Below are 142,571 nucleotides of genomic sequence, written 5' to 3'. Positions count from 1 at the left end.
ATGTGTTGCATGGACCTCTTCATCGGAGCCTGGAGGAGAAGGCGAGGAGTTACCTCAGAAGAGCTAGATGAATCTCCTCTGCACAAGCAAGGAAGAAGTTGATTCTCTTCAAAAGGTAGGACATTTTCAGATTTATACTTGAGTTGCTTTTTAATTTTGAAATCTGGGGGTGTGGATTTGCTGTGTTAATGTCTGTGGATTTTGGGGTGAATGTGAGGGAGTGTGTTTGCAGTGTGTGTCTTTTTTGGACTTTAAGCTCCAAAAAATTACTTCTGTCTGATGGCGCATTCTTGCACCATAAAAGAAAAAGAAGAACAGCAAAGTGTTGTGTGCCCTCATTCTGAGGAGAAATGAAAGCAGCACATCATTATTGTGTGCAGACCTGGCCAGCGGAATGTGTTGGCTGAGTGACTAATGTCTCTGGCTTTAAGCTGTAAACTATGGGTCCCGTCTGATGTGCATGCTCAAGCTTGAAGACAGAAAGTGAGAAATGTGTTGCATGGACCTCTTCATCGGAGCCTGGAGGAGAAGGCGAGGAGTTACCTCAGAAGAGCTAGATGAATCTCCTCTGCACAAGCAAGGAAGAAGTTGATTCTCTTCAAAAGGTAGGACATTTTCAGATTTATACTTGAGTTGCTTTTTAATTTTGAAATCTGGGGGTGTGGATTTGCTGTGTTAATGTCTGTGGATTTTGGGGTGAATGTGAGGGAGTGTGTTTGCTGTGTGTGTGTTTTTGGACTTTAAGCTCCAAAAAATTACTTCTGTCTGATGGCTCATTCTTGCACAATAAAAGAAAAAGAAGAACAGCGAAGTGTTGTGTGCCCTCATTCTGAGGAGAAATGAAAGCAGCACATCATTATTGTGTGCAGAACTGGCCAGCGGAATGTGTTGGCTGAGTGACCAATGTCTCGGGCTTTAAGCTGTAAACTATGGGTCCCGTCTGATGTGCATGCTCAAGCTTGAAGACAGAAAGTTAGAAATGTGTTGCATGGACCTCTTCATCGGAGCCTGGAGGAGAAGGCGAGGAGTTCCCTCAGAAGAGCTAGATGAATCTCCTCTGCACAAGCAAGGAAGAAGTTGATTCTCTTCAAAAGGTAGGACATTTTCAGATTTATACTTGAGTTGCTTTTTAATTTTGAAATCTGGGGGTGTGGATTTGCTGTGTTAATGTCTGTGGATTTTGGGGTGAATGTGAGGGAGTGTGTTTGCTGTGTGTGTGTTTTTGGACTTTAAGCTTTAAAAAATTACTTCTGTCTGATGGCGCATTCTTGCACAATAAAAGAAAAAGAAGAACAGCGAAGTGTTGTGTGCCCTCATTCTGAGGAGAAATTAAAGCAGCACATCATTATTGTGTGCAGAACTGGCCAGCTGAATGTGTTGGCTGAGCGACCAATGTCTCGGGCTTTAAGCTGTAAACAATGGGTCCCGTCTGATGTGCATGCTCAAGCTTGAAGACAGAAAGTGAGAAATGTGTTGCATGGACCTCTTCATCGGAGCCTGGAGGAGAAGGCGAGGAGTTCCCTCAGAAGAGCTAGATGAATCTCCTCTGCACAAGCAAGGAAGAAGTTGATTCTCTTCAAAAGGTAGGACATTTTCAGATTTATACTTGAGTTGCTTTTTGATTTTGAAATCTGGGGGTGTGGATTTGCTGTGTTAATGTCTGTGGATTTTGGGGTGAATGTGAGGGAGTGTGTTTGCTGTGTGTGTGTTTTTGGACTTTAAGCTCCAAAAAATTACTTCTGTCTGATGGCGCATTCTTGCACAATAAAAGAAAAAGAAGAACAGCGAAGTGTTGTGTGCCCTCATTCTGAGGAGAAATGAAAGCAGCACATCATTATTGTGTGAAGAACTGGCCAGCGGAATGTGTTGGCTGAGCGACCAATGTCTCGGGCTTTAAGCTGTAAACTATGGGTCCCGTCTGATGTGCATGCTCAAGCTTGAAGACAGAAAGTGAGAAATGTGTTGCATGGACCTCTTCATCGGAGCCTGGAGGAGAAGGCGAGGAGTTCCCTCAGAAGAGCTAGATGAATCTCCTCTGCACAAGCAAGGAAGAAGTTGATTCTCTTCAAAAGGTAGGACATTTTCAGATTTATACTTGAGTTGCTTTTTAATTTTGAAATCTGGGGGTGTGGATTTGCTGTGTTAATGTCTGTGGATTTTGGGGTGAATGTGAGGGAGTGTGTTTGCTGTGTGTGTGTTTTTGGACTTTAAGCTCCAAAAAATTACATCTGTCTGATGGCTCATTCTTGCACAATAAAAGAAAAAGAAGAACAGCGAAGTGTTGTGTGCCCTCATTCTGAGGAGAAATGAAAGCAGCACATCATTATTGTGTGCAGAACTGGCCAGCGGAATGTGTTGGCTGAGCGACCAATGTCTCAGGCTTTAAGCTTTAAACTATGGGTCCCGTCTGATGTGCATGCTTAAGCTTGAAGACAGAAAGTGAGAAATGTGTTGCATGGACCTCTTCATCGGAGCCTGGAGGAGAAGGCGAGGAGTTACCTCAGAAGAGCTAGATGAATCTCCTCTGCACAAGCAAGGAAGAAGTTGATTCTCTTCAAAAGGTAGGACATTTTCAGATTTATACTTAGTTGCTTTTTAATTTTGAAATCTGGGGGTGTGGATTTGCTGTGTTAATGTCTGTGGATTTTGGGGTGAATGTGAGGGAGTGTGTTTGCAGTGTGTGTCTTTTTTGGACTTTAAGCTCCAAAAAATTACTTCTGTCTGATGGCGCATTCTTGCACCATAAAAGAAAAAGAAGAACAGCAAAGTGTTGTGTGCCCTCATTCTGAGGAGAAATGAAAGCAGCACATCATTATTGTGTGCAGACCTGGCCAGCGGAATGTGTTGGCTGAGTGACCAATGTCTCTGGCTTTAAGCTGTAAACTATGGGTCCCGTCTGATGTGCATGCTCAAGCTTGAAGACAGAAAGTGAGAAATGTGTTGCATGGACCTCTTCATCGGAGCCTGGAGGAGAAGGCGAGGAGTTACCTCAGAAGAGCTAGATGAATCTCCTCTGCACAAGCAAGGAAGAAGTTGATTCTCTTCAAAAGGTAGGACATTTTCAGATTTATACTTGAGTTGCTTTTTAATTTTGAAATCTGGGGGTGTGGATTTGCTGTGTTAATGTCTCTGGATTTTGGGGTGAATGTGAGGGAGTGTGTTTGCAGTGTGTGTCTTTTTTGGACTTTAAGCTCCAAAAAATTACTTCTGTCTGATGGCGCATTCTTGCACCATAAAAGAAAAAGAAGAACAGCAAAGTGTTGTGTGCCCTCATTCTGAGGAGAAATGAAAGCAGCACATCATTATTGTGTGCAGACCTGGCCAGCGGAATGTGTTGGCTGAGTGACCAATGTCTCTGGCTTTAAGCTGTAAACTATGGGTCCCGTCTGATGTGCATGCTCAAGCTTGAAGACAGAAAGTGAGAAATGTGTTGCATGGACCTCTTCATCGGAGCCTGGAGGAGAAGGCGAGGAGTTACCTCAGAAGAGCTAGATGAATCTCCTCTGCACAAGCAAGGAAGAAGTTGATTCTCTTCAAAAGGTAGGACATTTTCAGATTTATACTTGAGTTGCTTTTTAATTTTGAAATCTGGGGGTGTGGATTTGCTGTGTTAATGTCTGTGGATTTTGGGGTGAATGTGAGGGAGTGTGTTTGCTGTGTGTGTGTTTTTGGACTTTAAGCTCCAAAAAATTACTTCTGTCTGATGGCGCATTCTTGCACAATAAAAGAAAAAGAAGAACAGCGAAGTGTTGTGTGCCCTCATTCTGAGGAGAAATTAAAGCAGCACATCATTATTGTGTGCAGAACTGGCCAGCTGAATGTGTTGGCTGAGCGACCAATGTCTCGGGCTTTAAGCTGTAAACAATGGGTCCCGTCTGATGTGCATGCTCAAGCTTGAAGACAGAAAGTGAGAAATGTGTTGCATGGACCTCTTCATCGGAGCCTGGAGGAGAAGGCGAGGAGTTCCCTCAGAAGAGCTAGATGAATCTCCTCTGCACAAGCAAGGAAGAAGTTGATTCTCTTCAAAAGGTAGGACATTTTCAGATTTATACTTGAGTTGCTTTTTGATTTTGAAATCTGGGGGTGTGGATTTGCTGTGTTAATGTCTGTGGATTTTGGGGTGAATGTGAGGGAGTGTGTTTGCTGTGTGTGTGTTTTTGGACTTTAAGCTCCAAAAAATTACTTCTGTCTGATGGCGCATTCTTGCACAATAAAAGAAAAAGAAGAACAGCGAAGTGTTGTGTGCCCTCATTCTGAGGAGAAATGAAAGCAGCACATCATTATTGTGTGAAGAACTGGCCAGCGGAATGTGTTGGCTGAGCGACCAATGTCTCGGGCTTTAAGCTTTAAACTATGGGTCCCGTCTGATGTGCATGCTCAAGCTTGAAGACAGAAAGTGAGAAATGTGTTGCATGGACCTCTTCATCGGAGCCTGGAGGAGAAGGCGAGGAGTTCCCTCAGAAGAGCTAGATGAATCTCCTCTGCACAAGCAAGGAAGAAGTTGATTCTCTTCAAAAGGTAGGACATTTTCAGATTTATACTTGAGTTGCTTTTTAATTTTGAAATCTGGGGGTGTGGATTTGGTGTGTTAATGTCTGTGGATTTTGGGGTGAATGTGAGGGAGTGTGTTTGCTGTGTGTGTGTTTTTGGACTTTAAGCTCCAAAAAATTACATCTGTCTGATGGCTCATTCTTGCACAATAAAAGAAAAAGAAGAACAGCGAAGTGTTGTGTGCCCTCATTCTGAGGAGAAATGAAAGCAGCACATCATTATTGTGTGCAGAACTGGCCAGCGGAATGTGTTGGCTGAGCGACCAATGTCTCAGGCTTTAAGCTTTAAACTATGGGTCCCGTCTGATGTGCATGCTTAAGCTTGAAGACAGAAAGTGAGAAATGTGTTGCATGGACCTCTTCATCGGAGCCTGGAGGAGAAGGCGAGGAGTTACCTCAGAAGAGCTAGATGAATCTCCTCTGCACAAGCAAGGAAGAAGTTGATTCTCTTCAAAAGGTAGGACATTTTCAGATTTATACTTAGTTGCTTTTTAATTTTGAAATCTGGGGGTGTGGATTTGCTGTGTTAATGTCTGTGGATTTTGGGGTGAATGTGAGGGAGTGTGTTTGCAGTGTGTGTCTTTTTTGGACTTTAAGCTCCAAAAAATTACTTCTGTCTGATGGCGCATTCTTGCACCATAAAAGAAAAAGAAGAACAGCAAAGTGTTGTGTGCCCTCATTCTGAGGAGAAATGAAAGCAGCACATCATTATTGTGTGCAGACCTGGCCAGCGGAATGTGTTGGCTGAGTGACCAATGTCTCTGGCTTTAAGCTGTAAACTATGGGTCCCGTCTGATGTGCATGCTCAAGCTTGAAGACAGAAAGTGAGAAATGTGTTGCATGGACCTCTTCATCGGAGCCTGGAGGAGAAGGCGAGGAGTTACCTCAGAAGAGCTAGATGAATCTCCTCTGCACAAGCAAGGAAGAAGTTGATTCTCTTCAAAAGGTAGGACATTTTCAGATTTATACTTGAGTTGCTTTTTAATTTTGAAATCTGGGGGTGTGGATTTGCTGTGTTAATGTCTCTGGATTTTGGGGTGAATGTGAGGGAGTGTGTTTGCAGTGTGTGTCTTTTTTGGACTTTAAGCTCCAAAAAATTACTTCTGTCTGATGGCGCATTCTTGCACCATAAAAGAAAAAGAAGAACAGCAAAGTGTTGTGTGCCCTCATTCTGAGAAGAAATGAAAGCAGCACATCATTATTGTGTGCAGACCTGGCCAGCGGAATGTGTTGGCTGAGTGACCAATGTCTCTGGCTTTAAGCTGTAAACTATGGGTCCCGTCTGATGTGCATGCTCAAGCTTGAAGACAGAAAGTGAGAAATGTGTTGCATGGACCTCTTCATCGGAGCCTGGAGGAGAAGGCGAGGAGTTACCTCAGAAGAGCTAGATGAATCTCCTCTGCACAAGCAAGGAAGAAGTTGATTCTCTTCAAAAGGTAGGACATTTTCAGATTTATACTTGAGTTGCTTTTTAATTTTGAAATCTGGGGGTGTGGATTTGCTGTGTTAATGTCTGTGGATTTTGGGGTGAATGTGAGGGAGTGTGTTTGCTGTGTGTGTGTTTTTGGACTTTAAGCTCCAAAAAATTACTTCTGTCTGATGGCGCATTCTTGCACCATAAAAGAAAAAGAAGAACAGCGAAGTGTTGTGTGCCCTCATTCTTAGGAGAAATGAAAGCAGCACATCATTATTGTGTGCAGACCTGGCAAGCTGAATGTGTTGGCTGAGCGACCAATGTCTCAGGCTTTAAGCTGTAAACTATGGGTCCCGTCTGATGTGCATGCTCAAGCTTGAAGACAGAAAGTGAGAAATGTGTTGCACAGACCTCTTCATCGGAGCCTGGAGGAGAAGGCGATGAGTTCCCTCAGAAGAGCTAGATGAATCTCCTCTGCACAAGCAAGGAAGAAGTTGATTCTCTTCAAAAGGTAGGACATTTTCAGATTTATATTTGAGTTGCTTTTTAATTTTGAAATCTGGGGGTGTGGATTTGCTGTGTTAATGTCTGTGGATTTTGGGGTGAATGTGAGGGAGTGTGTTTGCTGTGTGTGTGTTTTTGGACTTTAAGTTCCAAAAAATTACTTCTGTCTGATGGCGCATTCTTGCACAATAAAAGAAAAAGAAGAACAGCGAAGTGTTGTGTGCCCTCATTCTGAGGAGAAATGAAAGCAGCACATCATTATTGTGTGCAAAGCTGGCCAGCGGAATGTGTTGGCTGAGCGACCAATGTCTCGGGCTTTAAGCTGTAAACTATGGGTCCCGTCTGATGTGCATGCTCAACCTTGAAGACAGAAAGTGAGAAATGTGTTGCATGGACCTCTTCATCGGAGCCTGGAGGAGAAGGCGAGGAGTTCCCTCAGAAGAGCTAGATGAATCTCCTCTGCACAAGCAAGGAAGAAGTTGATTCTCTTTAAAAGGTAGGACATTTTCAAATGTATACTTGAGTTGCTTTTTAATTTTGAAATCTGGGGGTGTGGATTTGCTGTGTTAATGTCTGTGGATTTTGGGGTGAATGTGAGGGAGTGTGTTTGCTGTGTGTGTGTTTTTGGACTTTAAGCTCCAAAAAATTACTTCTGTCTGATGGCGCATTCTTGCACCATAAAAGAAAAAGAAGAACAGCGAAGTGTTGTGTGCCCTCATTCTGAGGAGAAATGAAAGCAGCACATCATTATTGTGTGCAAAGCTGGCCAGCGGAATGTGTTGGCTGAGCGACCAATGTCTCGGGCTTTAAGCTGCAAACTATGGGTCCCGTCTGATGTGCATGCTCAACCTTGAAGACAGAAAGTGAGAAATGTGTTGCATGGACCTCTTCATCGGAGTCTGGAGGAGAAGGCGAGGAGTTCCCTCAGAAGAGCTAGATGAATCTCCTCTGCACAAGGAAGGAAGAAGTTGATTCTCTTCATAAGGTAGGACATTTTCAGATTTATACTTGAGTTGCTTTTTAATTTTGAAATCTGGGGGTGTGGATTTGCTGTGTTAATGTCTGTGGATTTTGGGGTGAATGTGAGGGAGTGTGTTTGCTGTGTGTGTGTTTTTGGACTTTAAGCTCCAAAAAATTACTTCTGTCTGATGGCGCATTCTTGCACCATAAAAGAAAAAGAAGAACAGCGAAGTGTTGTGTGCCCTCATTCTGAGGAGAAATGAAAGCAGCACATCATTATTGTGTGCAGAACTGGCCAGCTGAATGTGTTGGCTGAGCGACCAATGTCTCGGGCTTTAAGCTGTAAACTATGGGTACCGTCTAAAGTGCATGCTCAACCTTGAAGACAGAAAGTGAGAAATGTGTTGCATGGACCTCTTCATCGGAGCCTGGAGGAGAAGGCGAGGAGTTCCCTCAGAAGAGCTAGATGAATCTCCTCTGCACAAGCAAGGAAGAAGTTGATTCTCTTCATAAGGTAGGACATTTTCAGATTTATACTTGAGTTGCTTTTTAATTTTGAAATCTGGGGGTGTGGATTTGCTGTGTTAATGTCTGTGGATTTTGGGGTGAATGTGAGGGAGTGTGTTTGCTGTGTGTGTGTTTTTGGACTTTAAGCTCCAAAAAATTACTTCTGTCTGATGGCGCATTCTTGCACCATAAAAGAAAAAGAAGAGCAGCGAAGTGTTGTGTGCCCTCATTCCGAGGAGAAATGAAAGCAGCACATCATTATTGTGTGCAGACCTGGCAAGCTGAATGTGTTGGCTGAGCGACCAATGTTTCAGGCTTTAAGCTGTAAACTATGGGTCCCGTCTGATGTGCATGCTCAACCTTGAAGACAGAAAGTGAGAAATGTGTTGCATGGACCTCTTCATCGGAGCCTGGAGGAGAATTCGTGGAGTACCCTCAGAAGAGCTAGATGAATCTCCTCTGCACAAGCAAGGAAGAAGTTGATTCTCTTCAAAAGGTAGGACATTTTCAGATTTATACTTGAGTTGCTTTTTAATTTTGAAATCTGGGGGTGTGGATTTGCTATGTTAATGTCTGTGGATTTTGGGGTGAATGTGAGGGAGTGTGTTTGCTGTGTGTGTGTTTTTGGACTTTAAGCTCCAAAAAATTACTTCTGTCTGATGGCTCATTCTTGCACAATAAAAGAAAAAGAAGAACAGCGAAGTGTTGTGTGCCCTCATTCTGAGGAGAAATGAAAGCAGCACATCATTATTGTGTGCAGAACTGGCCAGCGGAATGTGTTGGCTGAGCGACCAATGTCTCGGGCTTTAAGCTGTAAACTATGGGTCCCGTCTGATGTGCATGCTCAACCTTGAAGACAGAAAGTGAGAAATGTGTTGCATGGACCTCTTCATCGGAGCCTGGAGGAGAAGGCGAGGAGTTCCCTCAGAAGAGCTAGATGAATCTCCTCTGCACAAGCAAGGAAGAAGTTGATTCTCTTCAAAAGGTAGGACATTTTCAGATTTATACTTGAGTTGCTTTTAATTTTTTAAATCTAGGGGTGTGGATTTGCTGTGTTAATGTCTGTGGATTTTGGGGTGAATGTGAGGGAGTGTGTTTGCTGTGTGTGTGTTTTTGGACTTTAAGCTCCAAAAAATTACTTCTGTCTGATGGTGCATTCTTGCACAATAAAAGAAAAAGAAGAACAGCGAAGTATTGTGTGCCCTCATTCTGAGGAGAAATGAAAGCAGCACATCATCATTGTGTGCAGAACTGGCCAGCGGAATATATTGGCTGAGCGACCAATGTCTTGGGCTTTAAGCTGTAAACTATGGGTCCCGTCTAAAGTGCATGCTCAACCTTGAAGACAGAAAGTGAGAAATGTGTTGCATGGACCTCTTCATCGGAGCCTGGAGGAGAAGGCGAGGAGTTCCCTCAGAAGAGCTAGATGAATCTCCTCTGCACAAGCAAGGAAGAAGTTGATTCTCTTCATAAGGTAGGACATTTTCAGATTTATACTTGAGTTGCTTTTTAATTTTGAAATCTGGGGGTGTGGATTTGCTGTGTTAATGTCTGTGGATTTTGGGGTGAATGTGAGGGAGTGTGTTTGCTGTGTGTGTGTTTTTGGACTTTAAGCTCCAAAAAATTACTTCTGTCTGATGGCGCATTCTTGCACCATAAAAGAAAAAGAAGAGCAGCGAAGTGTTGTGTGCCCTCATTCCGAGGAGAAATGAAAGCAGCACATCATTATTGTGTGCAGACCTGGCAAGCTGAATGTGTTGGCTGAGCGACCAATGTCTCAGGCTTTAAGCTGTAAACTATGGGTCCCGTCTGATGTGCATGCTCAACCTTGAAGACAGAAAGTGAGAAATGTGTTGCATGGACCTCTTCATCGGAGCCTGGAGGAGAAGGCGAGGAGTTCCCTCAGAAGAGCTAGATGAATCTCCTCTGCACAAGCAAGGAAGAAGTTGATTCTCTTCAAAAGGTAGGACATTTTCAGATTTATACTTGAGTTGCTTTTTAATTTTGAAATCTGGGGGTGTGGATTTGCTGTGTTAATGTCTGTGGATTTTGGGGTGAATGTGAGGGAGTGTGTTTGCTGTGTGTGTGTTTTTGGACTTTAAGCTCCAAAAAATTACTTCTGTCTGATGGCGCATTCTTGCACCATAAAAGAAAAAGAAGAACAGCGAAGTGTTGTGTGCCCTCATTCTGAGGAGAAATGAAAGCAGCACATCATTATTGTGTGCAGAACTGGCCAGCTGAATGTGTTGGCTGAGCGACCAATGTCTCTGGCTTTAAGCTGTAAACTATGGGTCCCGTCTGATGTGCATGCTCAAGCTTGAAGACAGAAAGTTAGAAATGTGTTGCACAGACCTCTTCATCGGAGCCTGGAGGAGAAGGTGAGGAGTTCCCTCAGAAGAGCTAGATGAATCTCCTCTGCACAAGCAAGGAAGAAGTTGATTCTCTTCAAAGGTAGGACATTTTCAGATTTATACTTGAGTTGCTTTTTAATTTTGAAATCTGGGGGTGTGGATTTGCTGTATTAATGTCTGTGGATTTTGGGGTGAATGTGAGGGAGTGTGTTTGCTGTGTGTGTGTTTTTGGACTTTAAGCTCCAAAAAATTACTTCTGTCTGATGGCTCATTCTTGCACAATAAAAGAAAAAGAAGAACAGCGAAGTGTTGTGTGCCCTCATTCTGAGGAGAAATGAAAGCAGCACATCATTATTGTGTGCAGAACTGGCCAGCGGAATGTGTTGGCTGAGCGACCAATGTCTCGGGCTTTAAGCTGTAAACTATGGGTCCCGTCTGATGTGCATGCTCAACCTTGAAGACAGAAAGTGAGAAATGTGTTGCATGGACCTCTTCATCGGAGCCTGGAGGAGAAGGCGAGGAGTTCCCTCAGAAGAGCTAGATGAATCTCCTCTGCACAAGCAAGGAAGAAGTTGATTCTCTTCAAAGGTAGGACATTTTCAGATTCATACTTGAGTTGCTTTTTAATTTTGAAATCCGGGGGTGTGGATTTGCTGTGTTAATGTCTGTGGATTTTGGGGTTATTGTGAGGGAGTGTGTTTGCTGTGTGTGTGTTTTTGGACTTTAAGCTCCAAAAAATTAGTTCTGTCTGATGGCGCATTCTTGCACCATAATAGAAAAAGAAGAACAGCGAAGTGTTGTGTGCCCTTATTCTGAGGAGAAATGAAAGCAGCACATCATTATTGTGTGCAGAACTGGCCAGCTGAATGTGTTGGCTGAGCGACCAATGTCTCGGGCTTTAAGCTGTAAACTATGGGTACCGTCTGATGTGCATGCTCAAGCTTGAAGACAGAAAGTGAGAAATGTGTTGCACAGACCTCTTCATCGGAGCCTGGAGGAGAAGGCGAGGAGTTCCCTCAGAAGAGCTAGATGAATCTCCTCTGCACAAGAAAGGAAGAAGTTGATTCTCTTCAAAAGGTAGGACATTTTCAGATTTATACTTGAGTTGCTTTTTAATTTTGAAATCTGGGGGTGTGGATTTGCTGTGTTAATGTCTGTGGATTTTGTGGTGAATGTGAGGGAGTGTGTTTGCTGTGTGTGTGTTTTTGGACTTTAAGCTCCAAAAAATTACTTCTGTCTGATGGCGCATTCTTGCACAATAAAAGAAAAAGAAGAACAGCGAAGTGTTGTGTGCCCTCATTCTGAGGAGAAATGAAAGCAGCACATCATTATTGTGTGCAAAGCTGGCCAGCGGAATGTGTTGGCTGAGCGACCAATGTCTCAGGCTTTAAGCTGTAAACTATGGGTCCCGTCTGATGTGCATGCTCAACCTTGAAGACAGAAAGTAAGAAATGTGTTGCATGGACCTCTTCATCGGAGCCTGGAGGAGAAGGCGAGGAGTTCCCTCAGAAGAGCTAGATGAATCTCCTCTGCACAAGCAAGGAAGAAGTTGATTCTCTTCAAAAGGTAGGAGATTTTCAAATGTATACTTGAGTTGCTTTTTAATTTTGAAATCTGGGGGTGTGGATTTGCTGTGTTAATGTCTGTGGATTTTGGGGTGAATGTGAGGGAGTGTGTTTGCTGTTTTTGTGTTTTTGGACTTTAAGCTCCAAAAAATTACTTCTGTCTGATGGCGCATTCTTGCACCATAAAAGAAAAAGAAAAGCAGCGAAGTGTTGTGTGCCCTCATTCTGAGGAGAAATGAAAGCAGCACATCATTATTGTGTGCAGAACTGGCCAGCTGAATGTGTTGGCTGAGCGACCAATGTCTCGGGCTTTAAGCTGTAAACTATGGGTACCGTCTGATGTGCATGGTCAAGCTTGAAGACAGAAAGTGAGAAATGTGTTGCACAGACCTCTTCATCGGAGCCTGGAGGAGAAGGCGAGGAGTTCCCTCAGAAGAGCTAGATGAATCTCCTCTGCACAAGAAAGGAAGAAGTTGATTCTCTTCAAAAGGTAGGACATTTTCAGATTTATACTTGAGTTGCTTTTTAATTGTGAAATCTGGGGGTGTGGATTTGCTGTGTTAATGTCTGTGGATTTTGGGGTGAATGTGAGGGAGTGTGTTTGCTGTGTGTGTGTTTTTGGACTTTAAGCTCCAAAAAATTACTTCTGTCTGATGGCGCATTCTTGCACCATAAAAGAAAAAGAAGAACAGCGAAGTGTTGTGTGCCCTCATTCTGAGGAGAAATGAAAGCAGCACATCATTATTGTGTGCAGAACTGGCCAGCGGAATGTGTTGGCTGAGCGACCAATGTCTCTGGCTTTAAGCTGTAAACTATGGGTCCCGTCTGATGTGCATGCTCAAGCTTGAAGACAGAAAGTTAGAAATGTGTTGCATTGACCTCTTCATCGGAGCCTGGAGGAGAAGGTGAGGAGTTCCCTCAGAAGAGGTAGATGAATCTCCTCTGCACAAGCAAGGAAGAAGTTGATTCTCTTCAAAAGGTAGGAGATTTTCAAATGTATACTTGAGTTGCTTTTTAATTTTGAAATCTGGGGGTGTAGATTTGCTGTGTTAATGTCTGTGGATTTTGGGGTGAATGTGAGGGAGTGTGTTTGCTGTTTTTGTGTTTTTGGACTTTAAGCTCCAAAAAATTACTTCTGTCTGATGGCGCATTCTTGCACCATAAAAGAAAAAGAAAAGCAGCGAAGTGTTGTGTGCCCTCATTCTGAGGAGAAATGAAAGCAGCACATCATTATTGTGTGCAGAACTGGCCAGCGGAATGTGTTGGCTGAGCGACCAATGTCTCTGGCTTTAAGCTGTAAACTATGGGTCCCGTCTGATGTGCATGCTCAAGCTTGAAGACAGAAAGTTAGAAATGTGTTGCATTGACCTCTTCATCGGAGCCTGGAGGAGAAGGTGAGGAGTTCCCTCAGAAGAGGTAGATGAATCTCCTCTGCACAAGCAAGGAAGAAGTTGATTCTCTTCAAAAGGTAGGACATTTTCAGATTTATACTTGAGTTGCTTTTTAATTTTGAAATCTGTGGATGTGGATTTGCTGTATTAATGTCTGTGGATTTTGGGGTGAATGTGAGGGAGTGTGTTTGCTGTGTGTGTGTTTTTGGACTTTAAGCTCCAAAAAATTACTTCTGTCTGATGGCGCATTCTTGCACAATAAAAGAAAAAGAAGAACAGCGAAGTGTTGTGTGCCCTCATTCTGAGGAGAAATGAAAGCAGCACATCATTATAGTGTGCAGAACTGGCCAGCAGAATGTGTTGGCTGAGCGACCAATGTCTCGGGCTTTAAGCTGTAAACTATGGGTCCCGTCTGATGTGCATGCTCAACCTTGAAGACAGAAAGTGAGAAATGTGTTGCATGGACCTCTTCATCGGAGCCTGGAGGAGAAGGCGAGGAGTTCCCTCAGAAGAGCTAGATGAATCTCCTCTGCACAAGCAAGGAAGAAGTTGATTCTCTTCAAAAGGTAGGACATTTTCAGATTCATACTTGAGTTGCTTTTTAATTTTGAAATCCGGGGGTGTGGATTTGCTGTGTTAATGTCTGTGGATTTTGGGGTGAATGTGAGGGAGTGTGTTTGCTGTGTGTGTGTTTTTGGACTTTAAGCTCCAAAAAATTAGTTCTGTCTGATGGCGCATTCTTGCACCATAATAGAAAAAGAAGAACAGCGAAGTGTTGTGTGCCCTTATTCTGAGGAGAAATGAAAGCAGCACATCATTATTGTCTGCAGAACTGGCCAGCTGAATGTGTTGGCTGAGCGACCAATGTCTCGGGCTTTAAGCTGTAAACTATGGGTCCCGTCTGATGTGCATGCTCAACCTTGAAGACAGAAAGTGAGAAATGTGTTGCATGGACCTCTTCATCGGAGCCTGGAGGAGAATGCGAGGAGTTCCCTCAGAAGAGCTAGATGAATCTCCTCTGCACAAGCAAGGAAGAAGTTGATTCTCTTCAAAAGGTAGGACATTTTCAGATTTATACTTGAGTTGCTTTTTAATTTTGAAATCTGGGGGTGTGGATTTGCTATGTTAATGTCTGTGGATTTTGGGGTGAATGTGAGGGAGTGTGTTTGCTGTGTGTGTGTTTTTGGACTTTAAGCTCCAAAAAATTACTTCTGTCTGATGGCTCATTCTTGCACAATAAAAGAAAAAGAAGAACAGCGAAGTGTTGTGTGCCCTCATTCTGAGGAGAAATGAAAGCAGCACATCATTATTGTGTGCAGAACTGGCCAGCGGAATGTGTTGGCTGAGCGACCAATGTCTCGGGCTTTAAGCTGTAAACTATGGGTCCCGTCTGATGTGCATGCTCAACCTTGAAGACAGAAAGTGAGAAATGTGTTGCATGGACCTCTTCATCGGAGCCTGGAGGAGAAGGCGAGGAGTTCCCTCAGAAGAGCTAGATGAATCTCCTCTGCACAAGCAAGGAAGAAGTTGATTCTCTTCAAAAGGTAGGACATTTTCAGATTTATACTTGAGTTGCTTTTTAATTTTGAAATCTGGGGGTGTGGATTTGCTGTGTTAATGTCTGTGGATTTTGGGGTGAATGTGAGGGAGTGTGTTTGCTGTGTGTGTGTTTTTGGACTTTAAGCTCCAAAAAATTACTTCTGTCTGATGGCTCATTCTTGCACAATAAAAGAAAAAGAAGAACAGCGAAGTGTTGTGTGCCCTCATTCTGAGGAGAAATGAAAGCAGCACATCATTATTGTGTGCAGAACTGGCCAGCGGAATGTGTTGGCTGAGCGACCAATGTCTCGGGCTTTAAGCTGTAAACTATGGGTCCCGTCTGATGTGCATGCTCAACCTTGAAGACAGAAAGTGAGAAATGTGTTGCATGGACCTCTTCATCGGAGCCTGGAGGAGAAGGCGAGGAGTTCCCTCAGAAGAGCTAGATGAATCTCCTCTGCACAAGCAAGGAAGAAGTTGATTCTCTTCAAAAGGTAGGACATTTTCAGATTCATACTTGAGTTGCTTTTTAATTTTGAAATCCGGGGGTGTGGATTTGCTGTGTTAATGTCTGTGGATTTTGGGGTTATTGTGAGGGAGTGTGTTTGCTGTGTGTGTGTTTTTGGACTTTAAGCTCCAAAAAATTAGTTCTGTCTGATGGCGCATTCTTGCACCATAATAGAAAAAGAAGAACAGCGAAGTGTTGTGTGCCCTTATTCTGAGGAGAAATGAAAGCAGCACATCATTATTGTGTGCAGAACTGGCCAGCTGAATGTGTTGGCTGAGCGACCAATGTCTCGGGCTTTAAGCTGTAAACTATGGGTCCCGTCTGATGTGCATGCTCAACCTTGAAGACAGAAAGTGAGAAATGTGTTGCATGGACCTTTTCATCGGAGCCTGGAGGAGAATGCGAGGAGTTCCCTCAGAAGAGCTAGATGAATCTCCTCTGCACAAGCAAGGAAGAAGTTGATTCTCTTCAAAAGGTAGGACATTTTCAGATTTATACTTGAGTTGCTTTTTAATTTTGAAATCTGGTGGTGTGGATTTGCTGTGTTAATGTCTGTGGATTTTGGGGTGAATGTGAGGGAGTGTGTTTGCTGTGTGTGTGTTTTTGGACTTTAAGCTCCAAAAAATTACTTCTGTCTGATGGCTCATTCTTGCACAATAAAAGAAAAAGAAGAACAGCGAAGTGTTGTGTGCCCTCATTCTGAGGAGAAATGAAAGCAGCACATCATTATTGTGTGCAGAACTGGCCAGCGGAATGTGTTGGCTGAGCGACCAATGTCTCGGGCTTTAAGCTGTAAACTATGGGTCCCGTCTGATGTGCATGCTCAACCTTGAAGACAGAAAGTGAGAAATGTGTTGCATGGACCTCTTCATCGGAGCCTGGAGGAGAAGGCGAGGAGTTCCCTCAGAAGAGCTAGATGAATCTCCTCTGCACAAGCAAGGAAGAAGTTGATTCTCTTCAAAAGGTAGGACATTTTCAGATTTATACTTGAGTTGCTTTTTAATTGTGAAATCTGGGGGTGTGGATTTGCTGTGTTTATGTCTGTGGATTTTGGGGTGAATGTGAGGGAGTGTGTTTGCTGTGTGTGTGTTTTTGGACTTTAAGCTCCAAAAAATTACTTCTGTCTGATGGCGCATTCTTGCACCATAAAAGAAAAAGAAGAACAGCGAAGTGTTGTGTGCCCTCATTCTGAGGAGAAATGAAAGCAGCACATCATTATTGTGTGCAGAACTGGCCAGCGGAATGTGTTGGCTGAGCGACCAATGTCTCTGGCTTTAAGCTGTAAACTATGGGTCCCGTCTGATGTGCATGCTCAAGCTTGAAGACAGAAAGTTAGAAATGTGTTGCATTGACCTCTTCATCGGAGCCTGGAGGAGAAGGTGAGGAGTTCCCTCAGAAGAGGTAGATGAATCTCCTCTGCACAAGCAAGGAAGAAGTTGATTCTCTTCAAAAGGTAGGACATTTTCAGATTTATACTTGAGTTGCTTTTTAATTTTGAAATCTGTGGATGTGGATTTGCTGTATTAATGTCTGTGGATTTTGGGGTGAATGTGAGGGAGTGTGTTTGCTGTGTGTGTGTTTTTGGACCTTAAGCTCCAAAAAATTACTTCTGTCTGATGGCGCATTCTTGCACAATAAAAGAAAAAGAAGAACAGCGAAGTGTTGTGTGCCCTCATTCTGAGGAGAAATGAAAGCAGCACATCATTATTGTGTGCAGAACTGGCCAGCAGAATGTGTTGGCTGAGCGACCAATGTCTCGGGCTTTAAGCTGTAAACTATGGGTCCCGTCTGATGTGCATGCTCAACCTTGAAGACAGAAAGTGAGAAATGTGTTGCATGGACCTCTTCATCGGAGCCTGGAGGAGAAGGCGAGGAGTTACCTCAGAAGAGCTAGATGAATCTCCTCTGCACAAGCAAGGAAGAAGTTGATTCTCTTCAAAAGGTAGGACATTTTCAGATTCATACTTGAGTTGCTTTTTAATTTTGAAATCCGGGGGTGTGGATTTGCTGTGTTAATGTCTGTGGATTTTGGGGTGAATGTGAGGGAGTGTGTTTGCTGTGTGTGTGTTTTTGGACTTTAAGCTCCAAAAAATTAGTTCTGTCTGATGGCGCATTCTTGCACCATAATAGAAAAAGAAGAACAGCGAAGTGTTGTGTGCCCTTATTCTGAGGAGAAATGAAAGCAGCACATCATTATTGTCTGCAGAACTGGCCAGCTGAATGTGTTGGCTGAGCGACCAATGTCTCGGGCTTTAAGCTGTAAACTATGGGTTCCGTCTGATGTGCATGCTCAACCTTGAAGACAGAAAGTGAGAAATGTGTTGCATGGACCTCTTCATCGGAGCCTGGAGGAGAATGCGAGGAGTTCCCTCAGAAGAGCTAGATGAATCTCCTCTGCACAAGCAAGGAAGAAGTTGATTCTCTTCAAAAGGTAGGACATTTTCAGATTTATACTTGAGTTGCTTTTTAATTTTGAAATCTGGGGGTGTGGATTTGCTATGTTAATGTCTGTGGATTTTGGGGTGAATGTGAGGGAGTGTGTTTGCTGTGTGTGTGTTTTTGGACTTTAAGCTCCAAAAAATTACTTCTGTCTGATGGCTCATTCTTGCACAATAAAAGAAAAAGAAGAACAGCGAAGTGTTGTGTGCCCTCATTCTGAGGAGAAATGAAAGCAGCACATCATTATTGTGTGCAGAACTGGCCAGCGGAATGTGTTGGCTGAGCGACCAATGTCTCGGGCTTTAAGCTGTAAACTATGGGTCCCGTCTGATGTGCATGCTCAACCTTGAAGACAGAAAGTGAGAAATGTGTTGCATGGACCTCTTCATCGGAGCCTGGAGGAGAAGGCGAGGAGTTCCCTCAGAAGAGCTAGATGAATCTCCTCTGCACAAGCAAGGAAGAAGTTGATTCTCTTCAAAAGGTAGGACATTTTCAGATTTATACTTGAGTTGCTTTTTAATTTTGAAATCTGGGGGTGTGGATTTGCTGTGTTAATGTCTGTGGATTTTGGGGTGAATGTGAGGGAGTGTGTTTGCTGTGTGTGTGTTTTTGGACTTTAAGCTCCAAAAAATTACTTCTGTCTGATGGCTCATTCTTGCACAATAAAAGAAAAAGAAGAACAGCGAAGTGTTGTGTGCCCTCATTCTGAGGAGAAATGAAAGCAGCACATCATTATTGTGTGCAGAACTGGCCAGCGGAATGTGTTGGCTGAGCGACCAATGTCTCGGGCTTTAAGCTGTAAACTATGGGTCCCGTCTGATGTGCATGCTCAACCTTGAAGACAGAAAGTGAGAAATGTGTTGCATGGACCTCTTCATCGGAGCCTGGAGGAGAAGGCGAGGAGTTCCCTCAGAAGAGCTAGATGAATCTCCTCTGCACAAGCAAGGAAGAAGTTGATTCTCTTCAAAAGGTAGGACATTTTCAGATTTATACTTGAGTTGCTTTTTAATTTTGAAATCTGGGGGTGTGGATTTGCTGTGTTAATGTCTGTGGATTTTGGGGTGAATGTGAGGGAGTGTGTTTGCTGTGTGTGTGTTTTTGGACTTTAAGCTCCAAAAAATTACTTCTGTCTGATGGCTCATTCTTGCACAATAAAAGAAAAAGAAGAACAGCGAAGTGTTGTGTGCCCTCATTCTGAGGAGAAATGAAAGCAGCACATCATTATTGTGTGCAGAACTGGCCAGCGGAATGTGTTGGCTGAGCGACCAATGTCTCGGGCTTTAAGCTGTAAACTATGGGTCCCGTCTGATGTGCATGCTCAACCTTGAAGACAGAAAGTGAGAAATGTGTTGCATGGACCTCTTCATCGGAGCCTGGAGGAGAAGGCGAGGAGTTCCCTCAGAAGAGCTAGATGAATCTCCTCTGCACAAGCAAGGAAGAAGTTGATTCTCTTCAAAAGGTAGGACATTTTCAGATTTATACTTGAGTTGCTTTTTAATTTTGAAATCTGGGGGTGTGGATTTGCTGTGTTAATGTCTGTGGATTTTGGGGTGAATGTGAGGGAGTGTGTTTGCTGTGTGTGTGTTTTTGGACTTTAAGCTCCAAAAAATTACTTCTGTCTGATGGCTCATTCTTGCACAATAAAAGAAAAAGAAGAACAGCGAAGTGTTGTGTGCCCTCATTCTGAGGAGAAATGAAAGCAGCACATCATTATTGTGTGCAGAACTGGCCAGCGGAATGTGTTGGCTGAGCGACCAATGTCTCGGGCTTTAAGCTGTAAACTATGGGTCCCGTCTGATGTGAATGCTCAACCTTGAAGACAGAAAGTGAGAAATGTGTTGCATGGACCTCTTCATCGGAGCCTGGAGGAGAAGGCGAGGAGTTCCCTCAGAAGAGCTAGATGAATCTCCTCTGCACAAGCAAGGAAGAAGTTGATTCTCTTCAAAAGGTAGGACATTTTCAGATTTATACTTGAGTTGCTTTTTAATTGTGAAATCTGGGGGTGTGGATTTGCTGTGTTAATGTCTGTGGATTTTGGGGTGAATGTGAGGGAGTGTGTTTGCTGTGTGTGTGTTTTTGGACTTTAAGCTCCAAAAAATTACTTCTGTCTGATGGCGCATTCTTGCACCATAAAAGAAAAAGAAGAACAGCGAAGTGTTGTGTGCCCTCATTCTGAGGAGAAATGAAAGCAGCACATCATTATTGTGTGCAGAACTGGCCAGCGGAATGTGTTGGCTGAGCGACCAATGTCTCTGGCTTTAAGCTGTAAACTATGGGTCCCGTCTGATGTGCATGCTCAAGCTTGAAGACAGAAAGTTAGAAATGTGTTGCATTGACCTCTTCATCGGAGCCTGGAGGAGAAGGTGAGGAGTTCCCTCAGAAGAGGTAGATGAATCTCCTCTGCACAAGCAAGGAAGAAGTTGATTCTCTTCAAAAGGTAGGACATTTTCAGATTTATACTTGAGTTGCTTTTTAATTTTGAAATCTGTGGATGTGGATTTGCTGTATTAATGTCTGTGGATTTTGGGGTGAATGTGAGGGAGTGTGTTTGCTGTGTGTGTGTTTTTGGACTTTAAGCTCCAAAAAATTACTTCTGTCTGATGGCGCATTCTTGCACAATAAAAGAAAAAGAAGAACAGCGAAGTGTTGTGTGCCCTCATTCTGAGGAGAAATGAAAGCAGCACATCATTATTGTGTGCAGAACTGGCCAGCAGAATGTGTTGGCTGAGCGACCAATGTCTCGGGCTTTAAGCTGTAAACTATGGGTCCCGTCTGATGTGCATGCTCAACCTTGAAGACAGAAAGTGAGAAATGTGTTGCATGGACCTCTTCATCGGAGCCTGGAGGAGAAGGCGAGGAGTTCCCTCAGAAGAGCTAGATGAATCTCCTCTGCACAAGCAAGGAAGAAGTTGATTCTCTTCAAAAGGTAGGACATTTTCAGATTCATACTTGAGTTGCTTTTTAATTTTGAAATCCGGGGGTGTGGATTTGCTGTGTTAATGTCTGTGGATTTTGGGGTGAATGTGAGGGAGTGTGTTTGCTGTGTGTGTGTTTTTGGACTTTAAGCTCCAAAAAATTAGTTCTGTCTGATGGCGCATTCTTGCACCATAATAGAAAAAGAAGAACAGCGAAGTGTTGTGTGCCCTTATTCTGAGGAGAAATGAAAGCAGCACATCATTATTGTCTGCAGAACTGGCCAGCTGAATGTGTTGGCTGAGCGACCAATGTCTCGGGCTTTAAGCTGTAAACTATGGGTCCCGTCTGATGTGCATGCTCAACCTTGAAGACAGAAAGTGAGAAATGTGTTGCATGGACCTCTTCATCGGAGCCTGGAGGAGAATGCGAGGAGTTCCCTCAGAAGAGCTAGATGAATCTCCTCTGCACAAGCAAGGAAGAAGTTGATTCTCTTCAAAAGGTAGGACATTTTCAGATTTATACTTGAGTTGCTTTTTAATTTTGAAACCTGGGGGTGTGGATTTGCTATGTTAATGTCTGTGGATTTTGGGGTGAATGTGAGGGAGTGTGTTTGCTGTGTGTGTGTTTTTGGACTTTAAGCTCCAAAAAATTACTTCTGTCTGATGGCTCATTCTTGCACAATAAAAGAAAAAGAAGAACAGCGAAGTGTTGTGTGCCCTCATTCTGAGGAGAAATGAAAGCAGCACATCATTATTGTGTGCAGAACTGGCCAGCGGAATGTGTTGGCTGAGCGACCAATGTCTCGGGCTTTAAGCTGTAAACTATGGGTCCCGTCTGATGTGCATGCTCAACCTTGAAGACAGAAAGTGAGAAATGTGTTGCATGGACCTCTTCATCGGAGCCTGGAGGAGAAGGCGAGGAGTTCCCTCAGAAGAGCTAGATGAATCTCCTCTGCACAAGCAAGGAAGAAGTTGATTCTCTTCAAAAGGTAGGACATTTTCAGATTTATACTTGAGTTGCTTTTTAATTTTGAAATCTGGGGGTGTGGATTTGCTGTGTTAATGTCTGTGGATTTTGGGGTGAATGTGAGGGAGTGTGTTTGCTGTGTGTGTGTTTTTGGACTTTAAGCTCCAAAAAATTACTTCTGTCTGATGGCGCATTCTTGCACCATAAAAGAAAAAGAAGAACAGCGAAGTGTTGTGTGCCCTCATTCTGAGGAGAAATGAAAGCAGCACATCATTATTGTGTGCAGAACTGGCCAGCGGAATGTGTTGGCTGAGCGACCAATGTCTCTGGCTTTAAGCTGTAAACTATGGGTCCCGTCTGATGTGCATGCTCAAGCTTGAAGACAGAAAGTTAGAAATGTGTTGCATTGACCTCTTCATCGGAGCCTGGAGGAGAAGGTGAGGAGTTCCCTCAGAAGAGGTAGATGAATCTCCTCTGCACAAGCAAGGAAGAAGTTGATTCTCTTCAAAAGGTAGGACATTTTCAGATTTATACTTGAGTTGCTTTTTAATTTTGAAATCTGTGGATGTGGATTTGCTGTATTAATGTCTGTGGATTTTGGGGTGAATGTGAGGGAGTGTGTTTGCTGTGTGTGTGTTTTTGGACTTTAAGCTCCAAAAAATTACTTCTGTCTGATGGCGCATTCTTGCACAATAAAAGAAAAAGAAGAACAGCGAAGTGTTGTGTGCCCTCATTCTGAGGAGAAATGAAAGCAGCACATCATTATTGTGTGCAGAACTGGCCAGCAGAATGTGTTGGCTGAGCGACCAATGTCTCGGGCTTTAAGCTGTAAACTATGGGTCCCGTCTGATGTGCATGCTCAACCTTGAAGACAGAAAGTGAGAAATGTGTTGCATGGACCTCTTCATCGGAGCCTGGAGGAGAAGGCGAGGAGTTCCCTCAGAAGAGCTAGATGAATCTCCTCTGCACAAGCAAGGAAGAAGTTGATTCTCTTCAAAAGGTAGGACATTTTCAGATTCATACTTGAGTTGCTTTTTAATTTTGAAATCCGGGGGTGTGGATTTGCTGTGTTAATGTCTGTGGATTTTGGGGTGAATGTGAGGGAGTGTGTTTGCTGTGTGTGTGTTTTTGGACTTTAAGCTCCAAAAAATTAGTTCTGTCTGATGGCGCATTCTTGCACCATAATAGAAAAAGAAGAACAGCGAAGTGTTGTGTGCCCTTATTCTGAGGAGAAATGAAAGCAGCACATCATTATTGTCTGCAGAACTGGCCAGCTGAATGTGTTGGCTGAGCGACCAATGTTTCGGGCTTTAAGCTGTAATCTATGGGTCCCGTCTGATGTGCATGCTCAACCTTGAAGACAGAAAGTGAGAAATGTGTTGCATGGACCTCTTCATCGGAGCCTGGAGGAGAATGTGAGGAGTTCCCTCAGAAGAGCTAGATGAATCTCCTCTGCACAAGCAAGGAAGAAGTTGATTCTCTTCAAAAGGTAGGACATTTTCAGATTTATACTTGAGTTGCTTTTTAATTTTGAAATCTGGGGGTGTGGATTTGCTATGTTAATGTCTGTGGATTTTGGGGTGAATGTGAGGGAGTGTGTTTGCTGTGTGTGTGTTTTTGGACTTTAAGCTCCAAAAAATTACTTCTGTCTGATGGCTCATTCTTGCACAATAAAAGAAAAAGAAGAACAGCGAAGTGTTGTGTGCCCTCATTCTGAGGAGAAATGAAAGCAGCACATCATTATTGTGTGCAGAACTGGCCAGCGGAATGTGTTGGCTGAGCGACCAATGTCTCGGGCTTTAAGCTGTAAACTATGGGTCCCGTCTGATGTGCATGCTCAACCTTGAAGACAGAAAGTGAGAAATGTGTTGCATGGACCTCTTCATCGGAGCCTGGAGGAGAAGGCGAGGAGTTCCCTCAGAAGAGCTAGATGAATCTCCTCTGCACAAGCAAGGAAGAAGTTGATTCTCTTCAAAAGGTAGGACATTTTCAGATTTATACTTGAGTTGCTTTTTAATTTTGAAATCTGGGGGTGTGGATTTGCTGTGTTAATGTCTGTGGATTTTGGGGTGAATGTGAGGGAGTGTGTTTGCTGTGTGTGTGTTTTTGGACTTTAAGCTCCAAAAAATTACTTCTGTCTGATGGCGCATTCTTGCACCATAAAAGAAAAAGAAGAACAGCGAAGTGTTGTGTGCCCTCATTCTGAGGAGAAATGAAAGCAGCACATCATTATTGTGTGCAGAACTGGCCAGCGGAATATGTTGGCTGAGCGACCAATGTCTCTGGCTTTAAGCTGTAAACTATGGGTCCCGTCTGATGTGCATGCTCAAGCTTGAAGACAGAAAGTTAGAAATGTGTTGCATTGACCTCTTCATCGGAGCCTGGAGGAGAAGGTGAGGAGTTCCCTCAGAAGAGGTAGATGAATCTCCTCTGCACAAGCAAGGAAGAAGTTGATTCTCTTCAAAAGGTAGGACATTTTCAGATTTATACTTGAGTTGCTTTTTAATTTTGAAATCTGTGGATGTGGATTTGCTGTATTAATGTCTGTGGATTTTGGGGTGAATGTGAGGGAGTGTGTTTGCTGTGTGTGTGTTTTTGGACTTTAAGCTCCAAAAAATTACTTCTGTCTGATGGCGCATTCTTGCACAATAAAAGAAAAAGAAGAACAGCGAAGTGTTGTGTGCCCTCATTCTGAGGAGAAATGAAAGCAGCACATCATTATTGTGTGCAGAACTGGCCAGCAGAATGTGTTGGCTGAGCGACCAATGTCTCAGGCTTTAAGCTGTAAACTATGGGTCCCGTCTGATGTGCATGCTCAACCTTGAAGACAGAAAGTGAGAAATGTGTTGCATGGACCTCTTCATCGGAGCCTGGAGGAGAAGGCGAGGAGTTCCCTCAGAAGAGCTAGATGAATCTCCTCTGCACAAGCAAGGAAGAAGTTGATTCTCTTCAAAAGGTAGGACATTTTCAGATTCATACTTGAGTTGCTTTTTAATTTTGAAATCCGGGGGTGTGGATTTGCTGTGTTAATGTCTGTGGATTTTGGGGTGAATGTGAGGGAGTGTGTTTGCTGTGTGTGTGTTTTTGGACTTTAAGCTCCAAAAAATTAGTTCTGTCTGATGGCGCATTCTTGCACCATAATAGAAAAAGAAGAACAGCGAAGTGTTGTGTGCCCTTATTCTGAGGAGAAATGAAAGCAGCACATCATTATTGTCTGCAGAACTGGCCAGCTGAATGTGTTGGCTGAGCGACCAATGTCTCGGGCTTTAAGCTGTAAACTATGGGTCCCGTCTGATGTGCATGCTCAACCTTGAAGACAGAAAGTGAGAAATGTGTTGCATGGACCTCTTCATCGGAGCCTGGAGGAGAATGCGAGGAGTTCCCTCAGAAGAGCTAGATGAATCTCCTCTGCACAAGCAAGGAAGAAGTTGATTCTCTTCAAAAGGTAGGACATTTTCAGATTTATACTTGAGTTGCTTTTTAATTTTGAAATCTGGGGGTGTGGATTTGCTATGTTAATGTCTGTGGATTTTGGGGTGAATGTGAGGGAGTGTGTTTGCTGTGTGTGTGTTTTTGGACTTTAAGCTCCAAAAAATTACTTCTGTCTGATGGCTCATTCTTGCACAATAAAAGAAAAAGAAGAACAGCGAAGTGTTGTGTGCCCTCATTCTGAGGAGAAATGAAAGCAGCACATCATTATTGTGTGCAGAACTGGCCAGCGGAATGTGTTGGCTGAGCGACCAATGTCTCGGGCTTTAAGCTGTAAACTATGGGTCCCGTCTGATGTGCATGCTCAACCTTGAAGACAGAAAGTGAGAAATGTGTTGCATGGACCTCTTCATCGGAGCCTGGAGGAGAAGGCGAGGAGTTCCCTCAGAAGAGCTAGATGAATCTCCTCTGCACAAGCAAGGAAGAAGTTGATTCTCTTCAAAAGGTAGGACATTTTCAGATTTATACTTGAGTTGCTTTTTAATTTTGAAATCTGGGGGTGTGGATTTGCTGTGTTAATGTCTGTGGATTTTGGGGTGAATGTGAGGGAGTGTGTTTGCTGTGTGTGTGTTTTTGGACTTTAAGCTCCAAAAAATTACTTCTGTCTGATGGCTCATTCTTGCACAATAAAAGAAAAAGAAGAACAGCGAAGTGTTGTGTGCCCTCATTCTGAGGAGAAATGAAAGCAGCACATCATTATTGTGTGCAGAACTGGCCAGCGGAATGTGTTGGCTGAGCGACCAATGTCTCGGGCTTTAAGCTGTAAACTATGGGTCCCGTCTGATGTGCATGCTCAACCTTGAAGACAGAAAGTGAGAAATGTGTTGCATGGACCTCTTCATCGGAGCCTGGAGGAGAAGGCAAGGAGTTCCCTCAGAAGAGCTAGATGAATCTCCTCTGCACAAGCAAGGAAGAAGTTGATTCTCTTCAAAAGGTAGGACATTTTCAGATTCATACTTGAGTTGCTTTTTAATTTTGAAATCCGGGGGTGTGGATTTGCTGTGTTAATGTCTGTGGATTTTGGGGTTATTGTGAGGGAGTGTGTTTGCTGTGTGTGTGTTTTTGGACTTTAAGCTCCAAAAAATTAGTTCTGTCTGATGGCGCATTCTTGCACCATAATAGAAAAAGAAGAACAGCGAAGTGTTGTGTGCCCTTATTCTGAGGAGAAATGAAAGCAGCACATCATTATTGTCTGCAGAACTGGCCAGCTGAATGTGTTGGCTGAGCGACCAATGTCTCGGGCTTTAAGCTGTAAACTATGGGTCCCGTCTGATGTGCATGCTCAACCTTGAAGACAGAAAGTGAGAAATGTGTTGCATGGACCTTTTCATCGGAGCCTGGAGGAGAATGCGAGGAGTTCCCTCAGAAGAGCTAGATGAATCTCCTCTGCACAAGCAAGGAAGAAGTTGATTCTCTTCAAAAGGTAGGACATTTTCAGATTTATACTTGAGTTGCTTTTTAATTTTGAAATCTGGGGGTGTGGATTTGCTGTGTTAATGTCTGTGGATTTTGGGGTGAATGTGAGGGAGTGTGTTTGCTGTGTGTGTGTTTTTGGACTTTAAGCTCCAAAAAATTACTTCTGTCTGATGGCTCATTCTTGCACAATAAAAGAAAAAGAAGAACAGCGAAGTGTTGTGTGCCCTCATTCTGAGGAGAAATGAAAGCAGCACATCATTATTGTGTGCAGAACTGGCCAGCGGAATGTGTTGGCTGAGCGACCAATGTCTCGGGCTTTAAGCTGTAAACTATGGGTACCGTCTGATGTGCATGGTCAAGCTTGAAGACAGAAAGTGAGAAATGTGTTGCACAGACCTCTTCATCGGAGCCTGGAGGAGATGGCGAGGAGTTCCCTCAGAAGAGCTAGATGAATCTCCTCTGCACAAGAAAGGAAGAAGTTGATTCTCTTCAAAAGGTAGGACATTTTCAGATTTATACTTGAGTTGCTTTTTAATTTTGAAATCTGGGGGTGTGGATTTGCTGTGTTAATGTCTGTGGATTTTGGGGTTATTGTGAGGGAGTGTGTTTGCTGTGTGTGTGTTTTTGGACTTTAAGCTCCAAAAAATTAGTTCTGTCTGATGGCGCATTCTTGCACCATAATAGAAAAAGAAGAACAGCGAAGTGTTGTGTGCCCTTATTCTGAGGAGAAATGAAAGCAGCACATCATTATTGTCTGCAGAACTGGCCAGCTGAATGTGTTGGCTGAGCGACCAATGTCTCGGGCTTTAAGCTGTAAACTATGGGTCCCGTCTGATGTGCATGCTCAACCTTGAAGACAGAAAGTGAGAAATGTGTTGCATGGACCTTTTCATCGGAGCCTGGAGGAGAATGCGAGGAGTTCCCTCAGAAGAGCTAGATGAATCTCCTCTGCACAAGCAAGGAAGAAGTTGATTCTCTTCAAAAGGTAGGACATTTTCAGATTTATACTTGAGTTGCTTTTTAATTTTGAAATCTGGGGGTGTGGATTTGCTGTGTTAATGTCTGTGGATTTTGGGGTGAATTTGAGGGAGTGTGTTTGCTGTGTGTGTGTTTTTGGACTTTAAGCTCCAAAAAATTACTTCTGTCTGATGGCTCATTCTTGCACAATAAAAGAAAAAGAAGAACAGCGAAGTGTTGTGTGCCCTCATTCTGAGGAGAAATGAAAGCAGCACATCATTATTGTGTGCAGAACTGGCCAGCGGAATGTGTTGGCTGAGCGACCAATGTCTCGGGCTTTAAGCTGTAAACTATGGGTACCGTCTGATGTGCATGCTCAAGCTTGAAGACAGAAAGTGAGAAATGTGTTGCACGGACCTCTTCATCGGAGCCTGGAGGAGAAGGCGAGGAGTTCCCTCAGAAGAGCTAGATGAATCTCCTCTGCACAAGAAAGGAAGAAGTTGATTCTCTTCAAAAGGTAGGACATTTTCAGATTTATACTTGAGTTGCTTTTTAATTTTGAAATCTGGGGGTGTGGATTTGCTGTGTTAATGTCTGTGGATTTTGGGGTTATTGTGAGGGAGTGTGTTTGCTGTGTGTGTGTTTTTGGACTTTAAGCTCCAAAAAATTAGTTCTGTCTGATGGCGCATTCTTGCACCATAATAGAAAAAGAAGAACAGCGAAGTGTTGTGTGCCCTTATTCTGAGGAGAAATGAAAGCAGCACATCATTATTGTCTGCAGAACTGGCCAGCTGAATGTGTTGGCTGAGCGACCAATGTCTCGGGCTTTAAGCTGTAAACTATGGGTCCCGTCTGATGTGCATGCTCAACCTTGAAGACAGAAAGTGAGAAATGTGTTGCATGGACCTTTTCATCGGAGCCTGGAGGAGAATGCGAGGAGTTCCCTCAGAAGAGCTAGATGAATCTCCTCTGCACAAGCAAGGAAGAAGTTGATTCTCTTCAAAAGGTAGGACATTTTCAGATTTATACTTGAGTTGCTTTTTAATTTTGAAATCTGGGGGTGTGGATTTGCTGTGTTAATGTCTGTGGATTTTGGGGTGAATGTGAGGGAGTGTGTTTGCTGTGTGTGTGTTTTTGGACTTTAAGCTCCAAAAAATTACTTCTGTCTGATGGCTCATTCTTGCACAATAAAAGAAAAAGAAGAACAGCGAAGTGTTGTGTGCCCTCATTCTGAGGAGAAATGAAAGCAGCACATCATTATTGTGTGCAGAACTGGCCAGCGGAATGTGTTGGCTGAGCGACCAATGTCTCGGGCTTTAAGCTGTAAACTATGGGTACCGTCTGATGTGCATGCTCAAGCTTGAAGACAGAAAGTGAGAAATGTGTTGCACGGACCTCTTCATCGGAGCCTGGAGGAGAAGGCGAGGAGTTCCCTCAGAAGAGCTAGATGAATCTCCTCTGCACAAGAAAGGAAGAAGTTGATTCTCTTCAAAAGGTAGGACATTTTCAGATTTATACTTGAGTTGCTTTTTAATTTTGAAATCTGGGGGTGTGGATTTGCTGTGTTAATGTCTGTGGATTTTGTGGTGAATGTGAGGGAGTGTGTTTGCTGTGTGTGTGTTTTTGGACTTTAAGCTCCAAAAAATTACTTCTGTCTGATGGCGCATTCTTGCACAATAAAAGAAAAAGAAGAACAGCGAAGTGTTGTGTGCCCTCATTCTGAGGAGAAATGAAAGCAGCACATCATTATTGTGTGCAGAACTGGCCAGCTGAATGTGTTGGCTGAGCGACCAATGTCTCGGGCTTTAAGCTGTAAACTATGGGTACCGTCTGATGTGCATGGTCAAGCTTGAAGACAGAAAGTGAGAAATGTGTTGCACAGACCTCTTCATCGGAGCCTGGAGGAGATGGCGAGGAGTTCCCTCAGAAGAGCTAGATGAATCTCCTCTGCACAAGAAAGGAAGAAGTTGATTCTCTTCAAAAGGTAGGACATTTTCAGATTTATACTTGAGTTGCTTTTTAATTTTGAAATCTGGGGGTGTGGATTTGCTGTGTTAATGTCTGTGGATTTTGGGGTGAATGTGAAGGAGTGTGTTTGCTGTGTGTGTTTTTGGACTTTACGCTCCAAAAAATTACTTCTGTCTGATGGCGCATTCTTGCATAATAAAAGAAAAAGAAAAGCAAAGTGTTGTGTGCCCTCATTCTGAGGAGAAATGAAAGCAGCACATCATTATTGTGTGCAGAACTGGCCAGCTGAATGTGTTGGCTGAGCGACCAATGTCTCGGGCTTTAAGCTGTAAACTATGGGTACCGTCTGATGTGCATGGTCAAGCTTGAAGACAGAAAGTGAGAAATGTGTTGCACAGACCTCTTCATCGGAGCCTGGAGGAGATGGCGAGGAGTTCCCTCAGAAGAGCTAGATGAATCTCCTCTGCACAAGAAAGGAAGAAGTTGATTCTCTTCAAAAGGTAGGACATTTTCAGATTTATACTTGAGTTGCTTTTTAATTTTGAAATCTGGGGGTGTGGATTTGCTGTGTTAATGTCTGTGGATTTTGGGGTGAATGTGAGGGAGTGTGTTTGCTGTGTGTGTTTTTGGACTTTAAGCTCCAAAAAATTACTTCTGTCTGATGGCGCATTCTTGCATAATAAAAGAAAAAGAAGAACAGCGAAGTGTTGTGTGCCCTCATTCTGAGGAGAAATGAAAGCAGCACATCATTATTGTGTGCAGAACTGGCAAGCGGAATGTGATGGCTGAGCGAACAAAGTCTCAGGCTTTAAGCTGTAAACTATGGGTCCCGTCTGATGTGCATGCTCAAGCTTGAAGACAGAAAGTTAGAAATGTGTTGCATTGACCTCTTCATCGGAGCCTGGATGAGAAGGTGAGGAGTTCCCTCAGAAGAGCCAGATGAATCTCCTCTGCACAAGCAAGGAAGAAGTTGATTCTCTTCAAAAGGTAGGACATTTTCAGATTTATACTTGAGTTGCTTTTTAATTTTGAAATCTGGGGGTGTGGATTTGCTGTATTAATGTCTGTGGATTTTGGGGTGAATGTGAGGGAGTGTGATTGCTGTGTGTGTGTTTTTGGACTTTAAGCTCCAAAAAATTACTTCTGTCTGATGGCTCATTCTTGCACAATAAAAGAAAAAGAAGAACAGCGAAGTGTTGTGTGCCCTCATTCTGAGGAGAAATGAAAGCAGCACATCATGATTGTGTGCAGAACTGGCCAGCGGAATGTGTTGGCTGAGCGACCAATGTCTCGGGCTTTAAGCTGTAAACTATGGGTCCCGTCTGATGTGCATGCTCAACCTTGAAGACAGAAAGTGAGAAATGTGTTGCATGGACCTCTTCATCGGAGCCTGGAGGAGAAGGCGAGGAGTTCCCTCAGAAGAGCTAGATGAATCTCCTCTGCACAAGCAAGGAAGAAGTTGATTCTCTTAAAAAGGTAGGACATTTTCAGATTCATACTTGAGTTGCTTTTTAATTTTGAAATCCGGGGGTGTGGATTTGCTGTGTTAATGTTTGTGGATTTTGAGGTGAATGTGAGGGAGTGTGTTTGCTGTGTGTGTGTTTTTGGACTTTAAGCTCCAAAAAATTAGTTCTGTCTGATGGCGCATTCTTGCACCATAATAGAAAAAGAAGAACAGCGAAGTGTTGTGTGCCCTTATTCTGAGGAGAAATGAAAGCAGCACATCATTATTGTCTGCAGAACTGGCCAGCTGAATGTGTTGGCTGAGCGACCAATGTCTTGGGCTTTAAGCTGTAAACTATGGGTACCGTCTGATGTGCATGCTCAAGCTTGAAGACAGAAAGTGAGAAATGTGTTGCACGGACCTCTTCATCGGAGCCTGGAGGAGAAGGCGAGGAGTTCCCTCAGAAGAGCTAGATGAATCTCTTCTGCACAAGCAAGGAAGAATTTGATTCTCTTCAAAAGGTAGGACATTTTCAGATTTATACTTTAGTTGCTTTTTAATTTTGAAAACTGGGGGTGTGGATTTGCTGTGTTAATGTCTGTGGATTTTGGGGTGAATGTGAGGGAGTGTGTTTGCTGTGTGTGTGTTTTTGGACTTTAAGCTCCAAAAAATTACTTCTGTCTGATGGCTCATTCTTGCACAATAAAAGAAAAAGAAGAACAGCGAAGTGTTGTGTGCCCTCATTCTGAGGAGAAATGAAAGCAGCACATCATTATTGTGTGCAGAACTGGCCAGCGGAATGTGTTGGCTGAGTCACCAATGTCTCGGGCTTTAAGCTGTAAACTATGGGTCCCGTCTGATGTGCATGCTCAAGCTTGAAGACAGAAAGTTAGAAATGTGTTGCATTGACCTCTTCATCGGAGCCTGGAGGAGAAGGCGAGGAGTTCCCTCAGAAGAGCTAGATGAATCTCCTCTGCACAAGCAAGGAAGAAGTTGATTCTCTTCAAAAGGTAGGACATTTTCAGATTTATACTTGAGTTGCTTTTTAATTTTGAAATCTGGGGGTGTGGATTTGCTGTGTTAATGTCTGTGGATTTTGGGGTGAATGTGAGGGAGTGTGTTTGCTGTGTGTGTGTTTTTGGACTTTAAGCTCCAAAAAATTACTTCTGTCTGATGGCGCATTCTTGCACAATAAAAGAAAAAGAAGAACAGCGAAGTGTTGTGTGCCCTCATTCTGAGGAGAAATTAAAGCAGCACATCATTATTGTGTGCAGAACTGGCCAGCTGAATGTGTTGGCTGAGCGACCAATGTCTCGGGCTTTAAGCTGTAAACAATGGGTCCCGTCTGATGTGCATGCTCAAGCTTGAAGACAGAAAGTGAGAAATGTGTTGCATGGACCTCTTCATCGGAGCCTGGAGGAGAAGGCGAGGAGTTCCCTCAGAAGAGCTAGATGAATCTCCTCTGCGCAAGCAAGGAAGAAGTTGATTCTCTTCAAAAGGTAGGACATTTTCAGATTTATACTTGAGTTGCTTTTTGATTTTGAAATCTGGGGGTGTGGATTTGCTGTGTTAATGTCTGTGGATTTTGGGGTGAATGTGAGGGAGTGTGTTTGCTGTGTGTGTGTTTTTGGACTTTAAGCTCCAAAAAATTACTTCTGTCTGATGGCGCATTCTTGCACAATAAAAGAAAAAGAAGAACAGCGAAGTGTTGTGTGCCCTCATTCTGAGGAGAAATGAAAGCAGCACATCATTATTGTGTGAAGAACTGGCCAGCGGAATGTGTTGGCTGAGCGACCAATGTCTCGGGCTTTAAGCTGTAAACTATGGGTCCCGTCTGATGTGCATGCTCAAGCTTGAAGACAGAAAGTGAGAAATGTGTTGCATGGACCTCTTCATCGGAGCCTGGAGGAGAAGGCGAGGAGTTCCCTCAGAAGAGCTAGATGAATCTCCTCTGCACAAGCAAGGAAGAAGTTGATTCTCTTCAAAAGGTAGGACATTTTCAGATTTATACTTGAGTTGCTTTTTAATTTTGAAATCTGGGGGTGTGGATTTGCTGTGTTAATGTCTGTGGATTTTGGGGTGAATGTGAGGGAGTGTGTTTGCTGTGTGTGTGTTTTTGGACTTTAAGCTCCAAAAAATTACATCTGTCTGATGGCTCATTCTTGCACAATAAAAGAAAAAGAAGAACAGCGAAATGTTGTGTGCCCTCATTCTGAGGAGAAATGAAAGCAGCACATCATTATTGTGTGCAGAACTGGCCAGCGGAATGTGTTGGCTGAGCGACCAATGTCTCAGGCTTTAAGCTTTAAACTATGGGTCCCGTCTGATGTGCATGCTTAAGCTTGAAGACAGAAAGTGAGAAATGTGTTGCATGGACCTCTTCATCGGAGCCTGGAGGAGAAGGCGAGGAGTTACCTCAGAAGAGCTAGATGAATCTCCTCTGCACAAGCAAGGAAGAAGTTGATTCTCTTCAAAAGGTAGGACATTTTCAGATTTATACTTAGTTGCTTTTTAATTTTGAAATCTGGGGGTGTGGATTTGCTGTGTTAATGTCTGTGGATTTTGGGGTGAATGTGAGGGAGTGTGTTTGCAGTGTGTGTCTTTTTTGGACTTTAAGCTCCAAAAAATTACTTCTGTCTGATGGCGCATTCTTGCACCATAAAAGAAAAAGAAGAACAGCAAAGTGTTGTGTGCCCTCATTCTGAGGAGAAATGAAAGCAGCACATCATTATTGTGTGCAGACCTGGCCAGCGGAATGTGTTGGCTGAGTGACCAATGTCTCTGGCTTTAAGCTGAAAACTATGGGTCCCGTCTGATGTGCATGCTCAAGCTTGAAGACAGAAAGTGAGAAATGTGTTGCATGGACCTCTTCATCGGAGCCTGGAGGAGAAGGCGAGGAGTTACCTCAGAAGAGCTAGATGAATCTCCTCTGCACAAGCAAGGAAGAAGTTGATTCTCTTCAAAAGGTAGGACATTTTCAGATTTATACTTGAGTTGCTTTTTAATTTTGAAATCTGGGGGTGTGGATTTGCTGTGTTAATGTCTGTGGATTTTGGGGTGAATGTGAGGGAGTGTGTTTGCAGTGTGTGTCTTTTTTGGACTTTAAGCTCCAAAAAATTACTTCTGTCTGATGGCTCATTCTTGCACCATAAAAGAAAAAGAAGAACAGCAAAGTGTTGTGTGCCCTCATTCTGAGGAGAAATGAAAGCAGCACATCATTATTGTGTGCAGACCTGGCCAGCGGAATGTGTTGGCTGAGTGACCAATGTCTCTGGCTTTAAGCTGTAAACTATGGGTCCCGTCTGATGTGCATGCTCAAGCTTGAAGACAGAAAGTGAGAAATGTGTTGCATGGACCTCTTCATCGGAGCCTGGAGGAGAAGGCGAGGAGTTCCCTCAGAAGAGCTAGATGAATCTCCTCTGCACAAGCAAGGAAGAAGTTGATTCTCTTAAAAAGGTAGGACATTTTCAGATTCATACTTGAGTTGCTTTTTAATTTTGAAATCCGGGGGTGTGGATTTGCTGTGTTAATGTTTGTGGATTTTGAGGTGAATGTGAGGGAGTGTGTTTGCTGTGTGTGTGTTTTTGGACTTTAAGCTCCAAAAAATTAGTTCTGTCTGATGGCGCATTCTTGCACCATAATAGAAAAAGAAGAACAGCGAAGTGTTGTGTGCCCTTATTCTGAGGAGAAATGAAAGCAGCACATCATTATTGTCTGCAGAACTGGCCAGCTGAATGTGTTGGCTGAGCGACCAATGTCTTGGGCTTTAAGCTGTAAACTATGGGTACCGTCTGATGTGCATGCTCAAGCTTGAAGACAGAAAGTGAGAAATGTGTTGCACGGACCTCTTCATCGGAGCCTGGAGGAGAAGGCGAGGAGTTCCCTCAGAAGAGCTAGATGAATCTCTTCTGCACAAGCAAGGAAGAATTTGATTCTCTTCAAAAGGTAGGACATTTTCAGATTTATACTTTAGTTGCTTTTTAATTTTGAAAACTGGGGGTGTGGATTTGCTGTGTTAATGTCTGTGGATTTTGGGGTGAATGTGAGGGAGTGTGTTTGCTGTGTGTGTGTTTTTGGACTTTAAGCTCCAAAAAATTACTTCTGTCTGATGGCTCATTCTTGCACAATAAAAGAAAAAGAAGAACAGCGAAGTGTTGTGTGCCCTCATTCTGAGGAGAAATGAAAGCAGCACATCATTATTGTGTGCAGAACTGGCCAGCGGAATGTGTTGGCTGAGTGACCAATGTCTCGGGCTTTAAGCTGTAAACTATGGGTCCCGTCTGATGTGCATGCTCAAGCTTGAAGACAGAAAGTTAGAAATGTGTTGCATTGACCTCTTCATCGGAGCCTGGAGGAGAAGGCGAGGAGTTCCCTCAGAAGAGCTAGATGAATCTCCTCTGCACAAGCAAGGAAGAAGTTGATTCTCTTCAAAAGGTAGGACATTTTCAGATTTATACTTGAGTTGCTTTTTAATTTTGAAATCTGGGGGTGTGGATTTGCTGTGTTAATGTCTGTGGATTTTGGGTTGAATGTGAGGGAGTGTGTTTGCTGTGTGTGTGTTTTTGGACTTTAAGCTCCAAAAAATTACTTCTGTCTGATGGCGCATTCTTGCACAATAAAAGAAAAAGAAGAACAGCGAAGTGTTGTGTGCCCTCATTCTGAGGAGAAATTAAAGCAGCACATCATTATTGTGTGCAGAACTGGCCAGCTGAATGTGTTGGCTGAGCGACCAATGTCTCGGGCTTTAAGCTGTAAACAATGGGTCCCGTCTGATGTGCATGCTCAAGCTTGAAGACAGAAAGTGAGAAATGTGTTGCATGGACCTCTTCATCGGAGCCTGGAGGAGAAGGCGAGGAGTTCCCTCAGAAGAGCTAGATGAATCTCCTCTGCGCAAGCAAGGAAGAAGTTGATTCTCTTCAAAAGGTAGGACATTTTCAGATTTATACTTGAGTTGCTTTTTGATTTTGAAATCTGGGGGTGTGGATTTGCTGTGTTAATGTCTGTGGATTTTGGGGTGAATGTGAGGGAGTGTGTTTGCTGTGTGTGTGTTTTTGGACTTTAAGCTCCAAAAAATTACTTCTGTCTGATGGCGCATTCTTGCACAATAAAAGAAAAAGAAGAACAGCGAAGTGTTGTGTGCCCTCATTCTGAGGAGAAATGAAAGCAGCACATCATTATTGTGTGAAGAACTGGCCAGCGGAATGTGTTGGCTGAGCGACCAATGTCTCGGGCTTTAAGCTGTAAACTATGGGTCCCGTCTGATGTGCATGCTCAAGCTTGAAGACAGAAAGTGAGAAATGTGTTGCATGGACCTCTTCATCGGAGCCTGGAGGAGAAGGCGAGGAGTTCCCTCAGAAGAGCTAGATGAATCTCCTCTGCACAAGCAAGGAAGAAGTTGATTCTCTTCAAAAGGTAGGACATTTTCAGATTTATACTTGAGTTGCTTTTTAATTTTGAAATCTGGGGGTGTGGATTTGCTGTGTTAATGTCTGTGGATTTTGGGGTGAATGTGAGGGAGTGTGTTTGCTGTGTGTGTGTTTTTGGACTTTAAGCTCCAAAAAATTACATCTGTCTGATGGCTCATTCTTGCACAATAAAAGAAAAAGAAGAACAGCGAAATGTTGTGTGCCCTCATTCTGAGGAGAAATGAAAGCAGCACATCATTATTGTGTGCAGAACTGGCCAGCGGAATGTGTTGGCTGAGCGACCAATGTCTCAGGCTTTAAGCTTTAAACTATGGGTCCCGTCTGATGTGCATGCTTAAGCTTGAAGACAGAAAGTGAGAAATGTGTTGCATGGACCTCTTCATCGGAGCCTGGAGGAGAAGGCGAGGAGTTACCTCAGAAGAGCTAGATGAATCTCCTCTGCACAAGCAAGGAAGAAGTTGATTCTCTTCAAAAGGTAGGACATTTTCAGATTTATACTTAGTTGCTTTTTAATTTTGAAATCTGGGGGTGTGGATTTGCTGTGTTAATGTCTGTGGATTTTGGGGTGAATGTGAGGGAGTGTGTTTGCAGTGTGTGTCTTTTTTGGACTTTAAGCTCCAAAAAATTACTTCTGTCTGATGGCGCATTCTTGCACCATAAAAGAAAAAGAAGAACAGCAAAGTGTTGTGTGCCCTCATTCTGAGGAGAAATGAAAGCAGCACATCATTATTGTGTGCAGACCTGGCCAGCGGAATGTGTTGGCTGAGTGACCAATGTCTCTGGCTTTAAGCTGAAAACTATGGGTCCCGTCTGATGTGCATGCTCAAGCTTGAAGACAGAAAGTGAGAAATGTGTTGCATGGACCTCTTCATCGGAGCCTGGAGGAGAAGGCGAGGAGTTACCTCAGAAGAGCTAGATGAATCTCCTCTGCACAAGCAAGGAAGAAGTTGATTCTCTTCAAAAGGTAGGACATTTTCAGATTTATACTTGAGTTGCTTTTTAATTTTGAAATCTGGGGGTGTGGATTTGCTGTGTTAATGTCTGTGGATTTTGGGGTGAATGTGAGGGAGTGTGTTTGCAGTGTGTGTCTTTTTTGGACTTTAAGCTCCAAAAAATTACTTCTGTCTGATGGCTCATTCTTGCACCATAAAAGAAAAAGAAGAACAGCAAAGTGTTGTGTGCCCTCATTCTGAGGAGAAATGAAAGCAGCACATCATTATTGTGTGCAGACCTGGCCAGCGGAATGTGTTGGCTGAGTGACCAATGTCTCTGGCTTTAAGCTGTAAACTATGGGTCCCGTCTGATGTGCATGCTCAAGCTTGAAGACAGAAAGTGAGAAATGTGTTGCATGGACCTCTTCATCGGAGCCTGGAGGAGAAGGCGAGGAGTTACCTCAGAAGAGCTAGATGAATCTCCTCTGCACAAGCAAGGAAGAAGTTGATTCTCTTCAAAAGGTAGGACATTTTCAGATTTATACTTGAGTTGCTTTTTAATTTTGAAATCTGGGGGTGTGGATTTGCTGTGTTAATGTCTGTGGATTTTGGGGTGAATGTGAGGGAGTGTGTTTGCTGTGTGTGTGTTTTTGGACTTTAAGCTCCAAAAAATTACTTCTGTCTGATGGCGCATTCTTGCACCATAAAAGAAAAAGAAGAACAGCGAAGTGTTGTGTGCCCTCATTCTGAGGAGAAATGAAAGCAGCACATCATTATTGTGTGCAGACCTGGCCAGCGGAATGTGTTGGCTGAGTGACCAATGTCTCTGGCTTTAAGCTGTAAACTATGGGTCCCGTCTGATGTGCATGCTCAAGCTTGAAGACAGAAAGTGAGAAATGTGTTGCATGGACCTCTTCATCGGAGCCTGGAGGAGAAGGCGAGGAGTTCCCTCAGAAGAGCTAGATGAATCTCCTCTGCACAAGCAAGGAAGAATTTGATTCTCTTCAAAAGGTAGGACATTTTCAGATTTATACTTTAGTTGCTTTTTAATTTTGAAAACTGGGGGTGTGGATTTGCTGTGTTAATGTCTGTGGATTTTGGGGTGAATGTGAGGGAGTGTGTTTGCTGTGTGTGTGTTTTTGGACTTTAAGCTCCAAAAAATTACTTCTGTCTGATGGCTCATTCTTGCACAATAAAAGAAAAAGAAGAACAGCGAAGTGTTGTGTGCCCTCATTCTGAGGAGAAATGAAAGCAGCACATCATTATTGTGTGCAGAACTGGCCAGCGGAATGTGTTGGCTGAGTGACCAATGTCTCGGGCTTTAAGCTGTAAACTATGGGTCCCGTCTGATGTGCATGCTCAAGCTTGAAGACAGAAAGTTAGAAATGTGTTGCATTGACCTCTTCATCGGAGCCTGGAGGAGAAGGCGAGGAGTTCCCTCAGAAGAGCTAGATGAATCTCCTCTGCACAAGCAAGGAAGAAGTTGATTCTCTTCAAAAGGTAGGACATTTTCAGATTTATACTTGAGTTGCTTTTTAATTTTGAAATCTGGGGGTGTGGATTTGCTGTGTTAATGTCTGTGGATTTTGGGGTGAATGTGAGGGAGTGTGTTTGCTGTGTGTGTGTTTTTGGACTTTAAGCTCCAAAAAATTACTTCTGTCTGATGGCGCATTCTTGCACAATAAAAGAAAAAGAAGAACAGCGAAGTGTTGTGTGCCCTCATTCTGAGGAGAAATTAAAGCAGCACATCATTATTGTGTGCAGAACTGGCCAGCTGAATGTGTTGGCTGAGCGACCAATGTCTCGGGCTTTAAGCTGTAAACAATGGGTCCCGTCTGATGTGCATGCTCAAGCTTGAAGACAGAAAGTGAGAAATGTGTTGCATGGACCTCTTCATCGGAGCCTGGAGGAGAAGGCGAGGAGTTCCCTCAGAAGAGCTAGATGAATCTCCTCTGCGCAAGCAAGGAAGAAGTTGATTCTCTTCAAAAGGTAGGACATTTTCAGATTTATACTTGAGTTGCTTTTTGATTTTGAAATCTGGGGGTGTGGATTTGCTGTGTTAATGTCTGTGGATTTTGGGGTGAATGTGAGGGAGTGTGTTTGCTGTGTGTGTGTTTTTGGACTTTAAGCTCCAAAAAATTACTTCTGTCTGATGGCGCATTCTTGCACAATAAAAGAAAAAGAAGAACAGCGAAGTGTTGTGTGCCCTCATTCTGAGGAGAAATGAAAGCAGCACATCATTATTGTGTGAAGAACTGGCCAGCGGAATGTGTTGGCTGAGCGACCAATGTCTCGGGCTTTAAGCTGTAAACTATGGGTCCCGTCTGATGTGCATGCTCAAGCTTGAAGACAGAAAGTGAGAAATGTGTTGCATGGACCTCTTCATCGGAGCCTGGAGGAGAAGGCGAGGAGTTCCCTCAGAAGAGCTAGATGAATCTCCTCTGCACAAGCAAGGAAGAAGTTGATTCTCTTCAAAAGGTAGGACATTTTCAGATTTATACTTGAGTTGCTTTTTAATTTTGAAATCTGGGGGTGTGGATTTGCTGTGTTAATGTCTGTGGATTTTGGGGTGAATGTGAGGGAGTGTGTTTGCTGTGTGTGTGTTTTTGGACTTTAAGCTCCAAAAAATTACATCTGTCTGATGGCTCATTCTTGCACAATAAAAGAAAAAGAAGAACAGCGAAGTGTTGTGTGCCCTCATTCTGAGGAGAAATGAAAGCAGCACATCATTATTGTGTGCAGAACTGGCCAGCGGAATGTGTTGGCTGAGCGACCAATGTCTCAGGCTTTAAGCTTTAAACTATGGGTCCCGTCTGATGTGCATGCTTAAGCTTGAAGACAGAAAGTGAGAAATGTGTTGCATGGACCTCTTCATCGGAGCCTGGAGGAGAAGGCGAGGAGTTACCTCAGAAGAGCTAGATGAATCTCCTCTGCACAAGCAAGGAAGAAGTTGATTCTCTTCAAAAGGTAGGACATTTTCAGATTTATACTTAGTTGCTTTTTAATTTTGAAATCTGGGGGTGTGGATTTGCTGTGTTAATGTCTGTGGATTTTGGGGTGAATGTGAGGGAGTGTGTTTGCAGTGTGTGTCTTTTTTGGACTTTAAGCTCCAAAAAATTACTTCTGTCTGATGGCGCATTCTTGCACCATAAAAGAAAAAGAAGAACAGCAAAGTGTTGTGTGCCCTCATTCTGAGGAGAAATGAAAGCAGCACATCATTATTGTGTGCAGACCTGGCCAGCGGAATGTGTTGGCTGAGTGACCAATGTCTCTGGCTTTAAGCTGTAAACTATGGGTCCCGTCTGATGTGCATGCTCAAGCTTGAAGACAGAAAGTGAGAAATGTGTTGCATGGACCTCTTCATCGGAGCCTGGAGGAGAAGGCGAGGAGTTACCTCAGAAGAGCTAGATGAATCTCCTCTGCACAAGCAAGGAAGAAGTTGATTCTCTTCAAAAGGTAGGACATTTTCAGATTTATACTTGAGTTGCTTTTTAATTTTGAAATCTGGGGGTGTGGATTTGCTGTGTTAATGTCTGTGGATTTTGGGGTGAATGTGAGGGAGTGTGTTTGCTGTGTGTGTGTTTTTGGACTTTAAGCTCCAAAAAATTACTTCTGTCTGATGGCGCATTCTTGCACAATAAAAGAAAAAGAAGAACAGCGCAGTGTTGTGTGCCCTCATTCTGAGGAGAAATGAAAGCAGCACATCATTATTGTGTGAAGAACTGGCCAGCGGAATGTGTTGGCTGAGCGACCAATGTCTCGGGCTTTAAGCTGTAAACTATGGGTCCCGTCTGATGTGCATGCTCAAGCTTGAAGACAGAAAGTGAGAAATGTGTTGCATGGACCTCTTCATCGGAGCCTGGAGGAGAAGGCGAGGAGTTCCCTCAGAAGAGCTAGATGAATCTCCTCTGCACAAGCAAGGAAGAAGTTGATTCTCTTCAAAAGGTAGGACATTTTCAGATTTATACTTGAGTTGCTTTTTAATTTTGAAATCTGGGGGTGTGGATTTGCTGTGTTAATGTCTGTGGATTTTGGGGTGAATGTGAGGGAGTGTGTTTGCTGTGTGTGTGTTTTTGGACTTTAAGCTCCAAAAAATTACATCTGTCTGATGGCTCATTCTTGCACAATAAAAGAAAAAGAAGAACAGCGAAATGTTGTGTGCCCTCATTCTGAGGAGAAATGAAAGCAGCACATCATTATTGTGTGCAGAACTGGCCAGCGGAATGTGTTGGCTGAGCGACCAATGTCTCAGGCTTTAAGCTTTAAACTATGGGTCCCGTCTGATGTGCATGCTTAAGCTTGAAGACAGAAAGTGAGAAATGTGTTGCATGGACCTCTTCATCGGAGCCTGGAGGAGAAGGCGAGGAGTTACCTCAGAAGAGCTAGATGAATCTCCTCTGCACAAGCAAGGAAGAAGTTGATTCTCTTCAAAAGGTAGGACATTTTCAGATTTATACTTAGTTGCTTTTTAATTTTGAAATCTGGGGGTGTGGATTTGCTGTGTTAATGTCTGTGGATTTTGGGGTGAATGTGAGGGAGTGTGTTTGCAGTGTGTGTCTTTTTTGGACTTTAAGCTCCAAAAAATTACTTCTGTCTGATGGCGCATTCTTGCACCATAAAAGAAAAAGAAGAACAGCAAAGTGTTGTGTGCCCTCATTCTGAGGAGAAATGAAAGCAGCACATCATTATTGTGTGCAGACCTGGCCAGCGGAATGTGTTGGCTGAGTGACCAATGTCTCTGGCTTTAAGCTGAAAACTATGGGTCCCGTCTGATGTGCATGCTCAAGCTTGAAGACAGAAAGTGAGAAATGTGTTGCATGGACCTCTTCATCGGAGCCTGGAGGAGAAGGCGAGGAGTTACCTCAGAAGAGCTAGATGAATCTCCTCTGCACAAGCAAGGAAGAAGTTGATTCTCTTCAAAAGGTAGGACATTTTCAGATTTATACTTGAGTTGCTTTTTAATTTTGAAATCTGGGGGTGTGGATTTGCTGTGTTAATGTCTGTGGATTTTGGGGTGAATGTGAGGGAGTGTGTTTGCAGTGTGTGTCTTTTTTGGACTTTAAGCTCCAAAAAATTACTTCTGTCTGATGGCTCATTCTTGCACCATAAAAGAAAAAGAAGAACAGCAAAGTGTTGTGTGCCCTCATTCTGAGGAGAAATGAAAGCAGCACATCATTATTGTGTGCAGACCTGGCCAGCGGAATGTGTTGGCTGAGTGACCAATGTCTCTGGCTTTAAGCTGTAAACTATGGGTCCCGTCTGATGTGCATGCTCAAGCTTGAAGACAGAAAGTGAGAAATGTGTTGCATGGACCTCTTCATCGGAGCCTGGAGGAGAAGGCGAGGAGTTACCTCAGAAGAGCTAGATGAATCTCCTCTGCACAAGCAAGGAAGAAGTTGATTCTCTTCAAAAGGTAGGACATTTTCAGATTTATACTTGAGTTGCTTTTTAATTTTGAAATCTGGGGGTGTGGATTTGCTGTGTTAATGTCTGTGGATTTTGGGGTGAATGTGAGGGAGTGTGTTTGCTGTGTGTGTGTTTTTGGACTTTAAGCTCCAAAAAATTACTTCTGTCTGATGGCGTATTCTTGCACCATAAAAGAAAAAGAAGAACAGCGAAGTGTTGTGTGCCCTCATTCTGAGGAGAAATGAAAGCAGCACATCATTATTGTGTGCAGACCTGGCCAGCGGAATGTGTTGGCTGAGTGACCAATGTCTCTGGCTTTAAGCTGTAAACTATGGGTCCCGTCTGATGTGCATGCTCAAGCTTGAAGACAGAAAGTGAGAAATGTGTTGCATGGACCTCTTCATCGGAGCCTGGAGGAGAAGGCGAGGAGTTACCTCAGAAGAGCTAGATGAATCTCCTCTGCACAAGCAAGGAAGAAGTTGATTCTCTTCAAAAGGTAGGACATTTTCAGATTTATACTTGAGTTGCTTTTTAATTTTGAAATCTGGGGGTGTGGATTTGCTGTGTTAATGTCTGTGGATTTTGGGGTGAATGTGAGGGAGTGTGTTTGCTGTGTGTGTGTTTTTGGACTTTAAGCTCCAAAAAATTACATCTGTCTGATGGCTCATTCTTGCACAATAAAAGAAAAAGAAGAACAGCGAAATGTTGTGTGCCCTCATTCTGAGGAGAAATGAAAGCAGCACATCATTATTGTGTGCAGAACTGGCCAGCGGAATGTGTTGGCTGAGCGACCAATGTCTCAGGCTTTAAGCTTTAAACTATGGGTCCCGTCTGATGTGCATGCTTAAGCTTGAAGACAGAAAGTGAGAAATGTGTTGCATGGACCTCTTCATCGGAGCCTGGAGGAGAAGGCGAGGAGTTACCTCAGAAGAGCTAGATGAATCTCCTCTGCACAAGCAAGGAAGAAGTTGATTCTCTTCAAAAGGTAGGACATTTTCAGATTTATACTTAGTTGCTTTTTAATTTTGAAATCTGGGGGTGTGGATTTGCTGTGTTAATGTCTGTGGATTTTGGGGTGAATGTGAGGGAGTGTGTTTGCAGTGTGTGTCTTTTTTGGACTTTAAGCTCCAAAAAATTACTTCTGTCTGATGGCGCATTCTTGCACCATAAAAGAAAAAGAAGAACAGCAAAGTGTTGTGTGCCCTCATTCTGAGGAGAAATGAAAGCAGCACATCATTATTGTGTGCAGACCTGGCCAGCGGAATGTGTTGGCTGAGTGACCAATGTCTCTGGCTTTAAGCTGAAAACTATGGGTCCCGTCTGATGTGCATGCTCAAGCTTGAAGACAGAAAGTGAGAAATGTGTTGCATGGACCTCTTCATCGGAGCCTGGAGGAGAAGGCGAGGAGTTACCTCAGAAGAGCTAGATGAATCTCCTCTGCACAAGCAAGGAAGAAGTTGATTCTCTTCAAAAGGTAGGACATTTTCAGATTTATACTTGAGTTGCTTTTTAATTTTGAAATCTGGGGGTGTGGATTTGCTGTGTTAATGTCTGTGGATTTTGGGGTGAATGTGAGGGAGTGTGTTTGCAGTGTGTGTCTTTTTTGGACTTTAAGCTCCAAAAAATTACTTCTGTCTGATGGCTCATTCTTGCACCATAAAAGAAAAAGAAGAACAGCAAAGTGTTGTGTGTAGTGTTGAGCGAACACGGACTGTATTATTCGTGTTCGTACCGAATAATTGGATTTTTTGTACCCGAACACGGACACGGACACTTTACTGTATGTTCGGGTAAAAATCCGTGTTCGGTCGTTTTATTTCCGGGTTTTGCATGCTTTGGCGCTCTTTTCATGGCGGGCTTTCAACAGCCAATCAACAATCGTTTAACTGGTGTGCCTTAAGCCATCCCAGCCATGCCTGCAAATGTCTCAGTAGCTGTGATTGGCCGTCTGAAGCATGTGACCAAGTCTTTATAAGTTCGAGGCAGCCGCAGCGGCGTCATTATGCTGCTTAGATTCAGGGACAGAGAGCACACATCAACGTGCTGGCTGCTGATTAGGGAAAGATAGGCAGGAAAAAACCATTTGTGTCCGGATAGAATTGAGGGACAGGTCGGAGTGTTTAGGCAGGGCGAGTTGTAGGCATTTTAGGGATAGAGTCTGCTGAATTATATAGGGTCAGTGTCTTCTACAAACTACAATCGATATTGCTGTGTGGGGGGTGGGGTGAATCTGCACTCAATCCTGATCTACGATCTCTTCTCAATCCTGTTAGGGACAGAGTCTGCTGAATTTTAGGGAAACTGTGTTCTACAAACTACAATCGATATTGCTGTGTGGGGGGTGGGGTGAATCTGCACTCAATCCTGATCTACGATCTCTTCTCAATCCTGTTAGGGACAGAGTCTGCTGAATTTTAGGGAAACTGTGTTCTACAAACTACAATCGATATTGCTGTGTGGGGGGTGGGGTGAATCTGCACTCAATCCTGATCTACGATCTCTTCTCAATCCTGTTAGGGACAGAGTCTGCTGAATTTTAGGGAAACTGTGTTCTACAAACTACAATCGATATTGCTGTGTGGTGTGGGATTGGAGATAGGCAGGTGTCAGTGATCCACATCCATTTTTCTGTGTGTGAGCTGCAGTGAACACAATCTTTTTGGGCTGCAGTGAACACAATCTTTTTGGGCTGCAGTGAACACAATCTTTTTGGGCTGCAGTGAACACAATCTTTTTGGGCTGCAGTGAACACAATCTTTTTGGGGTGCAGTGAACAAAATCTTTTTGGGGTGCAGTGAACACAATCCTTTTTGGTGTGCAGTGAACACAATCTTTGTGGGGTGCAGTGAACAAAATCCTTTGTGGGGTGCAGTGAACACAATCTTTTTGGGGTGCAGTGAACAAAATCCTTTTTGGGGTGCAGTGAACAACATCCTTTTTGGGGTGCAGTGAACACAATCTTTTTGGGGTGCAGTGAACAAAATCCTTTGTGGGGTGCAGTGAACACAATCTTTTTGGGGTGCAGTGAACACAATCTTTTTGGGGTGGAGTGAACAACATCCTTTTTGGGGTGCAGTGAACAAAATCCTTTTTGGGGTGCAGTGAACAAAATCATTTTTGGGGTGCAGTGAACACAATCTTTTTGGGGTGCAGTGAACACAATCTTTGTGGGGTGCAGTGAACACAATCTTTTTGGGGTGGAGTGAACAACATCCTTTTTGGGGTGCAGTGAACAACATCCTTTTTGGGGTGCAGTGAACACAATCTTTTTGGGGTGCAGTGAACACAATCTTTGTGGGGTACAGTGAACAGAATCTTTGTGGGGTGCAGTGAACACAATCTTTGGGGGGTACAGTGAACACAATCTTTGTGAGGTGCAGTGAACACAATCTTTGTGGGGTGCAGTGAACACAATCATTGTGGGGTGCAGTGAACTCAATCTTTGTGGGGTACAGTGAACACAATCTCATACTGAAGGTTTGAGGGTGCTGCCTGTTCCATACTCCCCCTACTCCTCATCTAGCCTTTTAGGGGTACAAACAATAGTAATTGGGGCCTAGTGTGGTTGTGTACGTGTGATATACATACACTTTTTTGGGATCATATTTTCTATTCCGCTATTTAATCAAAAACCTTTGGGGATCAGTTAAATTGGGGGATAGTCTGTGTTGGTACGTGTGAGAGAGATCCACCTTTCCAAGTTGTTGGGGTTCATCTCATACTTCTGAAGGTTTGAGGGTGCTGCCTGTTCCATACTCCCCCCTACTCCTAGCCTTTTAGGGGTACAAACAATAGTAATTGGGGCCTAGTGTGGTTGTGTACGTGTGATATACATACACTTTTTTGGGATCATATTTTCTATTCCGCTATTTAATCAAAAACCTCTGGGGATCAGTTAAATTGGGGGATAGTCTGTGTTGGTACGTGTGAGAGAGATCCACCTTTCCAAGTTGTTGGGGTTCATCTCATACTTCTGAAGGTTTGAGGGTGCTGCCTGTTCCATACTCCCCCTACTCCTAGCCTTTTAGGGGTACAAACAATAGTAATTGGGGCCTAGTGTGGTTGTGTACGTGTGATATACATACACTTTTTTGGGATCATATTTTCTATTCCGCTATTTAATCAAAAACCTCTGGGGATCAGTTAAATTGGGGGATAGTCTGTGTTGGTACGTGTGAGAGAGATCCACCTTTCCAAGTTGTTGGGGTTCATCTCATACTTCTGAAGGTTTGAGGGTGCTGCCTGTTCCATACTCCCCCTACTCCTAGCCTTTTAGGGGTACAAACAATAGTAATTGGGGCCTAGTGTGGTTGTGTACGTGTGATATACATACACTTTTTTGGGATCATATTTTCTATTCCGCTATTTAATCAAAAACCTCTGGGGATCAGTTAAATTGGGGGATAGTCTGTGTTGGTACGTGTGAGAGAGATCCACCTTTCCAAGTTGTTGGGGTTCATCTCATACTTCTGAAGGTTTGAGGGTGCTGCCTGTTCCATACTCCCCCTACTCCTAGCCTTTTAGGGGTACAAACAATAGTAATTGGGGCCTAGTGTGGTTGTGTACGTGTGATATACATACACTTTTTTGGGATCATATTTTCTATTCCGCTATTTAATCAAAAACCTTTGGGGATCAGTTAAATTGGGGGATAGTCTGTGTTGGTACGTGTGAGAGAGATCCACCTTTCCAAGTTGTTGGGGTTCATCTCATACTTCTGAAGGTTTGAGGGTGCTGCCTGTTCCATACTCCCCCTACTCCTAGCCTTTTAGGGGTACAAACAATAGTAATTGGGGCCTAGTGTGGTTGTGTACGTGTGATATACATACACTTTTTTGGGATCATATTTTCTATTCCGCTATTTAATCAAAAACCTCTGGGGATCAGTTAAATTGGGGGATAGTCTGTGTTGGTACGTGTGAGAGAGATCCACCTTTCCAAGTTGTTGGGGTTCATCTCATACTTCTGAAGGTTTGAGGGTGCTGCCTGTTCCATACTCCCCCCTACTCCTAGCCTTTTAGGGGTACAAACAATAGTAATTGGGGCCTAGTGTGGTTGTGTACGTGTGATATACATACACTTTTTTGGGATCATATTTTCTATTCCGCTATTTAATCAAAAACCTCTGGGGATCAGTTAAATTGGGGGATAGTCTGTGTTGGTACGTGTGAGAGAGATCCACCTTTCCAAGTTGTTGGGGTTCATCTCATACTTCTGAAGGTTTGAGGGTGCTGCCTGTTCCATACTCCCCCTACTCCTAGCCTTTTAGGGGTACAAACAATAGTAATTGGGGCCTAGTGTGGTTGTGTACGTGTGATATACATACACTTTTTTGGGATCATATTTTCTATTCCGCTATTTAATCAAAAACCTCTGGGGATCAGTTAAATTGGGGGATAGTCTGTGTTGGTACGTGTGAGAGAGATCCACCTTTCCAAGTTGTTGGGGTTCATCTCATACTTCTGAAGGTTTGAGGGTGCTGCCTGTTCCATACTCCCCCTACTCCTAGCCTTTTAGGGGTACAAACAATAGTAATTGGGGCCTAGTGTGGTTGTGTACGTGTGATATACATACACTTTTTTGGGATCATATTTTCTATTCCGCTATTTAATCAAAAACCTCTGGGGATCAGTTAAATTGGGGGATAGTCTGTGTTGGTACGTGTGAGAGAGATCCACCTTTCCAAGTTGTTGGGGTTCATCTCATACTTCTGAAGGTTTGAGGGTGCTGCCTGTTCCATACTCCCCCTACTCCTAGCCTTTTAGGGGTACAAACAATAGTAATTGGGGCCTAGTGTGGTTGTGTACGTGTGATATACATACACTTTTTTGGGATCATATTTTCTATTCCGCTATTTAATCAAAAACCTCTGGGGATCAGTTAAATTGGGGGATAGTCTGTGTTGGTACGTGTGAGAGAGATCCACCTTTCCAAGTTGTTGGGGTTCATCTCATACTTCTGAAGGTTTGAGGGTGCTGCCTGTTCCATACTCCCCCTACTCCTAGCCTTTTAGGGGTACAAACAATAGTAATTGGGGCCTAGTGTGGTTGTGTACGTGTGATATACATACACTTTTTTGGGATCATATTTTCTATTCCGCTATTTAATCAAAAACCTCTGGGGATCAGTTAAATTGGGGGATAGTCTGTGTTGGTACGTGTGAGAGAGATCCACCTTTCCAAGTTGTTGGGGTTCATCTCATACTTCTGAAGGTTTGAGGGTGCTGCCTGTTCCATACTCCCCCCTACTCCTAGCCTTTTAGGGGTACAAACAATAGTAATTGGGGCCTAGTGTGGTTGTGTACGTGTGATATACATACACTTTTTTGGGATCATATTTTCTATTCCGCTATTTAATCAAAAACCTCTGGGGATCAGTTAAATTGGGGGATAGTCTGTGTTGGTACGTGTGAGAGAGATCCACCTTTCCAAGTTGTTGGGGTTCATCTCATACTTCTGAAGGTTTGAGGGTGCTGCCTGTTCCATACTCCCCCTACTCCTAGCCTTTTAGGGGTACAAACAATAGTAATTGGGGCCTAGTGTGGTTGTGTACGTGTGATATACATACACTTTTTTGGGATCATATTTTCTATTCCGCTATTTAATCAAAAACCTCTGGGGATCAGTTAAATTGGGGGATAGTCTGTGTTGGTACGTGTGAGAGAGATCCACCTTTCCAAGTTGTTGGGGTTCATCTCATACTTCTGAAGGTTTGAGGGTGCTGCCTGTTCCATACTCCCCCTACTCCTAGCCTTTTAGGGGTACAAACAATAGTAATTGGGGCCTAGTGTGGTTGTGTACGTGTGATATACATACACTTTTTTGGGATCATATTTTCTATTCCGCTATTTAATCAAAAACCTCTGGGGATCAGTTAAATTGGGGGATAGTCTGTGTTGGTACGTGTGAGAGAGATCCACCTTTCCAAGTTGTTGGGGTTCATCTCATACTTCTGAAGGTTTGAGGGTGCTGCCTGTTCCATACTCCCCCCTACTCCTAGCCTTTTAGGGGTACAAACAATAGTAATTGGGGCCTAGTGTGGTTGTGTACGTGTGATATACATACACTTTTTTGGGATCATATTTTCTATTCCGCTATTTAATCAAAAACCTCTGGGGATCAGTTAAATTGGGGGATAGTCTGTGTTGGTACGTGTGAGAGAGATCCACCTTTCCAAGTTGTTGGGGTTCATCTCATACTTCTGAAGGTTTGAGGGTGCTGCCTGTTCCATACTCCCCCCTACTCCTAGCCTTTTAGGGGTACAAACAATAGTAATTGGGGCCTAGTGTGGTTGTGTACGTGTGATATACATACACTTTTTTGGGATCATATTTTCTATTCCGCTATTTAATCAAAAACCTCTGGGGATCAGTTAAATTGGGGGATAGTCTGTGTTGGTACGTGTGAGAGAGATCCACCTTTCCAAGTTGTTGGGGTTCATCTCATACTTCTGAAGGTTTGAGGATGCTGCCTGTTCCATACTCCCCCTACTCCTAGCCTTTTAGGGGTACAAACAATAGTAATTGGGGCCTAGTGTGGTTGTGTACGTGTGATATACATACACTTTTTTGGGATCATATTTTCTATTCCGCTATTTAATCAAAAACCTCTGGGGATCAGTTAAATTGGGGGATAGTCTGTGTTGGTACGTGTGAGAGAGATCCACCTTTCCAAGTTGTTGGGGTTCATCTCATACTTCTGAAGGTTTGAGGGTGCTGCCTGTTCCATACCCCCCCTACTCCTCATCTAGCCTTTTAGGGGTACAAACAATAGTAATTGGGGCCTAGTGTGGTTGTGTACGTGCGAGATACATACACTTTTTTTGATCATATTTCCTATTCCGCTATTCAATAAAAACCTTTGAGGATCAATTGAATTGCGGGATAGTCTGTGTCGGTACGTGTGAGAGAGATCCACCTTTCCAAGTTGTTGGGGTTCATCTCATACTTCTGAAGGTTTGAGGGTGCTGCCTGTTCCATACCCCCCCTACTCCTCATCTAGCCTTTTAGGGGTACAAACAATAGTAATTGGGGCCTAGTGTGGTTGTGTACGTGCGAGATACATACACTTTTTTTGATCATATTTCCTATTCCGCTATTCAATAAAAACCTTTGGGGATCAATTAAATTGCGGGATAGTCTGTGTCGGTACGTGTGAGATCCACCTTTCCAAGTTTTTGGGGTTCATCTCATACTTCTGAAGCTTTGAGGGTGCTGCCTGTTCCATACTCCTCCTCCTCCTCATCCATCCTTTTAGGTGTACAAACAATAGTAATTGGGGCCTAGTGTGCTTCTGTACGTGTGAGATACATACACATTTTTTGATCATATTTCCTATTCCGCTATTCAATAAAAACCTTTGGGGATCAATTAAATTGCGGAATAGTCTGTGTCGGTACGTGTGAGATCCACCTTTCCAAGTTTTTGGGGTTCATCTCATACTTCTGAAGCTTTGAGGGTGCTGCCTGTTCCATACTCCTCCTCCTCCTCATCCATCCTTTTAGGTGTACAAACAATAGTAATTGGGGCCTAGTGTGTTTCTGTACGTGCGAGATACATACACTTTTTTTGATCATATTTCCTATTCCGCTATTCAATAAAAACCTTTGGGGATCAATTAAATTGCGGGATAGTCTGTGTCGGTACGTGTGAGATCCACCTTTCCAAGTTTTTGGGGTTCATCTCATACTTCTGAAGCTTTGAGGGTGCTGCCTGTTCCATACTCCTCCTCCTCCTCATCCATCCTTTTAGGTGTACAAACAATAGTAATTGGGGCCTAGTGTGCTTCTGTACGTGTGAGATACATACACATTTTTTGATCATATTTCCTATTCCGCTATTCAATAAAAACCTTTGGGGATCAATTAAATTGCGGGATAGTCTGTGTCGGTACGTGTGAGATCCACCTTTCCAAGTTTTTGGGGTTCATCTCATACTTCTGAAGCTTTGAGGGTGCTGCCTGTTCCATACTCCTCCTCCTCCTCATCCATCCTTTTAGGTGTACAAACAATAGTAATTGGGGCCTAGTGTGCTTCTGTACGTGTGAGATACATACACATTTTTTGATCATATTTCCTATTCCGCTATTCAATAAAAACCTTTGGGGATCAATTAAATTGCGGAATAGTCTGTGTCGGTACGTGTGAGATCCACCTTTCCAAGTTTTTGGGGTTCATCTCATACTTCTGAAGCTTTGAGGGTGCTGCCTGTTCCATACTCCTCCTCCTCCTCATCCATCCTTTTAGGTGTACAAACAATAGTAATTGGGGCCTAGTGTGTTTCTGTACGTGTGAGATACATACACTTTTTTTGATCATATTTCCTATTCCGCTATTCAATAAAAACCTTTGGGGATCAATTGAATTGCGGGATAGTCTGTGTCGGTACGTGTGAGAGAGATCCACCTTTCCAAGTTGTTGGGGTTCATCTCATACTTCTGAAGGTTTGAGGGTGCTGCCTGTTCCATACCCCCCCTACTCCTCATCTAGCCTTTTAGGGGTACAAACAATAGTAATTGGGGCCTAGTGTGGTTGTGTACGTGCGAGATACATACACTTTTTTTGATCATATTTCCTATTCCGCTATTCAATAAAAACCTTTGAGGATCAATTGAATTGCGGGATAGTCTGTGTCGGTACGTGTGAGAGAGATCCACCTTTCCAAGTTGTTGGGGTTCATCTCATACTTCTGAAGGTTTGAGGGTGCTGCCTGTTCCATACTCCCCCTACTCCTCATCTAGCCTTTTAGGGGTACAAACAATAGTAATTGGGGCCTAGTGTGGTTGTGTACGTGTGATATACATACACTTTTTTTGGATCATATTTTCTATTCCGCTATTCAATAAAAACCTTTCTAGGGCAAGATCTTAAATTACAGAAATATGAGGAGACCGTCAAATAAGGGCCGTGGCCTGGGTCGTGGTGCTGCTGGTAGAGCTCCTGTTGCAAGGAGAGGACATGGTCGATCTGTGCCAGCTACACGCACAAGTGAAACACCTTCCTCAAGTGTGAGTAGGCGACAGAACCTGCATCAGTATTTGGTAGGGCATCAAACGCCCCTAGAAGTGATGAGGCCAGAACAAGTTGAGGCGATAGTAGATTGGTTTGCTGCTGACAGTGCCTCCAGTTCCTTCACATTGTCTCCCACCCAGTCTACTGCAGAAAGGTCAGAGTTGGCACCTGCAGCCAATGTCCAACCGTCTTTCACCTCACCCCCTTGCAAATCAGGCCAGCAGTCTGAGCCCCAAGCCATACAGCAGTCTCTTATTCTTTTTGAGGACTCTGTCAGCAGGGTTTCCCAGGGCCATCCACCTAGCCCTGCCCCAGAAGTGGAAGAGATTGAGTGCAGCGATGCCCAACCACTTATTCCTCAAGATGAGTACATGCAAGGATCATCGCAGCACGTCTCCGATGATGACGAAACGCAGGTGCCAACTGCTGCGGCGTTCAGCATTGTGGAGACCGACAAGGAGGGCAGGGGTGAAGACTGGGTGGAAGATGATGTGGAGGACGATGAGGTCCTCGACCCCACATGGAATGAACGTCATGCAGGTGAACTGAGTAGTTTGGAGGAAGAGGCGGTGGTCGCACAGAGCCACCAGCACAGCAGAAGAGGGAGCAGGGTGCAGAAGCGGAGCGGCCGTGCCCTAGACACTACGCCCGCTACTGCCCAACGCAGCAAGGGAACGAGCGCACCAAAGTCAGCTCAAAGGAGTTCTCTAGCGTGGAAGTTCTTTAGAAAATGTGCTGATGACAGGACACGAGTGGTTTGCACCCTGTGCAATCAGAGCTTGAAGCGAGGCATGAACCTTCTCAACCTGAGCACAACCTGCATGATCAGGCATCTAAGTGCAAAGCACGAGCTGCAGTGGAGTACACACCTTCAAAACCAAGAAACGTCTCTGGCTCATCCTGCTTCCTCTTCTGCTGCAGTCTCGGCCGCTCCAGCCACATCTGTAGTGATACCGGCACCTGCCACCCCGCAAACAGACGATCTGTCAGCAACACCACCACCTGGGTCACCAACAACCATCTCCACAATGTCCCGTGGAAGCGTTCAGCTTTCCATCTCCCAAACACTTGAGAGGAAGAGGAAGTACCCCCCTACCCACCCGCGATCCCTGGCCCTGAATGCCAGCATTTCAAAATTATTGGCCTTTGAAATGCTGTCATTCCGTCTGGTGGAGACGCACAGTTTTAAAAACCTTATGTCGGTGGCTGTCCCACAGTACGTCGTGCCCAGCCGCCACTACTTTTCCAGGCAAGCCATCCCTTCCCTGCACAACCAAGTGGGGGAAAAAATCAGGTGTGCACTGCGCAACGCCATCTGTGCCAAGGTCCACCTAACTACGGATACGTGGACCAGTAAGCACGGTCAGGGGCGTTATATCTCCCTAACGGCACACTGGGTAAATGCAGTGGCGGATGGGCCTGAGGCGGATAGCAATTTGGCGCATGTCCTTCCACCACCGAGGATTGCAGGGCGCTTCAGTTTGCCTCCTGTTCCTAACTCCTCCTACTCCGCTTCCTCATCCTCTACCGCCTCCTCATCCGGACAGCGTAACACCTTCACCACCAACTTCAGCACGGCCAGGGGTAAACGACAGCAGGCAGTTTTACAACTTGCCTGTTTGGGGGACAAACCACACACCGCGCAGGAGTTGTGGAGGAGCATGGAACAGCAGACAAATGAGTGGTTGCTGCCAGCGAGCCTCAAGCCCGGCCTGGTGGTGTGCGATAACGGGCGAAATCTCATAGCAGCTCTGGGCCTAGCCGGTTTGACGCACATCCCTTGCCTGGCGCATGTGCTGAATTTGGTGGTGCAGAGGTTCCTTAAAAACTACCCCGATATGTCAGAGCTGCTGCAGAAAGTGCGGGCCGTTTGTGCGCACTTTCGGCGTTCTCACCCTGCTGCTGCTCGCCTGGCAGCGCTGCAGCGTAACTTCGGCCTTCCCGCTCACCGCCTCATATGTGACGTGCCCACAAGGTGGAACTCCACCTTGCACATGCTGGAAAGACTGTGCGAGCAGCAGCAGGCCATAGTGGAGTTTCAGCTGCAGCACGCACGCGTGAGTCGCTCTGCGGAACAGCACCACTTCACCACCAATAACTGGGCCTCCATGCGAGACCTGTGTGCCTTGTTGCGCTGTTTTGAGTACTCCACCAACATGGCCAGTGGCAATGACGCCGTTCTCAGCTTAACTATCCCACTTCTATGCCTCCTTGAAAAAACAATTCGGGCGATGATGGAAGAGGATGTGGCACAGGATGAGGAGGAGGAGGAGGATGAAGAGGTAACATTTCCAAGGCTTTCAGGGCAGTCATTCGCAAGGGGCTCCGAGGGTGGGTTCCTGCACACGCAAACGCCAGGGACGCAATTGTCCAGCAGGGGCACAGTTCTGGAGGATGAGGAGGATGAGGAGGAGGAGGAGCTGGAGGAGGAGATGGAACCATGTTCACAGCAGGGTGGCACCCAGGCCAGCTCATGGCCATCACTGGTGCGTGGCTGGGGGGATACAGAGGACACGGACCATACACCTCCCACAGAGGACAGCCTTTCGTTGCCTCTGGGCAGCCTGGCACACATGAGCGATTACATGCTGCAGTGTCTCCACAACGACCGCCGAGTTGCCCACATTCTAACTTGTGCTGATTACTGGGTGGCCACGCTGCTGGATCCCCGTTACAAGGACAACGTACCGTCCTTAATTCACTCACTGGAGCGCGATCGCAAGATGCGCGAGTACAAGCGCACGCTGGTAGACGCCATGCTGCTGGCATTCCCATCTGACAGCGGGGCCACAGTGGAAGCACAAGGCAGAGGAGGAGGAGGAGGAGGTCGCCAACGCAACCAGGGCACCGCCAGCACCTCAGAAGGCAGGGTTAGCATGGCCGAAATGTGGAAAAGCTTTGTCAGCACGCCACAACAAACAGCAGCACCAGCAGCTCAGATGGAACGTCTTAGCAGGAGGCAGCATTTTACCAACATGGTGGAGCAGTATGTGTGCACACGCCTACATGTAGTGAATGACGGGTCTGCCCCCTTCAACTTCTGGGTCTCCAAATTGGGCACATGGCCTGAGCTTGCCCTTTACGCCTTGGAGGTGCTGGCGTGCCCTGCAGCCAGTGTATTATCTGAACGGGTATTTAGCACGGCTGGGGGCGTTATAACAGACAAGCGCAGCCGCCTGTCCAGAGACAATGTGGACAAGCTCACGTTCATTAAAATGAACCAGGCATGGATCCCACGGGACTTTTCCGTACCTTATGCAGAATAGCAATGGATACCGACCTTACCCACCCATTGTTCCATTTTTGCTCTTTCTCACTCTTTTGGGGTGTACCCTCATTTAAAATTTGTGAAAAGAAGCAGTGTTGGCTACCTCGTCCTCCTCCTCAGGGCCAGATTAATGTAGGGTCTATTGGAGCTGCAGCTCCAGGCCCCTACCTTTTATATAGGCCCCGGGTTGGCCATATTCACTGTTACCGCTCTTCTGTCACTTGTAAACACAGAAGTCTGGCTTCTATGCTCGCTTCCCCAGGCAGCACCCTCAGAACCTCCCCACACAGCGTGAAGGCCGGACAAGGAGGGACAGTTGGCGATGCATGGATGTGTTTATGGGCTTCAGAGACAGCATCCCATGTTGAATTAGGCATGCATGGCTGCACCCTTCCTCCTCTGGGTGCATGGCAAGGCACGGCCCTAAGGCCCTTCAAAATCCTCAGCACCAAGCCCATGATGCTGTTAATCCGGCCCTGGTCCTCCTCCACCGCCGCTTCCACCTACACCGCCCATAGGTGTGCGCAGCCTATTGCATTAAGGTGTGCACCCCAAAGTTGAAATACACATGCATGTGTTTGCCAGCAGGGAGAGTAATGTATCGGGGCCATGTACCTGTAGGCAAGGAGAAATAGAGCAGAGCAGGTCCCAGGGAGATCTTTCCCATCTCCTCACTGGCAATGCTATGTGCCCTAGGTGATTAGGGTGTGCCCAGGCACACCCAGCACACCCTGTGCGCACGCCTATGTCACCGCCACATCCACCACCACCTCAACCTCCCTCCTACTCCATATGGGCCTCGTCCTTCAGAGATGAAGAAGAACATTGTTTTATTTTTCTGTTTTTTTTTGTTGTTTTAAGTTATTTCCCTATCCACATTTGTTTGCAGAGCACTTGCCATGCTCTTAATTACGTTTTGCTGCCATTTGCAGCACTCTAGCCCTTTCCTTTGGTGTTTTAGAGCCATTTTAGTGCCTTAAAGTTCGGGTCCCCATTGACTTCAATGGGGTTCGGTGTCCGGGAAAAGTTCGGTAAAAGTCCGGGACACGGACCCGGACTTTTTTTTAAAGTTCGGCCGAACCCGTCGAACACGGACATCTAGGTGTCCGCTCAACCCTAGTTGTGTGCCCTCATTCTGAGGAGAAATGAAAGCAGCACATCATTATTGTGTGCAGACCTGGCCAGCGGAATGTGTTGGCTGAGTGACCAATGTCTCTGGCTTTAAGCTGTAAACTATGGGTCCCGTCTGATGTGCATGCTCAAGCTTGAAGACAGAAAGTGAGAAATGTGTTGCATGGACCTCTTCATCGGAGCCTGGAGGAGAAGGCGAGGAGTTACCTCAGAAGAGCTAGATGAATCTCCTCTGCACAAGCAAGGAAGAAGTTGATTCTCTTCAAAAGGTAGGACATTTTCAGATTTATACTTGAGTTGCTTTTTAATTTTGAAATCTGGGGGTGTGGATTTGCTGTGTTAATGTCTGTGGATTTTGGGGTGAATGTGAGGGAGTGTGTTTGCTGTGTGTGTGTTTTTGGACTTTAAGCTCCAAAAAATTACTTCTGTCTGATGGCGCATTCTTGCACCATAAAAGAAAAAGAAGAACAGCGAAGTGTTGTGTGCCCTCATTCTGAGGAGAAATGAAAGCAGCACATCATTATTGTGTGCAGACCTGGCCAGCGGAATGTGTTGGCTGAGTGACCAATGTCTCTGGCTTTAAGCTGTAAACTATGGGTCCCGTCTGATGTGCATGCTCAAGCTTGAAGACAGAAAGTGAGAAATGTGTTGCATGGACCTCTTCATCGGAGCCTGGAGGAGAAGGCGAGGAGTTACCTCAGAAGAGCTAGATGAATCTCCTCTGCACAAGCAAGGAAGAAGTTGATTCTCTTCAAAAGGTAGGACATTTTCAGATTTATACTTGAGTTGCTTTTTAATTTTGAAATCTGGGGGTGTGGATTTGCTGTGTTAATGTCTGTGGATTTTGGGGTGAATGTGAGGGAGTGTGTTTGCTGTGTGTGTGTTTTTGGACTTTAAGCTCCAAAAAATTACTTCTGTCTGATGGCGCATTCTTGCACCATAAAAGAAAAAGAAGAACAGCGAAGTGTTGTGTGCCCTCATTCTGAGGAGAAATGAAAGCAGCACATCATTATTGTGTGCAGACCTGGCAAGCTGAATGTGTTGGCTGAGCGACCAATGTCTCAGGCTTTAAGCTGTAAACTATGGGTCCCGTCTGATGTGCATGCTCAAGCTTGAAGACAGAAAGTGAGAAATGTGTTACACAGACCTCTTCATCGGAGCCTGGAGGAGAAGGCGATGAGTTCCCTCAGAAGAGCTAGATGAATCTCCTCTGCACAAGCAAGGAAGAAGTTGATTCTCTTCAAAAGGTAGGACATTTTCAGATTTATATTTGAGTTGCTTTTTAATTTTGAAATCTGGGGGTGTGGATTTGCTGTGTTAATGTCTGTGGATTTTGGGGTGAATGTGAGGGAGTGTGTTTGCTGTGTGTGTGTTTTTGGACTTTAAGCTCCAAAAAATTACTTCTGTCTGATGGCGCATTCTTGCACAATAAAAGAAAAAGACGAACAGCGAAGTGTTGTGTGCCCTCATTCTGAGGAGAAATGAAAGCAGCACATCATTATTGTGTGCAAAGCTGGCCAGCGGAATGTGTTGGCTGAGCGACCAATGTCTCGGGCTTTAAGCTGTAAACTATGGGTCCCGTCTGATGTGCATGCTCAACCTTGAAGACAGAAAGTGAGAAATGTGTTGCATGGACCTCTTCATCGGAGCCTGGAGGAGAAGGCGAGGAGTTCCCTCAGAAGAGCTAGATGAATCTCCTCTGCACAAGCAAGGAAGAAGTTGATTCTCTTTAAAAGGTAGGACATTTTCAAATGTATACTTGAGTTGCTTTTTAATTTTGAAATCTGGGGGTGTGGATTTGCTGTGTTAATGTCTGTGGATTTTGGGGTGAATGTGAGGGAGTGTGTTTGCTGTGTGTGTGTTTTTGGACTTTAAGCTCCAAAAAATTACTTCTGTCTGATGGCGCATTCTTGCACAATAAAAGAAAAAGAAGAACAGCGAAGTGTTGTGTGCCCTCATTCTGAGGAGAAATGAAAGCAGCACATCATTATTGTGTGCAAAGCTGGCCAGCGGAATGTGTTGGCTGAGCGACCAATGTCTCGGGCTTTAAGCTGTAAACTATGGGTCCCGTCTGATGTGCATGCTCAACCTTGAAGACAGAAAGTGAGAAATGTGTTGCATGGACCTCTTCATCGGAGCCTGGAGGAGAAGGCGAGGAGTTCCCTCAGAAGAGCTAGATGAATCTCCTCTGCACAAGCAAGGAAGAAGTTGATTCTCTTTAAAAGGTAGGACATTTTCAAATGTATACTTGAGTTGCTTTTTAATTTTGAAATCTGGGGGTGTGGATTTGCTGTGTTAATGTCTGTTGGTTTTGGGGTGAATGTGAGGGAGTGTGTTTGCTGTGTGTGTGTTTTTGGACTTTAAGCTCCAAAAAATTACTTCTGTCTGATGGCGCATTCTTGCACCATAAAAGAAAAAGAAGAACAGCGAAGTGTTGTGTGCCCTCATTCTGAGGAGAAATGAAAGCAGCACATCATTATTGTGTGCAAAGCTGGCCAGCGGAATGTGTTGGCTGAGAGACCAATGTCTCGGGCTTTATGCTGTAAACTATGGGTCCCGTCTGATGTGCATGCTCAAGCTTGAAGACAGAAAGTGAGAAATGTGTTGCATGGACCTCTTCATCGGAGCCTGGAGGAGAAGGCGAGGAGTTACCTCAGAAGAGCTAGATGAATCTCCTCTGCACAAGCAAGGAAGAAGTTGATTCTCTTCAAAAGGTAGGACATTTTCAGATTTATACTTGAGTTGCTTTTTAATTTTGAAATCTGGGGGTGTGGATTTGCTGTGTTAATGTCTGTGGATTTTGGGGTGAATGTGAGGGAGTGTGTTTGCTGTGTGTGTGTTTTTGGACTTTAAGCTCCAAAAAATTACTTCTGTCTGATGGCGCATTCTTGCACCATAAAAGAAAAAGAAGAACAGCGAAGTGTTGTGTGCCCTCATTCTGAGGAGAAATGAAAGCAGCACATCATTATTGTGTGCAGACCTGGCAAGCTGAATGTGTTGGCTGAGCGACCAATGTCTCAGGCTTTAAGCTGTAAACTATGGGTCCCGTCTGATGTGCATGCTCAAGCTTGAAGACAGAAAGTGAGAAATGTGTTACACAGACCTCTTCATCGGAGCCTGGAGGAGAAGGCGATGAGTTCCCTCAGAAGAGCTAGATGAATCTCCTCTGCACAAGCAAGGAAGAAGTTGATTCTCTTCAAAAGGTAGGACATTTTCAGATTTATATTTGAGTTGCTTTTTAATTTTGAAATCTGGGGGTGTGGATTTGCTGTGTTAATGTCTGTGGATTTTGGGGTGAATGTGAGGGAGTGTGTTTGCTGTGTGTGTGTTTTTGGACTTTAAGCTCCAAAAAATTACTTCTGTCTGATGGCGCATTCTTGCATAATAAAAGAAAAAGACGAACAGCGAAGTGTTGTGTGCCCTCATTCTGAGGAGAAATGAAAGCAGCACATCATTATTGTGTGCAAAGCTGGCCAGCGGAATGTGTTGGCTGAGCGACCAATGTCTCGGGCTTTAAGCTGTAAACTATGGGTCCCGTCTGATGTGCATGCTCAAGCTTGAAGACAGAAAGTGAGAAATGTGTTGCATGGACCTCTTCATCGGAGCCTGGAGGAGAAGGCGAGGAGTTACCTCAGAAGAGCTAGATGAATCTCCTCTGCACAAGCAAGGAAGAAGTTGATTCTCTTCAAAAGGTAGGACATTTTCAGATTTATACTTGAGTTGCTTTTTAATTTTGAAATCTGGGGGTGTGGATTTGCTGTGTTAATGTCTGTGGATTTTGGGGTGAATGTGAGGGAGTGTGTTTGCTGTGTGTGTGTTTTTGGACTTTAAGCTCCAAAAAATTACTTCTGTCTGATGGCGCATTCTTGCACCATAAAAGAAAAAGAAGAACAGCGAAGTGTTGTATGCCCTCATTCTGAGGAGAAATGAAAGCAGCACATCATTATTGTGTGCAGACCTGGCAAGCTGAATGTGTTGGCTGAGCGACCAATGTCTCAGGCTTTAAGCTGTAAACTATGGGTCCCGTCTGATGTGCATGCTCAAGCTTGAAGACAGAAAGTGAGAAATGTGTTACACAGACCTCTTCATCGGAGCCTGGAGGAGAAGGCGATGAGTTCCCTCAGAAGAGCTAGATGAATCTCCTCTGCACAAGCAAGGAAGAAGTTGATTCTCTTCAAAAGGTAGGACATTTTCAGATTTATATTTGAGTTGCTTTTTAATTTTGAAATCTGGGGGTGTGGATTTGCTGTGTTAATGTCTGTGGATTTTGGGGTGAATGTGAGGGAGTGTGTTTGCTGTGTGTGTGTTTTTGGACTTTAAGCTCCAAAAAATTACTTCTGTCTGATGGCGCATTCTTGCACAATAAAAGAAAAAGACGAACAGCGAAGTGTTGTGTGCCCTCATTCTGAGGAGAAATGAAAGCAGCACATCATTATTGTGTGCAAAGCTGGCCAGCGGAATGTGTTGGCTGAGCGACCAATGTCTCGGGCTTTAAGCTGTAAACTATGGGTCCCGTCTGATGTGCATGCTCAACCTTGAAGACAGAAAGTGAGAAATGTGTTGCATGGACCTCTTCATCGGAGCCTGGAGGAGAAGGCGAGGAGTTCCCTCAGAAGAGCTAGATGAATCTCCTCTGCACAAGCAAGGAAGAAGTTGATTCTCTTTAAAAGGTAGGACATTTTCAAATGTATACTTGAGTTGCTTTTTAATTTTGAAATCTGGGGGTGTGGATTTGCTGTGTTAATGTCTGTGGATTTTGGGGTGAATGTGAGGGAGTGTGTTTGCTGTGTGTGTGTTTTTGGACTTTAAGCTCCAAAAAATTACTTCTGTCTGATGGCGCATTCTTGCACAATAAAAGAAAAAGAAGAACAGCGAAGTGTTGTGTGCCCTCATTCTGAGGAGAAATGAAAGCAGCACATCATTATTGTGTGCAAAGCTGGCCAGCGGAATGTGTTGGCTGAGCGACCAATGTCTCGGGCTTTAAGCTGTAAACTATGGGTCCCGTCTGATGTGCATGCTCAACCTTGAAGACAGAAAGTGAGAAATGTGTTGCATGGACCTCTTCATCGGAGCCTGGAGGAGAAGGCGAGGAGTTCCCTCAGAAGAGCTAGATGAATCTCCTCTGCACAAGCAAGGAAGAAGTTGATTCTCTTTAAAAGGTAGGACATTTTCAAATGTATACTTGAGTTGCTTTTTAATTTTGAAATCTGGGGGTGTGGATTTGCTGTGTTAATGTCTGTTGGTTTTGGGGTGAATGTGAGGGAGTGTGTTTGCTGTGTGTGTTTTTGGACTTTAAGCTCCAAAAAATTACTTCTGTCTGATGGCGCATTCTTGCACCATAAAAGAAAAAGAAGAACAGCGAAGTGTTGTGTGCCCTCATTCTGAGGAGAAATGAAAGCAGCACATCATTATTGTGTGCAAAGCTGGCCAGCGGAATGTGTTGGCTGAGAGACCAATGTCTCGGGCTTTATGCTGTAAACTATGGGTCCCGTCTGATGTGCATGCTCAAGCTTGAAGACAGAAAGTGAGAAATGTGTTGCATGGACCTCTTCATCGGAGCCTGGAGGAGAAGGCGAGGAGTTACCTCAGAAGAGCTAGATGAATCTCCTCTGCACAAGCAAGGAAGAAGTTGATTCTCTTCAAAAGGTAGGACATTTTCAGATTTATACTTGAGTTGCTTTTTAATTTTGAAATCTGGGGGTGTGGATTTGCTGTGTTAATGTCTGTGGATTTTGGGGTGAATGTGAGGGAGTGTGTTTGCTGTGTGTGTGTTTTTGGACTTTAAGCTCCAAAAAATTACTTCTGTCTGATGGCGCATTCTTGCACCATAAAAGAAAAAGAAGAACAGCGAAGTGTTGTGTGCCCTCATTCTGAGGAGAAATGAAAGCAGCACATCATTATTGTGTGCAGACCTGGCCAGCGGAATGTGTTGGCTGAGTGACCAATGTCTCTGGCTTTAAGCTGTAAACTATGGGTCCCGTCTGATGTGCATGCTCAAGCTTGAAGACAGAAAGTGAGAAATGTGTTGCATGGACCTCTTCATCGGAGCCTGGAGGAGAAGGCGAGGAGTTACCTCAGAAGAGCTAGATGAATCTCCTCTGCACAAGCAAGGAAGAAGTTGATTCTCTTCAAAAGGTAGGACATTTTCAGATTTATACTTGAGTTGCTTTTTAATTTTGAAATCTGGGGGTGTGGATTTGCTGTGTTAATGTCTGTGGATTTTGGGGTGAATGTGAGGGAGTGTGTTTGCTGTGTGTGTGTTTTTGGACTTTAAGCTCCAAAAAATTACTTCTGTCTGATGGCGCATTCTTGCACCATAAAAGAAAAAGAAGAACAGCGAAGTGTTGTGTGCCCTCATTCTGAGGAGAAATGAAAGCAGCACATCATTATTGTGTGCAGACCTGGCAAGCTGAATGTGTTGGCTGAGCGACCAATGTCTCAGGCTTTAAGCTGTAAACTATGGGTCCCGTCTGATGTGCATGCTCAAGCTTGAAGACAGAAAGTGAGAAATGTGTTACACAGACCTCTTCATCGGAGCCTGGAGGAGAAGGCGATGAGTTCCCTCAGAAGAGCTAGATGAATCTCCTCTGCACAAGCAAGGAAGAAGTTGATTCTCTTCAAAAGGTAGGACATTTTCAGATTTATATTTGAGTTGCTTTTTAATTTTGAAATCTGGGGGTGTGGATTTGCTGTGTTAATGTCTGTGGATTTTGGGGTGAATGTGAGGGAGTGTGTTTGCTGTGTGTGTGTTTTTGGACTTTAAGCTCCAAAAAATTACTTCTGTCTGATGGCGCATTCTTGCACCATAAAAGAAAAAGAAGAACAGCGAAGTGTTGTGTGCCCTCATTCTGAGGAGAAATGAAAGCAGCACATCATTATTGTGTGCAGACCTGGCCAGCGGAATGTGTTGGCTGAGTGACCAATGTCTCTGGCTTTAAGCTGTAAACTATGGGTCCCGTCTGATGTGCATGCTCAAGCTTGAAGACAGAAAGTGAGAAATGTGTTGCATGGACCTCTTCATCGGAGCCTGGAGGAGAAGGCGAGGAGTTCCCTCAGAAGAGCTAGATGAATCTCCTCTGCACAAGCAAGGAAGAAGTTGATTCTCTTTAAAAGGTAGGACATTTTCAAATGTATACTTGAGTTGCTTTTTAATTTTGAAATCTGGGGGTGTGGATTTGCTGTGTTAATGTCTGTGGATTTTGGGGTGAATGTGAGGGAGTGTGTTTGCTGTGTGTGTGTTTTTGGACTTTAAGCTCCAAAAAATTACTTCTGTCTGATGGCGCATTCTTGCACAATAAAAGAAAAAGAAGAACAGCGAAGTGTTGTGTGCCCTCATTCTGAGGAGAAATGAAAGCAGCACATCATTATTGTGTGCAAAGCTGGCCAGCGGAATGTGTTGGCTGAGCGACCAATGTCTCGGGCTTTAAGCTGTAAACTATGGGTCCCGTCTGATGTGCATGCTCAACCTTGAAGACAGAAAGTGAGAAATGTGTTGCATGGACCTCTTCATCGGAGCCTGGAGGAGAAGGCGAGGAGTTCCCTCAGAAGAGCTAGATGAATCTCCTCTGCACAAGCAAGGAAGAAGTTGATTCTCTTTAAAAGGTAGGACATTTTCAAATGTATACTTGAGTTGCTTTTTAATTTTGAAATCTGGGGGTGTGGATTTGCTGTGTTAATGTCTGTTGGTTTTGGGGTGAATGTGAGGGAGTGTGTTTGCTGTGTGTGTGTTTTTGGACTTTAAGCTCCAAAAAATTACTTCTGTCTGATGGCGCATTCTTGCACCATAAAAGAAAAAGAAGAACAGCGAAGTGTTGTGTGCCCTCATTCTGAGGAGAAATGAAAGCAGCACATCATTATTGTGTGCAAAGCTGGCCAGCGGAATGTGTTGGCTGAGCGACCAATGTCTCGGGCTTTATGCTGTAAACTATGGGTCCCGTCTGATGTGCATGCTCAAGCTTGAAGACAGAAAGTGAGAAATGTGTTGCATGGACCTCTTCATCGGAGCCTGGAGGAGAAGGCGAGGAGTTACCTCAGAAGAGCTAGATGAATCTCCTCTGCACAAGCAAGGAAGAAGTTGATTCTCTTCAAAAGGTAGGACATTTTCAGATTTATACTTGAGTTGCTTTTTAATTTTGAAATCTGGGGGTGTGGATTTGCTGTGTTAATGTCTGTGGATTTTGGGGTGAATGTGAGGGAGTGTGTTTGCTGTGTGTGTGTTTTTGGACTTTAAGCTCCAAAAAATTACTTCTGTCTGATGGCGCATTCTTGCACCATAAAAGAAAAAGAAGAACAGCGAAGTGTTGTGTGCCCTCATTCTGAGGAGAAATGAAAGCAGCACATCATTATTGTGTGCAGACCTGGCCAGCGGAATGTGTTGGCTGAGTGACCAATGTCTCTGGCTTTAAGCTGTAAACTATGGGTCCCGTCTGATGTGCATGCTCAAGCTTGAAGACAGAAAGTGAGAAATGTGTTGCATGGACCTCTTCATCGGAGCCTGGAGGAGAAGGCGAGGAGTTACCTCAGAAGAGCTAGATGAATCTCCTCTGCACAAGCAAGGAAGAAGTTGATTCTCTTCAAAAGGTAGGACATTTTCAGATTTATACTTGAGTTGCTTTTTAATTTTGAAATCTGGGGGTGTGGATTTGCTGTGTTAATGTCTGTGGATTTTGGGGTGAATGTGAGGGAGTGTGTTTGCTGTGTGTGTGTTTTTGGACTTTAAGCTCCAAAAAATTACTTCTGTCTGATGGCGCATTCTTGCACCATAAAAGAAAAAGAAGAACAGCGAAGTGTTGTGTGCCCTCATTCTGAGGAGAAATGAAAGCAGCACATCATTATTGTGTGCAGACCTGGCAAGCTGAATGTGTTGGCTGAGCGACCAATGTCTCAGGCTTTAAGCTGTAAACTATGGGTCCCGTCTGATGTGCATGCTCAAGCTTGAAGACAGAAAGTGAGAAATGTGTTACACAGACCTCTTCATCGGAGCCTGGAGGAGAAGGCGATGAGTTCCCTCAGAAGAGCTAGATGAATCTCCTCTGCACAAGCAAGGAAGAAGTTGATTCTCTTCAAAAGGTAGGACATTTTCAGATTTATATTTGAGTTGCTTTTTAATTTTGAAATCTGGGGGTGTGGATTTGCTGTGTTAATGTCTGTGGATTTTGGGGTGAATGTGAGGGAGTGTGTTTGCTGTGTGTGTGTTTTTGGACTTTAAGCTCCAAAAAATTACTTCTGTCTGATGGCGCATTCTTGCACAATAAAAGAAAAAGACGAACAGCGAAGTGTTGTGTGCCCTCATTCTGAGGAGAAATGAAAGCAGCACATCATTATTGTGTGCAAAGCTGGCCAGCGGAATGTGTTGGCTGAGCGACCAATGTCTCGGGCTTTAAGCTGTAAACTATGGGTCCCGTCTGATGTGCATGCTCAACCTTGAAGACAGAAAGTGAGAAATGTGTTGCATGGACCTCTTCATCGGAGCCTGGAGGAGAAGGCGAGGAGTTCCCTCAGAAGAGCTAGATGAATCTCCTCTGCACAAGCAAGGAAGAAGTTGATTCTCTTTAAAAGGTAGGACATTTTCAAATGTATACTTGAGTTGCTTTTTAATTTTGAAATCTGGGGGTGTGGATTTGCTGTGTTAATGTCTGTGGATTTTGGGGTGAATGTGAGGGAGTGTGTTTGCTGTGTGTGTGTTTTTGGACTTTAAGCTCCAAAAAATTACTTCTGTCTGATGGCGCATTCTTGCACAATAAAAGAAAAAGAAGAACAGCGAAGTGTTGTGTGCCCTCATTCTGAGGAGAAATGAAAGCAGCACATCATTATTGTGTGCAAAGCTGGCCAGCGGAATGTGTTGGCTGAGCGACCAATGTCTCGGGCTTTAAGCTGTAAACTATGGGTCCCGTCTGATGTGCATGCTCAACCTTGAAGACAGAAAGTGAGAAATGTGTTGCATGGACCTCTTCATCGGAGCCTGGAGGAGAAGGCGAGGAGTTCCCTCAGAAGAGCTAGATGAATCTCCTCTGCACAAGCAAGGAAGAAGTTGATTCTCTTTAAAAGGTAGGACATTTTCAAATGTATACTTGAGTTGCTTTTTAATTTTGAAATCTGGGGGTGTGGATTTGCTGTGTTAATGTCTGTTGGTTTTGGGGTGAATGTGAGGGAGTGTGTTTGCTGTGTGTGTGTTTTTGGACTTTAAGCTCCAAAAAATTACTTCTGTCTGATGGCGCATTCTTGCACCATAAAAGAAAAAGAAGAACAGCGAAGTGTTGTGTGCCCTCATTCTGAGGAGAAATGAAAGCAGCACATCATTATTGTGTGCAAAGCTGGCCAGCGGAATGTGTTGGCTGAGCGACCAATGTCTCGGGCTTTATGCTGTAAACTATGGGTCCCGTCTGATGTGCATGCTCAAGCTTGAAGACAGAAAGTGAGAAATGTGTTGCATGGACCTCTTCATCGGAGCCTGGAGGAGAAGGCGAGGAGTTACCTCAGAAGAGCTAGATGAATCTCCTCTGCACAAGCAAGGAAGAAGTTGATTCTCTTCAAAAGGTAGGACATTTTCAGATTTATACTTGAGTTGCTTTTTAATTTTGAAATCTGGGGGTGTGGATTTGCTGTGTTAATGTCTGTGGATTTTGGGGTGAATGTGAGGGAGTGTGTTTGCTGTGTGTGTGTTTTTGGACTTTAAGCTCCAAAAAATTACTTCTGTCTGATGGCGCATTCTTGCACCATAAAAGAAAAAGAAGAACAGCGAAGTGTTGTGTGCCCTCATTCTGAGGAGAAATGAAAGCAGCACATCATTATTGTGTGCAGACCTGGCCAGCGGAATGTGTTGGCTGAGTGACCAATGTCTCTGGCTTTAAGCTGTAAACTATGGGTCCCGTCTGATGTGCATGCTCAAGCTTGAAGACAGAAAGTGAGAAATGTGTTGCATGGACCTCTTCATCGGAGCCTGGAGGAGAAGGCGAGGAGTTACCTCAGAAGAGCTAGATGAATCTCCTCTGCACAAGCAAGGAAGAAGTTGATTCTCTTCAAAAGGTAGGACATTTTCAGATTTATACTTGAGTTGCTTTTTAATTTTGAAATCTGGGGGTGTGGATTTGCTGTGTTAATGTCTGTGGATTTTGGGGTGAATGTGAGGGAGTGTGTTTGCTGTGTGTGTGTTTTTGGACTTTAAGCTCCAAAAAATTACTTCTGTCTGATGGCGCATTCTTGCACCATAAAAGAAAAAGAAGAACAGCGAAGTGTTGTGTGCCCTCATTCTGAGGAGAAATGAAAGCAGCACATCATTATTGTGTGCAGACCTGGCAAGCTGAATGTGTTGGCTGAGCGACCAATGTCTCAGGCTTTAAGCTGTAAACTATGGGTCCCGTCTGATGTGCATGCTCAAGCTTGAAGACAGAAAGTGAGAAATGTGTTACACAGACCTCTTCATCGGAGCCTGGAGGAGAAGGCGATGAGTTCCCTCAGAAGAGCTAGATGAATCTCCTCTGCACAAGCAAGGAAGAAGTTGATTCTCTTCAAAAGGTAGGACATTTTCAGATTTATATTTGAGTTGCTTTTTAATTTTGAAATCTGGGGGTGTGGATTTGCTGTGTTAATGTCTGTGGATTTTGGGGTGAATGTGAGGGAGTGTGTTTGCTGTGTGTGTGTTTTTGGACTTTAAGCTCCAAAAAATTACTTCTGTCTGATGGCGCATTCTTGCACAATAAAAGAAAAAGACGAACAGCGAAGTGTTGTGTGCCCTCATTCTGAGGAGAAATGAAAGCAGCACATCATTATTGTGTGCAAAGCTGGCCAGCGGAATGTGTTGGCTGAGCGACCAATGTCTCGGGCTTTAAGCTGTAAACTATGGGTCCCGTCTGATGTGCATGCTCAACCTTGAAGACAGAAAGTGAGAAATGTGTTGCATGGACCTCTTCATCGGAGCCTGGAGGAGAAGGCGAGGAGTTCCCTCAGAAGAGCTAGATGAATCTCCTCTGCACAAGCAAGGAAGAAGTTGATTCTCTTTAAAAGGTAGGACATTTTCAAATGTATACTTGAGTTGCTTTTTAATTTTGAAATCTGGGGGTGTGGATTTGCTGTGTTAATGTCTGTGGATTTTGGGGTGAATGTGAGGGAGTGTGTTTGCTGTGTGTGTGTTTTTGGACTTTAAGCTCCAAAAAATTACTTCTGTCTGATGGCGCATTCTTGCACAATAAAAGAAAAAGAAGAACAGCGAAGTGTTGTGTGCCCTCATTCTGAGGAGAAATGAAAGCAGCACATCATTATTGTGTGCAAAGCTGGCCAGCGGAATGTGTTGGCTGAGCGACCAATGTCTCGGGCTTTAAGCTGTAAACTATGGGTCCCGTCTGATGTGCATGCTCAACCTTGAAGACAGAAAGTGAGAAATGTGTTGCATGGACCTCTTCATCGGAGCCTGGAGGAGAAGGCGAGGAGTTCCCTCAGAAGAGCTAGATGAATCTCCTCTGCACAAGCAAGGAAGAAGTTTATTCTCTTCAAAATTTTAGGACATTTTCAGATTTATACTTGAGTTGCTTTTTAATTTTGAAATCTGGGGGTGTGGATTTGCTGTGTTAATGTCTGTGGATTTTGGGGTGAATGTGAAGGAGTGTGTTTGCTGTGTGTGTGTTTTTGGACTTTAAGCTCCAAAAAATTACTTCTGTCTGATGGCTCATTCTTACACAATAAAAGAAAAAGAAGAACAGCGAAGTGTTGTGTGCCCTCATTCTGAGGAAAAATGAAAGCAGTGCATCATTATTGTGTGCAGAACTGGCCAGCTGAATATTTTGGCTGAGCGACCAATGTCTCTGGCTTTAAGCTTTAAACTATGGGTACCATCTGATGTGCATGCTTAAGCTTGAAGACAGAAAGTGAGAAATGTGTTGCACGGACCTCTTCATCGGAGCCTGGAGGAGAAGGCGAGGAGTTCCCTCAGAAGAGCTAGATGAATCTCCTCTGCACAAGCAAGGAAGAAGTTGATTCTCTTCAAAATTTAGGACATTTTCAGATTTATACTTGAGTTGCTTTTTAATTTAGAAATCTGGGGGTGTGGATTTGCTGCGTTAATGTCTGTGGATTTTGGGGTGAATGTGAGGGAGTGTGTTTGTTGTGTGTGTGTTTTTGGACTTTAAGCTCCAAAAAATTACTTCTGTCTGATGGCGCATTCTTGCACCATAAAAGAAAAAGAAGAACAGCGAAGTGTTGTGTGCCCTCATTCTGAGGAGAAATGAAAGCAGCACATCATTATTGTGTGCAGACCTGGCCAGCGGAATGTGTTGGCTGAGTGACCAATGTCTCTGGCTTTAAGCTGTAAACTATGGGTCCCGTCTGATGTGCATGCTCAAGCTTGAAGACAGAAAGTGAGAAATGTGTTGCATGGACCTCTTCATCGGAGCCTGGAGGAGAAGGCGAGGAGTTCCCTCAGAAGAGCTAGATGAATCTCCTCTGCACAAGCAAGGAAGAAGTTGATTCTCTTTAAAAGGTAGGACATTTTCAAATGTATACTTGAGTTGCTTTTTAATTTTGAAATCTGGGGGTGTGGATTTGCTGTGTTAATGTCTGTGGATTTTGGGGTGAATGTGAGGGAGTGTGTTTGCTGTGTGTGTGTTTTTGGACTTTAAGCTCCAAAAAATTACTTCTGTCTGATGGCGCATTCTTGCACAATAAAAGAAAAAGAAGAACAGCGAAGTGTTGTGTGCCCTCATTCTGAGGAGAAATGAAAGCAGCACATCATTATTGTGTGCAAAGCTGGCCAGCGGAATGTGTTGGCTGAGCGACCAATGTCTCGGGCTTTAAGCTGTAAACTATGGGTCCCGTCTGATGTGCATGCTCAACCTTGAAGACAGAAAGTGAGAAATGTGTTGCATGGACCTCTTCATCGGAGCCTGGAGGAGAAGGCGAGGAGTTCCCTCAGAAGAGCTAGATGAATCTCCTCTGCACAAGCAAGGAAGAAGTTGATTCTCTTTAAAAGGTAGGACATTTTCAAATGTATACTTGAGTTGCTTTTTAATTTTGAAATCTGGGGGTGTGGATTTGCTGTGTTAATGTCTGTTGGTTTTGGGGTGAATGTGAGGGAGTGTGTTTGCTGTGTGTGTGTTTTTGGACTTTAAGCTCCAAAAAATTACTTCTGTCTGATGGCGCATTCTTGCACCATAAAAGAAAAAGAAGAACAGCGAAGTGTTGTGTGCCCTCATTCTGAGGAGAAATGAAAGCAGCACATCATTATTGTGTGCAAAGCTGGCCAGCGGAATGTGTTGGCTGAGCGACCAATGTCTCGGGCTTTATGCTGTAAACTATGGGTCCCGTCTGATGTGCATGCTCAAGCTTGAAGACAGAAAGTGAGAAATGTGTTGCATGGACCTCTTCATCGGAGCCTGGAGGAGAAGGCGAGGAGTTACCTCAGAAGAGCTAGATGAATCTCCTCTGCACAAGCAAGGAAGAAGTTGATTCTCTTCAAAAGGTAGGACATTTTCAGATTTATACTTGAGTTGCTTTTTAATTTTGAAATCTGGGGGTGTGGATTTGCTGTGTTAATGTCTGTGGATTTTGGGGTGAATGTGAGGGAGTGTGTTTGCTGTGTGTGTGTTTTTGGACTTTAAGCTCCAAAAAATTACTTCTGTCTGATGGCGCATTCTTGCACCATAAAAGAAAAAGAAGAACAGCGAAGTGTTGTGTGCCCTCATTCTGAGGAGAAATGAAAGCAGCACATCATTATTGTGTGCAGACCTGGCCAGCGGAATGTGTTGGCTGAGTGACCAATGTCTCTGGCTTTAAGCTGTAAACTATGGGTCCCGTCTGATGTGCATGCTCAAGCTTGAAGACAGAAAGTGAGAAATGTGTTGCATGGACCTCTTCATCGGAGCCTGGAGGAGAAGGCGAGGAGTTACCTCAGAAGAGCTAGATGAATCTCCTCTGCACAAGCAAGGAAGAAGTTGATTCTCTTCAAAAGGTAGGACATTTTCAGATTTATACTTGAGTTGCTTTTTAATTTTGAAATCTGGGGGTGTGGATTTGCTGTGTTAATGTCTGTGGATTTTGGGGTGAATGTGAGGGAGTGTGTTTGCTGTGTGTGTGTTTTTGGACTTTAAGCTCCAAAAAATTACTTCTGTCTGATGGCGCATTCTTGCACCATAAAAGAAAAAGAAGAACAGCGAAGTGTTGTGTGCCCTCATTCTGAGGAGAAATGAAAGCAGCACATCATTATTGTGTGCAGACCTGGCAAGCTGAATGTGTTGGCTGAGCGACCAATGTCTCAGGCTTTAAGCTGTAAACTATGGGTCCCGTCTGATGTGCATGCTCAAGCTTGAAGACAGAAAGTGAGAAATGTGTTACACAGACCTCTTCATCGGAGCCTGGAGGAGAAGGCGATGAGTTCCCTCAGAAGAGCTAGATGAATCTCCTCTGCACAAGCAAGGAAGAAGTTGATTCTCTTCAAAAGGTAGGACATTTTCAGATTTATATTTGAGTTGCTTTTTAATTTTGAAATCTGGGGGTGTGGATTTGCTGTGTTAATGTCTGTGGATTTTGGGGTGAATGTGAGGGAGTGTGTTTGCTGTGTGTGTGTTTTTGGACTTTAAGCTCCAAAAAATTACTTCTGTCTGATGGCGCATTCTTGCACAATAAAAGAAAAAGACGAACAGCGAAGTGTTGTGTGCCCTCATTCTGAGGAGAAATGAAAGCAGCACATCATTATTGTGTGCAAAGCTGGCCAGCGGAATGTGTTGGCTGAGCGACCAATGTCTCGGGCTTTAAGCTGTAAACTATGGGTCCCGTCTGATGTGCATGCTCAACCTTGAAGACAGAAAGTGAGAAATGTGTTGCATGGACCTCTTCATCGGAGCCTGGAGGAGAAGGCGAGGAGTTCCCTCAGAAGAGCTAGATGAATCTCCTCTGCACAAGCAAGGAAGAAGTTGATTCTCTTTAAAAGGTAGGACATTTTCAAATGTATACTTGAGTTGCTTTTTAATTTTGAAATCTGGGGGTGTGGATTTGCTGTGTTAATGTCTGTGGATTTTGGGGTGAATGTGAGGGAGTGTGTTTGCTGTGTGTGTGTTTTTGGACTTTAAGCTCCAAAAAATTACTTCTGTCTGATGGCGCATTCTTGCACAATAAAAGAAAAAGAAGAACAGCGAAGTGTTGTGTGCCCTCATTCTGAGGAGAAATGAAAGCAGCACATCATTATTGTGTGCAAAGCTGGCCAGCGGAATGTGTTGGCTGAGCGACCAATGTCTCGGGCTTTAAGCTGTAAACTATGGGTCCCGTCTGATGTGCATGCTCAACCTTGAAGACAGAAAGTGAGAAATGTGTTGCATGGACCTCTTCATCGGAGCCTGGAGGAGAAGGCGAGGAGTTCCCTCAGAAGAGCTAGATGAATCTCCTCTGCACAAGCAAGGAAGAAGTTGATTCTCTTTAAAAGGTAGGACATTTTCATATGTATACTTGAGTTGCTTTTTAATTTTGAAATCTGGGGGTGTGGATTTGCTGTGTTAATGTCTGTTGGTTTTGGGGTGAATGTGAGGGAGTGTGTTTGCTGTGTGTGTGTTTTTGGACTTTAAGCTCCAAAAAATTACTTCTGTCTGATGGCGCATTCTTGCACCATAAAAGAAAAAGAAGAACAGCGAAGTGTTGTGTGCCCTCATTCTGAGGAGAAATGAAAGCAGCACATCATTATTGTGTGCAAAGCTGGCCAGCGGAATGTGTTGGCTGAGCGACCAATGTCTCGGGCTTTATGCTGTAAACTATGGGTCCCGTCTGATGTGCATGCTCAACCTTGAAGACAGAAAGTGAGAAATGTGTTGCATGGACCTCTTCATCGGAGTCTGGAGGAGAAGGCGAGAAGTTCCCTCAGAAGAGCTAGATGAATCTCCTCTGCACAAGCAAGGAAGAAGTTGATTCTCTTCATAAGGTAGGACATTTTCAGATTTATACTTGAGTTGCTTTTTAATTTTGAAATCTGGGGGTGTGGATTTGCTGTGTTAATGTCTGTGGATTTTGGGGTGAATGTGAGGGAGTGTGTTTGCTGTGTGTGTGTTTTTGGACTTTAAGCTCCAAAAAATTACTTCTGTCTGATGGTGCATTCTTGCACCATAAAAGAAAAAGAAGAACAGCGAAGTATTGTGTGCCCTCATTCTGAGGAGAAATGAAAGCAGCACATCATCATTGTGTGCAGAACTGGCCAGCGGAATGTGTTGGCTGAGCGACCAATGTCTCAGGCTTTAAGCTGTAAACTATGGGTCCCGTCTGATGTGCATGCTCAAGCTTGAAGACAGAAAGTGAGAAATGTGTTGCACAGACCTCTTCATCGGAGCCTGGAGGAGAAGGCGATGAGTTCCCTCAGAAGAGCTAGATGAATCTCCTCTGCACAAGCAAGGAAGAAGTTGATTCTCTTCAAAAGGTAGGACATTTTCAGATTTATATTTGAGTTGCTTTTTAATTTTGAAATCTGGGGGTGTGGATTTGCTGTGTTAATGTCTGTGGATTTTGGGGTGAATGTGAGGGAGTGTGTTTGCTGTGTGTGTGTTTTTGGACTTTAAGCTCCAAAAAATTACTTCTGTCTGATGGCGCATTCTTGCACAATAAAAGAAAAAGAAGAACAGCGAAGTGTTGTGTGCCCTCATTCTGAGGAGAAATGAAAGCAGCACATCATTATTGTGTGCAAAGCTGGCCAGCGGAATGTGTTGGCTGAGCGACCAATGTCTCGGGCTTTAAGCTGTAAACTATGGGTCCCGTCTGATGTGCATGCTCAACCTTGAAGACAGAAAGTGAGAAATGTGTTGCATGGACCTCTTCATCGGAGCTTGGAGGAGAAGGCGAGGAGTTCCCTCAGAAGAGCTAGATGAATCTCCTCTGCACAAGCAAGGAAGAAGTTGATTCTCTTTAAAAGGTAGGATATTTTCAAATGTATACTTGAGTTGCTTTTTAATTTTGAAATCTGGGGGTGTGGATTTGCTGTGTTAATGTCTGTGGATTTTGGGGTGAATGTGAGGGAGTGTGTTTGCTGTGTGTGTGTTTTTGGACTTTAAGCTCCAAAAAATTACTTCTGTCTGATGGCGCATTCTTGCACAATAAAAGAAAAAGAAGAACAGCGAAGTGTTGTGTGCCCTCATTCTGAGGAGAAATTAAAGCAGCACATCATTATTGTGTGCAGAACTGGCCAGCTGAATGTGTTGGCTGAGCGACCAATGTCTCGGGCTTTAAGCTGTAAACAATGGGTCCCGTCTGATGTGCATGCTCAAGCTTGAAGACAGAAAGTGAGAAATGTGTTGCATGGACCTCTTCATCGGAGCCTGGAGGAGAAGGCGAGGAGTTCCCTCAGAAGAGCTAGATGAATCTCCTCTGCGCAAGCAAGGAAGAAGTTGATTCTCTTCAAAAGGTAGGACATTTTCAGATTTATACTTGAGTTGCTTTTTGATTTTGAAATCTGGGGGTGTGGATTTGCTGTGTTAATGTCTGTGGATTTTGGGGTGAATGTGAGGGAGTGTGTTTGCTGTGTGTGTGTTTTTGGACTTTAAGCTCCAAAAAATTACTTCTGTCTGATGGCGCATTCTTGCACAATAAAAGAAAAAGAAGAACAGCGAAGTGTTGTGTGCCCTCATTCTGAGGAGAAATGAAAGCAGCACATCATTATTGTGTGAAGAACTGGCCAGCGGAATGTGTTGGCTGAGCGACCAATGTCTCGGGCTTTAAGCTGTAAACTATGGGTCCCGTCTGATGTGCATGCTCAAGCTTGAAGACAGAAAGTGAGAAATGTGTTGCATGGACCTCTTCATCGGAGCCTGGAGGAGAAGGCGAGGAGTTCCCTCAGAAGAGCTAGATGAATCTCCTCTGCACAAGCAAGGAAGAAGTTGATTCTCTTCAAAAGGTAGGACATTTTCAGATTTATACTTGAGTTGCTTTTTAATTTTGAAATCTGGGGGTGTGGATTTGCTGTGTTAATGTCTGTGGATTTTGGGGTGAATGTGAGGGAGTGTGTTTGCTGTGTGTGTGTTTTTGGACTTTAAGCTCCAAAAAATTACATCTGTCTGATGGCTCATTCTTGCACAATAAAAGAAAAAGAAGAACAGCGAAGTGTTGTGTGCCCTCATTCTGAGGAGAAATGAAAGCAGCACATCATTATTGTGTGCAGAACTGGCCAGCGGAATGTGTTGGCTGAGCGACCAATGTCTCAGGCTTTAAGCTTTAAACTATGGGTCCCGTCTGATGTGCATGCTTAAGCTTGAAGACAGAAAGTGAGAAATGTGTTGCATGGACCTCTTCATCGGAGCCTGGAGGAGAAGGCGAGGAGTTACCTCAGAAGAGCTAGATGAATCTCCTCTGCACAAGCAAGGAAGAAGTTGATTCTCTTCAAAAGGTAGGACATTTTCAGATTTATACTTGAGTTGCTTTTTAATTTTGAAATCTGGGGGTGTGGATTTGCTGTGTTAATGTCTGTGGATTTTGGGGTGAATGTGAGGGAGTGTGTTTGCTGTGTGTGTGTTTTTGGACTTTAAGCTCCAAAAAATTACTTCTGTCTGATGGCGCATTCTTGCACAATAAAAGAAAAAGAAGAACAGCGAAGTGTTGTGTGCCCTCATTCTGAGGAGAAATGAAAGCAGCACATCATTATTGTGTGCAAAGCTGGCCAGCGGAATGTGTTGGCTGAGCGACCAATGTCTCGGGCTTTAAGCTGTAAACTATGGGTCCCGTCTGATGTGCATGCTCAACCTTGAAGACAGAAAGTGAGAAATGTGTTGCATGGACCTCTTCATCGGAGCCTGGAGGAGAAGGCGAGGAGTTCCCTCAGAAGAGCTAGATGAATCTCCTCTGCACAAGCAAGGAAGAAGTTGATTCTCTTTAAAAGGTAGGACATTTTCATATGTATACTTGAGTTGCTTTTTAATTTTGAAATCTGGGGGTGTGGATTTGCTGTGTTAATGTCTGTTGGTTTTGGGGTGAATGTGAGGGAGTGTGTTTGCTGTGTGTGTGTTTTTGGACTTTAAGCTCCAAAAAATTACTTCTGTCTGATGGCGCATTCTTGCACCATAAAAGAAAAAGAAGAACAGCGAAGTGTTGTGTGCCCTCATTCTGAGGAGAAATGAAAGCAGCACATCATTATTGTGTGCAAAGCTGGCCAGCGGAATGTGTTGGCTGAGCGACCAATGTCTCGGGCTTTATGCTGTAAACTATGGGTCCCGTCTGATGTGCATGCTCAACCTTGAAGACAGAAAGTGAGAAATGTGTTGCATGGACCTCTTCATCGGAGTCTGGAGGAGAAGGCGAGAAGTTCCCTCAGAAGAGCTAGATGAATCTCCTCTGCACAAGCAAGGAAGAAGTTGATTCTCTTCATAAGGTAGGACATTTTCAGATTTATACTTGAGTTGCTTTTTAATTTTGAAATCTGGGGGTGTGGATTTGCTGTGTTAATGTCTGTGGATTTTGGGGTGAATGTGAGGGAGTGTGTTTGCTGTGTGTGTGTTTTTGGACTTTAAGCTCCAAAAAATTACTTCTGTCTGATGGTGCATTCTTGCACCATAAAAGAAAAAGAAGAACAGCGAAGTATTGTGTGCCCTCATTCTGAGGAGAAATGAAAGCAGCACATCATCATTGTGTGCAGAACTGGCCAGCGGAATGTGTTGGCTGAGCGACCAATGTCTCAGGCTTTAAGCTGTAAACTATGGGTCCCGTCTGATGTGCATGCTCAAGCTTGAAGACAGAAAGTGAGAAATGTGTTGCACAGACCTCTTCATCGGAGCCTGGAGGAGAAGGCGATGAGTTCCCTCAGAAGAGCTAGATGAATCTCCTCTGCACAAGCAAGGAAGAAGTTGATTCTCTTCAAAAGGTAGGACATTTTCAGATTTATATTTGAGTTGCTTTTTAATTTTGAAATCTGGGGGTGTGGATTTGCTGTGTTAATGTCTGTGGATTTTGGGGTGAATGTGAGGGAGTGTGTTTGCTGTGTGTGTGTTTTTGGACTTTAAGCTCCAAAAAATTACTTCTGTCTGATGGCGCATTCTTGCACAATAAAAGAAAAAGAAGAACAGCGAAGTGTTGTGTGCCCTCATTCTGAGGAGAAATGAAAGCAGCACATCATTATTGTGTGCAAAGCTGGCCAGCGGAATGTGTTGGCTGAGCGACCAATGTCTCGGGCTTTAAGCTGTAAACTATGGGTCCCGTCTGATGTGCATGCTCAACCTTGAAGACAGAAAGTGAGAAATGTGTTGCATGGACCTCTTCATCGGAGCTTGGAGGAGAAGGCGAGGAGTTCCCTCAGAAGAGCTAGATGAATCTCCTCTGCACAAGCAAGGAAGAAGTTGATTCTCTTTAAAAGGTAGGATATTTTCAAATGTATACTTGAGTTGCTTTTTAATTTTGAAATCTGGGGGTGTGGATTTGCTGTGTTAATGTCTGTGGATTTTGGGGTGAATGTGAGGGAGTGTGTTTGCTGTGTGTGTGTTTTTGGACTTTAAGCTCCAAAAAATTACTTCTGTCTGATGGCGCATTCTTGCACAATAAAAGAAAAAGAAGAACAGCGAAGTGTTGTGTGCCCTCATTCTGAGGAGAAATTAAAGCAGCACATCATTATTGTGTGCAGAACTGGCCAGCTGAATGTGTTGGCTGAGCGACCAATGTCTCGGGCTTTAAGCTGTAAACAATGGGTCCCGTCTGATGTGCATGCTCAAGCTTGAAGACAGAAAGTGAGAAATGTGTTGCATGGACCTCTTCATCGGAGCCTGGAGGAGAAGGCGAGGAGTTCCCTCAGAAGAGCTAGATGAATCTCCTCTGCGCAAGCAAGGAAGAAGTTGATTCTCTTCAAAAGGTAGGACATTTTCAGATTTATACTTGAGTTGCTTTTTGATTTTGAAATCTGGGGGTGTGGATTTGCTGTGTTAATGTCTGTGGATTTTGGGGTGAATGTGAGGGAGTGTGTTTGCTGTGTGTGTGTTTTTGGACTTTAAGCTCCAAAAAATTACTTCTGTCTGATGGCGCATTCTTGCACAATAAAAGAAAAAGAAGAACAGCGAAGTGTTGTGTGCCCTCATTCTGAGGAGAAATGAAAGCAGCACATCATTATTGTGTGAAGAACTGGCCAGCGGAATGTGTTGGCTGAGCGACCAATGTCTCGGGCTTTAAGCTGTAAACTATGGGTCCCGTCTGATGTGCATGCTCAAGCTTGAAGACAGAAAGTGAGAAATGTGTTGCATGGACCTCTTCATCGGAGCCTGGAGGAGAAGGCGAGGAGTTCCCTCAGAAGAGCTAGATGAATCTCCTCTGCACAAGCAAGGAAGAAGTTGATTCTCTTCAAAAGGTAGGACATTTTCAGATTTATACTTGAGTTGCTTTTTAATTTTGAAATCTGGGGGTGTGGATTTGCTGTGTTAATGTCTGTGGATTTTGGGGTGAATGTGAGGGAGTGTGTTTGCTGTGTGTGTGTTTTTGGACTTTAAGCTCCAAAAAATTACATCTGTCTGATGGCTCATTCTTGCACAATAAAAGAAAAAGAAGAACAGCGAAGTGTTGTGTGCCCTCATTCTGAGGAGAAATGAAAGCAGCACATCATTATTGTGTGCAGAACTGGCCAGCGGAATGTGTTGGCTGAGCGACCAATGTCTCAGGCTTTAAGCTTTAAACTATGGGTCCCGTCTGATGTGCATGCTTAAGCTTGAAGACAGAAAGTGAGAAATGTGTTGCATGGACCTCTTCATCGGAGCCTGGAGGAGAAGGCGAGGAGTTACCTCAGAAGAGCTAGATGAATCTCCTCTGCACAAGCAAGGAAGAAGTTGATTCTCTTCAAAAGGTAGGACATTTTCAGATTTATACTTAGTTGCTTTTTAATTTTGAAATCTGGGGGTGTGGATTTGCTGTGTTAATGTCTGTGGATTTTGGGGTGAATGTGAGGGAGTGTGTTTGCAGTGTGTGTCTTTTTTGGACTTTAAGCTCCAAAAAATTACTTCTGTCTGATGGCGCATTCTTGCACCATAAAAGAAAAAGAAGAACAGCAAAGTGTTGTGTGCCCTCATTCTGAGGAGAAATGAAAGCAGCACATCATTATTGTGTGCAGACCTGGCCAGCGGAATGTGTTGGCTGAGTGACCAATGTCTCTGGCTTTAAGCTGAAAACTATGGGTCCCGTCTGATGTGCATGCTCAAGCTTGAAGACAGAAAGTGAGAAATGTGTTGCATGGACCTCTTCATCGGAGCCTGGAGGAGAAGGCGAGGAGTTACCTCAGAAGAGCTAGATGAATCTCCTCTGCACAAGCAAGGAAGAAGTTGATTCTCTTCAAAAGGTAGGACATTTTCAGATTTATACTTGAGTTGCTTTTTAATTTTGAAATCTGGGGGTGTGGATTTGCTGTGTTAATGTCTGTGGATTTTGGGGTGAATGTGAGGGAGTGTGTTTGCAGTGTGTGTCTTTTTTGGACTTTAAGCTCCAAAAAATTACTTCTGTCTGATGGCTCATTCTTGCACCATAAAAGAAAAAGAAGAACAGCAAAGTGTTGTGTGCCCTCATTCTGAGGAGAAATGAAAGCAGCACATCATTATTGTGTGCAGACCTGGCCAGCGGAATGTGTTGGCTGAGTGACCAATGTCTCTGGCTTTAAGCTGTAAACTATGGGTCCCGTCTGATGTGCATGCTCAAGCTTGAAGACAGAAAGTGAGAAATGTGTTGCATGGACCTCTTCATCGGAGCCTGGAGGAGAAGGCGAGGAGTTACCTCAGAAGAGCTAGATGAATCTCCTCTGCACAAGCAAGGAAGAAGTTGATTCTCTTCAAAAGGTAGGACATTTTCAGATTTATACTTGAGTTGCTTTTTAATTTTGAAATCTGGGGGTGTGGATTTGCTGTGTTAATGTCTGTGGATTTTGGGGTGAATGTGAGGGAGTGTGTTTGCTGTGTGTGTGTTTTTGGACTTTAAGCTCCAAAAAATTACTTCTGTCTGATGGCGCATTCTTGCACCATAAAAGAAAAAGAAGAACAGCGAAGTGTTGTGTGCCCTCATTCTGAGGAGAAATGAAAGCAGCACATCATTATTGTGTGCAGACCTGGCCAGCGGAATGTGTTGGCTGAGTGACCAATGTCTCTGGCTTTAAGCTGTAAACTATGGGTCCCGTCTGATGTGCATGCTCAAGCTTGAAGACAGAAAGTGAGAAATGTGTTGCATGGACCTCTTCATCGGAGCCTGGAGGAGAAGGCGAGGAGTTACCTCAGAAGAGCTAGATGAATCTCCTCTGCACAAGCAAGGAAGAAGTTGATTCTCTTCAAAAGGTAGGACATTTTCAGATTTATACTTGAGTTGCTTTTTAATTTTGAAATCTGGGGGTGTGGATTTGCTGTGTTAATGTCTGTGGATTTTGGGGTGAATGTGAGGGAGTGTGTTTGCTGTGTGTGTGTTTTTGGACTTTAAGCTCTAAAAAATTACTTCTGTCTGATGGCGCATTCTTGCACAATAAAAGAAAAAGACGAACAGCGAAGTGTTGTGTGCCCTCATTCTGAGGAGAAATGAAAGCAGCACATCATTATTGTGTGCAAAGCTGGCCAGCGGAATGTGTTGGCTGAGCGACCAATGTCTCGGGCTTTAAGCTGTAAACTATGGGTCCCGTCTGATGTGCATGCTCAACCTTGAAGACAGAAAGTGAGAAATGTGTTGCATGGACCTCTTCATCGGAGCCTGGAGGAGAAGGCGAGGAGTTCCCTCAGAAGAGCTAGATGAATCTCCTCTGCACAAGCAAGGAAGAAGTTGATTCTCTTTAAAAGGTAGGACATTTTCAAATGTATACTTGAGTTGCTTTTTAATTTTGAAATCTGGGGGTGTGGATTTGCTGTGTTAATGTCTGTGGATTTTGGGGTGAATGTGAGGGAGTGTGTTTGCTGTGTGTGTGTTTTTGGACTTTAAGCTCCAAAAAATTACATCTGTCTGATGGCTCATTCTTGCACAATAAAAGAAAAAGAAGAACAGCGAAATGTTGTGTGCCCTCATTCTGAGGAGAAATGAAAGCAGCACATCATTATTGTGTGCAGAACTGGCCAGCGGAATGTGTTGGCTGAGCGACCAATGTCTCAGGCTTTAAGCTTTAAACTATGGGTCCCGTCTGATGTGCATGCTTAAGCTTGAAGACAGAAAGTGAGAAATGTGTTGCATGGACCTCTTCATCGGAGCCTGGAGGAGAAGGCGAGGAGTTACCTCAGAAGAGCTAGATGAATCTCCTCTGCACAAGCAAGGAAGAAGTTGATTCTCTTCAAAAGGTAGGACATTTTCAGATTTATACTTAGTTGCTTTTTAATTTTGAAATCTGGGGGTGTGGATTTGCTGTGTTAATGTCTGTGGATTTTGGGGTGAATGTGAGGGAGTGTGTTTGCAGTGTGTGTCTTTTTTGGACTTTAAGCTCCAAAAAATTACTTCTGTCTGATGGCGCATTCTTGCACCATAAAAGAAAAAGAAGAACAGCAAAGTGTTGTGTGCCCTCATTCTGAGGAGAAATGAAAGCAGCACATCATTATTGTGTGCAGACCTGGCCAGCGGAATGTGTTGGCTGAGTGACCAATGTCTCTGGCTTTAAGCTGAAAACTATGGGTCCCGTCTGATGTGCATGCTCAAGCTTGAAGACAGAAAGTGAGAAATGTGTTGCATGGACCTCTTCATCGGAGCCTGGAGGAGAAGGCGAGGAGTTACCTCAGAAGAGCTAGATGAATCTCCTCTGCACAAGCAAGGAAGAAGTTGATTCTCTTCAAAAGGTAGGACATTTTCAGATTTATACTTGAGTTGCTTTTTAATTTTGAAATCTGGGGGTGTGGATTTGCTGTGTTAATGTCTGTGGATTTTGGGGTGAATGTGAGGGAGTGTGTTTGCAGTGTGTGTCTTTTTTGGACTTTAAGCTCCAAAAAATTACTTCTGTCTGATGGCTCATTCTTGCACCATAAAAGAAAAAGAAGAACAGCAAAGTGTTGTGTGCCCTCATTCTGAGGAGAAATGAAAGCAGCACATCATTATTGTGTGCAGACCTGGCCAGCGGAACGTGTTGGCTGAGTGACCAATGTCTCTGGCTTTAAGCTGTAAACTATGGGTCCCGTCTGATGTGCATGCTCAAGCTTGAAGACAGAAAGTGAGAAATGTGTTGCATGGACCTCTTCATCGGAGCCTGGAGGAGAAGGCGAGGAGTTACCTCAGAAGAGCTAGATGAATCTCCTCTGCACAAGCAAGGAAGAAGTTGATTCTCTTCAAAAGGTAGGACATTTTCAGATTTATACTTGAGTTGCTTTTTAATTTTGAAATCTGGGGGTGTGGATTTGCTGTGTTAATGTCTGTGGATTTTGGGGTGAATGTGAGGGAGTGTGTTTGCTGTGTGTGTGTTTTTGGACTTTAAGCTCCAAAAAATTACTTCTGTCTGATGGCGCATTCTTGCACCATAAAAGAAAAAGAAGAACAGCGAAGTGTTGTGTGCCCTCATTCTGAGGAGAAATGAAAGCAGCACATCATTATTGTGTGCAGACCTGGCCAGCGGAATGTGTTGGCTGAGTGACCAATGTCTCTGGCTTTAAGCTGTAAACTATGGGTCCCGTCTGATGTGCATGCTCAAGCTTGAAGACAGAAAGTGAGAAATGTGTTGCATGGACCTCTTCATCGGAGCCTGGAGGAGAAGGCGAGGAGTTACCTCAGAAGAGCTAGATGAATCTCCTCTGCACAAGCAAGGAAGAAGTTGATTCTCTTCAAAAGGTAGGACATTTTCAGATTTATACTTGAGTTGCTTTTTAATTTTGAAATCTGGGGGTGTGGATTTGCTGTGTTAATGTCTGTGGATTTTGGGGTGAATGTGAGGGAGTGTGTTTGCTGTGTGTGTGTTTTTGGACTTTAAGCTCCAAAAAATTACTTCTGTCTGATGGCGCATTCTTGCACCATAAAAGAAAAAGAAGAACAGCGAAGTGTTGTGTGCCCTCATTCTGAGGAGAAATGAAAGCAGCACATCATTATTGTGTGCAGACCTGGCAAGCTGAATGTGTTGGCTGAGCGACCAATGTCTCAGGCTTTAAGCTGTAAACTATGGGTCCCGTCTGATGTGCATGCTCAAGCTTGAAGACAGAAAGTGAGAAATGTGTTACACAGACCTCTTCATCGGAGCCTGGAGGAGAAGGCGATGAGTTCCCTCAGAAGAGCTAGATGAATCTCCTCTGCACAAGCAAGGAAGAAGTTGATTCTCTTCAAAAGGTAGGACATTTTCAGATTTATATTTGAGTTGCTTTTTAATTTTGAAATCTGGGGGTGTGGATTTGCTGTGTTAATGTCTGTGGATTTTGGGGTGAATGTGAGGGAGTGTGTTTGCTGTGTGTGTGTTTTTGGACTTTAAGCTCCAAAAAATTACTTCTGTCTGATGGCGCATTCTTGCACAATAAAAGAAAAAGACGGACAGCGAAGTGTTGTGTGCCCTCATTCTGAGGAGAAATGAAAGCAGCACATCATTATTGTGTGCAAAGCTGGCCAGCGGAATGTGTTGGCTGAGCGACCAATGTCTCGGGCTTTAAGCTGTAAACTATGGGTCCCGTCTGATGTGCATGCTCAACCTTGAAGACAGAAAGTGAGAAATGTGTTGCATGGACCTCTTCATCGGAGCCTGGAGGAGAAGGCGAGGAGTTCCCTCAGAAGAGCTAGATGAATCTCCTCTGCACAAGCAAGGAAGAAGTTGATTCTCTTTAAAAGGTAGGACATTTTCAAATGTATACTTGAGTTGCTTTTTAATTTTGAAATCTGGGGGTGTGGATTTGCTGTGTTAATGTCTGTGGATTTTGGGGTGAATGTGAGGGAGTGTGTTTGCTGTGTGTGTGTTTTTGGACTTTAAGCTCCAAAAAATTACTTCTGTCTGATGGCGCATTCTTGCACAATAAAAGAAAAAGAAGAACAGCGAAGTGTTGTGTGCCCTCATTCTGAGGAGAAATGAAAGCAGCACATCATTATTGTGTGCAAAGCTGGCCAGCGGAATGTGTTGGCTGAGCGACCAATGTCTCGGGCTTTAAGCTGTAAACTATGGGTCCCGTCTGATGTGCATGCTCAACCTTGAAGACAGAAAGTGAGAAATGTGTTGCATGGACCTCTTCATCGGAGCCTGGAGGAGAAGGCGAGGAGTTCCCTCAGAAGAGCTAGATGAATCTCCTCTGCACAAGCAAGGAAGAAGTTGATTCTCTTTAAAAGGTAGGACATTTTCAAATGTATACTTGAGTTGCTTTTTAATTTTGAAATCTGGGGGTGTGGATTTGCTGTGTTAATGTCTGTTGGTTTTGGGGTGAATGTGAGGGAGTGTGTTTGCTGTGTGTGTGTTTTTGGACTTTAAGCTCCAAAAAATTACTTCTGTCTGATGGCGCATTCTTGCACCATAAAAGAAAAAGAAGAACAGCGAAGTGTTGTGTGCCCTCATTCTGAGGAGAAATGAAAGCAGCACATCATTATTGTGTGCAAAGCTGGCCAGCGGAATGTGTTGGCTGAGCGACCAATGTCTCGGGCTTTATGCTGTAAACTATGGGTCCCGTCTGATGTGCATGCTCAAGCTTGAAGACAGAAAGTGAGAAATGTGTTGCATGGACCTCTTCATCGGAGCCTGGAGGAGAAGGCGAGGAGTTACCTCAGAAGAGCTAGATGAATCTCCTCTGCACAAGCAAGGAAGAAGTTGATTCTCTTCAAAAGGTAGGACATTTTCAGATTTATACTTGAGTTGCTTTTTAATTTTGAAATCTGGGGGTGTGGATTTGCTGTGTTAATGTCTGTGGATTTTGGGGTGAATGTGAGGGAGTGTGTTTGCTGTGTGTGTGTTTTTGGACTTTAAGCTCCAAAAAATTACTTCTGTCTGATGGCGCATTCTTGCACCATAAAAGAAAAAGAAGAACAGCGAAGTGTTGTGTGCCCTCATTCTGAGGAGAAATGAAAGCAGCACATCATTATTGTGTGCAGACCTGGCCAGCGGAATGTGTTGGCTGAGTGACCAATGTCTCTGGCTTTAAGCTGTAAACTATGGGTCCCGTCTGATGTGCATGCTCAAGCTTGAAGACAGAAAGTGAGAAATGTGTTGCATGGACCTCTTCATCGGAGCCTGGAGGAGAAGGCGAGGAGTTACCTCAGAAGAGCTAGATGAATCTCCTCTGCACAAGCAAGGAAGAAGTTGATTCTCTTCAAAAGGTAGGACATTTTCAGATTTATACTTGAGTTGCTTTTTAATTTTGAAATCTGGGGGTGTGGATTTGCTGTGTTAATGTCTGTGGATTTTGGGGTGAATGTGAGGGAGTGTGTTTGCTGTGTGTGTGTTTTTGGACTTTAAGCTCCAAAAAATTACTTCTGTCTGATGGCGCATTCTTGCACCATAAAAGAAAAAGAAGAACAGCGAAGTGTTGTGTGCCCTCATTCTGAGGAGAAATGAAAGCAGCACATCATTATTGTGTGCAGACCTGGCAAGCTGAATGTGTTGGCTGAGCGACCAATGTCTCAGGCTTTAAGCTGTAAACTATGGGTCCCGTCTGATGTGCATGCTCAAGCTTGAAGACAGAAAGTGAGAAATGTGTTACACAGACCTCTTCATCGGAGCCTGGAGGAGAAGGCGATGAGTTCCCTCAGAAGAGCTAGATGAATCTCCTCTGCACAAGCAAGGAAGAAGTTGATTCTCTTCAAAAGGTAGGACATTTTCAGATTTATATTTGAGTTGCTTTTTAATTTTGAAATCTGGGGGTGTGGATTTGCTGTGTTAATGTCTGTGGATTTTGGGGTGAATGTGAGGGAGTGTGTTTGCTGTGTGTGTGTTTTTGGACTTTAAGCTCCAAAAAATTACTTCTGTCTGATGGCGCATTCTTGCACAATAAAAGAAAAAGACGAACAGCGAAGTGTTGTGTGCCCTCATTCTGAGGAGAAATGAAAGCAGCACATCATTATTGTGTGCAAAGCTGGCCAGCGGAATGTGTTGGCTGAGCGACCAATGTCTCGGGCTTTAAGCTGTAAACTATGGGTCCCGTCTGATGTGCATGCTCAACCTTGAAGACAGAAAGTGAGAAATGTGTTGCATGGACCTCTTCATCGGAGCCTGGAGGAGAAGGCGAGGAGTTCCCTCAGAAGAGCTAGATGAATCTCCTCTGCACAAGCAAGGAAGAAGTTGATTCTCTTTAAAAGGTAGGACATTTTCAAATGTATACTTGAGTTGCTTTTTAATTTTGAAATCTGGGGGTGTGGATTTGCTGTGTTAATGTCTGTGGATTTTGGGGTGAATGTGAGGGAGTGTGTTTGCTGTGTGTGTGTTTTTGGACTTTAAGCTCCAAAAAATTACTTCTGTCTGATGGCGCATTCTTGCACAATAAAAGAAAAAGAAGAACAGCGAAGTGTTGTGTGCCCTCATTCTGAGGAGAAATGAAAGCAGCACATCATTATTGTGTGCAAAGCTGGCCAGCGGAATGTGTTGGCTGAGCGACCAATGTCTCGGGCTTTAAGCTGTAAACTATGGGTCCCGTCTGATGTGCATGCTCAACCTTGAAGACAGAAAGTGAGAAATGTGTTGCATGGACCTCTTCATCGGAGCCTGGAGGAGAAGGCGAGGAGTTCCCTCAGAAGAGCTAGATGAATCTCCTCTGCACAAGCAAGGAAGAAGTTGATTCTCTTTAAAAGGTAGGACATTTTCAAATGTATACTTGAGTTGCTTTTTAATTTTGAAATCTGGGGGTGTGGATTTGCTGTGTTAATGTCTGTTGGTTTTGGGGTGAATGTGAGGGAGTGTGTTTGCTGTGTGTGTGTTTTTGGACTTTAAGCTCCAAAAAATTACTTCTGTCTGATGGCGCATTCTTGCACCATAAAAGAAAAAGAAGAACAGCGAAGTGTTGTGTGCCCTCATTCTGAGGAGAAATGAAAGCAGCACATCATTATTGTGTGCAAAGCTGGCCAGCGGAATGTGTTGGCTGAGCGACCAATGTCTCGGGCTTTATGCTGTAAACTATGGGTCCCGTCTGATGTGCATGCTCAACCTTGAAGACAGAAAGTGAGAAATGTGTTGCATGGACCTCTTCATCGGAGTCTGGAGGAGAAGTCGAGAAGTTCCCTCAGAAGAGCTAGATGAATCTCCTCTGCACAAGCAAGGAAGAAGTTGATTCTCTTCATAAGGTAGGACATTTTCAGATTTATACTTGAGTTGCTTTTTAATTTTGAAATCTGGGGGTGTGGATTTGCTGTGTTAATGTCTGTGGATTTTGGGGTGAATGTGAGGGAGTGTGTTTGCTGTGTGTGTGTTTTTGGACTTTAAGCTCCAAAAAATTACTTCTGTCTGATGGTGCATTCTTGCACCATAAAAGAAAAAGAAGAACAGCGAAGTATTGTGTGCCCTCATTCTGAGGAGAAATGAAAGCAGCACATCATCATTGTGTGCAGAACTGGCCAGCGGAATGTGTTGGCTGAGCGACCAATGTCTCAGGCTTTAAGCTGTAAACTATGGGTCCCGTCTGATGTGCATGCTCAAGCTTGAAGACAGAAAGTGAGAAATGTGTTGCATGGACCTCTTCATCGGAGCCTGGAGGAGAAGGCGAGGAGTTCCCTCAGAAGAGCTAGATGAATCTCCTCTGCACAAGCAAGGAAGAAGTTGATTCTCTTCAAAAGGTAGGACATTTTCAAATGTATACTTGAGTTGCTTTTTAATTTTGAAATCTGGGGGTGTGGATTTGCTAAGTTAATGTCTGTGGATTTTGGGGTGAATGTGAGGGAGTGTGTTTGCTGTTTTTGTGTTTTTGGACTTTAAGCTCCAAAAAATTACTTCTGTCTGATGGCGCATTCTTGCACCATAAAAGAAAAAGAAAAGCAGCGAAGTGTTGTGTGCCCTCATTCTGAGGAGAAATGAAAGCAGCACATCATTATTGTGTGCAGAACTGGCCAGCTGAATATTTTGGCTGAGCGACCAATGTCTCTGGCTTTAAGCTTTAAACTATGGGTACCATCTGATGTGCATGCTCAAGCTTGAAGACAGAAAGTGAGAAATGTGTTGCACGGACCTCTTCATCGGAGCCTGGAGGAGAAGGCGAGGAGTTCCCTCAGAAGAGCTAGATGAATCTCCTCTGCACAAGCAAGGAAGAAGTTGATTCTCTTCAAAAGGTAGGACATTTTCAGATTTATATTTGAGTTGCTTTTTAATTTTGAAATCTGGGGGTGTGGATTTGCTGTGTTAATGTCTGTGGATTTTGGGGTGAATGTGAGGGAGTGTGTTTGCTGTGTGTGTGTTTTTGGACTTTAAGCTCCAAAAAATTACTTCTGTCTGATGGCGCATTCTTGCACAATAAAAGAAAAAGAAGAACAGCAAAGTGTTGTGTGCCCTCATTCTGAGGAGAAATGAAAGCAGCACATCATTATTGTGTGCAAAGCTGGCCAGCGGAATGTGTTGGCTGAGGGACCAATGTCTCGGGCTTTAAGCTGTAAACTATGGGTCCCGTCTGATGTGCATGCTCAACCTTGAAGACAGAAAGTGAGAAATGTGTTGCATGGACCTCTTCATCGGAGCTTGGAGGAGAAGGCGAGGAGTTCCCTCAGAAGAGCTAGATGAATCTCCTCTGCACAAGCAAGGAAGAAGTTGATTCTCTTTAAAAGGTAGGACATTTTCAAATGTATACTTGAGTTGCTTTTTAATTTTGAAATCTGGGGGTGTGGATTTGCTGTGTTAATGTCTGTGGATTTTGGGGTGAATGTGAGGGAGTGTGTTTGCTGTGTGTGTGTTTTTGGACTTTAAGCTCCAAAAAATTACTTCTGTCTGATGGTGCATTCTTGCACCATAAAAGAAAAAGAAGAACAGCGAAGTGTTGTGTGCCCTCATTCTGAGGAGAAATGAAAGCAGCACATCATTATTGTGTGCAAAGCTGGCCAGCAGAATGTGTTGGCTGAGCGACCAATGTCTCGGGCTTTAAGCTGTAAACTATGGGTCCCGTCTGATGTGCATGCTCAACCTTGAAGACAGAAAGTGAGAAATGTGTTGCATGGACCTCTTCATCGGAGTCTGGAGGAGAAGGCGAGGAGTTCCCTCAGAAGAGCTAGATGAATCTCCTCTGCACAAGCAAGGAAGAAGTTGATTCTCTTCATAAGGTAGGACATTTTCAGATTTATACTTGAGTTGCTTTATAATTTTGAAATCTGGGGGTGTGGATTTGCTGTGTTAATGTCTGTGGATTTTGGGGTGAATGTGAGGGAGTGTGTTTGCTGTGTGTGTGTTTTTGGACTTTAAGCTCCAAAAAATTACTTCTGTCTGATGGCGCATTCTTGCACCATAAAAGAAAAAGAAGAACAGCGAAGTGTTGTGTGCCCTCATTCTGAGGAGAAATGAAAGCAGCACATCATTATTGTGTGTAGAACTGGCCAGCTGAATGTGTTGGCTGAGCGACCAATGTCTCGGGCTTTAAGCTGTAAACTATGGGTACCGTCTGATGTGCATGCTCAAGCTTGAAGACAGAAAGTGAGAAATGTGTTGCACAGGCCTCTTCATCGGAGCCTGAAGGAGAAGGCGAGGAGTTCCCTCAGAAGAGCTAGATGAATCTCCTCTGCACAAGAAAGGAAGAAGTTGATTCTTTTCAAAAGGTAGGACATTTTCAGATTTATACTTGAGTTGCTTTTTAATTTTGAATCCTGGGGGTGTGGATTTGCTTTGTTAATGTCTGTGGATTTTGTGGTGAATGTGAGGGAGTGTGTTTGCTGTGTGTGTGTTTTTGGACTTTAAGCTCCAAAAAATTACTTCTGTCTGATGGCGCATTCTTGCACAATAAAAGAAAAAGAAGAACAGCGAAGTGTTGTGTGCCCTCATTCTGAGGAGAAATGAAAGCAGCACATCATTATTGTGTGCAAAGCTGGCCAGCGGAATGTGTTGGCTGAGCGACCAATGTCTCAGGCTTTAAGCTGTAAACTATGGGTCCCGTCTGATGTGCATGCTCAACCTTGAAGACAGAAAGTGAGAAATGTGTTGCATGGACCTCTTCATCGGAGCCTGGAGGAGAAGGCGAGGAGTTCCCTCAGAAGAGCTAGATGAATCTCCTCTGCACAAGCAAGGAAGAAGTTGATTCTCTTCAAAATTTAGGACATTTTCAGATTTATACTTGAGTTGCTTTTTAATTTATAAATCTGGGGGTGTGGATTTGCTGCGTTAATGTCTGTGGATTTTGGGGTGAATGTGAGGGAGTGTGTTTGTTGTGTGTGTGTTTTTGGACTTTAAGCTCCAAAAAATTACTTCTGTCTGATGGCGCATTCTTACACAATAAAAGAAAAAGAAGAACAGCGAAGTGTTGTGTGCCCTCATTCTGAGGAGAAATGAAAGCAGCACATCATTATTGTGTGCAGAACTGGCCAGCTGAATGTGTGGGCTGAGCGACCAATGTCTCGGGCTTTAAGCTGTAAACTATTGGTCACGTCGGATGTGCATGCTCAAGCTTGAAGACAGAAAGTGAAAAATGTGTTGCTCGGACCTCTTCATGGGAGCCTGGAGGAGAAGGCGAAGAGTTCCCTTAGAAGAGCTAGATGAATCTCCTCTGCACAAGCAAGGAAGAAGTTAATTCTCTTCAAAAGGTAGGACATTTTCAGATTTATACTTGAGTTGCTTTTTAATTTTGAAATCTGGGGGTGTGGATTTGCTGTGTTAATGTCTGTGGATTTTGGGGTGAATGTGAGGGAGTGTGTTTGCTGTGTGTACGTTTTTGGACTTTAAGCTCCAAAAAATTACTTCTGTCTGATAGCGCATTCTTGCACAATAAACGAAAAAGAAGAACAGCAAAGTGTTTTGTGCCCTCATTCTGAGGAGAAATGAAAGCAGCACATCATTATTGTGTGCAGAACTGGCCAGCTGAATGTGTTGGCTGAGCGACCAATGTCTCAGGCGTTAAGCTGTAAACTATGGGTCCCATCTGATGTGCATGTTCAAGCTTGAAGACAGAAAGTGAGAAATGTGTTGCATGGACCTCTTCATCGGAGCCTGGAGGAGAAGGCGAGGAGTTACCTCAGAAGAGCTAAATGAATCTCCTCTGCACAAGCAAGGAAGAAGTTGATTCTCTTCAAAAGGTAGGACATTTTCAGATTTATACTTGAGTTGCTTTTTAATTTTGAAATCTGGGTGTGTGGATTTGCTGTGTTAATGTCTGTGGATTTTGGGGTGAATGTGAGGGAGTGTGTTTGCTGTGTGTGTGTTTTTGGACTTTAAGCTCCAAAAAATTACTTCTGTCTGATGGCGCATTCTTGCACAATAAAAGAAAAAGAAGAACAGCAAAGTGTTGTGTGCCCTCATTCTGAGTAGAAATGAAAGCAGCACATCATTATTGTGTGCAGAACTGGCCAGCTGAATGTGTTGGCTGAGCGACCAATGTCTCAGGCTTTAAGCTTTAAACTATGAGTCCCGTCTGATGTGCATGCTCAAGCTTGAAGACAGAAAGTGAGAAATAAGTTGCATGGACCTCTTCATCGGAGCCTGGAGGAGAAGGCGAGGAGTTACCTCAGAAGAGCTAGATGAATCTCCTCTGCACAAGCAAGGAAGAAGTTGATTCTCTTCAAAAGGTAGGACATTTTCAGATTTATACTTAGTTGCTTTTTAATTTTGAAATCTGGAGGTGTGGATTTGCTGTGTTAATGTCTGTGGATTTTGGGGTGAATGTGAGGGAGTGTGTTTGCAGTGTGTGTCTTTTTTGGACTTTAAGCTCCAAAAAATTACTTCTGTCTGATGGCGCATTCTTGCACCATAAAAGAAAAAGAAGAACAGCAAAGTGTTGTGTGCCCTCATTCTGAGGAGAAATGAAAGCAGCACATCATTATTGTGTGCAGACCTGGCCAGCGGAATGTGTTGGCTGAGCGACCAATGTCTCTGGCTTTAAGCTGTAAACTATGGGTCCCGTCTGATGTGCATGCTCAAGCTTGAAGACAGAAAGTGAGAAATGTGTTGCATGGACCTCTTCATCGGAGCCTGGAGGAGAAGGCGAGGAGTTACCTCAGAAGAGCTAGATGAATCTCCTCTGCACAAGCAAGGAAGAAGTTGATTCTCTTCAAAAGGTAGGACATTTTCAGATTTATACTTGAGTTGCTTTTTAATTTTGAAATCTGGGGGTGTGGATTTGCTGTGTTAATGTCTGTGGATTTTGGGGTGAATTTGAGGGAGTGTGTTTGCTGTGTGTGTGTTTTTGGACTTTAAGCTCCAAAAAATGACTTCTGTCTGATGGCTCATTCTTGCACCATAAAAGAAAAAGAAGAACAGCGAAGTGTTGTGTGCCCTCATTCTGAGGAGAAATGAAAGCAGCACATCATTATTGTGTGCAGAACTGGCCAGCGGAATGTGTTGGCTGAGCGACCAATGTCTCGGGCTTTAAGCTGTAAACTATGGGTCCTGTCTGATGTGCATGCTCAAGCTTGAAGACAGAAAGTTAGAAATGTGTTGCATGGACCTCTTCATCGGAGCCTGGAGGAGAAGGCGAGGAGTTACCTCAGAAGAGCTAGATGAATCTCCTCTGCACAAGCAAGGAAGAAGTTGATTCTCTTCAAAAGGTAGGACATTTTCAGATTTATACTTGAGTTGCTTTTTAATTTTGAAATCTGGGGGTGTGGATTTGCTGTGTTAATGTCTGTGGATTTTGGGGTGAATGTGAGGGAGTGTGTTTGCTGTGTGTGTGTTTTTGGACTTTAAGCTCCAAAAATTACTTCTGTCTGATGGCTCATTCTTACACAATAAAAGAAAAAGAAGAACAGCGAAGTGTTGTGTGCCCTCATTCTGAGGAGAAATGAAAGCAGCGCATCATTATTGTGTGCAGAACTGGCCAGCTGAATATGTTGGCTGAGCGACCAATGTCTCTGGCTTTAAGCTTTAAACTATGGGTACCGTCTGATGTGCATGCTCAACCTTGAAGACATAAAGTGAAAAATGTGTTGCACGGACCTCTTCATGGGAGCCTGGAGGAGAAGGCGAGGAGTTCCCTCAGAAGAGCTAGATGAATCTCCTCTGCACAAGCAAGGAAGAAGTTTATTCTCTTCAAAATTTTAGGACATTTTCAGATTTATACTTGAGTTGCTTTTTAATGTTGAAATCTGGGGGTGTGGATTTGCTGTGTTAATGTCTGTGGATTTTGGGGTGAATGTGAAGGAGTGTGTTTGCTGTGTGTGTGTTTTTGGACTTTAAGCTCCAAAAAATTACTTCTGTCTGATGGCTCATTCTTACACAATAAAAGAAAAAGAAGAACAGCGAAGTGTTGTGTGCCCTCATTCTGAGGAAAAATGAAAGCAGTGCATCATTATTGTGTGCAGAACTGGCCAGCTGAATATTTTGGCTGAGCGACCAATGTCTCTGGCTTTAAGCTTTAAACTATGGGTACCATCTGATGTGCATGCTTAAGCTTGAAGACAGAAAGTGAGAAATGTGTTGCACGGACCTCTTCATCGGAGCCTGGAGGAGAAGGCGAGGAGTTCCCTCAGAAGAGCTAGATGAATCTCCTCTGCACAAGCAAGGAAGAAGTTGATTCTCTTCAAAATTTAGGACATTTTCAGATTTATACTTGAGTTGCTTTTTAATTTAGAAATCTGGGGGTGTGGATTTGCTGCGTTAATGTCTGTGGATTTTGGGGTGAATGTGAGGGAGTGTGTTTGTTGTGTGTGTGTTTTTGGACTTTAAGCTCCAAAAAATTACTTCTGTCTGATGGCGCATTCTTGCACAATAAAAGAAAAAGAAGAACAGCGAAGTGTTGTGTGCCCTCATTCTGAGGAGAAATGAAAGCAGCACATCATTATTGTGTGCATAACTGGCCAGCTGAATGTGTGGGCTGAGGGACCAATGTCTCGGGCTTTAAGCTGTAAACTATTGGTCACGTCGGATGTACATGCTCAAGCTTAAAGACAGAAAGTGAAAAATGTGTTGCTCGGACCTCTTCATGGGAGCCTGGAGGAGAAGGCGAGGAGTTCCCTCAGAAGAGCTAGATGAATCTCCTCTGCACAAGCAAGGAAGAAGTTGATTCTCTTCAAAAGGTAGGACATTTTCAGATTTATACTTGAGTTGCTTTTTAATTTTGAAATCTGGGGGTGTGGATTTGCTGTGTTAATGTCTGTGGATTTTGGGGTGAATGTGAGGGAGTGTGTTTGCTGTGTGTACGTTTTTGGACTTTAAGCTCCAAGAAATTACTTCTGTCTGATGGCGCATTCTTGCACAATAAACGAAAAAGAAGAACAGCAAAGTGTTTTGTGCCCTCATTCTGAGGAGAAATGAAAGCAGCACATCATTATTGTGTGCAGAACTGGCCAGCTGAATGTGTTGGCTGAGCGACCAATGTCTCAGGCGTTAAGCTGTAAACTATGGGTCCCGTCTGATGTGCATGTTCAAGCTTGAAGACAGAAAGTGAGAAATGTGTTGCATGGACCTCTTCATCGGAGCCTGGAGGAGAAGGCGAGGAGTTACCTCAGAAGAGCTAGATGAATCTCCTCTGCACAAGCAAGGAAGAAGTTGATTCTCTTCAAAAGGTAGGACATTTTCAGATTTATACTTGAGTTGCTTTTTAATTTTGAAATCTGGGGGGTGTGGATTTGCTGTGTTAATGTCTGTGGATTTTGGGGTGAATGTGAGGGAGTGTGTTTACAGTGTGTGTCTTTTTTGGACTTTAAGCTCCAAAAAATTACTTCTGTCTGATGGCGCATTCTTGCACCATAAAAGAAAAAGAAGAACAGCAAAGTGTTGGGTGCCCTCATTCTGAGGAGAAATGAAAGCAGCACATCATTATTGTGTGCAGACCTGGCCAGCGGAATGTGTTGGCTGAGCGACCAATGTATCTGGCTTTAAGCTGTAAACTATGGGTCCCGTCTGATGTGCATGCTCAAGCTTGAAGACAGAAAGTGAGAAATGTGTTGCATGGACCTCTTCATCGGAGCCTGGAGGAGAAGGCGAGGAGTTCCCTCAGAAGAGCTAGATGAATCTCCTCTGCACAAGCAAGGAAGATGTTGATTCTCATCAAAAGGTAGGACATTTTCAGATTTATACTTGAGTTGCTTTTTAATTTTGAAATCTGGGGGTGTGGATTTGCTGTGTTAATGTCTGTGGATTTTGGGGTGAATGTGAGGGAGTGTGTTTGCTGTGTGTGTGTTTTTGGACTTTAAGCTCCAAAAAATTACTTCTGTCTGATGGCGCATTCTTGCACAATAAAAGAAAAAGAAGAACAGCGAAGTGTTGTGTGCCCTCATTCTGAGGAGAAATGAAAGCAGCACATCATTATTGTGTGCAGAACTGGCCAGCGGAATGTGTTGGATGAGCGACCAATGTCTCGGGCTTTAAGCTGTAAACTATGGGTCCCATCTGATGTGCATGCTCAAGCTTGAAGACAGAAAGTGAGAAATGTGTTGCATGGACCTCTTCATGGGAGCCTGGAGGAGAAGGCGAGGAGTTCCCTCAGAAGAGCTAGATGAATCTCCTCTGCACAAGCAAGGAAGAAGTTGATTCTCTTCAAAAGGTAGGACATTTTCAGATTTATACTTGAGTTGCTTTTTAATTTTGAAATCTGGGGGTGTGGATTTGCTGTGTTAATGTCTGTGGATTTTGGGGTGAATGTGAGGAGTGTGTTTGCTGTGTGTGTGTTTTTGGACTTTAAGCTCCAAAAAATTACTTCTGTCTGATGGCGCATTCTTGCACAATAAAAGAAAAAGAACAGCGAAGTATTGTGTTCCTTCATTCTGAGGAGAAATGAAAGCAGCACATCATTATTGTGTGCAGAACTGGCCAGCTGAATGTGTTGGCTGAGTGACCAATGTCTCAGGCTTTAAGCTGTAAACTATGGGTCCCATCTGATGTGCATGCTCAAGCTTGAATACAGAAAGTGAGAAATGTGTTGCATGGACCTCTTCATTGGAGCCTGGAGGAGAAGGCGAGGAGTTCCCTCAGAAGAGCTAGATGAATCTCCTCTGCACAAGCAAGGAAGAAGTTGATTCTCTTCAAAAGGTAGGACATTTTCAGATTTATACTTGAGTTGCTTTTTAATTTTGAAATCTGGGGGTGTGGATTTGCTGTGTTAATGTCTGTGGATTTTGGGGTGAATGTGAGGGAGTGTGTTTGCTGTGTTTTTGGACTTTAAGCTCCAAAAAATTACTTCTGTCTGATGGCGCATTCTTGCACCATAAAAGAAAAAGAAGAACAGCGAAGTGTTGTGTGCCCTCATTCTGAGGAGAAATGAAAGCAGCACATCATTATTGTGTGCAGAACTGGCCAGCTGAATGTGTTGGCTGAGCGACCAATGTCTCAGGCTTTAAGCTGTAAACTTTGGGTCCCGTCTGATGTGCATGCTCAAGCTTGAAGACAGAAAGTGAGAAATGTGTTGCATGGACCTCTTCATCGGAGCCTGGAGGAGAAGGCGAGGAGTTCCCTCAGAACAGCTAGATGAATCTCCTCTGCACAAGCAAGGAAGAAGTTGATTCTCTTCAAAAGGTAGGACATTTTCAGATTTATACTTGAGTTGCTTTTTAATTTTGAAATCTGGGGGTGTGGATTTGCTGTGTTAATGTCTGTGGATTTTGGCGTAAATGTGAGGGAGTGTGTTTGCTGTGTGTGTGTTTTTGGACTTTAAGCTCCAAAAAATTACTTCTGTCTGATGGCGCATTCTTGCACAATAAAAGAAAAAGAAGAACAGCGAAGTGTTGTGTGCCCTCATTCTGAGGAAAAATGAAAGCAGCACATCATTATTGTGTGCAGAACTGGCCAGCGGAATGTGTTGGCTGAACGACCAATGTCTCGGGCTTTAAGCTGTAAACTATGGGTCCCGTCTGATGTGCATGCTCAAGCTTGAAGACAGAAAGTGAGAAATGTGTTGCATGGACCTCTTCATCGGAGCCTGGAGGGGAAGGCGAGGAGTTCCCTCAGAAGAGCTAGATGAATCTCCTCTGCACAAGCAAGGAAGAAGTTAATTCTCTTCAAAAGGTTGGACATTTTCAGATTAATACTTGAGTTGCTTTTTAATTTTGAAATCTGGGGGTGTGGATTTGCTGTGTTAATGTCTGTGGATTTTGGGGTGAATGTGAGGGAGTGTGTTTGCTGTGTGTGTGTTTTTGGACTTTAAGCTCCAAAAAATTACTTCTGTCTGATGGCTCATTCTTGCACAATAAAAGAAAAAGAAGAACAGCGAAGTGTTGTGTGCCCTCATTCTGAGGAGAAATGAAAGCAGCGCATCATTATTGTGTGCAGAACTGGCCAGCTGAATATGTTGGCTGAGCGACCAATGTCTCTGGCTTTAAGCTGTAAACTATGGGTACCATCTGATGTGCATGCTCAAGCTTGAAGACAGAAAGTGAGAAATGTGTTGCACGGACCTCTTCATGGGAGCCTGGAGGAGAAGGTAAGGAGTTCCCTCAGAAGAGCTAGATGAATCTCCTCTGCACAAGCAAGGAAGAAGTTGATTCTCTTCAAAAGGTAGGACATTTTCAGATTTATACTTGAGTTGCTTTTTAATTTTGAAATCTGGGGGTGTGGATTTGCTGTGTTAATGTCTGTGGATTTTGGGGTGAATTTGAGGGAGTGTGTTTGCTGTGTGTGTGTTTTTGGACTTTAAGCTCCAAAAAATTACTTCTGTCTGATGGCGCATTCTTGCATCATAAAAGAAAAAGAAGAACAGCGAAGTGTTGTGTGCCCTCATTCTGAGGAAAAATGAAAGCAGCACATCATTATTGTGTGCAGAACTGGCCAGCTGAATGTGTTGGCTGAGCGACCAATGTCTCGGGCTTTAAGCTGTAAACTATGGGTCCCATCTGATGTGCATGCTCAAGCTTGAAGACAGAAAGTGAGAAATGTGTTGCATGGACCTCTTCATCGGAGCCTGGAGGAGAAGGCGAGGAGTTCCCTCAGAAGAGCTAGATGAATCTCCTCTGCACAAGCAAGGAAGAAGTTGATTCTCTTCAAAAGGTAGGACATTTTCAGATTTATACTTGAGTTGCTTTTTAATTTTGAAATCTGGGGGTGTGGATTTGCTGTGTTAATGTCTGTGGATTTTGGCGTGAATGTGAGGGAGTGTGTTTGCTGTGTGTGTTTTTGGACTTTAAGCTCCAAAAAATTACTTCTGTCTGATGGCGCATTCTTGCACCATAAAAGAAAAAGAAGAACAGTGAAGTGTTGTTTGCCCTCATTCTGAGGAGAAATGAAAGCAGCACATAATTATTGTGTGCAGAACTGGCCAGCTGAAGTGTTGGCTGAGCGACCAATGTCTCGGGCTTTAAGCTGTAAACTATGGGTCCCGTCTGATGTGCATGCTCAAGCTTGAAGACAGAAAGTGAGAAGGACATTTTAAGATTTATACTTGAGTTGCTTTTTAATTTTGAAATCTGGGGGTGTGGATTTGCTGTGTTAATGTCTGTGGATTTTGGGGTGAATGTGAGGGAGTGTGTTTGCTGTGTGTGTGTTTTTGGACTTTAAGCTGCAAAAAATTACTTCTGTCTGATGGCGCATTCTTACACAATAAAAGAAAAAGAAGAACAGTGAAGAGTTGTGTGCCCTCATTCTGAGGAAATTTGAAAGCAGAACATCATTATTGTGTGCAGAACTGGCCAGCGGAATGTGTTGGCTGAGCGACCAATGTCTCGGGCTTTAAGCTTAAAACTATGGGTCCCGTCTGATGTGCATGCTCAAGCTTGAAGACAGAAAGTGAGAAATGTGTTGCATGGACCTCTTCATCGGAGCCTGGAGGGGAAGGCGAGGAGTTCCCTCAGAAGAGCTAGATGAATCTCCTCTGCACAAGCAAGGAAGAAGTTAATTCTCTTCAAAAGGTTGGACATTTTCAGATTTATACTTGAGTTGCTTTTTAATTTTGAAATCTGGGGGTGTGGATTTGCTGTGTTAATGTCTGTGGATTTTGGGGTGAATTTGAGGGAGTGTGTTTGCTGTGTGTGTGTTTTTGGACTTTAAGCTCCAAAAAATTACTTCTGTCTGATGGCGCATTCTTGCATCATAAAAGAAAAAGAAGAACAGCGAAGTGTTGTGTGCCCTCATTCTGAGGAGAAATGAAAGCAGCACATCATTATTGTGTGCAGAACTGGCCAGCTGAATGTGTTGGCTGAGCGACCAATGTCTCGGGCTTTAAGCTGTAAACTATGGGTCCCATCTGATGTGCATGCTCAAGCTTGAAGACAGAAAGTGAGAAATGTGTTGCATGGACCTCTTCATCGGAGCCTGGAGGAGAAGGCGAGGAGTTCCCTCAGAAGAGCTAGATGAATCTCCTCTGCACAAGCAAGGAAGAAGTTGATTCTCTTCAAAAGGTAGGACATTTTCAGATTTATACTTGAGTTGCTTTTTAATTTTGAAATCTGGGGGTGTGGATTTGCTGTGTTAATGTCTGTGGATTTTGGCGTGAATGTGAGGGAGTGTGTTTGCTGTGTGTGTTTTTGGACTTTAAGCTCCAAAAAATTACTTCTGTCTGATGGCGCATTCTTGCACCATAAAAGAAAAAGAAGAACAGTGAAGTGTTGTTTGCCCTCATTCTGAGGAGAAATGAAAGCAGCACATAATTATTGTGTGCAGAACTGGCCAGCTGAAGTGTTGGCTGAGCGACCAGTGTCTCGGGCTTTAAGCTGTAAACTATGGGTCCCGTCTGATGTGCATGCTCAAGCTTGAAGACAGAAAGTGAGAAGGACATTTTAAGATTTATACTTGAGTTGCTTTTTAATTTTGAAATCTGGGGGTGTGGATTTGCTGTGTTAATGTCTGTGGATTTTGGGGTGAATGTGAGGGAGTGTGTTTGCTGTGTGTGTGTTTTTGGACTTTAAGCTGCAAAAAATTACTTCTGTCTGATGGCGCATTCTTACACAATAAAAGAAAAAGAAGAACAGTGAAGAGTTGTGTGCCCTCATTCTGAGGAAATTTGAAAGCAGAACATCATTATTGTGTGCAGAACTGGCCAGCGGAATGTGTTGGCTGAGCGACCAATGTCTCGGGCTTTAAGCTTAAAACTATGGGTCCCGTCTGATGTGCATGCTCAAGCTTGAAGACAGAAAGTGAGAAATGTGTTGCATGGACCTCTTCATCGGAGCCTGGAGGGGAAGGCGAGGAGTTCCCTCAGAAGAGCTAGATGAATCTCCTCTGCACAAGCAAGGAAGAAGTTAATTCTCTTCAAAAGGTTGGACATTTTCAGATTTATACTTGAGTTGCTTTTTAATTTTGAAATCTGGGGGTGTGGATTTGCTGTGTTAATGTCTGTGGATTTTGGGGTGAATGTGAGGGAGTGTGTTTGCTGTGTGTGTGTTTTTGGACTTTAAGCTCCAAAAAATTACTTCTGTCTGATGGCTCATTCTTGCACAATAAAAGAAAAAGAAGAACAGCGAAGTGTTGTGTGCCCTCATTCTGAGGAGAAATGAAAGCAGCGCATCATTATTGTGTGCAGAACTGGCCAGCTGAATATGTTGGCTGAGCGACCAATGTCTCTGGCTTTAAGCTGTAAACTATGGGTACCATCTGATGTGCATGCTCAAGCTTGAAGACAGAAAGTGAGAAATGTGTTGCACGGACCTCTTCATGGGAGCCTGGAGGAGAAGGTAAGGAGTTCCCTCAGAAGAGCTAGATGAATCTCCTCTGCACAAGCAAGGAAGAAGTTGATTCTCTTCAAAAGGTAGGACATTTTCAGATTTATACTTGAGTTGCTTTTTAATTTTGAAATCTGGGGGTGTGGATTTGCTGTGTTAATGTCTGTGGATTTTGGGGTGAATGTGAGGGAGTGTGTTTGCTGTGTGTGTGTTTTTGGACTTTAAGCTCCAAAAAATTACTTCTGTCTGATGGCGCATTCTTGCATCATAAAAGAAAAAGAAGAACAGCGAAGTGTTGTGTGCCCTCATTCTGAGGAGAAATGAAAGCAGCACATCATTATTGTGTGCAGAACTGGCCAGCTGAATGTGTTGGCTGAGCGACCAATGTTTCGGGCTTTAAGCTGTAAACTATGGGTCCCATCTGATGTGCATGCTCAAGCTTGAAGACAGAAAGTGAGAAATGTGTTGCATGGACCTCTTCATCGGAGCCTGGAGGAGAAGGCGAGGAGTTCCCTCAGAAGAGCTAGATGAATCTCCTCTGCACAAGCAAGGAAGAAGTTGATTCTCTTCAAAAGGTAGGACATTTTCAGATTTATACTTGAGTTGCTTTTTAATTTTGAAATCTGGGGGTGTGGATTTGCTGTGTTAATGTCTGTGGATTTTGGCGTGAATGTGAGGGAGTGTGTTTGCTGTGTGTGTTTTTGGACTTTAAGCTCCAAAAAATTACTTCTGTCTGATGGCGCATTCTTGCACCATAAAAGAAAAAGAAGAACAGTGAAGTGTTGTTTGCCCTCATTCTGAGGAGAAATGAAAGCAGCACATAATTATTGTGTGCAGAACTGGCCAGCTGAAGTGTTGGCTGAGCGACCAATGTCTCGGGCTTTAAGCTGTAAACTATGGGTCCCGTCTGATGTGCATGCTCAAGCTTGAAGACAGAAAGTGAGAAGGACATTTTAAGATTTATACTTGAGTTGCTTTTTAATTTTGAAATCTGGGGGTGTGGATTTGCTGTGTTAATGTCTGTGGATTTTGGGGTGAATGTGAGGGAGTGTGTTTGCTGTGTGTGTGTTTTTGGACTTTAAGCTGCAAAAAATTACTTCTGTCTGATGGCGCATTCTTACACAATAAAAGAAAAAGAAGAACAGTGAAGAGTTGTGTGCCCTCATTCTGAGGAAATTTGAAAGCAGAACATCATTATTGTGTGCAGAACTGGCCAGCGGAATGTGTTGGCTGAGCGACCAATGTCTCAGGCTTTAAGCTTAAAACTATGGGTACCGTCTGATGTGCATGCTCAACCTTGAAGACAGAAAGTGAGAAATGTGTTGCATGGACCTCTTCATCGGAGCCTGGAGGAGAAGGCGAGGAGTTCCTTGAGAAGAGCTAGATGAATCTCTTCTACACGAGCAAGGAAGATGTTGATTCTCTTCAAAAGGTAGGACATTTTAAGATTTATACTTGAGTTGCTTTTTAATTTTGAAATCAGGTTGTGTGGATTTGCTGTGTTAATGTCTGTGGATTTTGGGGTGAATGTGAGGGAGTGTGTTTGCTGTGTGTGTGTTTTTGGACTTTAAGCTCCAAAAAATTACTTCTGTCTGATGGCGCATTCTTGCACAATAAAAGAAAAAGAAGAACAGCGAAGTTTTGTGTGCCCTCATTCTGAGGAGAAATGAAAGAAGCACATCATTATTGTGTGCAGAACTGGCTAGCTGAATGTGTTGGCTGAGCGGCCAATGTCTCAGGCTTTAAGCTGTAAACTACTGGTCCCGTCTAATGTGCATGCTCAAGCTTGAAGATAGAAAGTGAGAAATGTGTTGCATGGACCTCTTCATCGGAGCCTGGAGGAGAAGGCGAAGAGTTCCCTCAGAAGAGCTAGATGAATCTCCTCTGCACAAGCAAGGAAGAAGTTGATTCTCTTCAAAAGGTAGGACATTTTCAAAATTATACTTGAGTTGCTTTTTAATTTTGAAATCTGGGGGTGTGGATTTGCTGTGTTAATGTCTGTGGATTTTGGGGTGAATGTGAGGGAGTGTGTTTGCTGTGTGTGTGTTTTTGGACTTTAAGCTCCAAAAAATTACTTCTGTCTGATGGCGCATTCTTGCACCATAAAAGAAAAAGAAGAACAGCGAAGTGTTGTGTGCCCTCATTCTGAGGAGAAATGAAAGCAGCACATCATTATTGTGTGCAGAACTTGCCAGCTGAATGTGTTGGCTGAGAGACCAATGTCTCAGGCTTTAAGCTGTAAACTATGGGTACCATCTGATGTGCATGCTCAAGCTTGAAGACAGAAAGTGAGAAATGTGTTGCACGGGCCTCTTCATGGGAGCCTAGAGGAGAAGGCAAGGAGTTCCCTCAGAAGAGCTAGATGAATCTCCTCTGCACAAGCAAGGAAGAAGTTGATTCTCTTCAAAAGGTAGGACATTTTCAGATTTATACTTAAGTTGCTTTTTAATTTTGAAATCTGGGGGTGTGGATTTGCTGTGTTAATGTCTGTGGATTTTGGGGTGAATGTGAGGGAGTGTGTTTGCTGTGTGTGTGTTTTTGCACTTTAAGCTCCAAAAAATTACTTCTGTCTGATGGCGCATTCTTGCACCATAAAAGAAAAAGAAGAACAGCGAAGTGTTGTGTGCCCTCATTCTGAGGAGAAATGAAAGCAGCACATCATTATTGTGTGCAGAACTGGCCAGCTGAATGTGTTGGCTGAGCGACCAATGTCTCAGGCTTTAAGCTGTAAACTTTGGGTCCCGTCTGATGTGCATGCTCAAGCTTGAAGACAGAAAGTGAGAAATGTGTTGCATGGACCTCTTCATCGGAGCCTGGAGGAGAAGGCGAGGAGTTCCCTCAGAACAGCTAGATGAATCTCCTCTGCACAAGCAAGGAAGAAGTTGATTCTCTTCAAAAGGTAGGACATTTTCAGATTTATACTTGAGTTGCTTTTTAATTTTGACTGGGGGTGTGGATTTGCTGTGTTAATGTCTGTGGATTTTGGGGTGAATGTGAGGGAGTGTGTTTGCTGTGTGTGTGTTTTTGGACTTTAAGCTCCAAAAAATTACTTCTGTCTGATGGCTCATTCTTGCACAATAAAAGAAAAAGAAGAACAGCGAAGTGTTGTGTGCCCTCATTCTGAGGAGAAATGAAAGCAGAACATCATTATTGTGTGCAGAACTGGCCAGCTGAATGTGTTGGCTGAGCGACCAATGTCTCGGGCTTTAAGCTGTAAACTATTGGTCCCGTCGGATGTGCATGCTCAAGCTTGAAGACAGAAAGTGAAAAATGTGTTGCATGGACCTCTTCATCGGAGCCTGGAGGAGAAGGAGAGGAGTTCCCTCAGAAGAGCTAGATGTATCTCCTCTGCACAAGCAAGGAAGAAGTTGATTCTCTTCAAAAGGTAGGACATTTTCAGATTTATACTTGAGTTGCTTTTTAATTTTGACTGGGGGTGTGGATTTGCTGTGTTAATGTCTGTGGATTTTGGCGTGAATGTGAGGGAGTGTGTTTGCTGTGTGTCTGTTTTTGGACTTAAAGCTCCAAAAAATTACTTCTGTCTGATGGCGCATTCTTGCACAATAAAAGAAAAAGAAGAACAGCGAAGTGTTGTGTGCCCTCATTTTGAGGAGAAATGAAAGCAGCACATCATTATTGTGTGCAGAACTGGCCAGCGGAATGTGTTGGCTGAGCGACCAATGTCTTGGGCTTTAAGCTGTAAACTATGGGTCCCGTCTGATGTGCATGCTCAAGCTTGAAGACAGAAAGTGAGAAATGTGTTGCATGGACCTCTTCATCGGAGCCTGGAGGAGAAGGCGAGGAGTTCCCTCAGAAGAGCTAGATAAATCTCCTCTGCACAAGCAAGGAAGAAGTTGATTCTCTTCAAAAGGTAGGACATTTTCAGATTTATACTTGAGTTGCTTTTTAATTTTGAACTCTGGGGGTGTGCATTTGCTGTGTTAATGTCTGTGGATTTTGGGGTGAATGTGAGGGAGTGTGTTTGCTGTGTGTGTGTTTTTGGACTTTAAGCTCCAAAAAATTACTTCTGTCTGATGGCGCATTCTTGCACAATAAAAGAAAAAGAAGAACAGCGAAGTGTTGTGTGCCCTCATTCTGAGGAGAAATGAAAGCAGCGCATCATTATTGTGTGCAGAACTGGCCAGCTGAATATGTTGGCTGAGCGACCAATGTCTCTGGCTTTAAGCTGTAAACTATGGGTACCATCTGATGTGCATGCTCAAGCTTGAAGACAGAAAGTGAGAAATGTGTTGCACGGACCTCTTCATCGGAGCCTGGAGGAGAAGGCGAGGAGTTCCCTTTAGAAGAGCTAGATGAATCTCCTCTGCACAAGCAAGGAAGAAGTTGATTCTCTTCAAAAGGTAGGACATTTTCAGATTTATACTTGAGTTGCTTTTTAATTTTGAAATCTGGGGGTGTGGATTTGCTGTGTTAATGTCTGTGGATTTTGGGGTGAATGTGAGGGAGTGTGTTTTCTGTGTGTGTGTTTTTGGACTTTAAGCTCTAAAAAATTACTTCTCTCTGATGGCGCATTCTTGCACCATAAAAGAAAAAGAAGAACAGTGAAGAGTTGTGTGCCCTCATTCTGAGGAAATTTGAAAGCAGAACATCATTATTGTGTGTAGAACTGGCCAGCGGAATATGTTGGCTGAGCGACCAATGTCTCGGGCTTTAAGCTTAAAACTATGGGTACCATCTGATGTGCATGCTCAACCTTGAAGACAGAAAGGGAGAAATGTGTTGCATGGACCTCTTCATCGGAGCCTGGAGGAGAAGGCGAGGAGTTCCCTCAGAAGAGCTAGATGAATCTCCTCTGCACAAGCAAGGAAGAAGTTGATTCTCTTCAAAAGGTAGGACATTTTCAGATTTATACTTGAGTTGCTTTTTAATTTTGAAATCTGGGGGTGTGGATTTGCTGTGTTAATGTCTGTGGATTTTGGGGTGAATGTGAGGGAGTGTGTTTGCTGTGTGTGTGTTTTTGGACTTTAAGCTCCAAAAATTACTTCTGTCTGATGGCGCATTCTTGCACAATAAAAGAAAAAGAAGAACAGCGAAGTGTTGTGTGCCCTCATTCTGAGGAGAAATGAAAGCAGCACATCATTATTGTGTGCAGAACTGGCCAGCTGAGCGACCAATGTCTCGGGCTTTAAGCTGTAAACTATTGGTCCGGTCGGATGTGCATGCTCAAGCTTGAAGAAAGAAAGTGAAAAATGTGTTGCACGGACCTCTTCATGGGAGATTGGAAGAGAAGGCGAGGAGTTTCCTCAGAAGAGCTAGAAGAATCTCCTCTGCACAAGCAAGGAAGAAGTTGATTCTCTTCAAAAGGTAGGACATTTTCAGATTTATACTTGAGTTGCTTTTTATTTTGAAATCTGGGGGTGTGGATTTGCTGTGTTAATGTCTGTGGATTTTGGGGTGAATGTGAGGGAGTGTGTTTGCTGTGTGTCTGTTTTTGGACTTTAAGCTCCAAATAATTACTTCTGTCTGATGGCGAATTCTTGCACAATAAAAGAAAAAGAAGAACAGCAAAGTGTTGTGTGCCCTCATTCTGAGGAGAAATGAAAGCAGCACATCATTATTGTGTGCAGAACTGGCCAGCGGAATGTGATGGCTGAGCGACCAATGTCTCGGGCTTTAAGCTGTAAACTATGGGTCCCGTCTGATGTGCATGCTCAAGCTTGAAGACAGAAAGTGAGAAATGTGTTGCACGGACCTCTTCATCGGAGCCTAGAGGAGAAGGTGAGGAGTTCCCTCAGAAGAGCTAGATGAATCTCCTCTGCACAAGCAAGGAATAGTTCATTCTCTTCAAAAGGTAGGACATTTTCAGATTTATACTTGAGTTGCTTTTTAATTTTGAAATCTGGGGGTTTGGATTTGCTGTGTTAATGTCTGTGGATTTTGGGGTGAATGTGAGGGAATGTGTTTGCTGTGTGTGTGTTTTTGGACTTTAAGCTCCAAAAATTACTTCTGTCTGATGGCGCATTCTTGCACAATAAAAGAAAAAGAAGAACAGCGAAGTGTTGTGTGCCCTCATTCTGAGGAGAAATGAAAGCAGCACATCATTATTGTGTGCAGAACTGGCCAGCTGAGCGACCAATGTCTCGGGCTTTAAGCTGTAAACTATTGGTCCGGTCGGATGTGCATGCTCAAGCTTGAAGAAAGAAAGTGAAAAATGTGTTGCACGGACCTCTTCATGGGAGATTGGAAGAGAAGGCGAGGAGTTTCCTCAGAAGAGCTAGAAGAATCTCCTCTGCACAAGCAAGGAAGAAGTTGATTCTCTTCAAAAGGTAGGACATTTTCAGATTTATACTTGAGTTGCTTTTTATTTTGAAATCTGGGGGTGTGGATTTGCTGTGTTAATGTCTGTGGATTTTGGGGTGAATGTGAGGGAGTGTGTTTGCTGTGTGTCTGTTTTTGGACTTTAAGCTCCAAATAATTACTTCTGTCTGATGGCGAATTCTTGCACAATAAAAGAAAAAGAAGAACAGCAAAGTGTTGTGTGCCCTCATTCTGAGGAGAAATGAAAGCAGCACATCATTATTGTGTGCAGAACTGGCCAGCGGAATGTGATGGCTGAGCGACCAATGTCTCGGGCTTTAAGCTGTAAACTATGGGTCCCGTCTGATGTGCATGCTCAAGCTTGAAGACAGAAAGTGAGAAATGTGTTGCACGGACCTCTTCATCGGAGCCTAGAGGAGAAGGTGAGGAGTTCCCTCAGAAGAGCTAGATGAATCTCCTCTGCACAAGCAAGGAATAGTTCATTCTCTTCAAAAGGTAGGACATTTTCAGATTTATACTTGAGTTGCTTTTTAATTTTGAAATCTGGGGGTTTGGATTTGCTGTGTTAATGTCTGTGGATTTTGGGGTGAATGTGAGGGAATGTGTTTGCTGTGTGTGTGTTTTTGGACTTTAAGCTCCAAAAATTACTTCTGTCTGATGGCGCATTCTTGCACAATAAAAGAAAAAGAAGAACAGCCAAGTGTTGTGTGCCCTCATTCTGAGGAGAAATGAAAGCAGCACATCATTATTGTGTGCAGAACTGGCCAGCTGAGCGACCAATGTCTCGGGCTTTAACCACTTTACCACCGCGTGCGGTAATACTACTGCGGCAGTGCGGCACGATACCGTCCAGCCACGTAGTATTACGTCATGCGCGATCGCGGGTCCAGAGCGCGCTCCCGCGCGCCGCGGGTCCCGATACCGATCGCATTCGGTAGGGAACCGATCAATCACCAGATACTGACCAATGATTTTTGGTCAGTGTCTGCTGATCGGTCCCCACCAATGACAATCTGTCCCCTGTCTGTGTAATGTAAACACAGACAGGGGAAGTGATGTCACTGTCCTTCCTGGAGTCCTTTCGGTTCCAGGAGAGAGACAGAGACACAGTAAAAACGTGAGTTCCACCAACACTACACTGACACACCTCACATAGGCACATTTAACCCCTTCATCACCTCTGATCACCCCCTGATCACCCCCAAAACCCCTCACAGTGAACACTATATACAGTGGTATACAGATATTTTACTGATCACTGTATAAGTGTCACTTGTGAGCGTAGTTTGCGCCTGCGTTAGGCCCAAATAGGGTTAGGGTACCCGCCACCTATCCCCTAATAAAGTTTTAACCCCTTGATCACCCACAGTTAACCCCTTCACTACCTATTACTCTGTGCACTAAATACAGTATATAGGTAAATACTGATCACTGTATTTAGTGTCACTAGTGACCCTAATTTGCGCTTGCGCTAAGCCCATATAGGGTTAGGGCACCCGCCACCTATCCCCTAAAAAACTTTTAACCGCTTGATCTTCCCCAGTTAACCCCTTCACTCCATATAAAACAGTGCACTAATATATACAGTATATCAGATAACTACTGATCACTGTATTTAGTGTCACTTGTGACCCTAATTTGCGCTTGCGCTAAGCCCAAATAGGTTTAGGCCACCCGCCATCTATCCCTTATAAAGGTTTAACCCCTTGATCTTCCCCAGTTAACCCCTTCACTCTCTATAACACAGTGCACTAATATATACAGTAAATCAGATAACTACTGATCACTGTATTTAGTGTCACTTGTGACCCTAATTTGCGCTTGCGCTAGGCCCGAATAGGTTTAGGCCACCCGCCATCTATCCTCTATAAAGGTTTAACCCCTTGATCTCCCCCAGTTTAACCCCTTCACTTCCCTGTCACAGTGTTCACTATATACAGTGATTACCGATCACTGTATTAGCGTCACGGTTGACACAACTTAGGCTAGCTAGTTAGCGTCAGGGTCCCACTACACCACCGTTACTTAGCGTCAGTTAGAGTCAAGTACACTAACACACACACACCACCGTTACTAGTATAGTGTTTGAACAGATCAATATCTGATCTGATCAGAACTATACTAGCGTCCTCATAATTTAGTGTTCCCCAAACGCAGTGTTTGCACAATCAGCACTGATTCCTGCTAGCACCTGCGTTTAGCCCCCCTGCCCAGCCCACCTTACCCAGGCAAGTGTAGTAATCAATAGATTACTGACACTTCCAAAAAACACAAATCACACAAAACCGCTGCGTTAGCAGAGTCAGGCCTGATCTCTGTTAGCACTAGCAGTTTTTCTTTGTAGCGACCAAATAGTCCTCGACAACCAGGTGCTTTTATTACCTAGTAGTCGCATCACTGTACGAGTAAATTTAGCTACCAAAATGACAAAACGTTCGTTCAGTGATGATGCTATATACAGTATAATGGCCATGTCAAGTGAGAGCGATGGGGAAGCCTCACCGGCAGAATCAGGGTCAATATACGAACCAGATGACAGCAGCGGCTCCCTGACAGATAGCTCCGACAGAGGGGTCCCTGCTAGGGTCAGGCGTACCCGACCCCATTCTGGAGTTGTTGACTTGCAAGAACTGGAGGTTTCTCGTATGCAGCAGAGTGCCAGTACTAGTGCCGCTCACACTTCTCGTGAACTGGCAAGCACGAGCGGCCTAGTACACCCTGGACCTTCAACCAGCACTGCAGTATCACCTGGTGACGTGGCGAGTCACCTGAGTGCAGTTGAAGCTGGTGCGGTGGCTAGCACGGGTAGTGGCCCGCAGCCACCGCGTATCCGAAGACAGGCCCGTAGAGCCCATAGTGTCCTCCCTGAAGCGCTGGCATATCCTAATTGGCAGCCCACAGATTCCACAGCGCCAGTACTTCCCCCATTCACCGCCCAACCCGGAATCCAAGTGGAAACAGCTGGTTTTAATCCCATAAACTTTTTTGAGCTGTTTTTCACTGAAGATCTTTTCAGATCTATTGTGGACCAATCAAATTTGTACGCTCAACAATTCATCGCCGCCAACCCAAATTCACCCCTTGCCAGACCATTTGCCTGGAATCCTATTACGATTCAGGAGTTTAAAACCTATCTGGGCCTTTCCTTCAACACGGGCATTACAAGAAAGAATGAATTGCGGTTATATTGGTCCACTGACCCAATTCATCAAATGCACGTGTTCTCTGCTGCTATGTCCAGGGCTCGATACGAACAAATATTTCGGTTCATGCATTTTAACGACAATGAACTCTGTCGTCCTCGGGGAGACCCTGAATATGATCGGCTCCACAAAATTCGGCCCCTCGTAGACCACTTTAATCAGCGGTTCGCAGCCTTGTTTACCCCCCAACAAAATGTCTGCGTTGACGAGTCCCTGATTAAGTTTACTGGTCGCCTTGCTATCAAACAGTACCTCCCCAGCAAGCGTGCCAGATACGGGGTCAAGTTGTATAAGCTTTGTGACAGGGCCACAGGCTATACAGTTAATTTCCGTGTCTACGAGGGAAAAGACAGCACTGTGGAGCCCCCCGATTGCCCAGGCTACATAGGGAGCAGCGGCAAGATAGTTTGGGACTTGGTGTCACCCTTATTCGGAAAGGGGTACCACTTGTACGTGGACAATTTCTATTCAAGCGTGCCACTTTTTAGACACCTCTATCAATTGCAAATTGGCGCTTGTGGCACCGTGCGATCTAATCGCCGGGGCTTCCCCCAACGGCTAGTGAATGCCCCACTGAGCTCGGGGGAGAGAGCCTGCTTGAGGTGCGAGGAATTGCTTGCAGTGAAGTGGAGGGACAAACGAAACGTTTACGTGCTGTCCTCCATTCACCCAGACACGGCAGTCCAAATTACTACGGTCACCGGTGTTGTTGTTGAGAAACCCCTCTGTGTCCATGACTATAACCGTAAAATGGGAGGGGTGGACTTCAACGACCAGATGATGGGACCGTACTTAATTGCCCGTAAGGCCAGACGCTGGTACAAAAAAGTGTCTGTATACCTATTTCAATTGGCTGTTTACAACGCTTTTGTCTTATACAAAGCGTCTGCTGGAACATTATCCTTCTTTTAATTCCAAGAAGAGATAATCAGAGCCCTCCTGTATCCAGCTGGTGCTCCTGCCCAACTTCCCCAACCAGATGCAGTGAGCCGGCTGCATGAGAGGCATTTTCCGCAATTCCTCCCGAGTACCCCTACCAAACGATACCCCCAAAAAAGATGCCGTGTCTGCAGCAAGCGCGGATTTAGGCGTGACACCCGGAATTATTGTCCCGACTGTCCTGACCAACCTGGTCTTTGCAACGGTGACTGTTTCCGTCGCTACCACACACTAGTGGATTATTAGCGTAGGGTACAGCACAGCACAGTTTAGGGCACATTTACACAGGGTCTCAAAAGATGTTCGATGGCTATCGTCATTTTGAGAGACCCGAACCTGGAACCTGGAACTCGACGTTTGAAGAAAAAAAAAAAAAACATAAAAGCCAAAAATAGTTGTCGTCTCAGTCATTTTTTATGTTCTTCTGCACTTCCTATGTACTTTTAATGTCCTTTGTATGTTTTTCATTCTTTTGTGACCTGTTTCTCTTGCAGGTACTCGTCGGCTACCACGCATTGATTTTATATATTCTGACACAAACAGTGTTTGCGCTCAGCATATATGGATACCTTTGCTGATAGCAGCTGTGGTGATTTTCTGATTTCAGCACTGCAGTTAAAATCTTATTTTGGTATACGTGGATAGTGCCGTGTATACCCATCATTAAATTCAGTGGGTGGTTGTTTGGGCGGTTAATGATGAGAATCCAAAAATTTTTGTTGTGTCAGTCATTTTATATGTCCTACTCTTCCTAATGTACTTTTTTTAATGTACTTTTTTTTTTCATTCTTTTGTGACCTGTTTCTCTTGCAGGTACTCGTCGGCTACCACGCATTGATTTTATATATTCTGACACAAACAGCGTTTGCGCTCAGCATATATGGATACCTTTGCTGATAGCAGCTGTGGTGATTTTCTGATTTCAGCACTGCAGTTAAAATCTTATTTTGGTATACGTGGATAGTGTCGTGTATACCCATCATTAAATTCAGTGGGTGGTTGTTTGGGCGGTTAATGATGAGTAATACTACGCATTATTCCTGTGCTGATTTCTGATAGGTTCTCTTTTTTTTCGTTCAGCCCACAGGCTGCATGAAAAAAAAAAAACCTATATGCCAAACAAGGACCAGCAATGTACTGGTACGTTGCTGGACTTTGAGTGGTTATACCAGGATGATGCCTGCAGATTTAGGCATCATCTTGGTATCGTTTTTTACAGCAAGCGGTCGGCTTACATGTAAAAGCAATCCTAGCGGATAATTGGCCGCTAGACTGCTTTTACATGCAGTGGGAGGGGACTCCCCCCCCCCCCTCCTGCCGCCTTCCGCTGCCTTCCACGGTTTTTCTCAGGCTCTCCTGTCCCACCGGTTAACCCGAGAGTGCAGCCGGTGGTTCAATTATCTAACCATAGAGCTGATTGGAGATGAGAATGGCTCCAATCATCTCTATGGCCTAAGATGCCGGAGGCTACGAGCATTTCATGACTTCTGTTTCGCCAGAAATAAACAGCGCCATTGGGAAATTGGGAAAGTATTTTATCACACCAATTTTGGTATGGTCCGATGCGTTAAGGTCAGAGGAAAGATCTAGAGTCTAAAAGACCCCAATATTTTTTTAAAAAGAGTACCTGTCACTACAGATTGCTATCATAGAGGAAATTTAAATTCACCGTGATAACAATAAAAATGATTAAAGAAAAAAAAAAAATGAAAGAAAAGGTGTCAAAATAACATAAGAAAGCAAATTAAAAAAGAAAAAGGAAAAAAAAAAATCAATTCCCCCTGTCCCCCCGTGCTTGCGCGCAAATGAGCGCACAAGCATTCGTCTAGTGTCATATGTAAACCGCAATTTCAGCATGCATGTGAGGTATCGCCGCGAACGCCAGGTCGAGGGCAGTAATTCTTGTGGTAGACCTCCTCTGTAAGTCCAAAGTGGTAACCTGTAAAGACTTTTAAAGGCTTTTAAAACCGTACGTTGTTTGTTGCCGCGGCACGGGCGTGCGCAATTTTTAAAGCATGTCATGTTAGGTGTCTATGAACTCGGCATAAGATCATCTTTTAAATTTTACCAAACAATTTGGAATTATATAGTGTATTTCTGCATTAAATATAAAAAAAGTGTTTTTTTTACGCAAAAATTGAGTTTGGAAAATGTGTGCGCAAATACCGTGTAACAAAAAAAATTGCAACATCCACCATTTTGTTCTGTAGGGCCTCTGCTTTAAAAAAATATATAATGTTTGGGGGTTCAAAGTAATTTTCTTGTGAAAAAAAATATTTTTTCATGTAAACAAAAACTCACAGAAAAGGCTTGGTTTTCAAGTGGTTAGAAGAGAGGGTGATGTGTTGCTAAAATTGAGCATAAAATGCCAGGACTGTTCAAACACCCCCCAAATTACCCCTTTTTGGAAAGTAGACACCCAAAGCTATTTGCTGAGAGGCATATTGAGTCCATGGAGTATTTTATATTTTGCCCTAAGTTTCAGGAAAATGACAATTTGTTTTTTTTTTTTTTTTTTTTTTTACACAAAGTTGTCACTAAATAATATATTGCTCACGCATGCCATGGCTATATGTGAAATGACACCCCAAAATACATTCTGCTGCTTCTCCCGAGTACAGGGATACCCCATGTGTGAGACTTTTTGTCAGTCTAGCCGCGTACAGGACCCGGAAAACCAATCTGCACCTTCTGGCTTTCTAAGGGCGTAAATTGTTGATCTCACTCCTTACTACCTATCACACTTTTGAAGGCCATGAAATGCCAAAATGGCACAAAACCCCCCCAAATGACCCCATTTTGCAAAGTAGACACTCCAAGCTATTAGATGAGAGGCATGATGAGTCCATGGAATATTTTATATTTTGCCACAAGTTTCAGGAAAATTATTATTTTTTTTTTTTTTTTTTTTTTACACAAAGTTGTCAGTAAATGATATAATGCTCACACATGCCATGGGTATATGTGAAATGACACCCCAAAATACATTCTGCTGCTTCTCCTGAGTACAAGGATACCCCATATGTGAGACTTTTTGTCAGTCTAGCCGCGTACAGGACCCGGAAAACCACTCCCCACCTTCAGGCTTTCTAAGGGCGTAAATTGTTGATCTCACTCCTTACTACCTATCACACTTTTGAAGGCCATGAAATGCCAAAATGGCACAAAACCCCCCCAAATGACCCCATTTTGCAAAGTAGACACTCCAAGCTATTAGATGAGAGGCATGATAAATCCATGGAATATTTTATATTTTGCCACAAGTTTCAGGAAAATTATTATTTTTTTTTTTTTTTTTTTACACAAAGTTGTCAGTAAATGATATAATGCTCACACATGCCATGGGTATATGTGAAATGACACCCCAAAATACATTCTGCTGCTTCTCCTGAGTACAGGGATACCCCATGTGTGAGACTTTTTTGCAGTCTAGCCACGTACAGGACCCGGAAATCCACTCCCCACCTTCAGGCTTTCTAAGGGCGTAAATTGTTGATCTCACTCCTTACTACCTATCACACTTTTGAAGGCCATGAAACGCCAAGATGGCACAAAATCCCCCCAAATGACCCCATTTTGCAAAGTAGACACTCCAATCTATTTGCTGAGAGGCATGGTGAGTATTTTGCATCTCTCATTTTTTTTGGAAAATGAAGAAAAAACAGGAAAATGCATTTTTTTTCCTCTTTTTTCAATTTCCAAAACTTTGTGACAAAAAGTGAGATCTGCAAAACACTCAACATGCCTCTCTGCAAATAGCTTAGGGTGTCTACTTTCCGAAAAGGGGTCATTTGGGGGGGGGTTGTGCTGTCTTGGCATTTCATGGCCTCCGAAACTGTGATAGGTAGTCAGGAGTGAAATCAACAATTTACACCCTTGGAAAGCCTGAAAGCGGGGACTGGTTTTCGGGGTCCTGTACTCGGCTAGACTGCAAAAAAGTCTCACACATGTGGTATCCCTGTACTCAGGAGAAGCAGCAGAATGTATTTTGGGGTGTCATTTCACATATACCCATGGCATGTGTGAGCAATATATCATTTAGTGACAACTTTGTGTAAAAAAACAAAAAAAAAAATAATAATAATATATTTCCCAGAACTTGTGGCAAAATATAAAATATTCCATGGACTCACCATGCCTCTCAGCAAATAGCTTGGGGTGTCTACTTTGCAAAATGGGGTCATTTGGGGGGGTTTTGTGCTATCTTGAAATTTCAGGGCCTCCGAAACTGTGATGGGTAGTCAGGAGTGAAATCAACAATTTACGCCATTAGAAAACCTAAAGATGGAGATTCATTTTCGGGGTCCCGTACACAGCTAGGCTCCCAAAAAGTCTCACACATGGGGTATCCCCATACTGAGGAGAAGCGGCAGAATGTATTTTGGGGTGTCATTCCACATATACCCATGTCATGTGTGAGAAATTTATCTTTTAGTGACAACTTTGTGTTAAAAAAAAAAAAAAAAATAAATTGTAATTTTCCCAAAACTTGTGGCAAAATATAAAATATTCCATGGACTCACCATGCCTCTCAGCAAATAGCTTGGGGTGTCTACTTTGCAAAATGGGGTCATTTGGGGGGTTTTGTGCTATCTTGAAATTTCAGGGCCTCCGAAACTGTCATGGGTAGTGAGGAGTAAAATCAAAAATTTACGCCATTAGAAAACCTAAAGATGGAGATTGATTTTCGGGGTCCCGTACACAGCTAGGCTCCCAAAAAGTCTCACATATGGGGTATCCCTGTACTCAGGAGAAGCAGCAGAATATATTTTGGGGTGTAATTACACATATACCCATGGCATGTGTGAGAAATGTATCTTTTAGTGACAACTTTGTGTTAAAAAAAAAAATTTTTTTTTTTTTTAGTCATTTTTCAAACACCTGTGACAAAAAAATTAAATATTCAATGAGCTCAACATGCCTCTCAGAACATTCCTTAGGATGTCTACTTTCCAAAAAGTGGTAATTTGGGGGGGTCTTGTACTGCCCTGCCATTTTAGCACTTCATGAATTGAGATAGGCAGTCAGAAATTAAAGCTGCGTAAAATTTCAGTATTTACACCATAGTTTGTAGACGCTATAACTTTTGCGCAAACCAATAAAAATACGCTCATTGAATTTTTTTTTGTCAAAGACATGTAGCTAAATATATTTTGGCCAAAAAAAATGACATAAATTGAGTATATTGGATATTTTTTAAAAGACAAAGTTGAAAATGTCATTTTTTTGCAAAATTTTCGCTCTTTTTTTATTAATATCGCAAAAAATAAAAAGCGCAGAGGTGATCAAATACCACCAAAAGAAAGCTCTGTTTGTGGGAAAAAAAGGACGTAAATTTCGTTTGGGTACCACATTGCATGACCGCACAATTGTCAGTTAAAGTCGCACAGTGCCGAAGCACAAAAAGTGGTCTGGACGGAAGACAGCAAAATCCTCCGGTGGTAAAGTGGTTAAGCTGTAAACTATTGGTCCGGTCGGATGTGCATGCTCAAGCTTGAAGAAAGAAAGTGAAAAATGTGTTGCACGGACCTCTTCATGGGAGATTGGAAGAGAAGGCGAGGAGTTTCCTCAGAAGAGCTAGAAGAATCTCCTCTGCACAAGCAAGGAAGAAGTTGATTCTCTTCAAAAGGTAGGACATTTTCAGATTTATACTTGAGTTGCTTTTTATTTTGAAATCTGGGGGTGTGGATTTGCTGTGTTAATGTCTGTGGATTTTGGGGTGAATGTGAGGGAGTGTGTTTGCTGTGTGTCTGTTTTTGGACTTTAAGCTCCAAATAATTACTTCTGTCTGATGGCGAATTCTTGCACAATAAAAGAAAAAGAAGAACAGCAAAGTGTTGTGTGCCCTCATTCTGAGGAGAAATGAAAGCAGCACATCATTATTGTGTGCAGAACTGGCCAGCGGAATGTGATGGCTGAGCGACCAATGTCTCGGGCTTTAAGCTGTAAACTATGGGTCCCGTCTGATGTGCATGCTCAAGCTTGAAGACAGAAAGTGAGAAATGTGTTGCACGGACCTCTTCATCGGAGCCTAGAGGAGAAGGTGAGGAGTTCCCTCAGAAGAGCTAGATGAATCTCCTCTGCACAAGCAAGGAATAGTTCATTCTCTTCAAAAGGTAGGACATTTTCAGATTTATACTTGAGTTGCTTTTTAATTTTGAAATCTGGGGGTTTGGATTTGCTGTGTTAATGTCTGTGGATTTTGGGGTGAATGTGAGGGAATGTGTTTGCTGTGTGTGTGTTTTTGGACTTTAAGCTCCAAAAAATTACTTCTGTCTGATGGCGCATTCTTGCACCATAAAAGAAAAAGAAGAACAGCAAAGTATTGTGTGCCCTCATTCTGAGGAGAAATGAAAGCAGCACATCATTATTGTGTGCAGAACTGGCCAGCTGAATGTGTTGGCTGAGCGACCAATGTCTCGGGCTTTAAGCTGTAAACTATGGGTCCCGTCTGATGTGCATGCTCAAGCTTGAAGACAGAAAGTGAGAAATGTGTTGCACGGACCTCTTCATCGGAGCCTGGAGGAGAAGGCGAGGAGTTCCCTCAGAAGAGCTAGATGAATCTCCTCTGCACAAGCAAGGAAGAAGTTGATTCTCTTCAAAAGGTAGGACATTTTCAGATTTATACTTGAGTTGCTTTTTATTTTGAAATCTGGGGGTGTGGATTTGCTGTGTTAATGTCTGTGGATTTTGGGGTGAATGTGAGGGAGTGTGTTTGCTGTGTGTCTGTTTTTGGACTTTAAGCTCCAAAAAATTACTTCTGTCTGATGGCGCATTCTTGCACCATAAAAGAAAAAGAAGAACAGCGAAGTGTTGTGTGCCCTCATTCTGAGGAGAAATGAAAGCAGCACATGATTATTGTGTGCAGAACTGGACAGCTGAATGTGTTGGCTGAGCGACCAATGTCTCGGGCTTTAAGCTGTAAACTATGGGTCCCGTTTGATGTGCATACTCAAGCTTGAAGACAGAAAGTGAGAAATGTGTTGCACGGACCTCTTCATGGGAGCCTGGAGGAGAAGGCGAGGAGTTCCCTCAGAAGAGCTAGATGAATCTCCTCTGCACAAGCAAGGAAGAAGTTGATTCTCTTCAAAAGGTAGGACATTTTCAGATTTATACTTGAGTTGCTTTTTAATTTTGAAATCTGGGGGTGTGGATTTGCTGTGTTAATGTCTGTGGATTTTGGGGTGAATGTGAGGGAGTGTGTTTGCTGTGTGTGTGTGTTTTTGGACTTTAAGCTCCAAAAAATTACTTCTGTCTGATGGCGCATTCTTGCACAATAAAAGAAAAAGAAGAACAGCGAAGTGTTGTGTGCCCTCATTCTGAGGAGAAATGAAAGCAGAACATCATTATTGTGTGCAGAACTGGCCAGCTGAATGTGTAGGCTGAGCGACCAATGTCTCGGGCTTTAAGCTGTAAACTATTGGTCCCGTCGGATGTGCATGCTCAACCTTGAAGACAGAAAGGGAGAAATGTGTTGCATGGACCTCTTCATCAGAGCCTGGAGGAGAAGGCGAGGAGTACCCTCAGAAGAGCTAGATGAATCTCCTCTACACGAGCAAGGAAGAAGTTGATTCTCTTCAAAAGGTAGGACATTTTAAGATTTATACTTGAGTTGCTTTTTAATTTTGAAATCTGGGGGTTTGGATTTGCTGTGTTAATGTCTGTGGATTTTGGGGTGAATGTGAGGGAGTGTGTTTGCTGTGTGTGTGTTTTTGGACTTTAAGCTCCAAAAATTACTTCTGTCTGATGGCGCATTCTTGCACAATAAAAGAAAAAGAAGAACAGCGAAGTGTTGTGTGCCCTCATTCTGAGAAGAAATGAAAGCAGAACAGCATTATTGTGTGCAGAACTGGCCAGCTGAATGTGTTGGCTGAGCGACCAATGTCTCGGGCTTTAAGCTGTAAACTATTGGTCCCGTCGGATGTGCATGCTCAAGCTTGAAGACAGAAAGTGAAAAATGTGTTGCACGGACCTCTTCATGGGAGCCTGGAAGAGAAGGCGAGGAGTTTCCTCAGAAGAGCTAGAAGAATCTCCTCTGCACAAGCAAGGAAGAAGTTGATTCTCTTCAAAAGGTAGGACATTTTCAGATTTATACTTGAGTTGCTTTTTAATTTTGAAATCTGGGGGTGTGGATTTGCTGGGTTAATGTCTGTTGACTTTGTGGTGAATGTTAGGGAGTGTGTTTGCTGTAAGTGTGTTTTTTGGACTTTAAGCTCCAAAAAATTACTTCTGTCTGATGGCGAATTTTTGCACAATAAAAGAAAAAGAAGAACAGCAAAGTGTTGTGTGCCCTCATTCTGAGGAGAAATGAAAGCAGCACATCATTATTGTGTGCAGAACTGGCCAGCGGAATGTGTTGGCTGAGCGACCAATGTCTCTGGCTTTATGCTGTAAACTATGGGTCCCGTCTGATGTGCATGCTCAAGCTTGAAGACAGAAAGTGAGAAATGTGTTGCACGGACCTCTTCATCGGAGCCTGGAGGAGAAGGTGAGGAGTTCCTTCAGAAGAGCTAGATGAATCTCCTCTGCACAAGCAAGGAATAGTTCATTCTCTTCAAAAGGTAGGACATTTTCAGATTTATACTTGAGTTGCTTTTTAATTTTGAAATCTGGGGGTGTGGATTTGCTGTGTTAATGTCTGTGGATTTTGGGGTGAATGTGAGGGAGTGTGTTTGCTGTGTGTGTTTTTGGACTTTAAGCTCCAAAAAATTACTTCTGTCTGATGGCGCATTCTTGCACCATAAAAGAAAAAGAAGAACAGCAAAGTGTTGTGTGCCCTCATTCTGAGGAGAAATGAAAGCAGCACATGATTATTGTGTGCAGAACTGGACAGCTGAATGTGTTGGCTGAGCGACCAATGTCTCGGGCTTTAAGCTGTAAACTATGGGTCCCGTTTGATGTGCATACTCAAGCTTGAAGACAGAAAGTGAGAAATGTGTTGCACGGACCTCTTCATGGGAGCCTGGAGGAGAAGGCGAGGAGTTCCCTCAGAAGAGCTAGATGAATCTCCTCTGCACAAGCAAGGAAGAAGTTGATTCTCTTCAAAAGGTAGGACATTTTAAGATTTATACTTGAGTTGCTTTTTAATTTTGAAATCTTGGGGTTTGGATTTGCTGTGTTAATGTCTGTGGATTTTGGGGTGAATGTGAGGGAGTGTGTTTGCTGTGTGTGTGTTTTTGGACTTTAAGCTCCAAAAATTACTTCTGTCTGATGGCGCATTCTTGCACAATAAAAGAAAAAGAAGAACAGCGAAGTGTTGTGTGCCCTCATTCTGAGGAGAAATGAAAGCAGAACATCATTATTGTGTTCAGAACTGGCCAGCTGAATGTGTTGGCTGAGCGACCAATGTCTCGGGCTTTAAGCTTTAAACTATGGGTCCCGTCTGATGTGCATGCTCAAGCTTGAAGACAGAAAGTGAGAAATGTGTTGCATGGACCTCTTCATCGGAGCCTGGAGGAGAAGGCGAGGAGTTCCCTCAGAAGAGCTAGATGAATCTCCTCTGCACAAGCAAAGAAGAAGTTGATTCTCTTCAAAAGGTAGGACATTTTCAGATTTATACTTGAGTTGCTTTTTAATTTTGAAATCTGGGGGTGTGGATTTGCTGTGTTAATGTCTGTGGATTTTGGGGTGAATGTGAGGGAGTTTGTTTGCTGTGTGTGTGTTTTTGGACTTTAAGCTCCAAAAAATTACTTCTGTCTGATGGCGCATTCTTGCACAATAAAAGAAAAAGAAGAACAGCACAGTGTTGTGTGCCCTCATTCTGAGGAGAAATGAAAGCAGCACATCATTATTGTGTGCAGAACTGGCCAGCTGAATGTGTTGGCTGAGCGACCAATGTCTTGGGCTTTAAGCTGTAAACTATTGGTCCCGTCGGATGTGCATGCTCAAGCTTGAAGACAGAAAGTGAAAAATGTGTTGCACGGACCTCTTCATGGGAGCCTGGAAGAGAAGGCGAGGAGTTTCCTCAGAAGAGCTAGAAGAATCTCCTCTGCACAAGCAAGGAAGAAGTTGATTCTCTTCAAAAGGTAGGACATTTTCAGATTTATACTTGAGTTGCTTTTTAATTTTGAAATCTGGGGGTGTGGATTTGCTGGGTTAATGTCTGTGGACTTTGGGGTGAATGTTAGGGAGTGTGTTTGCTGTAAGTGTGTTTTTTGGACTTTAAGCTCCAAAAAATTACTTCTGTCTGATGGCGAATTTTTGCACAATAAAAGAAAAAGAAGAACAGCAAAGTGTTGTGTGCCCTCATTCTGAGGAGAAATGAAAGCAGCACATCATTATTGTGTGCAGAACTGGCCAGCGGAATGTGTTGGCTGAGCGACCAATGTCTCTGGCTTTATGCTGTAAACTATGGGTCCCGTCTGATGTGCATGCTCAAGCTTGAAGACAGAAAGTGAGAAATGTGTTGCACGGACCTCTTCATCGGAGCCTGGAGGAGAAGGTGAGGAGTTCCCTCAGAAGAGCTAGATGAATCTCCTCTGCACAAGCAAGGAATAGTTCATTCTCTTCAAAAGGTAGGACATTTTCAGATTTATACTTGAGTTGCTTTTTAATTTTGAAATCTGGGGGTGTGGATTTGCTGTGTTAATGTCTGTGGATTTTGGGGTGAATGTGAGGGAGTGTGTTTGCTGTGTGTGTTTTTGGACTTTAAGCTCCAAAAAATTACTTCTGTCTGATGGCGCATTCTTGCACCATAAAAGAAAAAGAAGAACAGCAAAGTGTTGTGTGCCCTCATTCTGAGGAGAAATGAAAGCAGCACATGATTATTGTGTGCAGAACTGGACAGCTGAATGTGTTGGCTGAGCGACCAATGTCTCGGGCTTTAAGCTGTAAACTATGGGTCCCGTTTGATGTGCATACTCAAGCTTGAAGACAGAAAGTGAGAAATGTGTTGCACGGACCTCTTCATGGGAGCCTGGAGGAGAAGGCGAGGAGTTCCCTCAGAAGAGCTAGATGAATCTCCTCTGCACAAGCAAGGAAGAAGTTGATTCTCTTCAAAAGGTAGGACATTTTAAGATTTATACTTGAGTTGCTTTTTAATTTTGAAATCTGGGGGTGTGGATTTGCTGTGTTAATGTCTGTGGATTTTGGGGTGAATGTGAGGGAGTGTGTTTGCTGTGTGTGTGTTTTTGGACTTTAAGCTCCAAAAATTACTTCTGTCTGATGGCGCATTCTTGCACAATAAAAGAAAAAGAAGAACAGCGAAGTGTTGTGTGCCCTCATTCTGAGGAGAAATGAAAGCAGCACATCATTATTGTGTGCAGAACTGGCCAGCTGAGCGACCAATGTCTCGGGCTTTAAGCTGTAAACTATTGGTCCCGTCGGATGTGCATGCTCAAGCTTGAAGAAAGAAAGTGAAAAATGTGTTGCACGGACCTCTTCATGGGAGATTGGAAGAGAAGGCGAGGAGTTTCCTCAGAAGAGCTAGAAGAATCTCCTCTGCACAAGCAAGGAAGAAGTTGATTCTCTTCAAAAGGTAGGACATTTTCAGATTTATACTTGAGTTGCTTTTTAATTTTGAAATCTGGGGGTGTGGATTTGCTGGGTTAATGTCTGTGGATTTTGGGGTGAATGTTAGGGAGTGTGTTTGCTGTAAGTGTGTTTTTTGGACTTTAAGCTCCAAAAAATTACTTCTGTCTGATGGCGAATTCTTGCACAATAAAAGAAAAAGAAGAGCAGCAAAGTGTTGTGTGCCCTCATTCTGAGGAGAAATGAAAGCAGCACATCATTATTGTGTGCAGAACTGGCCAGCGAAATGTGTTGGCTGAGCGACCAATGTCTCGGGCTTTAAGCTGTAAACTATGGGTCCCGTCTGATGTGCATGCTCAAGCTTGAAGACAGAAAGTGAGAAATGTGTTGCATGGACCTCTTCATCGGAGCCTGGAGGAGAAGGCAAGGAGTTCCCTCAGAAGAGCTAGAGGAATCTCCTCTGCACAAGCAAGGAAGAAGTTGATTCTCTTCAAAAGGTAGGACATTTTCAGATTTATACTTGAGCTGCTTTTTAATTTTGAAATCTGGGGATGTGTATTTGCTGTGTTAATGTCTGTGGATTTTGGGGTGAATGTGAGGGAATGTGTTTGCTGTGTGTGTGTTTTTGGACTTTAAGCTCCAAAAAATTACTTCTGTCTGATGGCTCATTCTTGCACAATAAAAGAAAAAGAAGAACAGCGAAGTGTTGTGTGCCCTCATTCTGAGGAGAAATGAAAGCAGAACATCATTATTGTGTGCAGTACTGGCCAGCTGAATGTGTTGGCTGAGCGACCAATGTGTCGGGCTTTAAGCTGTAAACTATTGGTCCCGTCGGATGTGCATGCTCAACCTTGAAGACAGAAAGGGAGAAATGTGTTGCATGGACCTCTTCATCAGAGCCTGGAGGAGAAGGCGAGGAGTACCCTCAGAAGAGCTAGATGAATCTCCTCTACACGAGCAAGGAAGAAGTTGATTCTCTTCAAAAGGTAGGACATTTTAAGATTTATACTTGAGTTGCTTTTTAATTTTGAAATCTGGGGGTGTGGATTTGCTGTGTTAATGTCTGTGGATTTTGGGGTGAATGTGAGGGAGTGTGTTTGCTGTGTGTGTGTTTTTGGACTTTAAGCTCCAAAAATTACTTCTGTCTGATGGCGCATTCTTGCACAATAAAAGAAAAAGAAGAACAGCGAAGTGTTGTGTGCCCTCATTCTGAGGAGAAATGAAAGCAGCACATCATTATTATGTGCAGTACTGGCCAGCGGAATGTGTTGGCTGAACGACCAATGTCTCTGGCTTTAAGCTGTAAACTATGGGTACCATCTGATGTGCATGCTCAAGCTTGAAGACAGAAAGTGAGAAATGTGTTGCACGGACCTCTTCATGGGAGCCTGGAGGAGAAGGCAAGGAGTTCCCTCAGAAGAGCTAGATGAATCTCCTCTGCACAAGCAAGGAAGAAGTTGATTCTCTTCAAAAGGTAGGACATTTTCAGATTTATACTTGAGTTGCTTTTTAATTTTGAAATCTGGGGGTGTGGATTTGCTGTGTTAATGTCTGTGGATTTTGGGGTGAATGTGAGGGAGTGTGTTTGCTGTGTGTGTGTGTTTTTGGACTTTAAGCTCCAAAAAATTACTTCTGTCTGATGGCGCATTCTTGCACCATAAAAGAAAAAGAAGAACAGCGAAGTGTTGTGTGCCCTCATTCTGAGGAGAAATGAAAGCAGCACATCATTATTGTGTGCAGAACTGGCCAGCTGAATGTGTTGGCTGAGCGACCAATGTCTCGGGCTTTAAGCTGTAAACTATGGGTCCCGTCTGATGTGCATGCTCAAGCTTGAAGACAGAAAGTGAGAAATGTGTTGCATGGACCTCTTCATTGGAGCCTGGAGGAGAAGGCGAGGAGTTCCCTCAGAAGAGCTAGATGAATCTCCTCTGCACAAGCAAGGAAGAAGTTGATTCTCTTCAAAAGGTAGGACATTTTCAGATTTATACTTGAGTTGCTTTTTAATTTTCAAATCTGGGGGTGTGGATTTGCTGTGTTAATGTCTGTGGATTTGGGGGTGAATGTGAGGGAGTGTGTTTGCTGTGTGTGTGTTTTTGGACTTTAAGCTCCAATAAATTACTTCTGTCTCATGGCGCATTCTTGCACAATAAAAGAAAAAGAAGGACAGCGAAGTGTTGTGTGCCCTCATTCTGAGGAGAAATGAAAGCAGCACATCATTATTGTGTGCAGAACTGGCCAGCGGAATGTGTTGGCTGAGCGACCAATGTCTCGAGCTTTAAGCTGTAAACTATGGGTCCCGTCTGATGTGCATGCTCAAGCTTGAAGACAGAAAGTGAGAAATGTGTTGCATGGACCTCTTCATCGGAGCCTGGAGGAGAAGGCGAGGAGTTCCCTCAGAAGAGCTAGATGAATCTCCTCTGCACAAGCAAGGAAGAAGTTGATTCTCTTCTAAAGGTAGGACATTTTCAGATTTATACTTGAGTTGCTTTTTAATTTTGAAATCTGGGGGTGTGGATTTGCTGTGTTAATGTCTGTGGATTTTGGGGTGAATGTGAGGGAGTGTGTTTGCTGTGTGTGTGTTTTTGGACTTTAAGCTCCAAAAAATTACTTCTGTCTGATGGCTCATTCTTGCACAATAAAAGAAAAAGAAGAACAGCGAAGTGTTGTGTGCCCTCATTCTGAGGAGAAATGAAAGCAGAACATCATTATTGTGTGCAGAACTGGCCAGCTGAATGTGTTGGCTGAGCGACCAATGTCTCGGGCTTTAAGCTGTAAACTATGGGTCCCGTCTGATGTGCATGCTCAAGCTTGAAGACAGAAAGTGAGAAATGTGTTGCATGGACCTCTTCATCGGAGCCTGGAGGAGAAGGCAAGGAGTTCCCTCAGAAGAGCTAGAGGAATCTCCTCTGCACAAGCAAGGAAGAAGTTGATTCTCTTCAAAAGGTAGGACATTTTCAGATTTATACTTGAGTTGCTTTTTAATTTTGAAATCTGGGGGTGTGTATTTGCTGTGTTAATGTCTGTGGATTTTGGGGTGAATGTGAGGGAATGTGTTTGCTGTGTGTGTGTTTTTGGACTTTAAGCTCCAAAAAATTACTTCTGTCTGATGGCTCATTCTTGCACAATAAAAGAAAAAGAAGAACAGCGAAGTGTTGTGTGCCCTCATTCTGAGGAGAAATGAAAGCAGAACATCATTATTGTGTGCAGTACTGGCCAGCTCAATGTGTTGGCTGAGCGACCAATGTGTCGGGCTTTAAGCTGTAAACTATTGGTCCCGTCGGATGTGCATGCTCAAGCTTGAAGACAGAAAGTGAAAAATGTGTTGCACGGACCTCTTCATGGGAGCCTGGAGGAGAAGGCAAGGAGTTCCCTCAGAAGAGCTAGATGAATCTCCTCTGCACAAGCAAGGAAGAAGTTGATTCTCTTCAAAAGGTAGGACATTTTCAGATTTATACTTGAGTTACTTTTTAATTTTGAAATCTGGGGGTGTGGATTTGCTGTGTTAATGTCTGTGGATTTTGGGGTGAATGTGAGGGAGTGTGTTTGCTGTGTGTGTGTTTTTGGACTTTAAGCTCCAAAAAATTACTTCTGTCTGATGGCGCATTCTTGCACCATAAAAGAAAAAGAAGAACAGCGAAGTGTTGTGTGCCCTCATTCTGAGGAGAAATGAAAGCAGCACATCATTATTATGTGCAGTACTGGCCAGCGGAATGTGTTGGCTGAACGACCAATGTCTCTGGCTTTAAGCTGTAAACTATGGGTACCATCTGATGTGCATGCTCAAGCTTGAAGACAGAAAGTGAGAAATGTGTTGCACGGACCTCTTCATGGGAGCCTGGAGGAGAAGGCAAGGAGTTCCCTCAGAAGAGCTAGATGAATCTCCTCTGCACAAGCAAGGAAGAAGTTGATTCTCTTCAAAAGGTAGGACATTTTCAGATTTATACTTGAGTTGCTTTTTAATTTTGAAATCTGGGGGTGTGGATTTGCTGTGTTAATGTCTGTGGATTTTGGGGTGAATGTGAGGGAGTGTGTTTGCTGTGTGTGTGTGTTTTTGGACTTTAAGCTCCAAAAAATTACTTCTGTCTGATGGCGCATTCTTGCACCATAAAAGAAAAAGAAGAACAGCGAAGTGTTGTGTGCCCTCATTCTGAGGAGAAATGAAAGCAGCACATCATTATTGTGTGCAGAACTGGCCAGCTGAATGTGTTGGCTGAGCGACCAATGTCTCTGGCTTTAAGCTGTAAACTATGGGTCCCGTCTGATGTGCATGCTCAAGCTTGAAGACAGAAAGTGAGAAATGTGTTGCATGGACCTCTTCATTGGAGCCTGGAGGAGAAGGCGAGGAGTTCCCTCAGAAGAGCTAGATGAATCTCCTCTGCACAAGCAAGGAAGAAGTTGATTCTCTTCAAAAGGTAGGACATTTTCATATTTATACTTGAGTTGCTTTTTAATTTTCAAATCTGGGGGTGTGGATTTGCTGTGTTAATGTCTGTGGATTTGGGGGTGAATGTGAGGGAGTGTGTTTGCTGTGTGTGTGTTTTTGGACTTTAAGCTCCAATAAATTACTTCTGTCTGATGGCGCATTCTTGCACAATAAAAGAAAAAGAAGAACAGCGAAGTGTTGTGTGCCCTCATTCTGAGGAGAAATGAAAGCAGAACATCATTATTGTGTGCAGAACTGGCCAGCTGAATGTGTTGGCTGAGCGACCAATGTCTCGGGCTTTAAGCTGTAAACTATGGGTCCCGTCTGATGTGCATGCTCAAGCTTGAAGACAGAAAGTGAGAAATGTGTTGCATGGACCTCTTCATCGGAGCCTGGAGGAGAAGGCAAGGAGTTCCCTCAGAAGAGCTAGAGGAATCTCCTCTGCACAAGCAAGGAAGAAGTTGATTCTCTTCAAAAGGTAGGACATTTTCAGATTTATACTTGAGTTGCTTTTTAATTTTGAAATCTGGGGGTGTGTATTTGCTGTGTTAATGTCTGTGGATTTTGGGGTGAATGTGAGGGAATGTGTTTGCTGTGTGTGTGTTTTTGGACTTTAAGCTCCAAAAAATTACTTCTGTCTGATGGCTCATTCTTGCACAATAAAAGAAAAAGAAGAACAGCGAAGTGTTGTGTGCCCTCATTCTGAGGAGAAATGAAAGCAGAACATCATTATTGTGTGCAGTACTGGCCAGCTGAATGTGTTGGCTGAGCGACCAATGTGTCGGGCTTTAAGCTGTAAACTATTGGTCCCGTCGGATGTGCATGCTCAAGCTTGAAGACAGAAAGTGAAAAATGTGTTGCACGGACCTCTTCATGGGAGCCTGGAGGAGAAGGCAAGGAGTTCCCTCAGAAGAGCTAGATGAATCTCCTCTGCACAAGCAAGGAAGAAGTTGATTCTCTTCAAAAGGTAGGACATTTTCAGATTTATACTTGAGTTGCTTTTTAATTTTGAAATCTGGGGGTGTGGATTTGCTGTGTTAATGTCTGTGGATTTTGGGGTGAATGTGAGGGAGTGTGTTTGCTGTGTGTGTGTTTTTGGACTTTAAGCTCCAAAAAATTACTTCTGTCTGATGGCGCATTCTTGCACCATAAAAGAAAAAGAAGAACAGCGAAGTGTTGTGTGCCCTCATTCTGAGGAGAAATGAAAGCAGAACATCATTATTGTGTGCAGTACTGGCCAGCTGAATGTGTTGGCTGAGCGACCAATGTGTCGGGCTTTAAGCTGTAAACTATTGGTCCCGTCGGATGTGCATGCTCAACCTTGAAGACAGAAAGGGAGAAATGTGTTGCATGGACCTCTTCATCAGAGCCTGGAGGAGAAGGCGAGGAGTACCCTCAGAAGAGCTAGATGAATCTCCTCTACACGAGCAAGGAAGAAGTTGATTCTCTTCAAAAGGTAGGACATTTTAAGATTTATACTTGAGTTGCTTTTTAATTTTGAAATCTGGGGGTGTGGATTTGCTGTGTTAATGTCTGTGGATTTTGGGGTGAATGTGAGGGAGTGTGTTTGCTGTGTGTGTGTTTTTGGACTTTAAGCTCCAAAAATTACTTCTGTCTGATGGCGCATTCTTGCACAATAAAAGAAAAAGAAGAACAGCGAAGTGTTGTGTGCCCTCATTCTGAGGAGAAATGAAAGCAGCACATCATTATTATGTGCAGTACTGGCCAGCGGAATGTGTTGGCTGAACGACCAATGTCTCTGGCTTTAAGCTGTAAACTATGGGTACCATCTGATGTGCATGCTCAAGCTTGAAGACAGAAAGTGAGAAATGTGTTGCACGGACCTCTTCATGGGAGCCTGGAGGAGAAGGCAAGGAGTTCCCTCAGAAGAGCTAGATGAATCTCCTCTGCACAAGCAAGGAAGAAGTTGATTCTCTTCAAAAGGTAGGACATTTTCAGATTTATACTTGAGTTGCTTTTTAATTTTGAAATCTGGGGGTGTGGATTTGCTGTGTTAATGTCTGTGGATTTTGGGGTGAATGTGAGGGAGTGTGTTTGCTGTGTGTGTGTGTTTTTGGACTTTAAGCTCCAAAAAATTACTTCTGTCTGATGGCGCATTCTTGCACCATAAAAGAAAAAGAAGAACAGCGAAGTGTTGTGTGCCCTCATTCTGAGGAGAAATGAAAGCAGCACATCATTATTGTGTGCAGAACTGGCCAGCTGAATGTGTTGGCTGAGCGACCAATGTCTCGGGCTTTAAGCTGTAAACTATGGGTCCCGTCTGATGTGCATGCTCAAGCTTGAAGACAGAAAGTGAGAAATGTGTTGCATGGACCTCTTCATTGGAGCCTGGAGGAGAAGGCGAGGAGTTCCCTCAGAAGAGCTAGATGAATCTCCTCTGCACAAGCAAGGAAGAAGTTGATTCTCTTCAAAAGGTAGGACATTTTCAGATTTATACTTGAGTTGCTTTTTAATTTTCAAATCTGGGGGTGTGGATTTGCTGTGTTAATGTCTGTGGATTTGGGGGTGAATGTGAGGGAGTGTGTTTGCTGTGTGTGTGTTTTTGGACTTTAAGCTCCAATAAATTACTTCTGTCTCATGGCGCATTCTTGCACAATAAAAGAAAAAGAAGGACAGCGAAGTGTTGTGTGCCCTCATTCTGAGGAGAAATGAAAGCAGAACATCATTATTGTGTGCAGTACTGGCCAGCTGAATGTGTTGGCTGAGCGACCAATGTCTCGGGCTTTAAGCTGTAAACTATGGGTCCCGTCTGATGTGCATGCTCAAGCTTGAAGACAGAAAGTGAAAAATGTGTTGCACGGACCTCTTCATGGGAGCCTGGAGGAGAAGGCAAGTAGTTCCCTCAGAAGAGCTAGATGAATCTCCTCTGCACAAGCAAGGAAGAAGTTGATTCTCTTCAAAAGGTAGGACATTTTCAGATTTATACTTGAGTTACTTTTTAATTTTGAAATCTGGGGGTGTGGATTTGCTGTGTTAATGTCTGTGGATTTTGGGGTGAATGTGAGGGAGTGTGTTTGCTGTGTGTGTGTTTTTGGACTTTAAGCTCCAAAAAATTACTTCTGTCTGATGGCGCATTCTTGCACCATAAAAGAAAAAGAAGAACAGCGAAGTGTTGTGTGCCCTCATTCTGAGGAGAAATGAAAGCAGCACATCATTATTATGTGCAGTACTGGCCAGCGGAATGTGTTGGCTGAACGACCAATGTCTCTGGCTTTAAGCTGTAAACTATGGGTACCATCTGATGTGCATGCTCAAGCTTGAAGACAGAAAGTGAGAAATGTGTTGCACGGACCTCTTCATGGGAGCCTGGAGGAGAAGGCAAGGAGTTCCCTCAGAAGAGCTAGATGAATCTCCTCTGCACAAGCAAGGAAGAAGTTGATTCTCTTCAAAAGGTAGGACATTTTCAGATTTATACTTGAGTTGCTTTTTAATTTTGAAATCTGGGGGTGTGGATTTGCTGTGTTAATGTCTGTGGATTTTGGGGTGAATGTGAGGGAGTGTGTTTGCTGTGTGTGTGTGTTTTTGGACTTTAAGCTCCAAAAAATTACTTCTGTCTGATGGCGCATTCTTGCACCATAAAAGAAAAAGAAGAACAGCGAAGTGTTGTGTGCCCTCATTCTGAGGAGAAATGAAAGCAGCACATCATTATTGTGTGCAGAACTGGCCAGCTGAATGTGTTGGCTGAGCGACCAATGTCTCTGGCTTTAAGCTGTAAACTATGGGTCCCGTCTGATGTGCATGCTCAAGCTTGAAGACAGAAAGTGAGAAATGTGTTGCATGGACCTCTTCATTGGAGCCTGGAGGAGAAGGCGAGGAGTTCCCTCAGAAGAGCTAGATGAATCTCCTCTGCACAAGCAAGGAAGAAGTTGATTCTCTTCAAAAGGTAGGACATTTTCATATTTATACTTGAGTTGCTTTTTAATTTTCAAATCTGGGGGTGTGGATTTGCTGTGTTAATGTCTGTGGATTTGGGGGTGAATGTGAGGGAGTGTGTTTGCTGTGTGTGTGTTTTTGGACTTTAAGCTCCAATAAATTACTTCTGTCTGATGGCGCATTCTTGCACAATAAAAGAAAAAGAAGAACAGCGAAGTGTTGTGTGCCCTCATTCTGAGGAGAAATGAAAGCAGAACATCATTATTGTGTGCAGAACTGGCCAGCTGAATGTGTTGGCTGAGCGACCAATGTCTCGGGCTTTAAGCTGTAAACTATGGGTCCCGTCTGATGTGCATGCTCAAGCTTGAAGACAGAAAGTGAGAAATGTGTTGCATGGACCTCTTCATCAGAGCCTGGAGGAGAAGGCAAGGAGTTCCCTCAGAAGAGCTAGAGGAATCTCCTCTGCACAAGCAAGGAAGAAGTTGATTCTCTTCAAAAGGTAGGACATTTTCAGATTTATACTTGAGTTGCTTTTTAATTTTGAAATCTGGGGGTGTGTATTTGCTGTGTTAATGTCTGTGGATTTTGGGGTGAATGTGAGGGAATGTGTTTGCTGTGTGTGTGTTTTTGGACTTTAAGCTCCAAAAAATTACTTCTGTCTGATGGCTCATTCTTGCACAATAAAAGAAAAAGAAGAACAGCGAAGTGTTGTGTGCCCTCATTCTGAGGAGAAATGAAAGCAGAACATCATTATTGTGTGCAGTACTGGCCAGCTGAATGTGTTGGCTGAGCGACCAATGTGTCGGGCTTTAAGCTGTAAACTATTGGTCCCGTCGGATGTGCATGCTCAAGCTTGAAGACAGAAAGTGAAAAATGTGTTGCACGGACCTCTTCATGGGAGCCTGGAGGAGAAGGCAAGGAGTTCCCTCAGAAGAGCTAGATGAATCTCCTCTGCACAAGCAAGGAAGAAGTTGATTCTCTTCAAAAGGTAGGACATTTTCAGATTTATACTTGAGTTGCTTTTTAATTTTGAAATCTGGGGGTGTGGATTTGCTGTGTTAATGTCTGTGGATTTTGGGGTGAATGTGAGGGAGTGTGTTTGCTGTGTGTGTGTTTTTGGACTTTAAGCTCCAAAAAATTACTTCTGTCTGATGGCGCATTCTTGCACCATAAAAGAAAAAGAAGAACAGCGAAGTGTTGTGTGCCCTCATTCTGAGGAGAAATGAAAGCAGAACATCATTATTGTGTGCAGAACTGGCCAGCTGAATGTGTTGGCTGAGCGACCAATGTCTCGGGCTTTAAGCTGTAAACTATTGGTCCCGTCGGATGTGCATGCTCAACCTTGAAGACAGAAAGGGAGAAATGTGTTGCATGGACCTCTTCATCAGAGCCTGGAGGAGAAGGCGAGGAGTACCCTCAGAAGAGCTAGATGAATCTCCTCTACACGAGCAAGGAAGAAGTTGATTCTCTTCAAAAGGTAGGACATTTTAAGATTTATACTTGAGTTGCTTTTTAATTTTGAAATCTGGGGGTGTGGATTTGCTGTGTTAATGTCTGTGGATTTTGGGGTGAATGTGAGGGAGTGTGTTTGCTGTGTGTGTGTTTTTGGACTTTAAGCTCCAAAAATTACTTCTGTCTGATGGCGCATTCTTGCACAATAAAAGAAAAAGAAGAACAGCGAAGTGTTGTGTGCCCTCATTCTGAGGAGAAATGAAAGCAGCACATCATTATTATGTGCAGTACTGGCCAGCGGAATGTGTTGGCTGAACGACCAATGTCTCTGGCTTTAAGCTGTAAACTATGGGTACCATCTGATGTGCATGCTCAAGCTTGAAGACAGAAAGTGAGAAATGTGTTGCACGGACCTCTTCATGGGAGCCTGGAGGAGAAGGCAAGGAGTTCCCTCAGAAGAGCTAGATGAATCTCCTCTGCACAAGCAAGGAAGAAGTTGATTCTCTTCAAAAGGTAGGACATTTTCAGATTTATACTTGAGTTGCTTTTTAATTTTGAAATCTGGGGGTGTGGATTTGCTGTGTTAATGTCTGTGGATTTTGGGGTGAATGTGAGGGAGTGTGTTTGCTGTGTGTGTGTGTTTTTGGACTTTAAGCTCCAAAAAATTACTTCTGTCTGATGGCGCATTCTTGCACAATAAAAGAAAAAGAAGAACAGCGAAGTGTTGTGTGCCCTCATTCTGAGGAGAAATGAAAGCAGCACATCATTATTGTGTGCAGAACTGGCCAGCTGAATGTGTTGGCTGAGCGACCAATGTCTCGGGCTTTAAGCTGTAAACTATGGGTCCCGTCTGATGTGCATGCTCAAGCTTGAAGACAGAAAGTGAGAAATGTGTTGCACGGACCTCTTCATTGGAGCCTGGAGGAGAAGGCGAGGAGTTCCCTCAGAAGAGCTAGATGAATCTCCTCTGCACAAGCAAGGAAGAAGTTGATTCTCTTCAAAAGGTAGGACATTTTCAGATTTATACTTGAGTTGCTTTTTAATTTTCAAATCTGGGGGTGTGGATTTGCTGTGTTAATGTCTGTGGATTTGGGGGTGAATGTGAGGGAGTGTGTTTGCTGTGTGTGTGTTTTTGGACTTTAAGCTCCAATATATTACTTTTGTCTGATGGCGCATTCTTGCACAATAAAAGAAAAAGAAGAACAGCGAAGTGTTGTGTGCCCTCATTCTGAGGAGAAATGAAAGCAGCACATCTTTATTGTGTGCAGAACTGGCCAGCGGAATGTGTTGGCTGAGCGACCAATGTCTCGAGCTTTAAGCTGTAAACTATGGTCCCGTCTGATGTGCATGCTCAAGCTTGAAGACAGAAAGTGAGAAATGTGTTGCATGGACCTCTTCATCGGAGCCTGGAGGAGAAGGCGAGGAGTTCCCTCAGAAGAGCTAGATGAATCTCCTCTGCACAAGCAAGGAAGAAGTTGATTCTCTTCTAAAGGTAGGACATTTTCAGATTTATACTTGAGTTGCTTTTTAATTTTGAAATCTGGGGGTGTGGATTTGCTGTGTTAATGTCTGTGGATTTTGGGGTGAATGTGAGGGAGTGTGTTTGCTGTGTGTGTGTTTTTGGACTTTAAGCTCCAAAAAATTACTTCTGTCTGATGGCTCATTCTTGCACAATAAAAGAAAAAGAAGAACAGCGAAGTGTTGTGTGCCCTCATTCTGAGGAGAAATGAAAGCAGAACATCATTATTGTGTGCAGAACTGGCCAGCTGAATGTGTTGGCTGAGCGACCAATGTCTCGGGCTTTAAGCTGTAAACTATGGGTCCCGTCTGATGTGCATGCTCAAGCTTGAAGACAGAAAGTGAGAAATGTGTTGCATGGACCTCTTCATCGGAGCCTGGAGGAGAAGGCAAGGAGTTCCCTCAGAAGAGCTAGAGGAATCTCCTCTGCACAAGCAAGGAAGAAGTTGATTCTCTTCAAAAGGTAGGACATTTTCAGATTTATACTTGAGTTGCTTTTTAATTTTGAAATCTGGGTGTGTGTATTTGCTGTGTTAATGTCTGTGGATTTTGGGGTGAATGTGAGGGAATGTGTTTGCTGTGTGTGTTTTTGGACTTTAAGCTCCAAAAAATGACTTCTGTCTGATGGCTCATTCTTGCACAATAAAAGAAAAAGAAGAACAGCGAAGTGTTGTGTGCCCTCATTCTGAGGAGAAATGAAAGCAGAACATCATTATTGTGTGCAGTACTGGCCAGCTGAATGTGTTGGCTGAGCGACCAATGTGTCGGGCTTTAAGCTGTAAACTATTGGTCCCGTCGGATGTGCATGCTCAAGCTTGAAGACAGAAAGTGAAAAATGTGTTGCACGGACCTCTTCATGGGAGCCTGGAGGAGAAGGCAAGGAGTTCCCTCAGAAGAGCTAGATGAATCTCCTCTGCACAAGCAAGGAAGAAGTTGATTCTCTTCAAAAGGTAGGACATTTTCAGATTTATACTTGAGTTGCTTTTTAATTTTGAAATCTGGGGGTGTGGATTTGCTGTGTTAATGTCTGTGGATTTTGGGGTGAATGTGAGGGAGTGTGTTTGCTGTGTGTGTGTTTTTGGACTTTAAGCTCCAAAAAATGACTTCTGTCTGATGGCGCATTCTTGCACCATAAAAGAAAAAGAAGAACAGCGAAGTGTTGTGTGCCCTCATTCTGAGGAGAAATGAAAGCAGCACATCATTATTGTGTGCAGAACTGGCCAGCGGAATGTGTTGGCTGAGCGACCAATGTCTCGAGCTTTAAGCTGTAAACTATGGGTCCCGTCTGATGTGCATGCTCAAGCTTGAAGACAGAAAGTGAGAAATGTGTTGCATGGACCTCTTCATCGGAGCCTGGAGGAGAAGGCGAGGAGTTCCCTCAGAAGAGCTAGATGAATCTCCTCTGCACAAGCAAGGAAGAAGTTGATTCTCTTCTAAAGGTAGGACATTTTCAGATTTATACTTGAGTTGCTTTTTAATTTTGACTGGGGGTGTGGATTTGCTGTGTTAATGTCTGTGGATTTTGGCGTGAATGTGAGGGAGTGTGTTTGCTGTGTGTGTGTTTTTGGACTTTAAGCTCCAAAAAATTACTTCTGTCTGATGGCGCATTCTTGCACAATAAAAGAAAAAGAAGAACAGCGAAGTGTTGTGTGCCCTCATTCTGAGGAGAAATGAAAGCAGCACATCATTATTATGTGCAGTACTGGCCAGCGGAATGTGTTGGCTGAACGACCAATGTCTCTGGCTTTAAGCTGTAAACTATGGGTACCATCTGATGTGCATGCTCAAGCTTGAAGACAGAAAGTGAGAAATGTGTTGCACGGACCTCTTCATGGGAGTCTGGAGGAGAAGGCAAGGAGTTCCCTCAGAAGAGCTAGATGAATCTCCTCTGCACAAGCAAGGAAGAAGTTGATTCTCTTCAAAAGGTAGGACATTTTCAGATTTATACTTGAGTTGCTTTTTAATTTTGAAATCTGGGGGTGTGGATTTGCTGTGTTAATGTCTGTGGATTTTGGGGTGAATGTGAGGGAGTGTGTTTGCTGTGTGTGTGTGTTTTTGGACTTTAAGCTCCAAAAAATTACTTCTGTCTGATGGCGCATTCTTGCACCATAAAAGAAAAAGAAGAACAGCGAAGTGTTGTGTGCCCTCATTCTGAGGAGAAATGAAAGCAGCACATCATTATTGTGTGCAGAACTGGCCAGCTGAATGTGTTGGCTGAGCGACCAATGTCTCGGGCTTTAAGCTGTAAACTATGGGTCCCGTCTGATGTGCATGCTCAAGCTTGAAGACAGAAAGTGAGAAATGTGTTGCATGGACCTCTTCATTGGAGCCTGGAGGAGAAGGCGAGGAGTTCCCTCAGAAGAGCTAGATGAATCTCCTCTGCACAAGCAAGGAAGAAGTTGATTCTCTTCAAAAGGTAGGACATTTTCATATTTATACTTGAGTTGCTTTTTAATTTTCAAATCTGGGGGTGTGGATTTGCTGTGTTAATGTCTGTGGATTTGGGGGTGAATGTGAGGGAGTGTGTTTGCTGTGTGTGTGTTTTTGGACTTTAAGCTCCAATAAATTACTTCTGTCTGATGGCGCATTCTTGCACAATAAAAGAAAAAGAAGAACAGCGAAGTGTTGTGTGCCCTCATTCTGAGGAGAAATGAAAGCAGCACATCATTATTGTGTGCAGAACTGGCCAGCGGAATGTGTTGGCTGAGCGACCAATGTCTCGAGCTTTAAGCTGTAAACTATGGGTCCCGTCTGATGTGCATGCTCAAGCTTGAAGACAGAAAGTGAGAAATGTGTTGCATGGACCTCTTCATCGGAGCCTGGAGGAGAAGGCGAGGAGTTCCCTCAGAAGAGCTAGATGAATCTCCTCTGCACAAGCAAGGAAGAAGTTGATTCTCTTCTAAAGGTAGGACATTTTCAGATTTATACTTGAGTTGCTTTTTAATTTTGAAATCTGGGGGTGTGGATTTGCTGTGTTAATGTCTGTGGATTTTGGGGTGAATGTGAGGGAGTGTGTTTGCTGTGTGTGTGTTTTTGGACTTTAAGCTCCAAAAAATTACTTCTGTCTGATGGCTCATTCTTGCACAATAAAAGAAAAAGAAGAACAGTGAAGTGTTGTGTGCCCTCATTCTGAGGAGAAATGAAAGCAGAACATCATTATTGTGTGCAGAACTGGCCAGCTGAATGTGTTGGCTGAGCGACCAATGTCTCGGGCTTTAAGCTGTAAACTATGGGTCCCGTCTGATGTGCATGCTCAAGCTTGAAGACAGAAAGTGAGAAATGTGTTGCATGGACCTCTTCATCGGAGCCTGGAGGAGAAGGCGAGGAGTTCCCTCAGAAGAGCTAGATGAATCTCCTCTGCACAAGCAAGGAAGAAGTTGATTCTCTTCTAAAGGTAGGACATTTTCAGATTTATACTTGATTTGCTTTTTAATTTTGACTGGGGGTGTGGATTTGCTGTGTTAATGTCTGTGGATTTTGGCGTGAATGTGAGGGAGTGTGTTTGCTGTGTGTGTGTTTTTGGACTTTAAGCTCCAAAAAATTACTTCTGTCTGATGGCGCATTCTTGCACAATAAAAGAAAAAGAAGAACAGCGAAGTGTTGTGTGCCCTCATTCTGAGGAGAAATGAAAGCAGCACATCATTATTATGTGCAGTACTGGCCAGCGGAATGTGTTGGCTGAACGACCAATGTCTCTGGCTTTAAGCTGTAAACTATGGGTACCATCTGATGTGCATGCTCAAGCTTGAAGACAGAAAGTGAGAAATGTGTTGCACGGACCTCTTCATGGGAGCCTGGAGGAGAAGGCAAGGAGTTCCCTCAGAAGAGCTAGATGAATCTCCTCTGCACAAGAAAGGAAGAAGTTGATTCTCTTCAAAAGGTAGGACATTTTCAGATTTATACTTGAGTTGCTTTTTAATTTTGAAATCTGGGGGTGTGGATTTGCTGTGTTAATGTCTGTGGATTTTGGCGTGAATGTGAGGGAGTGTGTTTGCTGTGTGTCTGTTTTTGGACTTTAAGCTCCAAAAAATTACTTCTGTCATATGGCGCATTCTTGCACAATAAAAGAAAAAGAAGAACAGCGAAGTGTTGTGTGCCCTCATTCTGAGGAGAAATGAAAGCAGCACATCATTATTGTGTGCAGAACTGGCCAGCGGAATGTGTTGGCTGAGCGACCAATGTCTCGGGCTTTAAGCTGTAAACTATGGGTCCCGTTTGATGTGCATACTCAAGCTTGAAGACAGAAAGTGAGAAATGTGTTGCACGGACCTCTTCATGGGAGCCTGGAGGAGAAGGCGAGGAGTTCCCTCAGAAGAGCTAGATGAATCTCCTCTGCACAAGCAAGGAAGAAGTTGATTCTCTTCAAAAGGTAGGACATTTTCAGATTTATACTTGAGTTGCTTTTTAATTTTGAAATCTGGGGGTGTGGATTTGCTGTGTTAATGTCTGTGGATTTTGGGGTGAATGTGAGGGAGTGTGTTTGCTGTGTGTGTGTGTTTTTGGACTTTAAGCTCCAAAAATTACTTCTGTCTGATGGCGCATTCTTGCACCATAAAAGAAAAAGAAGAACAGCGAAGTGTTGTGTGCCCTCATTCTGAGGAGAAATGAAAGCAGCACATCATTATTGTGTGCAGAACTGGCCAGCTGAATGTGTTGGCTGAGCGACCAATGTCTCGGGCTTTAAGCTTTAAACTATGGGTCCCGTCTGATGTGCATGCTCAAGCTTGAAGACAGAAAGTGAGAAATGTGTTGCATGGACCTCTTCATCGGAGCCTGGAGGAGAAGGCGAGGAGTTCCCTCAGAAGAGCTAGATGAATCTCCTCTGCACAAGCAAAGAAGAAGTTGATTCTCTTCAAAAGGTAGGACATTTTCAGATTTATACTTGAGTTGCTTTTTAATTTTGAAATCTGGGGGTGTGGATTTGCTGTGTTAATGTCTGTGGATTTTGGGGTGAATATGAGGGAGTTTGTTTGCTGTGTGTGTGTTTTTGGACTTTAAGCTCCAAAAAATTACTTCTGTCTGATGGCGCATTCTTGCACAATAAAAGAAAAAAAAAGAACAGCACAGTGTTGTGTGCCCTCATTCTGAGGAGAAATGAAAGCAGCACATCATTATTGTGTGCAGAACTGGCCAGCTGAATGTGTTGGCTGAGCGACCAATGTCTCGGGCTTTAAGCTGTAAACTATTGGTCCCGTCGGATGTGCATGCTCAAGCTTGAAGACAGAAAGTGAAAAATGTGTTGCACGGACCTCTTCATGGGAGCCTGGAAGAGAAGGCGAGGAGTTTCCTCAGAAGAGCTAGAAGAATCTCCTCTGCACAAGCAAGGAAGAAGTTGATTCTCTTCAAACGGTAGGACATTTTCAGATTTATACTAGAGTTGCTTTTTAATTTTGAAATCTGGGGGTGTGGATTTGCTGGGTTAATGTCTGTGGACTTTGGGGTGAATGTGAGGGAGTGTGTTTGCTGTGTGTGTGTTTTTGGACTTTAAGCTCCAAAAAATTACTTCTGTCTGATGGCGCATTCTTGCACCATAAAAGAAAAAGAAGAACAGCGAAGTGTTGTGTGCCCTCATTCTGAGGAGAAATTAAAGCAGCACATCATTATTGTGTGCAGAACTGGCCAGCTGAATGTGTTGGCTGAGCGACCAATGTCTTGGGCTTTAAGCTGTAAACTATGGGTCCCGTCTGATGTGCATGCTCAAGCTTGAAGACAGAAAGTGAGAAATGTGTTGCATGGACCTCTTCATCGGAGCCTGGAGGAGAAGGCGAGGAGTTCCCTCAGAAGAGCTAGATGTATCTTCTCTGCACAAGCAAGGAAGAAGTTGATTCTCTTCAAAAGGTAGGACATTTTCAGATTTATACTTGAGTTGCTTTTTAATTTTGACTGGGGGTGTGGATTTGCTGTGTTAATGTCTGTGGATTTTGGCGTGAATGTGAGGGAGTGTGTTTGCTGTGTGTCTGTTTTTGGACTTTAAGCTCCAAAAAATTACTTCTGTCTGATGGCGCATTCTTGCACAATAAAAGAAAAAGAAGAACAGCGAAGTGTTGTGCGCCCTCATTCTGAGGAGAAATGAAAGCAGCACATCATTATTGTGTGCAGAACTGGCCAGCGGAATGTGTTGGCTGAGCGACCAATGTCTCGGGCTTTAAGCTGTAAACTATGGGTCCCGTTTGATGTGCATACTCAAGCTTGAAGACAGAAAGTGAGAAATGTGTTGCACGGACCTCTTCATGGGAGCCTGGAGGAGAAGGCGAGGAGTTCCCTCAGAAGAGCTAGATGAATCTCCTCTGCACAAGCAAGGAAGAAGTTGATTCTCTTCAAAAGGTAGGACATTTTCAGATTTATACTTGAGTTGCTTTTTAATTTTGAAATCTGGGGGTGTGGATTTGCTGTGTTAATGTCTGTGGATTTTGGGGTGAATGTGAGGGAGTGTGTTTGCTGTGTGTGTGTGTTTTTGGACTTTAAGCTCCAAAAATTACTTCTGTCTGATGGCGCATTCTTGCACCATAAAAGAAAAAGAAGAACAGCGAAGTGTTGTGTGCCCTCATTCTGAGGAGAAATGAAAGCAGCACATCATTATTGTGTGCAGAACTGGCCAGCTGAATGTGTTGGCTGAGCGACCAATGTCTCGGGCTTTAAGCTTTAAACTATGGGTCCCGTCTGATGTGCATGCTCAAGCTTGAAGACAGAAAGTGAGAAATGTGTTGCATGGACCTCTTCATCGGAGCCTGGAGGAGAAGGCGAGGAGTTCCCTCAGAAGAGCTAGATGAATCTCCTCTGCACAAGCAAAGAAGAAGTTGATTCTCTTCAAAAGGTAGGACATTTTCAGATTTATACTTGAGTTGCTTTTTAATTTTGAAATCTGGGGGTGTGGATTTGCTGTGTTAATGTCTGTGGATTTTGGGGTGAATATGAGGGAGTTTGTTTGCTGTGTGTGTGTTTTTGGACTTTAAGCTCCAAAAAATTACTTCTGTCTGATGGCGCATTCTTGCACAATAAAAGAAAAAAAAAGAACAGCACAGTGTTGTGTGCCCTCATTCTGAGGAGAAATGAAAGCAGCACATCATTATTGTGTGCAGAACTGGCCAGCTGAATGTGTTGGCTGAGCGACCAATGTCTCGGGCTTTAAGCTGTAAACTATTGGTCCCGTCGGATGTGCATGCTCAAGCTTGAAGACAGAAAGTGAAAAATGTGTTGCACGGACCTCTTCATGGGAGCCTGGAAGAGAAGGCGAGGAGTTTCCTCAGAAGAGCTAGAAGAATCTCCTCTGCACAAGCAAGGAAGAAGTTGATTCTCTTCAAACGGTAGGACATTTTCAGATTTATACTAGAGTTGCTTTTTAATTTTGAAATCTGGGGGTGTGGATTTGCTGGGTTAATGTCTGTGGACTTTGGGGTGAATGTTAGGGAGTGTGTTTGCTGTAAGTGTGTTTTTTGGACTTTAAGCTCCAAAAATTACTTCTGTCTGATGGCGCATTCTTGCACAATAAAAGAAAAAGAAGAACAGCGAAGTGTTGTGTGCCCTCATTCTGAGGAGAAATGAAAGCAGCACATCATTATTGTGTGCAGAACTGGCCAGCTGAGCGACCAATGTCTCGGGCTTTAAGCTGTAAACTATTGGTCCCGTCGGATGTGCATGCTCAAGCTTGAAGAAAGAAAGTGAAAAATGTGTTGCACGGACCTCTTCATGGGAGATTGGAAGAGAAGGCGAGGGGTTTCCTCAGAAGAGCTAGAAGAATCTCCTCTGCACAAGCAAGGAAGAAGTTGATTCTCTTCAAAAGGTAGGACATTTTCAGATTTATACTTGAGTTGCTTTTTAATTTTGAAATCTGGGGGTGTGGATTTGCTGGGTTAATGTCTGTGGATTTTGGGGTGAATGTTAGGGAGTGTGTTTGCTGTAAGTGTGT

The sequence above is a fragment of the Pelophylax lessonae genome, assembly GCF_965119305.1.
Source record: "Pelophylax lessonae genome assembly, chromosome: 12".
Classification (NCBI taxonomy): Eukaryota; Metazoa; Chordata; class Amphibia; order Anura; family Ranidae; genus Pelophylax; species Pelophylax lessonae.
The sequence above is the reverse complement of the archived record's forward strand: the minus strand, read 5'-3'. Positions refer to the sequence as shown.